Source organism: Silurus aristotelis, assembly GCF_946808225.1.
Source record: "Silurus aristotelis genome assembly, chromosome: 4".
Lineage (NCBI taxonomy): Eukaryota > Metazoa > Chordata > Actinopteri > Siluriformes > Siluridae > Silurus > Silurus aristotelis.
The window spans coordinates 16,677,311-16,821,489 of NC_139577.1; the positions used below are offsets into that span (position 1 = coordinate 16,677,311).

The following is a 144,179-nucleotide window of genomic DNA, read 5'->3' on the forward strand; positions in this document are numbered from 1 at the left end:
ATGGCCTAGCATCCATAAACTGCCCTGTACAGGAATTGATCCTCAGCCAATAGCATGCTCTCTTTAAATTTTGTGATGGTAAGTGTAGTAACAATTATGAGTGTATCTTTCACAGTTTTGTTTTAGTAAGATGCTTTTTTTTTATTCTCAGTGAATAGAATAATAAAATTGTTCAAATGAATACAGTGTGTGTGTGTGTGTGTGTGTGTGTGTGTGTGTGTGTGTGTGTGTGTGTGTGTGTGTGTGTGTGTGTGTGTGCGCTCATCTTTTGCAGTCCCACCCCCCCTTAAGAACAAAGGCTTAAAATTAGTCAGGATCCAGGAACAAATGTCCCTTTGGTTTCTACTGCTACAAAAGGAAGGTGAAAGTGCCAATGACAGTTGTTTATTTTCACAGCACTATAAAACCCCTCTTTTTTTCCCCTCACACTTAAGCAAAGCTCCTCTCTGCTCATTGAGAGATCAGACAGGTAAGCCTATTTTTTTTCACTGTGCAATGAATAAAATCTGCAGAATGAAATTCACACATGGATCCTTAATACAGGTGCTTTTTCAACCTGAAAGTTTGACAGTGATTGAGTTTAAAAATACTATTTTACAATACCATTATGTGCAATTTACCAATTGAGAGACCTCTCTGATATATATATATATATTTTTTTTACAAACACAGCGAAGCTTGTTTTTTTTTTGTTTTTTTAAATCAAATCAAATCAAATCAAATTTTATTCATCACATACACATACATACAGGGTACGACATGTAGTGAAATGTTTTGTACGATGATCCGGCATGAGGGAATAGGATGGGGGAAAGAAAAGGAGGCAGATAAATAACTATAAGGTATAAGAAAAAACTATTAAAATAAAATAAAATAAATAAATAAAATAAAGTAAAATAATATAAGGTATAAAGATATATAGATATATAGATATATAAAAGGATAATGTGTGAGCAAATATACATATAAACAGTAAACAATGTGTAGTGAAAAATGTAAACAAAATAAAAATATAAACAATATGTAAACAATAGGCAGTTTGTGGTGGGTTGTCCATAAAGTGTCCGTGTGCGGTATGGTGTGGTGTAAAGGTCCGTAAAGTGCCCATGTGCAATATGGTGCAATATGGTCCATGTGGTATGAATAAAATAAAAAGCGCACTGTGCTGTGCAAGTCCAAAGTTTAAAGTGTCGTGGTGCGAACAGTGAGATATGTTTAAAGTGACGTGGTGCGAAGGTGAATATATGTACAGAGAAGTGTGATGATGATGGTGGAGAGAGTGGGCCAGTTTTAGATCCTGGGTGTTTCCTGGTTTAAACACCGGATGGCCTGCGGGAAGAAGTTCCTCCTCATTCTCTCTGTGTTCGCTTTCAGGGAGCGGAAGCCTTTTCCTGAACGCAACAGAGAAAAGAGTCCATTGTTGGGATGGCTGAGGTCCTTCATAATCTTCCTGGCTCTGGTCCTGCACCGCGTGCTATAGATGTCCTGCAGGTTAGGGAGCTCCGTGTGGATGGTACGTTCAGCTGAACGCACCACCCTCTGGAGGGCTCGTCTGTCCTGCATGGTGCTGTTCACGAACCAGGAAGTGATGCTGCCCGTCAGGACGCTCTCAATGGTGCAAGTGTAGAAAGTCTTAAGCACCTGAGAGGGTAGTTTAAAGTCCCTTAAGCGTCTCAGATGGTACAGACGCTGCCGGGCCTTCTTCACCAGGGTGTTGGTGTGACAGGACCAAGACAGATCCTGTGTGATGTTAACACCAAGGTACCGGAAACTGTCCACTCTCTCCACTGGGGTCCCGCTGATGTTTATAGGTTGGTATGCCCGCTCCCGCTTTGTGCTGAAGTCCACGATCAACTCCTTAGTCTTGCTGACGTTCAGGAGAAGGTTGTTCTCCTGGCACCATCTCTCCAGGTTTTTAACCTCCTGTAGGTAGGCCGTCTCGTCGTTGTTGGAGATCAGACCCACCACAACAGTGTCGTCAGCAAACTTGATGATGGTGGTGGAGTTGGATGTGGCCACACAGTCATGTGTGTACATTGAGTAAAGCAGGGGGCTCAGAACACAACCCTGGGGGGCGCCAGTGCTGAGGGTGAGGGTGGATGAGGTGTGTTTTCCCACCCGTACAGCTTGTGGTCTGTCCGTCAGGAAGTTAGAGATCCATTGACACAGCGGCTGGCTGAGTCCCAGGACCTCCAACTTAGAGGTGAGTGTGGAGGGAATTATGGTGTTAAACGCTGAACTGTAGTCCACGAACAACATCTTTGCATAATTCCCATTTCTTTGGTCCAGGTGGCTCATCGTGGTGTGGAGAAGATGAGCAATGGCGTCCTCAGTAGAGCGGTTCTGACGGTACGCAAACTGTAGTGGGTCCAGTGTGTCTGGTAGTGATGCAGTGATGAAGTCTCTGACAGTCTCTCGAAGCACTTCATCACTACTGAGGTCAAGGCTACAGGGCGGTAGTCGTTGGGACTGGGCAGCTGCTGAAGCACTTCATTGTAAATATAAAATGTATTCATTCATCCATTCATTTTCTCCCGCTTATCCGTAATTCGGGTCGCGGGGGCAGCAGTCTAAGCAGGCCCCTGCCTTCGACTGCTGCCCAATCCTCACAGCACCGTCCCTTAAGGTCCCTCCTGCAGGTGGTGAGCCCACGGGAAATAAAATGTATTATAAATTATATTTATATTGTAAATATAAAAAACATCATGTATAAAGTGTTAATTATAAAAAATGTAATCATAAACACCCAAATTTCCCAGATAAGTCTGTTTATGTGTAATGAGATCCAGTTCTAAAAATAAATTTCTTGGATAAATCTTATTCAGACTTTGACATTTCTTACTGATCTGGTACTAGGTATTGAATCAATGTTGCTAATTTTATTTACAATGCATTTGTAGAAAATTTTAAACTTAATAATGATTTTATAATACTATTTATAACTCTTTAAGGGGGTAATTTAAACAAATCTTTCAAATTCAATTGAACACAGAAGTAAAAGACATTTATAGTGATTAAATTGCAGTTTTAACATGTACTTTTTCAGCCCTCACTAAGAATAAAATTAATTACATGTGGGTAAAATCATCAGAACTCTTAATGGGAAATCTTGAGTAATGCAGGTAAGACCTTTCCTATTGCTTCTATGCTTTGTATTTTTTGTCATTTGAAGATTTACTCTTTCTGGTGTTTTATTCCTGCCAGTGGGCAACAATCTAATTCACAAAATATAATTTACACTTAAGGACACAAAATCATTCAAACCAGCTTAGCATAAAAAAGGATATCTAATATATCAGGCCAATGTAACACTATGCTGGTCTACAGGCAGACTGAGAAGTCTGAGACCTGAGTATAGTGTACAGAGGTAGTGCAGGAATGAGGAATGAGAGATAGAGAGAAAGCAGATCTGTGTCATGAATGATGGACTTCAATGTCTGAGGTGCCGGAAACATCCAATTCTCTGTTCACCCCCTCTGAGAGAGAGAGAGAGAGAGAGAGAGAGAGAGATAGAGAGAGAGAGATGCATATGTAGACCAGTGGACTCCAGGATAGTTTTCATTCCTGTGAAATTATTATTATCCAATTAACAGACAAAAAGTTGTGGCATGTTTTTTTTTTTTATATATATAACGGAAAACTATATATTCATAGAACTTGTTTTGTGTCCAGGTGGCACTGTTATGCTGGAACAGCTTTGGGTCTCTTAGTTCAAATAGCATGAAAATGTATTGCTACTCCAAATACATCATAAAAAGTGTGTACCTTCAACTTTGTAGTGAGAGTTTGGAGAAGACTCACATATGGGTGGAAAAGTCAGGTTTTCAGTATGTTTGTCCATATAGTCTTAATTGGGAAACTTTAGATTGAGAAATCTGTATAAACCATAAAATTCGCATTTAGTCTGTTGCACAGCAAGTGTTTAACTTATGTAACACACGTGCAAGTTAGGAAAAAAATGTGAAGCAAAACCAAAGCTTCAGAGGAGTACATGCACATCCAGCTTAAAAGCATGACTAAACAGCAAGCAGTTTAAACTGGGCCAGGACGATGACCAAAAGCCTATGCTGAGGCAGCTAATTTTACTCAACCAGGCCACTGAAAACAAACCTCGCCCAATGACCTCACCCACCATCAGCCCAATGTAATTAAACTCTGTGGTGTGGTAATAGAAAAGCACCAACTTTTAATTTTGAAAGTCCAGAAATATCACCAATGTTCCTAATAATGCTCTGTGGTAATGATATATGATAAGTAAGTGGTTATGTTTTCACCTCATCTATGAAGTCTTATTACCAGTGTTGATTAGTACAGATGGTAGATTAGAAAACGGTCAGCCAGAAGAATGGTTTAATTTAGACTTTTAAAAAGGGTTTAAATGAATCACAGCATTAAGTGTAGCCTCTATATTTGCTTTCATTTAAAAACTGACATGCCCGCACTGTGGGTTCATTATTTACTTTAGATTTTATACAGCAAAATCCAACATCAAGGCTGCTTTCATGAGCAAAAACACACAAAAATAAACTCTTTCGGTATATAATAAACACTGCACATTTTACTTATTTCTTGATTTCTCATTCTTTATTCCATATTTTAAAATAAAAATACAATAAATAGTATTTACAACTGTGAACTGGGTAAGTTGACATAAATTAACCAGTACTAGTGGATGAGATCTTTAGAATAGTATTAAGTGAGACACTTAAAAAAAACATATAATACTGTATATCAGAGTTACTACACCAGTAAACACAGTTGTAATGGACACATTTTGACACAGAAGATCCATACAGTATGTTATTTAAACAGCTTTTCACTATGCTGAGTGATTGTTTTTCTGCATTGCAGGCTTTTCATCTGTTCCCCCCGGGATACCTGTTTCCAATTTGTCCTCACTAACACTTTATTAAAGACAACAAGACCTCTAACAGACTGAGCAATGGAGTAATGAGTATTTTTTAAACGTGTTGCTTTGTGAAGCATCACACAGTAAAAGCAGTTATGAGAGAGACATCCAGATGTTTACCAACTGGATTACAATGCATGAACAAATTGGTCTGGTGAAATGTAATGCAACAAGTGATCTTGGTCTTGATATATTAATGTCAATTTGTGTATTACTTCTAGTATCCTCATAAAATGTTAATATGTTTGCTTATTATAATTAACTGAACTACCCAAAATGTACTAGATATGAATGATTTGATTGTAAATAAGTGTGTGCCCTGTGGTATACTTGGCTCCAGATCCACTGCAGCAAAGTCAAGGATCGAGTCTTTAAGGAATTTAACACTTAAAGGTTTTGTACAGTATACTGTAGCTTGCACATTTAAGGCCATCCATGTTCTTAGTCATCTTTTGCTCAATCTCCTTTGATGTATATCTTACAATATTGAGTAAAACCCAATGTTGGGTAAAACTTAAATAATAAGTTAAAATACAGGACATTGAGTGTATATAAAATGTAAATAAATAAATAAATAAATATATATATATATATATATATATATATATATATATATATATATATATATATATATATATATATATATATATATATTTATATATATATATATATATATATATATATAGGTCTTGAGAATTTGTATGAGATTATATTTATGTATCATGCAAATGATTAATTAATGATAATGTTCACAGCTAACATCAAAATGAAGAAGAAAATGTAATAACTGTGACCATAGTTAATGCTACATTGGCTGATTTTTTCTGAAGTTTTTCAGAATATGGTAATTGTCTGGAATTTTCACACAATTTTACAGTTTGAACAGCCAAACCAATAATCCCAAACCAGAACAAATGGATATATTAAGAAGGTTTAACTTCAGGGAGAATTTTAACTTCTGCAGTTTGGTACAGAGTGTGAATTACATTTTTGATGAAAGAGTTCAGCCTGGTTTAGCTTAAAGGAAGTTTTTTGTAACTCAAATAATCACTTTATAATCGATGAAAAAAAAAAAGGAATGTTAGAAAACAGGCTAAAAACAGGATTCTGTGCAATCATGGAAATCATGCTGCACAGAATGTTACCCAATGTGGTCTCCTGCTATTTTGACCAATACAGCTAAATATGGTTTTCAATTTTTTTGTGCTTGCTGAGATTCTCTCATAAATAAAACGTTTTCACTCTTGAGCTGCTGCCACGTGATTGGCATGATACAGAAAACTGGAGAGTAAGAACTAACATGAGCACTGGAATGTAAGATTATAAGTAATGTCCTTTCTACTCTCTTTTACAGTCATTTGTGATTATGGAACCAGGAGCTACTGAGCAACTCATAAAACAACTCAACATTTAAGATCATCACAGATCCAACACCAGCTTCTCCATGCCAGAGCCTTTAAACACTCAAAGAGGTCCAGTGTCCAAACTCCACATGAAGTGGGATCCAAATGGCATGTGTTATGTGTAAACTTGTGTAAAGAAAATACGTCTTTAATCTGCGCTTAACCTGATACAGTGTGTCTGAGCTCCAAACACTGTCAGTTATAAAGCTGACAGTTATAAAGCTGACTGATTGTAAACATTCAAAATGCATCTTCTATATGAAAAATGAAGATATGTACTCGAAAATGCGCTCCCCATTTTATTTTATTAATTCATAATGCTAGCTCACTGTTGTCATTGTCTATTTTAAATAGATACATGCATTCTACAGTCTTAGTGCACAAGTAAATCCACAGCAATAGCAAAAGAATCCGCTTCGTCATTTAAAGGAAGGGAACATGTTTCAAATAATAGATGCTGGTTTTAAAATAATAATAATAATCGAAAAACCACAATAAATTGCAAAATTGCTGAGTACATGGGAAAGGCTGCTTGAATTCTTTTTCACAATAATAAAGGAAAATTAAGATTTGTTTTTAACACAGTTGAGGTTCTGTGTTTAAAAAAAAGCACATTGTTAGTCAAAGACAACCATAACACTCTTTCACTCTCTCTCAAATAAATGTCAGTTCCCATATTATTTATCATTATGCACTTTACTATGACCTTGACTGGGCATTGAGGTCTGACTTAAAGAGTTTAAAAGATGGAAAACAACCACAGGAAGCTGTCATGTTCTTGATTTCTCAGTGACTGGGAGACACATTGAGTCTTCTTGGCAGACAGGAATTGGTTTAGCAGACAATCTGCTTATGCAGACATGAATAAGCTTTCAAACACCAAGCATTCACAAACCAGTCCAGAGAATGAAGAATGAAGAAATATTCCTCTACTTCTTTCAATGTTCTGGAAATGTAATGCAGTAACAAACAACCAAAAACAGAAAAACTGTCTGGGGAGTATCTAGGAAATGCATGTTTCACTTCTATTTCCATTCCTATGAGTTCTACTGTCTCTACAGCACCATGCAGGTTTTTTTTTTTAATACAGAGATTAAAGATTAGTTTATGTTGAATAAAGGTAGTCTCTTCTTCATTTCCAGTGCTAATTTAGTCTCATAGAATTTTAAAGATGACACCTTGTAATTTTGGGCTGGAATTTGGTGAAGGACAGTCTCAGATTATGCATGATTAATGGTCCTGAGAAGCTGTTGAGTTTATTGTTTGATTACTGAGTAGCTGCCAGAAGATTGTCATGTTCAGATCATGTCCAGATGTCCCACTGTTATAATTCTGTTACATATTGAAAAACATAGCATAATGTTGCATTTATTCATGTGGTGTACACTTTTATGCAGACATAAGTGAACAGAAGATAAAGGCTTCTAAGCACAAATAACTAACACACTAACACTAACATTAAAAAAAATTGAGTGCTTTTACAAAGATCCTTTGGAAAGAGCCCTTTCCATTACTAGAAAAGGTTAATTATGGCAGTAGTTATTTTAAGAACCATTTACTGAAAATCTTTTGGGGATACCTAAATTAAAAAAAAAAAACCTAGATTAAAAGGTATTGTATTGAATGGTATATGTTAAGGCATTTGCATGATTTCAGTCTTGAAAACACCCATTTTGGCACTTGTGAAATTTCCCACACTGCTTCAAAATGCATGTCTTTGACTCATTTTCAGGTCACAGCCATATGGCAACTCAAATTCCCAGCAAACCTCTTAGCCTTCAAACATGGCCTCCTACATGCTCTTCAGCGCTCTTAATCACCAAGTTACAAACTGAGCACACCTGTGCTCAATCACACACACACACACACACACACACACACACACACACACACACACACACACACACACACACACACACACACACAACTCTATAAAGAGACTTTTCTCAGTTCTTTTTATATACCTGACATTGCCAGGCCGTATAAGTGCCATACTGCCATGTTGTAACAAACTATTCTGTTTTACAATCCATGCCAAGTTGATTGTTGTTTGTTTGTTGATTTGTGACATCGAGTTTTGCTTTACAATTTGGATCATTCTGCCTTGCTCTTAAAAACAAGTCTATCTCCATCTTCTGTTAATTATGTTTTGATTTTTGTTTTAAATCATTAAAAAAAATTTTGTCTGTTTGTTTTGCACAGTTATAATTGTTGTAAATAGCTACATGCACATACAGTAGTAATTATGTTTTAACTGGAATACTACTCACTTTACATTATGTACACTGTGTCAAACCGTAATCTACACTTCAATTTGTTTTACTAAAAAGCACATTTTCTTTCCATTATTTTTGTTTAAAAAAAAAAAAACATTTAAAGTCATGGCATATTCATTAACAGTCTCACTGACTTCGCTTCTGAAGCAGCTGATTACAGTGCATCCAGAAAGTATTCACAGTGCTCCACTTTTTTCACATTTGGTTGTGTTACAGACTTACTTCAAAATGGATTAAATTAATTATTTTCCTCAAAATTCTACAAACAATAACCCTATAATGACAACGGGAGAGTTTGTTTAAAAATTTTGCAAAGGTATTAAAAATGAAACGCAAAATAAAAATCACATGTACATACTATAAGTATTCACAGCCTTTGAGTGACACTCAAAAAGAAGCTCAGGTGTATCCTGTTTTCGCTGATTATCCTTGAGATGTTTCTACAATTTGTTTGGAATCCACCTGTGGTAAATTCAGTTGATTGGACATTGGACACCAAGCCATGAAGTCAGAGACAGGATTGTATTGAAGTCCAGATCTGTGGAAGGTACAGAAAATTATCTGCAGCATTGAACTTCCCAAAGTTCCAATGTTACAAAAGTATTCACAGACTTTTTCACAGCCTGATTGGTGGGTTGCTGCAGAGATGGTTTTTCTTCTGGAAGGTTCTCCAGAGAAATGCTGGAGCTCTTTTACTTTTTTCACAGCCTGATTGGTGGGTTGCTGCAGAGATGGTTTGCTGTGAAAGTCTGTGAATACTTATGTACATGTGATTTTTACAATACATTTACAAAAATTCCAAACAAACTTCTTTCACATTGTCATTTATGGGGTACTGTTTGTAGAATTGTAAGGAAAATAATGAATTTAATCCATTTTGGAGTAAGGCTGTAACATACCAAATGTGGAAAAAGTGAAGCGCTGTGAATGCGTTCCGGATGCACTGAATGTTATAATTACAGAATTACAGTATTCAACATTTGGTTCATTAAATGCATTAGAGAGTGCCTGACCCACATGAAAAAATCTATCAGATGTTTTAGAAGTGGCTGAATGAAGAGGGAACATCTCTTTTCTTTTGAATACATCACAGCTGGAGACCCAAGTCAGGAAATTCACTGTTAACTTTTTAAACCTTTTCTGGAACGTATGGTCCAATCCGCCTGTGTGGTTTTTTGGGCAGCTACTTTTTAAGATTGCCATCTTGGTTATGGTGAGTCAGTGCTTATCTGCTTGATTATGGTAGCCTCAGTTTCTACAGTAAAAAAACAGTAACCAGGTTATTTTTATTACTCCTGACATGACCTTTAATCAAAGGATTAATGGAAGCCGGACAAAACAGGAACTGTAAAAGTAAGGAAAGTGTAATTGAAAGTGTATCTCCACAGAATAAACAAACCATTGACAGGTTATTTCAGCATTGGCAGAAGATTCTAAAGGTTTATTTGTACATGGGAAATATCATAATTAGGTTACAATAATACTACAGTGATTCTAAGAACTGATTATGGATGATCACTTATGGCCAGCTGGTCTTATTTGGTTCTTAAAAAGACATTGTTGTTAATTCATATGAGGTCAGTCCTGGCCACCCTCATTTCTTTAATAAACAATTAATAACTTTTGCTTCATACTACATTTAATATTTATTGTATAAGGTCATTTTTATTCTTCAAAAAATGATGTTGAAAACATTAGGTAGGAAATGATCAAGGTGCCCCAAAAGTCTCTAGACACAGAGGGAATTGACAACATTGACAACACAGGGAGAATGACAGCATTCTCATGGAGGGATCAGCAAGTTGGCACCATGTTGTAATGGATTAGAACAGGAAACACGGCGAGCACATCACACACGGCACTGTTGCTAAACTGGGAGCCAAACTTGGCAAAGATGACTATGTGTGTTACATTAGTAACATTTGTATATCTCATTTAAAATTGTTTATACCAGGATTGTATTTCATATTGTACATTTTTATGTGGTACAGTATGCTACAGGACAAATTCTGGAAAATCATTGATGTTTCTGAAAGACCCTGAGAGCTGTCGGCTATTGGTTTGGCAACACATACAGATACATACATCTTATTTTTGGGGGCAGAAATAAACTATTTGGTCAGCTTACTTTGCAAGTGAGAATGATGAGTTATGAGAATAACTGAGAGTTCACATGGATTGTAGAATAATACATTGGTCAATTCAGACAATGAAACTACTGGGGGAAAAAAGGACATTCACTTAATAATTTAACTACTTATATAAATTTTTTGAACTGCCTGACTACTACTATTAATAAGAATAATATTTGTTCAGTAAATTATCAGAAATTAAACAAATAAATCCAAATTAAATCCTAAATCCTCTGGTGCCCTGCTTACATGTACTGAAATGTTTGAAGCATTTTACAAAAAACTCAACTGTTTGAATCCAGCAACACTGAATGGAACAACATGTGAGGTGGTAGCTCAGTGGTTAAGGCGTTGGGCTTTGGATCGGAAAGTCACAGGTTCCAATCCCACCACCACTGAGTTGCCACTGCTGGGCCCCTAAGCAAGAACCCTTAACCCTCCCCTGCTTAGTTGTAAGTCACTGTGGATAAGGGCGTCTGCCAAATGCCGTAAATGTAACACTGAGTCTTCTTTTTGAAATGTTTGCTCACAATTTTTTTTTATTTTTTGCATGTTCATTTTCTGACAAATGATTTGCAATTAAGAATCAAAATCTTAATTTTGGGGTATTTTGGGACTTGGCAAAACAAAGGCTCTTTCTTTCTTTCTTTCTTTCTTTCTTTCTTTCTTTCTTTCTTTCTTTCTTTCTTTCTTTCTTTCTTCGCTAATTTTGAAGTGTCATCATCATCATCATCATCATCATAATCATCATCATCATCATCATCATCATCCTCTTCTTCTTCTTCTTCCTCTTCTTCTTCTTCTTCTTCTTCTTCTTCTTCTTATTATTATTATTATTATTATTATTATTGATACAGAACATTTACGCCGCACAGATCAAAGGGTCATTTTATACACGTGGGCTCTTGGCACCTAAATATATCTTGTCGGCGAGGTTGCGGGGAAGCGCGCGGCTCCACTAAAGCTTTAGTTGCGCCCAGAGCAGATGAGCAGCGATCACTTAACACGCACGCACGCACGCACACACACACACGCACGCACGCGGGGAGGAGCTTCGCACACAGGAGAGGCGCAGGGCGCCCGAGAGCGCAGTTGATCGGAGGAGAGCGCAGTGAGGAGGCGCACTTACTGTGGAGTGTGGAGTGAATGGACTGCAGCTAAAGCGGATTGCAGGGACGAGGCTCAAGTTTCACATCACAGATCACTCCAGCACTGAGACACCGGAGCTCAGACGGACACACTCAGATGGCACGACTCATTCACATGGCGCAACGCTAGAGCCTTTCCATTCACCTGTATACATCACCAGGAGCCATGCTTTTATCTCCATTATAACTCTTTTCCCAGTTCATTTAACGCGACCCTGATTCAGCCTGCTCTCTAAGGAAGTCCTGGACTAAACTTTTAGTTGGGTTTGTTTTCAAACTTCGCCCTGTTTGCCAGTTGATGTCCCCCCTGATGAGTAGATTATACGTTTGGTGAAGAAAGTCGGAAAAAGCCAAGTTATACACCTCAGACTGAAATGGAACAGGACACCAAAGTTTGTCGAGATTCTCCTACAGAAAGGACTTGCGCTGAGCATCCGTGTAAAAGGCGGATGGAGGTGTGTGGTGCGGTGGCGGTGTGTGTCGCGCTCTGTGTCCTCTCTCTCGGGGTGTGTGTACTGGTGTATTTGCGCACCTCGGAGCTACAGGCCAGAGTTAACAGCCTGGAGAAGCACAGAGAACCTCAGCATTCAGAATGGTTGTTTCTCGAGCAGGTGGAACCAGTGCTCCTAAAGCGCCTGGATCAGATGCTGGAGGAGGTGAGTGTTTTTCTGAGGGTGCTGAAATCAGCACATGAATCAGAGAACTTTTAATGCATGAGAAATGATTAGGTCGTTGAAAATATGACTTGTGATTTTTGGTTCTAGATCAAGTTTTTAGGCTTTTAATTAAGCTTGAGTGAAGCTTCTGTACTCTGGATTAAAGATTTTTCACCAGGAGGTCAACTTTATTTCATTAAAATATAGGCATTTTTAGATCACAGAAACCACTTTTTTTAGTCTTTAAAAACAAACAATCTAAAAAACAGTAAAACTGTTAACAAGGCTCCTGAGACACCTGAGGGTCTCTAGGGCTCCACTAATCAGCTCTTCTCTCTGTCCAGATGTCCTTTCTCTTTGTTATTTTACTTTTGTTTATGCACCATTCACTTTCAATGAGCACCTGGTCTAGAGTATCCACAGTCATCCTGGTCATTGCAAAGCCAATAGTCCCTTATGTAGGGGGTCATAATTAATGGTCATTCTAAGTAATCTCTCATTTTCTTTGGATGTTTTAAATAAATACATTACGAAATAAAAATATTTTGTAATGTGCACTTTCTTTCTATTTTGAACTTATCGGTTTATAATTATTCCTTTAATTACAGTTGTGTAAGCTACCTTCTTTATTTGTATTTTACCACATACCAAGTTTAGTGCTGATGCAATTCTAATTATTTAACCACTTGCAAGTGTTTTAGCTGTTTTACAAAATAACAAAAATTACTTTTTTTTCTTTACTCAGTCACAAAAAGTCTTTGTCTTACAGGCCACTGGATAAACATTAAGCATCCCATTTCACAGTTTTAATAAATCTCTAACTGCTTTCATCACTAGTCTGACACACAAAATGTTGTGCAGTTATGAGTCAGAAACAGTGAGGTGTAGAAAAGTGAGATATACAGTCTCTCACAGCTATGCTTTCCTCACACAAGCCTCTAATGGTCACTCACCCAGCAGTGTGTAAACTATGTGCTGTGCCGTTGTGTTTTGGGAAGATAGAATCTCGGCCCATAGTTAATAAAGCTGTCAGGACTGCAGAGGACAGTCAGGGCCTTAATGAAGCAAAACAGACTGCAAGAGAGGCAGCCGGGACATCTCAGCACTAAAGTAAAGTGAGATGGGACTTATTCCAGGTTTGGGTTAAAGCAAAATACATCTTGGTCATTTACAGTGGCTTGGAGAAGTTTATTGATTTGGCTCTGTGTTTGAACTTATAATGTTTATCTGATATGGTCAGTTTAACGTCACCATGAAACGATAAAATCTTTGCCACTTATGTTTAATACCTGCATTTCAGTTTTCCTAACTCAATCGTTAACTTAAATCATCTTTAGACTCCAAACAAGCAAAATAAGAACACTATTAATCATTTATTTTGTGCTGAAACACAACAGATAGAGATGTTTTTCTTAGCTACAAAGTTTGGGGGTCAGTGATTGAGGTAATCACATGCTGGAATTAAAAAAGTTACGTTTATAGCGTCTGCTAAAGCACACTGATAGCAGCTGCCTCGTTATTATGATTACCTAATGCCATTATTCACACCACAACAGACACCAGGTATCATGGAGGCATCATAAAATAAACTGACTGTGAATAATTTAAATAAACCAATAATAATAAATTGTCCTTTGTCTGGTCAAAGTGAAAATGTCTTGAATTACCGTGGGTGCTCCAGGTTTTCGCTCTGTAAAAACAAATGGTCTCAGCAAAGTCTGTGACACTGGAAAAATGGGAATTTGTTCCATATTTATAAGGATTAAAGCTTTTAGAAAAATCACTGCACAGTGATTTTCGCATTAGATATTTTACAAATCTCAATTGTACATTCTCAACAACAGACTCTTGCATTACGGTTTACTGGCATGACATTGTTTCTCATTTTGCTCATCTTTTTATTAATCATCATTAGCTCTAGTTTTGTTTTACAAGACACTCAACTGTACTTCAGTCAGTGTCAGTGCTGCAAGAGAAAATAAAACCTTACTTGTAGTGCCTGAGCCTGGTCTGTGTAAAGACTTTTGCAGCTGGGAAGAGAGTGTGCCAGTATCAACCAAATAAACCCCTGGAATGAATTGTGGTTAGCGTAAACTGGGACCATAGAAATATGTTGGATACTGCTATAAGAAGAACATAACACAAGAATTTGAATTTACATTATGAGACATGATGTACTGTTTTTTTAACTGTAGTCATAGTAACTGAACTTATTTACAAACTTATTTACAAGGATCATTTACAATGATCACCTGTAGGCAGGTAGTAAGTTGCCATATCTCCCTCATCTAGCAAAAATACTGATCTTAGTAAACTTATTAGAAAAGTGTTTTTAGGGAATTTCTAATATTTAATCTCACATCAGTGGTAACTTACAAATGTTAGCTTTAGTTTACACGCTTGTGGTTTCATTGTGGTAAATGCAATGTGCCTTGAAGATGGCATAAAAGTCTTTCGTAGTAAGTAAGGTCATTCCCCATAACTTCTTTCTTCTTTGTACTTTTGTAGAAGTTAGCGTCTCGTCTGCCGAAGACCAGAGAGACTCGGGATGTCTCCCACGCCTGTCTGTGTCCACCAGGTAGGTCGAACCATTTGCTTCTGAACCCAGCCATACTGACTATAACACACCTGGCTTTTGAAGAAAGCTGTGGTTAGCACAGTTTACATTTGCTTTGTTGTTAAGTCTTTCACTGAGGCTTTTTGAGACTTCCATTCACAAAATCCCACTCCTATTCTGGTCCTGTAGGTATATATGAATGCAGCTATTCTTAGGCATGGCTGTGGGATGAAAACATATCTGGTGTCAATTAAATTCCATTTCCCTTGTGTAATGAGAAAGATGTTAAAAAAAAAAAGTGTGTGTAGAAAAAGTCCTTTCTTGTTTATCCAAAACTAAACGGAGAGTGCACTTGTGCCTCTGATCTGGCACCTCTATAGTGACAGGTGCTGTCATATTTCGGGCTCTGTTGGCAGTCATTGACTTTCACTTGTGTCATGCTGGGTTATGATGCAAAACAGAGTGACAGGATGGCATCATCTCAGAATTCCATTGTGAAGCAAACCATCAAAGTCCATTGCTGATGGCTAATAAGTCACACTGGCTCAGCGAGGTTTATGTCTCCTAGGATATAACCTGAGCAATGCAAGCACGAGAACACAATGTGGTCTAGCAATATGACAGTAACCACGACGTTAAAGGAGTGAATCTTAGCATAAAAATAAGTATTCTTTGGCTGTTGTTTAGTTGCTGATGGTTAATTTTAGATTTGTATTTCTTGAACTTTCTCTGGAAAATCGAAATCTCAATACATTTCTAGAGGTTCCGTCATGCAGATATTTGTTTTCTTACTCCAGACTCCAGGTGTAAGCCATTAACTTGTGTGTGTGAGAAAGAAAAAGAGAAAGAGGTGAGACAGCACACACGTGAGTGTTAATTTGCCCATCAGCAGTAGTCATCAGTGTGTTAACTGTGTGGATGGCCCAGATGGTGTCTGCGTTTGAACATGTTTGTAGTTTATGACTTGACTGTGAGAAACTTTCTGGTCTCATGATGAACACACATTCGTGGCTTTGCGATATTTTGATTCTGAGTTAGTCAAGGCTTTAATATTAAAGTGATGTGTGTACATAATTAATTAGCATTGCATAATGCAGGCATAGTTCAGATAGGATTGTGGTACTATTTATGTTGCGTGTATGTTTACTGTATGTGTTCGATTGCAATATGAATATGCATATATGTGCAGTGCTCTTCTTCCGCCAGCTGCTGTCTGTCAATCATTCCCCCAGGCCGTGCTCGGGTTGCTTTCATTCCTTTGTTTATTTTCAGTGCTAAGGGACACAAACTAGTAGTGGCCCCATCCGTGGCCCTCAGACACCTTTTTCCTAAAATGCACACATGCTTAAGAACAAAACAGACAGACTTTTGCTTGGTAGACTGCATTCCTAAGGGTTATTATCTATTATTACAAAACCCCAAAGCATAGAAAAATGTTGATTTATTTACATAAAATAAGTTTTCTACAACATATTTCCATTAGATAAATACAAATATTTCAGTACATTTACATTTAATTTCATATTTATCCAGATTAATGCTTCCTGGCAGTTGTTCCGTTGCAATGAACTGTTCATTCAGTGCACTTTTGTAGTCAGAACAGAAATCATAGTTTATTCAGGCAAGCCTCTTTTGACTTGTACATGCCTATCTAGATAGCACATTTTTATTTTAAATTTACATTCAAATGAATTATATCAAATTCATTCTTTTCAAAATTCACATACTCTTTGAATTTTATTAATAATAAATAAAAAAAAGGTTTAAAGGGAGCACTTTGTTTACTTCGTTCACCACTACTTTGTCCTCAGGGTTGAGTGTCCTTAACATCTATTCAAAATGTTTTAACATTGTGTTACTGCCTGTATAATATTAGCTGTCTTTGTTTTGACAAATGCATGAATACATTTTCTAAATACCACTTTACTTGCAAAACTGGCACCATAAGAATGTGACCAAGTGAAGTCCACTTGACATGAAAGCTTGCATTGTGTGTCAGTGGTCCCTAAGGTCTGTGCCATGATGAGTCTAGTTAGAAGTGTGTGCATTCATGACAAACTTTAACAACTCACAACAGCTGATCTCTAGCCAACTTAAAAACCCCACGTGTCCATAAAATTGGTAACGGTTCACTACCTTAACCTTTTGCCATTAAAGAGCAGACTAAGTAATATTTATCCAAAGGGGCTTATGAAAACTGCCCCAAGAATGAATGTTTAATATTTCATGCAATGACTGATTATGACAGTGTGGCATTTAGAGGTGTGGAGACAGTGGACACTTTCTTCTTTTCCTTTTCCTTAGGAAATAGCCAAATAAATGACACTTAGATCTTAATTTTACTGGGCTCTATTCCAGGTAGAGAGCCCACTTTACTTCAGTGTTTTTAACCCTTTAAATGGATCATTAGTTCTTCTGTAGAAGATGTTCAATTAATTTGCAATAGTTTCTTTATTAAAGGTACTGCATACTGATACATAATTACATAAATACACACTTGATTATATTTTGCACACAAGGACATTGAATCGATCCTGAATCTGTGTTATCCATTTAACTTGAATGGGGAAAAAAATGATTTTCATGAATGCTGATGTATGCAATTATTCAAATCCTGCTTTCTAAAAAGGCCCCTGTAAAAATGTACTGTGACCTCAGCGAAGCAGATGTTTATGTGTAAACATTGTTAATCAGCAAATGGCTTCAGTGATTGTTACTTAGATAGTGTTGGTAAGAGTGTCATGGTGACACAGATTGTGATTGAATTACTGTTGCATGAGCAATTTGCGAAAGCAAATATACATGTTTGCTATAGATAAACACAATGATTTATTGGTGTGGAGAATGATGTGTGGCAAGGTGTGTTTTTTCCCCCATAATTTAGTATTTGTGTTTCTAATGTCAGTAATGTGTTTGGATATATGGATTAGCCATATGGATTGAAGCCAGGATTGATAACCAAGTTGAGAACAAATATCATAGGTGATAAAACAGTACTGCATATTGTTTGGTTGGCAAAAGATTTCCTTATGGGACATAACAGCCATGTCAGAAAGCAGGAAAACTTTCATGACTGTTAGATTGAGTCCAGGTCTCAGCCCCAGGAGTTTTCTTGAATCCACATATTGTTTGCTAAAGAGCTAATTGGCACTTTCTTGGACATTGCTTCAGGAAAAGGAAAAGAAAGAGGCCACTGAACTGTCACTTTCATACACCACGCACCCCTATAACTTTCATTTCCTCTTCATCGAAGAGCATCCCAAAGTACTTAGCTGCCTTGTGAATTTACTGGACTAACGCCAGGCAGTGGTTTAAAAAGTATAGCTGAAAATATGCATAGCATACTCACTAATTTGACTGTTCTGGAGATTCAGTGGATTGTTTGTTTTGATTCATGGAATAAATTGGGCAGAGACTCATGTCTGTAGAGGTCATCTGCTGTGGATTAAAAAGTGAGCGAGTAAGCATGGCAGGAAAGGCCGGTGGATAAAGGCCTCTAAAGCCACACCCCTCCAGCTGCCGGAAGTGAGCTTTGATGGTTTATGCGGCCAGGGTCCGAGGGGAGGCCATGTCTAGTGTGCATGAAACCAGAGCTGGACTGCAGGGTCTCTAAGGATGGCATATTTGCCATAGCATCTTCTAAACACCAGCAATAGCAACAGTAAAGTGCACAACACTTTATTAGTACTAAATGGGACAGACAGAGGAGACTCCCAAAAACATTGTTTTCTACACACTTGCACAAACAATTCTTGTAAAACTACCATTAAAGATAAAGGGACCTTTTATTAGTCACAGTGCAAATGTTTTACCATTACACTACCTAAAAAAAAAAACCAGAACAAATTTCTTGAATTGTTTACTGGTTAGTGTAGTGATTTATTTCTTGAGAACTGCACAGTAATATCTAGTCTGTTATTCAGTTGCTCATGTAAATGTAAATCTTCAGATCACATAAATATATAATTTTATGTGCACTATAAATAAGTAGGTCTGAATATTTTACATATAAAAAATACCATTCTTTAATACACATTTCTGTGACTGCAACTAAACCAATACTTACTACTGTACCTACTTATATCTGTCTGATTATACTTTAGTGTGTCTAAAAATCTTCTGCTAGTCTAGTAACTAGTCAAGTTACTAGTTACTAGACATACTCAGCTTAGGTTCTAGCTGGGTAATTCTAGCTAGCAAGCGTTTACCTGAATGTTAAATGTAAATCTTAAACTTATGCTAAATAACCTGTAGCAATACAGCTAGCGTTACATGCCTAGCAAATTCAAATCCAAACTACCAAATTAATCTGGTGTGGGAAATTCTTACTTAGATCAACCAACACAGTGTTCTTTGCATTTGCGACTATTCTAGCTAATCTGCTTTTCAGAAAGATTTACATATATATATATAACTCTTTTCTTCTCCAGGGTGAATATTAAGGAAGAGGATATTCAAAGTTTATTAATATACCATACAAGAAATTAGGATTGCATTGACGACTAGTCATTTATGAATGTTGAGCAACGTTATATGAAGACAGTTAGACTGTTTGGTTGCAGAAATCCCACACTGTCTCATTAGAGTGCCCTCTTGTGTCAAGACTTTCACTGGTCAATGGTGGACGTCAAGCACCTGGCATGTAGGGCACTCAGGGAACGTCCAGTGCTGCCTGATGACAGACCAATGTAGACTGTACTGGATCAAAGAATGACTGTGTGTGTGAGCAAGTTGGAGAGATAGACATGCAGAAAAGAGAAAGAGAGGGTGGGAAAGTATGAGAGAGCACCTGCGAGAGCACATGGGACACATATCCAAATTAAGCCAGTCCAGTAAAGTACATTTAATCCAAATGTAAAAATACCCCTCAGATACCCTGAAGAGGCAAGGCCGCTGAGGTCAGGCATAGAGGTCAGTGGCTCTAGCCATTTAAGCGCCCCCAAGTTCAACTTGTCATGTCTTCTGACAGGAAAAGGCAGTGGTAGATCTCCTTTCCTGGCGTGTGATTAGCTTACAGCTCAGCTGCTAGAAAACGCTTTTACTGGGAGGAGAGGTGTTGTCTGCTAACTTTGCCCAGCAGACACACAGTCTCACATGAGGGCCAGAGAATGTTTGAGGAAAGAGTGTAGTCACAGGAAAGTCTGTAGTAGACAAAAAAATAAAAGTCGGGTGGCTAGAGAGCACTGACAATGCGAGAGGAAGAGAAAGACAGACAGGGAAAGAGCGCGTGATTTGGAAATGAAGGAGAACACTATGTGGTTAGCCATCTGCTTTTTACATTGAACCTCGTATTGACTGAGAATCTGCTTCTGAAATCTTTTTTTTTTTGCCCATGCTCCTAAAAAACAATGACATCTTTTACTTTTTATTTTATTACATTTGACAGCCACCTCTTAATGCTCATTTCATAACAACCATTTTGGCAGGATTTACCATTCATTTATATACACAATGTATTCCATATGAGACTAAGGAGGATAGCACTTTAGTATAAAAGATATTTACTTGATTAAATGCATATTTATTTTGTGCAGTTTAAAAGGGTCTACACAGCATATCAGCACCTCCATTCAAATTTTGTGCTTTTGAAAGGCTTTCTGTTCATTCTGCCCAGAATCTAAATCATGTCATCCCATGCATGAGGTCTTGAAAATCTGGATCTGGTTTCATCTTATTTCATTCTAGTCATGTTTCTTGAATAATAATGAGAGAGAATGCGTGGACAGTCCGCTGTGTGTGGCCAAATGTGTGACTACTTGTGCTTTTACAAATAAATGCATGATTGTGAATGTGTGGATGTGAAGTGGGGTAATTAGCCCAGCGCCACTGAGCCTGCATTGAAAATTACTCTTGGACAGCTTTTAGCAGAAGAAAAATAGCAAGCACACATGTCTGGAACAGTACAAGTAAATTTTTGGATAAACAAACAGTGGCGTGCTAAATGCTAGAAAATTATTTCCATGATTTTGGTTGATAGATTTGCAGGTTAATTCATGGCAAAGTGTGCAGTGTTTTGGAATAGCATGCCATGGTTAGATGATAAATTAGTGTGCAAATACTGTGTTGTTTCTTATTTGTAAACCTTACATTTTTTCGAAACAAACAAAAAAAAAGTAAAATGTGCTTTTTTAAATATATTGTAAATGTTTATAAGGACAGATATAAAGAAAACATTTTAAGATACATTAAATGGCAAAAACCTCATTGATGCCTAACCATCACATCCATATAAACGTTTTCCAGTCTTTCCCACAAAGTCAGAAGTACAGAGTTAAACTGTATCCATTCACTGGAACTAATAGACCCAAACACGTTCCAGCATCAAAATGCCCCTGTGCAACCTCCATGAAGAAATGGTTTGCTGAGGTTGTAGTGGAAGAAATTAAGCGACCCGAGTCTTGACCTCAACCCAACTGGTCACCTTTTGGGATGAACTGGAACATAGACTGTACTCCAGGCCTCCTTACTTGAAATGTGTGCTTTTGAAATGCCCGAATTAACTGAAGTGCTTGTGTCTGAATGAGCAAATCATTATTGCTACTAGGGCTGCAGCTATCAATTATTTTAGTAATCGAGTTTTCTACCAATTATTTCATTGATTAATCCAGTAATCAAATAAGAAGTACTTTTTCTTTATTAAAGAGAAATACTGAATATACAAGAAAAAAAAGAAAATAGGACAGGTCTCTTAAAATAAACATGTAATTTGTTTCCTTTTTAGAAAAATTTTTATTGCTGAAATTGCGATCTGTGAAATTTTAATGGCATATTACATACACTATATGTATATATATTTACGTTTTAGTTTGAAATGATCCCAAAATGTAAATCCATATGTTGTTATCTCTGCTGTTTTCTCCACGTTCTTCTATTTTTCATTCTGCAGCATTTTTTGTGTTTAGCTGTCCTGAGCGCTCCAGAGTTTACCGGGTGGTGCGTTAGCAACAATGGTCCGTGGGGAAACACAATACTCCTTGTGTAAAGTGGACTAAATGAAGCATAGTAATTTGCCTTCATCTTCCCGTGGGCTCACCACCTGCAGGAGGGACCGTAAGGGACGGTGCTGTGAGGATTGGGCAGCAGTCGAAGGTGGGGGCCTGCTTAGACTGCTGCCCCCGCCACCCGAATTACGGATAAGCGGGAGAAAATGAATAAATGAATGAATGAATGAATTTGCCTTCATGCTATTTTGTATTAGAATTACTCAAGTTATTCGAGGAATCGTTTCAATTGCTACACACCAGAATATAATTGAAAACCTTTCCAGAAGATTGGAGCTTATTGTTACAACAAAAGTGCGAATAAATCAAAGATGGGCTGTTCATAAAGCACGTATGAGTGTTTTTGTAAATGAAATGGCAATAGAAGACATATGGTCATACTTACTAGAGTAAATGATGCATTAAATGGTTTTAAATGGTTTTCTTAAATACAGTGTGGACAGTGCAACCCAGGCAAGTCTTTTTCACATTATGCCTATTGCTGACATGTAGTTAAATGTGTAACAGACATTTAGAAACAACTGTTAACACAAGTTGTAGACTGTCCCATTAGTTTACATGTTGCCAATCGCCTGAAACTTACTGGCCAACCAATCTGAAGCAAAATAACTAATTAATAATAATTTCTAAACTCATAGCTATGTAATTCCATGCTTCTGAAATCAAGTAAAACTAAAAGACTTGAAAATTAAAAGATCAAAAATTTGCAATTGGCCACCACAGCAAACTGTCTTAAAACAGAATCAGGCAAAGATCTAGGTTTTTATCTATAATTACATCTTTATAGCAATGCCATCTTACTGATATTGTGTGTAGATCTTGGTTTCAGCTTCCAGGCAAAGCAGTGTGTGTTGGCATGCTCTGAACAGGCCCCTTGCTTGCAGCAGACTTCCTGTGGGCATCAGAGCACATGCTGCTGTCCACTACACTGAGCAAGCTAGTTCTTATGTTAACAGCTTAGGGCTGCCTGCCAAAAACAACACTTTTTATTGAATCTGAAAGTCCAAAAAAAAAAAAATCTTTCTCTGGAGTATTTTTGTCACTGGGCAAAGCAGCCCCAGTAGTTGGAATTGTAGTAGCTCATTTTAAAAGGTCATGTATCACCTTATGGAGTCCAAGCCTAATTATGGGCTAAAAAGTTTTGATGGTAAAGGATATTGCAGATCCCTGAAAAAGAAACAGGTCTCCCTCCATAGGTAAACCACAACCTTTAAAGTATTGCTAAATTACCCTGACATTTCCAGGGGCTCTTTTTTGCACTGCAAAGAAGGTCTGTTAAAGTCTGTATGTTATTAAGCACCATTAGAGGCACGAATTTGTACGTCTGTCTGTGGAACTGTGCTGGAACAGAAGCCCATCTGCTTTGCATCAGCTACTAATTTCTGGTAAACCAACAGCCTCAGATGAAATTTTATATTGGAAGGAAGTGATAGAATCTTTCCAACCATACAGTCATTACAAAAAAAACATGAATTTCACCACCGTGACCATCACTGTGGCCACATCATAAACTGTCATTTTTGGATAAAATGATTGCTGTGAGCCTAGGCAGATTTTTCAATCACTGTGAAACATCAGCAATAAATGCTGTTAAATTTTAAGATAATTATTCTTGAGGGTCTTGATTTTTTCAATAGCTCACAGGTGATTCCAGACCTTGCAACCTACATGGACATGGCAAAAAATACATGGTAAACATCATCATATGAAATGAAAATGTCTCTGCTTGAAATAGAAAGACTTGAAGGTTAGGGCAAAGTAATGAAGGAATCAGATTCCTGGCTAAATCTTGCCATCAATGCTATCCTTATGTGAATGAAGACTATACCAGATGTCTGTTCAGGAGAATGGCCTTACCTAGATGACTTACCTTCATCTTTTATGTCCACATCAGGCTTTGATTTTGTGAATTGGCTTTTGCTATTTCCTCTTTGGTTTAATTTCCTTTTCCTATGAAACTCAAATGCTTGGGAAGTGATGTTGTGCTCATGCCATTAATGACCCATGAAAAGACTGAGTTACCTGAGGGGAAAGTCAAAAGCCACTTGATTGTTTTCAACAATTAAAACTTTCTTTTGGCTTCTCCCAATTGTTTTTCCTAAATCAAGACTCATTAATAAATCAAGACTTAATAATGCATATTAACACGCAACATGAAAGTAAAATACATTTGCAGTAAAGGTCAGGGACCCTTGCATGACTTACAGTACAATGTAAAGGTCTTTAACAACCTAATTTGTTTAATTTTATTAATTATTTTTTTTAACAAGGAAATATTATATAAAATGGATATTTCTGTGAATGTTGCATATTTTAATAGACAAAGAAATGAACAAGTGGTAACAATCATCAAAGTCTATTTTTGCTGAGGTCACTGAGTTAGTGATGAGGTGGGGTGTTATATTACAGCCTAAAGAAGATCTTCAGTGTATGCTGTTTCTTAACCTTGCAGCCTTCATCTCTAGAATTACATACAATCACGTAGTGAGGATGAAGCAGGCATCCATCAGAGGACTGTTTGTTCTATAAAGGTCAGCTCATAGGTAAAACTAACAATTTTCAAGTTTTCACAATTTACACTAATCTGATGGTTTGCTGGTGTGTCAACACAACAGTTAGCCCCTGCTCCCGCCCCCACAAAAAAAAAAAATGCCCTGGAAAAACATTTTGAAGATGTAAAACTTTTCCTCTCATTTCCCTTGTGTTTCAGACCTGTCACTTTCATTAGCATAAACTTAAGTGTCCCCAGATTCACATTTCTTGTTGCTGTTTGAATGTTTTCTCTCATCATCCCCTTCTTTCTCTACTTTCTGTAATGTTTCTTTACTTTGTTATGGAGACTGTTTTTTGAAGCAATACCTTTTCCCTTAAGCTATAATAAGGGGGATATGGATAAATAAAGGTCAACAAGACTTCAGTTTATTACACAAAGCCAGTGTTTTACTAGAGGGCTTTCATGTTTTTATCAGCATGCCTTATGGGCATAACTGATTTATAGGGAACAGTAGGCAATAAAACTGACCACGTTTCTATTTTGAGGTCTGTAACATGACCAGTTTGTGATAACATACAAAATGTTTCTCAGTACATTTAAGAAATTTTACAGGCTTTTATAAAATATTTTTAAACATACACTTAAACCATGTAGTCTTTGGGAACAAAGATAAAATGCAGAACTATTAAAAGATTTTGGTTTGTGCTTTTTGGGGGTATCTTTAAAGGTTCTATGTTTTTTTTTTCCCTGTTCGAGAGGTTCCAACTACAAACCTTATGAAATTTACTCTTTAAAGAACTGTACATAAATATTTATAAATATTTATTAATATGCATCAAATGTGATTGCAAATATTGTTTTGTGACAAAACAATTGTGTATTTATTAGATTAAATTGTTAGATCCTTAGAGTTGTCCTAGACCTCATAAATCAATAAGACTTGAATTCTGTAGAGTTTGAGTCCTGTCTTTCAGGGATTTCAGTATTTTCAGTAAATAAAATGGTTGTAATTGTAACCCTTGATTGATACAGCTTATGTTCAGTAAATCACAATGTTAGAACTGAGAGCATGAGGAAGTAAATCAATGATTATCTGAAAATAATTTATTCACATCTGTTATGCAAAGTGCTGCATTGTTAGAAACCTGGTGGGTTTTATTTCAGATTTGCTGTGAATCTAATTTTTGCTGAGATTAACTAGTCAGGAATTGTTGATAACCAAACCATTAGCATTTGTTGAACTTGTTAGGAGTTCTGCTTATTTATTTTAGATTAGCAACTGAGCTGTAGCGCCAATAGCACTGCTATTTACTTTTCTGATCTAAAAACCTGTGCTCTTCTTATATTTTTCATTCTTTTTATGTGATTTTCCTTTTTTTTTAGGAACCGTTGAATCACTTATTATCACTCCAAGCATCGCTGTCATTTTTTTACTTTTGCATTCTAAAGCACTTAACATTTTTTATTCAGCGAAGAATGCAAAAACTCCCACATAGAATCTTTGCTTTTCTACCTTGCAAAGGTTTTGAGAGGGAAGTTACAGAGGCAAGATTCTGTATGCTTTTACCAGAGACCCTGGAGCCAGACCTAGCTTCCATTTTTACTGACGCCAAGAAACTGTGGACCTCAGGTTGACTTCCTGATGAAAGAAAGGGAGAAATCGTGGAAGAAACACCATGTAGATAAACGATTAGGGATGGAGTCACGTTTACTTTAGTAGGGTTTTTTTTTATACTCGTTCATTTGACATAAGAAAGAATTAGATAATAGGTAAACCAGAACTCATTTACCTGAAAGTTTCATTACATCATCAAAAGATGACATTACTTAAGACAAGCTGACCATTTTAAGAGAGATCTACCTAAAAAAGAGGAATTTATTGTTTAGCAATAGACTTGTGTAAAGGAAAGGTAAATTTTGCTTTTAAATTTTAATTTCCAAGTTAAAATTTTTTGTTACATTTTTTCCATTTTTTGCAATAAATTATTAGTCATATTAGGTCGTAATATTTGCTCAATTAAATAACTCAATGTTATATACTGTGTTGAATAGCAAAGAGCTAAATGGCTAACTGTCACTTCAACAATATTAGAATCCAGACAGACAAGGTGCACAGGGCAGTACTGCAGACTTGGCTGCTGTCCACACCGTATCCTGTCCAAAACAACTCACCTTCAAGGCACCAAATAATCCTTTTATGCCATCTAAGCTAAATAGAAATTTATACACCAGATACAGAACAGGTAAAAAAAACTAAAGAAACTTGTTATATATAAAATCACTTGAATTCTTTGAATTTGTGTAGAAGGTTGTGCCTGGTTGTGGTTTTCAGGTAGAGGTTGAATGCAAATAATAATTAGAATCTTAGAATGTAGAAATCTGTCAGACTTCGACTATTGTCGGAAATTATTAGGTGTGCTCATACCTTATTTCAAATGTCAGAACACTGAAAACTTTGGCTTTTTGTGTTGAGAACAAATTTTTTCATCTGATGGTACAGCAGTGGATGCTGATTATGACTAAACCCTAACATAGATTCCACCATTTTAATTCAATACAATTATAAGTACTTGTCGATTTATGTAAATGTGGTTTGTGACCCTGTCCATTGTTAAAAGTGCAATATAAATGTAATTACATTGAAAGAAATTAATGTATATGCATATCCTCTAAATGAGATCAGAGGCCAACTACAGTTCTGTATCACCTTGTGGAACATTTTCATGATGCATGCTCTGGGAAATTTTTTTTGCATCTGTGTATAGAGCATGTGATTGTGTATTTGTGAACATTGCTGGAGAAAGAGGTGACAGGAATGACCAAACAGAGAAAAGCAATTGGGCCTGGAGATGTAAACATGGCCAGCTTCCCTTCGCTCCTCATCATTAACCCAGCCCCAATTGGTTTGCTCATCTCACCACAAAGCATTCGTTTGATGTCCTCTAGATAAACAAGGTTATTTACAGTGCTGAGGGGATACTTTGCCCCTCACTGAGAGGCCCTCCTCTGGGAGGACCGGGTGAGGTATGTTCACAGTGTGTGTCAACGAGTATGCTTACAAGCGTGGGACTTCGTCCGAGCCTTGTTCTCGAATGCAGCACAAAACATTTATTGGACAAATTAAACATGCATTGCCCACCATGGTGATAGGGATGTCCTAATTGGGACCGTATGTCTCTAAAATACTTTGTTAACCAGATGATTGCACTTCTCTCCTCCAGTGGGGTGAATAAAAAAACAACTAAGGAATGTGATCCTTTGAGTTTAATATAAAGGACATAAAAAAAAAACCTCAGATACACTCTTCTTTTCCATGAACTGACTATGCAAATCTGTGCATGCTTGCTTATGATCTGTGTTTGGAATTGCTGATGGCTGCAGTTTTATGCTTGCCCAGTCCAAGCTCTTCTGTTAGACAAAGAGGGGCCTTTTTATATTATTATTATTTTAACTTTCAGATAAAGGCAGACTGGCGGGCAACTACTCAATCTGACATCATATGTGACTATAGCTTCAGAGCAGCATTTGAGCTTATCCATCAAGCATGCAACACTTGAAGGGAACTAGAAGTAGAGGAAGAGGTTTACTATTAGCTTATCAATGGCCACTATGATAACGCAGCACAGGCAGTGTGTGTGTGTTTGTACACGTGTGTGTGTGTGTGTGTGTGTGTGTGTGTGTGTGTGTGTGTGTGTGTGAGCTTCTTGAGAAATCTGCAACAATAATATATATATTGTTTTTATTAATTTTTCGAACTTGGAAATATTTATGCTGAATTGTTTTGAAGAATAAGTACCGGTAAATAAGTAATTTCAGAGAACATAAGCATATAATTGACGGATGGAATCTTGTAGTTCATATACTTTATGTATGCAGAACTAAAAAGAAAAGACTCAAGTGACATGAAATACACATACCCACTTTCGTATTTCCCTTAGAAAGCCTTGCAGAAATGACTCATACAAAATCACTCATGTCCTGCAAACTCACACAGACAGAAACAGGTTCATTCAGACAGTAGGGTCAACAATAGTGGTCGGATTTGTTGCTCACTGAATACATCACCTCATATTGTTGGACTCATTCACATTGAATATTTGAGAATGAAGCATGGCATCACATCTGGGCAAGCCACCTATATGACCTTCTTGTCCGGTAGCCTAAACATTGCTTTCTTTGTTTGACTCTGGTTATTTGCTTTTACGGTTCATGCCTAATCTTCAGCCTGTTTTTTTGTGATTAGTGACGTGTGTTCAGAGGGATTTCCTGACACATGAGGCCAGAAGGATGGATTGGGAAGGACACCACAGAGTGATGCTAGAGGGCTGCATGCATGATTAGATCATGATGGTGTCTTAGATTTTAAATGTATTGTGTGTGTGTGTGTGTGTGTGTGTGTGTGTGTGTGTGTGTGTGTGTGTGTGTGTGTGTGTGTGTGTGTGTGTGTGTGTGTGTTAGACACTGCAGGATAGCCAGTCAGCAGTGCTGGTATTTGGTTCAAAGTTCTGCTTGGCTGATCAGAGAGTCAAAGCTGTAGAACTGAGGATGACTTTTGCAGTAGCTCACATTGTTGTGAACACAACAGTCGAGAAGCAGAAGGTTGCTGAGGGAAAAATATTTGGACGCAAACGGAAAAAATTGCAATTTGGAAGAGTTTATAGAGCTATCTTCATGTATATTTTAGTTCCATTATATGGATTATTTATATGATGTTTATTGACACTATAGATTTTGTTTTATCATTTTCAAGGAAAGAAGCAGTAAAGCCAAGCTTCATGAAAGCACATTCTTCCATTCGAAATCTTGATTCTTAAGCACTATTCAATTACACATAACTTTTCCATTGCAGTAATACAGATTTACATTTAGCAAGGGTAATTGGGGTTGTGATTCCGGAGGCCTGATGTCTGCTGCTCAGGGTTGGAGAGCCTCAAGGACATAAACTCTTGGGTGAGTGACAGTGCAGGTCATTTCATTTCCACAGCGAGTGACTTCCTTCGATGTTGAAATGCCTTAGGGGCCAGCATTTAGTTCTTCTGCACAACATTCCAGGATTCTGCTGCTGGATGAGAGAAAGGCCATATGCTCTGGTCAAAACCAAGCAAGCCAAAACAAAGTTCTGGTATATGTTTGTTTTTTCTCACTGAAAACTTTATTAGGAACACCTGTACCACTAGGAATCAGCTAATCATGTGGCGGCAGAAAATCATGCTAGAAACTTCGGGTAATTTTCACATCAGGACGTTGGAATCAATTCGATTTTGTGCATGGCATGATTGTTGGTGCCAGACAGACTGTGTTAAATATTTCTTGAACTGCTGATCTTCAGGAATTTTTGCCCACAACAGTCTCTAGAGTTTATTTAAAATAGTGCAGTGAAGAAAAAACATCCAGTATGTGGTTGTTCTGCAAATGGAAAAACTACAGTAACTCAGATTGCTACAAATGTTATGAGCAGAAAAGTAAAATGGAATGCACAACACATTAAAATTGTGATGCAGATGGCAGCAGAAGATCATGCCATGTTCCACAACTGAAATCCAAGAATACTTTAGCTGCAGACTCACCAATACTAGAAAGATGAAGGCTGAAAAAACAGGCTGTTATGATGCATCTTTATTTGGTGAATCACATGGATGGTAGGTCAAAATCTGACCAACAACATAAATCTATGGACTTAACATGCCTTGTGCCAACAGTCCAGGCTGGTGATGTAATAGGCTGGGGAATGTTTTTTCAATGTTTTTTTAGCAATCACTTGAATGACAGATTATTTGAGCATGTTTCTAACCTTGCACATTCTTTTAATTTCCCAATTTGTCTCTCTTTTAACATGCAGCATAATGATAATGTCACAAAGCAAAAGTCACAAATTGCAAACTAATTACATGAACACTTTGTGCAATAACTAAGATTTGAGTCCAGACCCCCCTGTGGGCTTACTGAAGTAAGGAGGCTAAAGTGGCTCTTCACAGTCCAGTGTAGTTTATGCTTTAGGGGAGATAGAGTGTTTGGATTCCAGGACCTAGCCTGGCATGCTGTGGTGTAGGGTGATGAGGAAAAGTTGGACTCTCATTAAAGAACACAGGCCTACTTCTCATCCCACTTCACTCAGAGTAATAGCGGAAGCAAGAGACAAATTACACAGAAGTGAAATGTCAGGAGCGGAGGATTTAGGTTTGTTTGTGATCTGGGATTTTTTTAAGTTGTTGTGATCACTATTGAATCTTCCTGAACCCAGGAAATCAACAGACTTATCCAAAACACATTTCTTAAATGCTCCTTCTATATGACATATTTTTCATGTACTGAAAACGGCTAATTTTCACACTTTCTGTGTAACACGAGCACAGTGTGGTACTCCAGGTCTAGGACGCTTGTGTTTGTGTCGCTAGCGATTATTTTGAGCTGTAATTGAGAAGAGTGTTGAAAATGTTCTTGGTATACCACAGCAACAGTCTTAGACTAAGCTATACTGGGTCACTGGACATAGCGGCAACAATTTTTGAGTTTGATTATTTTTGTTGTAGCTTGAGTTTTCTCAGACAGAAGAACACTCGATGGCTTTGTGTTTGGGAAATAAAGGAATGTGCATGCGTCCTTCATACCTTAACGTTTCTGGATGGAACTCAGTTTTCAAGGTCAAGTCTGTTTCCCTCATCTTGAGGAAACGTGATACTTTCATGTAATTTTCTCTTTTTAGTTCTATTTGTCTTCTGTGTGGATGTGTCATCCTTCAACAGGTCTGGGTTTATTTTGTTACCTTTTTGAGGGACTTGAAGTAACTGATTGAGAGCAGATCACCTCACTTTTTTTGTAATGGGTGACTAAGCACTGGTCCAATACCTCAAACAGAAGAATTGAATGCATTATTAACTGTTTCAGATCTCTTAAGTAAAAAAATCCTTTTTGATATGTCACTACATTATAGGCAAAATAATTGACTAAGCAGAAATTCAGCTAGAACCCTTGTTTTGTATTATATTAAAGGAAAACACTTTTTATTCTGTAGTTTACTGCTCATTGATACGGATATCGACATTGTAGCTTAATTTGAAACAATCAGTAAAGTAGTGCAGTGCAGGAAAGACTGCTGCATCATAGAAAGAGAAGATTGGCAGAGTGACTTGCATTATTTTAACACCCTACTGACACCTGAATGTAACGGAATTTCAACTGTCAATAGAAGCACCATTTGAGATTCATGTAGATGCCGGCTCATCTTTCTCTTCTCAGAGCTAATGGAACACCTTCAAGCTCTGATCCAAGTGTCACATCCCATAACATGGAGTGTGCTTCCCTCAAAGGAGTGGAGCTTAGATAGCTAAAAAAAAACAGTTGCAGGAAATTGAAAGCCACACTCATTGTAAATATATGTACTGTACTGGCGTTATGTTACTTGACTAAGCAGTGTTTTTGCTCATTATGGAAATACTTGCAATCTTAAATACGTGGGTCTTTCTGCCCAGTAACTCTCTATTTGACTGCCCTCCTGCTCCCTAGCAGGTCTGAGACTGTCCAGCTCTTTTAACACTTTAGTGCCTGTGTAATGATTATTCCAACAGCTCTGGTTTTGCAATCAGCCAGCAGGCAGCACTCAATTGATAGGCACTTTTAACACCAGAAATAATGTGTAGAGTGCTCTTGGCCATATGCCTGCTCTGGAACACACATGGTAAAAGCATCAAGGTGCTCAACATTTATTTCAGCAATGCCACTGAAGTCTGCTCATCAAGCTTCTGTTTTAATAACTCTTGTCATGGCAGTGTGCCACCCTTTTTCTCGAAGTAACCTAATAGTAGCAGAGATATGCTCCCTAAGCACTATATCACTTATTTTATTTTCTGGGCTACAGAATTTGAATGCAAATTATAGGTGGCTAAGCCCTCAGCATAGTGGTCCTCTGAGAACTCCCTACAACTGTAGTCGTTCATTTAACTGATCCGGCAAAATTCAGTATGATATTTGTCTCACTTGATCCTGCTTTTTGGTGGGAAAATGCACTTGATACCTACCATGTATGAATTTTGTCATGAGTGCATTTAGGCTAGAACAAGGCTGAATTATATGGAGGACAAATTGGTGTTTCAGGAACATATTCTAATTGTAGATTACAACAATTGTCAGCAGTCACTTATAACGTGAGTGCTTTTTTTTCTCCTTTGCTGATGGACTGTATTGTGTGCTTTCTTTACTTTTAAGGGGTGCTGCTTCCCCCCTGGAGTACAAAGTGAAATCTTTTTTTCAAAACTAGAGCACTAATCTTGACTTTTGGCACCCTCCCTACACAAATAAAGGTTCCCAAAGGTTAAAGATAGCCTTACAAATATGACCATGTCAATTAGGATTTCTGTAGCAGAACCATTAAATACCACAGATCTCATTTGTAAGTGTAAAACTTTTCCGTCCTGCTGTAGTTTAGATGTTGTTTTAGCCTTATCTAGGTAGCCATTTGTCTTCCTAAAGCAGTGGGTTATTCAAGAAATGTTTTTTGTGTGTGTGTTTGTTGTCTGTTGTAACTATTCTCAGCTAGGGGATAATGTCATATTTGTTCCAACACTATGATAGCATTAACCTAAGGGCTGGCATAATACTTCATTAAAAACCAAAGGTGGGAAGTTACGAAGTACAAATACTTTGTTACTGTACTTATGTAGATTTTTCTGGTATCAGTATTTTACTTCCCTATTTTTTTTCTGACAACTTTTTACTTTCACCCATTAATTTTACACAAATATCTGTACTTTCTACTTCTTACATTTTCAGAACAGGCTCGTTACTTTGGTTTTAATCCTTTTTTTTTTAATGTCAATATATTTCCTTCTCACTGCGCCATTTTAAGCCCATCAACCGATTTCCTGTCATTACACGGCTTTTTCAATTTACCGGTGTGTTTTTTCCTGGCTCTTACGCGCCACAGACGTAAACTACGTTTCAAAGCTAACCACAAGCGGAGGCAGAAGACAACAAGAAGTATGGGGTTAACATGGATGAGACAGAGGGAGTTAATGATGTAAACATGACAAAACAGAGACATTTCTGATCAAATGATCATCATCTTTTCTCTGCTTGTGTTCTATGTGTTGGATGTTCAGCCTGTATACATTTATCAAGTAACAAAATGTTTTAATTCGTTGTGTATTAATATATTAATTAAGGCTGTCAAAATGCAACTTCGTTTTAACGGCACCGGTTTTATTAACGCGCGATTAATGCAGCGCACATTTCTGCTTGATCATTTTTGTTAAAAATATAAATAAATAAATTATAACTTCAATAACTCTGTCTTTTTTGATTGTACAGATAAGAGCAATATGTATCTGTAAAGGGTCTAATTTTTTTTATAAATTCATGTCGAATACAAATATTCTCTTATTATGTAATCCGTATGAAATTTATAAGAGGTACAGATTCTCCGGTATCACCTCATTGACCGTCTGTGTGGAAACATAGCATGACATTAAAACAGGTCATTGTAATTGTTACTTTGTACTTAAGTACATGTCAAAGCACAAACTTTGTTACTTTAACTTGAGTAAAAAAATATAGTCAGTACTTCAACTTTTACCACAGTATTTAAAAAAATGGGTATCTGTACTTCTATTTAAGTGAAGGATGTGTATACTTTTGCCACTTCTGTCACAAACTATATTGCCCGTACCCTTTCAATCTACCGTTTTATTTATTTCTGACAGCTTTTAGTCATTCAGGGTCTTAGACTGAGATCCAAGTTAACACTGGATAGTTTTACAGCATAAATGTAGCTTGAAGCTATCTCGGTTACATCAGGTATTTGTAGCTATGCAAATACCAGTGTGATACCACATAAAGTTCCTCAGGCTAGATTGGTAAAGAAGGTTTTGACTTTCACTCGGCTGTATTCTATCTATATCAATGTACATGTTTCTTATTTTCTGTATTTTCCTGCAGCCTTTTCTCTTCTAGCCCCCGGCAGAGTAGCTGCTAAAGTATAATGTCTTACACATGTGTAGGATCTGGTAGGTGTTAACGCAACCCTGCTCTTTCAAATCTGCATTTTATTTGTGATAGATAAGCTGAGCTCAGGGCCTGTAACTAAGGATTTTCCTGTTGTGCATGGATAAAAAGTGGGATGGTATTTCTCCCTGCGGCCCTGTTGATACTCCTGTCACTTCAAAGCACTCTAGTTTTGATAACAAAGTCAAATTCTCTACTCACATCCTGGCTATTTCTTTTGTGTAGCTGATTCAATAAGCAGGATCCAATTAAAGTGGAGAGCAAGCAAGAGGTTTGCTTTGTCAACCAGAGTGAATTGCCACATTTTAGGTCGGTGTAAGGAATTGAAGTCCAAACAAAGTCTTTATTAAACCCTATGCAGCATGGTAAAGTCTACCCACACGTTTATAGTACATTATAACTCATCAAGTCTTGTAAAAAAAGCTGGACTTTCAAGCAGTACAAATCCTTCCATTCTATGAACCTCTGGAACATCTATTCACCATCTATTTATGTGGACTGTTTGATGTGGTGGTAACTCTGTGCTACAGAGTTATACTAGGTGTTCCTGTGAAAGCTACATTGCTGGATTCTGCAATTATGCATACATTTCTTCTTTGGGGAAAACAAAAGTTGTGTGTTCTTCCAGCTCATGAATCATATCAATAAATAGAAGTAGGGAGGTTTTTTGCTGGCCAGACTGGAAATGGTTTTCAGATTTTTAATGTATACTTTTCCCTCTGAGAGCATTTTAGGAGAATGATGGTAAAGTCAGGTTAATAATGCTTTTTGTCTGGCACAACCACAATAAGGTCTTTTGTGGCGATCGTTACAAGGCTTGCTGTAATTACTTAATCTCAGGTTTAGTAGCTCAGTTTTTTATCTCTAAGGACTGTTTGGGAAAATATTTCAGCTTCTATCTTGCCACAAATGAGCCTGAAAGATTGCAATAAGTGCATGTACACTAGCGTCAAGCTTTTGGAATTTTGAGAAATGCTGCAAATGATGCAAGGTAAAAAAAATTGCAATGAAATATAGTTTTACCAATATCCCTGAGAAACAAATGGAATTATCATCAGAAGTGTATATCCAAATAGAATAATATTTTGGATTAAAGAAGTATTTTTATAGAATTGCTGCCATATGTGGTTCCCTGTTTGCACATTTTAAGTTTAAGATGCCAGCAGATAGGAGACATAAGAGTAAGTGAAAATGACTTTTGTGGTATGATTCACCTAAGTCGACCAGTGCGGAGTGTGGATGATCGACTGTTGGCGTTTTTCTACTACAGTATTTATGAAAATATCTGAACCTGATATGGCTTATGTTCACAGTTTATTAGTTCCATGAGGATAAAAAAGGATGCATAAAGAGCAGAACCCGTTTCCAACAAGACATTGCCTCAGCTTTCTAGGCAGGTCTCATAAAAGCATTTTTATTTGGAAATTTATATCTAACAAGGTTGCATAAAAAAGATGTGAAATGCCATGAATGTTTTTTTTTCTTTTAACCATGTTACAGTAAATACACCCCCAATAAGGGTTCAGATATATTTGGCTAGAAGAAGGATCATTATATGAGCTAAAACTATATAGATAATGTTAATGACCTTAACAGTAAAAGAGGTAATATAAGGTTAGACTGGCCTTAGCATAGCTATTCTGGGAATGCTACAGCTTTAACAACACTCTTTGGAAACTTAACCTGCAGTTAAAGTTTAAAACAAATATAGAGTATAATATACTGCATATATTATCTTATATTTATGTCATATATTTATATGGCTGAAAGTATGTGGACACCTGATTATCACACCCATTTGTGTCTGTTTTAAAACAATAGGTATTAACATAGAGTCAGTCCCTCTATTGTTGTTATAAAAGTCTGCACTCTTCTGGGAAGAGTGTTAGTAAGGTCAAGCACTAATGTCAAGGCTTTTTAAACAGTCAGCATTTCAATTCATCCAAAAGGTGCTTGGTGGGGTTGAGGTCAGGACTCTGGCCACTTGAGTTCTTATGTATCAGCCTTTGCAAACCATATGTTAATGCACATCACTTTGTGCACCCATTGTGGTGAGGAAACAGTTTTGGGCCTTTTGGTGTGAGAAAAGAAATAGATCTTAATGATACATCATATTTAGACATTCTGGGTATTATAGCCAGGTGTTCACATATTTTTGCCTTTATAAATATATAGGATTTGGATAAAGCAAATACAAGCATAATCACCTTATAACTAGACTTTGATTTTTATTTCATAATTGAGCTTGTTCTTAAGGGCAGTTTTTGCTTATTTCTAGATATTTGTCAAGACCATTTTAAGCTGAAAAATTTGAAAAGTTTTCAGAAATTAAAGTAATAACTAGTTAAGCAGAATAATCTTTGTTTTTAATATATTTGTTAGTATAATCTCACAATCAGAAATATTACTGAATTTCAAGAACATGTAACTTGCCCAAAAAATAAATTCTCTACAGAGTTTGGTTTTTCTGAATCTATAACCTGAGGATTGAGAAACAAACTTTCTCCGTGCTTTCTAAATGCCAACAGAACCCCATCCCAAGGGTTTTATTAAGCTTCCTATCTTCCCCATTGCTGTGACATTCTTGTACTATGCTTACAATGCAGAAGGCGGAAAGATGACACATGTGTTCTTGGCTGGTGCGGTGTCTTTACAGGGGCTTTTTAGAGGAGAGTGGAATCCGAGAGACTGGCCCAGGATAAGAGGAGTAGTGGTGGGAAGCAGGGCTTGGGTATTTTGGGGTGAAGAATTCCACGATTTCTGGAATGAGACTTAGACACTCTCAAGATGGTGTCCTATTTGGTCTGGGTCGCCTAGTGTGTGATACAATAATGAAGGTAAATGGGCAATCCTTATGTTGAGCAAAAGTTTTGGATTTAATTCTTCTTGTTTATCAGTATGGGCAGAGTCAAGGCAGAAGGATTTTGGATTTGTTTATACCAATTTCTGATAGTCTCTAGATGACTTTGCATTAGAAGACAATTAGGTAACAAGTGGTTTCAAAGAACTACTAATACTGCAGGCAGAGAGCGGATTTTCTGATTTCTACTTCGTTTAACATTGCACGTTTAATATCGGTTTGTAGGAACATATAAAACAAACTTCATGTTTATACAGTTCATTCACAATAGTCAGAGAAACACTTTTGAACAGGATTCCTCTAGGCACCATCATTGGCAGTATATTTAAAGCCAGTGCTTGATGTGCCTTTTGACGAAGGTTGTCTATAGATGTCCCAGAGCCATCCAGCAGAACAGGAAGTGGTAGCAAGCCCAGAATGTGTCAGGAATCTGAGTATACACTTCCACATGCTTGTATATAGGGTTTCACCTTTCACAGCCACCACTCCTCTGACCTCAGTGGCCTGACTCTAAACCAAAATGGCTACTCATGCCAGCACTTTTTTGGTACCACTGCCAATTATTTATATATGCTTCTCTGCTTTTTGCTTTCTGTTCATCATGTGTCTTAGGTGATTTTTTTTAGTATGTTTTTTTTCTGCGGACAATTTGACAAACATTTTTATTGCTCATTCCACACTGTGCTGTGGCTCTCGCTAAGTGCAAAGATATCGCTTTAGTCAGGGAGTTAATAATTCTGATGCCTGATCTGATTAAATACATCCCCGGCATGGCTTAAAGGGGCAAGAAAAGGCTATTTAGGAAGTCCATGTGGGCTTTAAGTCTGTTCCAGAACATTTCTAATCTGTAAATTACACTGAACAAGTTGAACTGGTCATGTTTATTTATGAAAGGAGTTGTAAGGCATAATCTCCAAAATTAGAAGGCCCTAATTTAATGCAATCTTAAATATAGAAAGCTAATATGCATGTCAGACAACTTTAACTGCATTTCATACCAAAAAGGGGAAAAACCTTTTATATATTTTAAGATAGCAAGGAAACATTTTGGTGACATAATTGTGGAAACAGGATTATGCAAATTTCATAACTTCTCTTCGGTCATATAAATTTTGTAATTTTTTCCAAGATTCCATGTTTTCACACATGCCAACCTCTACCACATCAGGTTCAATAAGCTATTCTTTGTAAAGTGTACGATTTTATAGAGCTCCTTTTATGATGTACATAATTTATTGCTTTTGAGTGGTAAATTAATAGTGTGGCAATATGGGCCTGTTTCTTATCCTTTCTATTAACTCAATTCTGATTGTCCTTAATACACTACCTATTCTTATATGACCACAATTTTCTTGTGTGTGCCAAAAAAAATAAACCTTGCCACTTCGGCAACAGTTTGATAAATATCTCTACTAATTACTAGAAAAACACAAGGCTTTCAAAACAGGAAAAGACAGGAAAGAATAATTCAAACACTCATAGGAAAGGTTTGTCAGTCTTGCATCCAGGGCATTACTTATGCTCACCTAAATTACAGGAAGGACTGGTCAGAAATTTTCGTCTTTTTCTGTAGAGTACATAATACTTGATTGAGATGTTTCTCTACGTACTAGACCTAGAAGACATACATCTTAGTCTTTTAGGTCAATTGACTTTAAGTTACAGGTAATTTCTTTACATTTCTTATTTCATTTATCTCCATTATGAATTGTTAGGCATAGGGTTCATGTCCATGTCTGTGTCCTTTTTTTTTTCCTCGGGCCATTTAAAAGCAAAGCTGTCATACGCCAAATACCATTTTCATGCTATTTTAAACCTAAACAGCCTGGAAAGCAATCTATTATTCTGTCCTTATGCATTCAGCTTAAAGGAAAACAGCTTTGTATAATCATTTACTTTCAGAAAAAAATATCTGCCTGTCACAAATTGTTTGATGGATTAGTTTGTGCATGTTCAGCTTTCTAGCCTGATGGCTGAATGAGTTCTTGTAGAGATAATCTAAATAATTATATTTGACATGAGGTATTTATTTGTCATAAGTGATTTTCACGTTTGTCTTCGACTAGATTTGAAATATACCAGTGCTTTATGAGTAATTGCGAAAATTATTTCCATAAGAGGACATTTTATTAAGATGTTTCCAAAGCACTGCCACTGATATTGACTAGACTGCCTTTTGAAGGATGCAGCAAATACAATTTGTGTATAACCTTAAAACTAGATCAAACTGCTATGCAATTTGTGGTTAGTAACACTCTTTTATGTGCTATATCACCATAATCTACAATTCCATGGTGTTCTTTTTTTTTTTGCAATAACACAGTAAAATGAAAAGATGTAAAATTGTAAAATTTGTAAAATTAGAGATGATGAACCAAGCGACTTTAATTATAAATTAGTTAAAGTTTTTACTTTGTGTGTTGTGTGTAATAACTATATCCTTGTAGTCTGCTGTGGCACATGAACCTCTGCCTCCCCCTTGGCTGTCAGAAATGTTTAAGACTTACAAATACACTGCCAGAAAAACCAGCTGGATCGCTTGACGGGCACTGACATTAGGCCTGTGATCTACTACTTTATAAACACAACTCTGAATTTAAACTGCTTTATTTATGCACAAAGCTGACAGTGTGACTCAGTGCAGAAGATTTTTGCCTTCCCTATAGCTTTCTTCTGAGTGTATTAGACTGGAAGGGATAAAAAGAATCATCAGGGATGCACTAATTGCACCTGCACTGACAGAGAGCACAGCCAAGGCATGCTGTGTAGATATTCAGGCATTATAATATTAGCTTGTAGAGGGCAAATGTAGTAACAACAGACAATGGCAAGTAGAGGGCCTACAGTTGTTTAACTCATTGGTTGTAAAATAAAATATTATATATTATTGAATATTTATATTCAAAGCACATCAGCAGCAAAGTTAAGAATCACCCAGCAGTGTTAGGTTGACAGGACTGAGCAGAACTTGTCAATTAGCATTCTAAATAAAAATAGCCACTGAACCACCATCAATCTGATCAATTTTATTTTCCAGATTTTTTATATTATTGCCTATGACTAACTCGAGTCTCTCTTTTTTTTCTCTTTTGCAGGACCTCCTGTAAGTACAATTGACCTGTGGTCTTTGTTGCCTGGATTGCGGTAAAGTTACCCAAATTTTGTGTCTTGTCTTTTTGTGTGTGGTGTGCTGTGATTTGCTGTGTGTGTGTGTGTGTGTGTGTGTGTGTGTGTGTGTGTGTGTGTGTGTGTGTGTGTGTGTGTGTGTGTGTGTGTGTGAGCTAGCATGTTGTATATCACAAGACACATTGTCACATTTGCATACATTCGGATCCAAAAAGCAAATATAGATTCATATGTTTATTCATGATTGGAAGTTGTTCTGATAAGAAAAGACTGATGTAGGGTTCTACATCAAGCAAGTAAAGTTTCCTACAAAGGAAGAACCATAGAAACCTTAAAGTGTAGGTCTTCCTGCTGCAAAATAAATCTCAGAAATATGAGGCAATAAATGGGCAAGCAGATGAAAAGAGAGAAAGCGTGAAGATTTTATATCTGTGATAAAACAACAGGACACATTGAGACATTTGAAACACCATTACCAATCCACAGTTCTCTTCTACTTCTTCTTTGACTCAGGCCAGAGATGAATGGTGCATTTACACTGAAGCTGCATATTATTTTACAGAGAGTAACTGTCACTTGTATGTTACACTGTGTGAGCATAGTATTTTGGCCCTGCTTAGGTCCACTTTTATATTTATCTTTATTGTTTATGAAAGTCAGGAAACACAGCTAAGAATGTAACACACAAATTAAATATATTTAAAGTATGCTATGTTTCAAAAAATAATAGTCATTTTTTAAATTTTGATTCTGGTGAGCATTGTTATGAGTGTCTGGAATACCTTGATGAGAAGATGAGAGGAGAAGAGAGAAGAAGCGAGGAGAGGCAATATCAAGAGGACTAAAATTAGATGTGGTTAGGGACAGCTGCGTCCATGCTTTTTGAGCTTGAAGGTTGAGCTCCTCCTCTAAGCCATGACAGTGATTAATGATATAACATTGACCACAGACATAATAAAAGGGCTGCCTTAGAACATGGAAAGAAGTCAAACACATATGCATACATGTAAACTTTGAAAGTATTAAGTAAAACTACCCAAAAATAACCACTCAAGACACATTATGAATTAGCATTGTGACCAGTCTGCTTTCTTATACACTTTTTTGTTCATTTTTCATTTTTCTGAATTCTTGAAATTTAAGAATTCAACAACAGAAAAGTATAACAGAAAAGTGTATAAGAAAGCAGACTGGTTACTATATTTTGTAATCGCTCCAGCAAGTTATATGTTTAAAATGAAAAGCAGCCATGAGTTCTTTCAGTGTCAGAAGTGATTAACTGCCAATCAGTTGCAATGTGACAAGTGCAGTGTTTGTTTTTAAACGTGGTTGGAAACAATCAAACACTCCTCTCTAGTGATGGATGGTTTAGACTCTTTGTTTGTCCGCTTCCTGCTGATCCACTCGTATGCTGCGCGAGTGATAATACTGAGCAGCGAGGTGAGGTTCTAGACCAACATTTACACAAGTACGTTAACATAACATACATACTGCTGTACAAAGTCTAGAAACAGACCGTTTCCTGTTGAAAGCAAACACTGATGAGTTAAATGTATAATTGTTTCTCATTCTTTACAGGTCAGCTACATGGGCATGGCCTTTAGCTGTGTGTGAGGCAGGACTAGTTCAATAGAACTTTAAAGCGTCACCAGCTCACAACCATTAAAGTCTGCACATGTCTTGCTCGAAGCAGACGTGAGCGGAAATTTATGCACATCATTACTAAACTGCCGTATATACTTAGACCCAAAATGCCAATCTTTGTTCAAAAACAAACATCAAAACATGTTGTCATGTAGCTTTTTTTTGTAAATAAGATGTTTTATAGGACCAAGAAAATCTTTTCATAAGAAAAATCATAGTTGAGCAGTTACAGTGCGGGTTTGCGTGGTATAAATATATTGCAAAATAATTTATCCCAACATTCCGTGCTCAAAAAAATAGGTGGATTTGTTTCAATCTGAAATATTTCACTAGAGGTGAATGTGTGAGTTTTAAGGATCTCACTGTTACCACTGAGTGTGGTGGTACTGTAACCCCTCTGCCCCTGTGGGGAACCTAATTATTCTCCCAGAAGCACTGTAGCTGTAATGAGTGCCACATGTGTGCTGCTACCGTGTAGCACAAATGAGGGGTTCTTTTCCGGTAGCTGACCTTTGACTTTGCCAGTCACATCTCTTGGCCAGTCTGAGACATACCCAGAAGCCATTGGTGGCCTTTTACCACCTGCATCTGGTTCTAAGCCTCAAAGCAAGCTGTATACACACTTATACACTAAAACAAATGCTTCATCCTAAACACACATACATACTCACACATTTTCCCACTTGTTCGCATCTCCCTCTTTTACTGTTTGAGCCAAAGCACACTGCTTTCCAGGACACACACAGCTATTTGCATATCATTATACCTGGATTAAATACTTTTCTAAAACATTTTGCTTTCCAACTTGCACTACTGTTTTCTCTCACAGACTTTTTTTTTCAGTACTTGTACTGAAAACACTCATCTCAATACTATAAATAAGAGACAACTCTGCAATAGAAGAACCTTGAAGCAAAATCCTGTAGGCTGAATTGAGATGTTTTACTAGATTTACATATTAGAGTCATTATTTTTATAATCATGGAAGAGAAATCTTTAACCAGTTGTTAATGAAAGTGTATCATTTTACAGAAAAAAAAATACTAATTAGATATTTTAATATTTGGAGAAATATAAGAAATACAGAAAATAATATATTATTCTCATAGTTAAGGGTTCTTAGCATTTACTTAGAACCCTTTCTGGTAGGGGGAACTCATTGTAGATTTTACAGTCTCCTGAATTTATCCAAATAGACAGAGTTATTGTGATCTGTTCTGATATTGCATTTGTTCTCAGTGGTTTTAGCATAATTTTAGACTAAACTCAGTTTAAAACTAGGGATTTTGAAAGCCATCGTTGGAGTTCTGAGTGCAAAAGATCAAAATATGCCTTCACCCATCCAAATCAACATGATGCTCTCTTAGACAAACAATGTGATAAAACTTCTCTGCATTATATAAATACTCTGTTAATGGCTTATAGCTTCTTCAAGTTATAAAATGCATGTTTAATGTGAGTCAGTGTGAGTCACACCTGTTACTTCTGAATGGATTATGGGGAGATCAAAGAGCCAAACCAAAAGACAGTAGAAGGGATGTTTTTGTCTCCCTAACAGTTTCTTTTTTGGCTGAGTCTTGATAAATGACTTCCCTTTCTTAACAGCAGGCCAAGAATAAGACACAAACAAGCTCACAGGGTAGAATGATCTACGACCGCCACTTCCCATGACGGCCTTCAATCATGAAAAGAATATTTCCATTTGAGTAATAAAGCAGCTATCAGGTTTTGGCTGTAATGAGGTATAATCTCATAAGCCCACATTTTAGTAACAGAATAATTGTGGTAGTTTGGATTTCTTTCTTTTTTCCCCAGATGGAATAACTTTGGTTAATTAGGTTTCTGGCAGGACAGGAATTTATATAAAATTCAGGGTAATAAAAAAACCTCTGCCTGCATGACCACACAATCTGTGATATGCTTTTTGCATGTGTGTGCATCTGAAATCTATTCAGACTTTCATACTTTCGTGTTGATATAAAAACCAACAGTAAAATCAAAGCGTCTATGATTTGGTTTCCAGTTTTATTCATAGTGGTGGAAATGGTGCATATCAACTTAAAGCAGTGTGTTATAAAAAAGGTTTTAGATGCCAATTTTACAGCGTTGGAGTGTATGCATGTTTTTTACTGTTTGTGGAGTGTTCTTGCATTGCATTAGCACAATCAGACAATTTACAGACAAAACAAAATTTCAAGACTCTTTTCTATTTTCATATCTCCTTTAATATTAATGTTCTAATGAATTTTAAATTGTATTAATGGTTTGGCCAGGTGTTGGGATGATTGATTAATGACAGGTTCTTTCTTTATTATTGTACCCATTTCTCTCACCCTTTTTCAGGGTCCTCCTGGACGAGCTGGCTTTCCGGTAATTGTCACAGAACTGTCCTGTTGTGTGTCTTTCTTTGTTCTTGACTTTTCCCCAGTCTCTAGTCTATTTTATTGAGAAGCTGATCAATATAGGATAAATTATGAGTCTTGTATTCAAAAGTATATAAACATATTAACTCAAAGTTCAGCTTTTCCAATAAGATACACAGTGAGATCTAAGGTTTTGAAAAACAGGGTTTGAAAGTAACATTAGTTAACCAAAAATCAACGATGGCTGGTAACACTGTCAAATCACTAGCCAGTCTGGCAAGTTACTTTTGTTTCATAAACTATGTTCACCTGCTTTGCAGGGATTTTGCACAAATACTCAATCTTCGCACTGGTTTATTTGCAATGAAGCAATAGAGAGGGCTTAAATAACAATAATGTGGATATACTTGCCTGGGGTGACTAAAAAAACCCCAAAAAAACAAATTATAGTCCCTCAAAGCAACAAAAAAGCACAAAAAAAATGTTTTAATGTCAAGTGTCAAGCTGGTCATAAGTGGCTCGTCTATGACTCCATAAAATAATGTCAAGCGATTTTAAGATTCCAGGACATACACTTTGGGGGGGAGCTAATAGAAGCCAAAGTGGCTGCTAATTAAAAAAAGTTAATTTCAGACCCTTATTGTAAAATCAATTAAGGGAATATACCCTTGCTGTTCTTGGGATGAGGTATTTTAATGTATTTTATTTCAGTAAAGTAATGTACTGTATTTAGCATATGTAAAGTCAGTAAACCAGCCAGTCCAGCATTATCATTAGTAAACTTTGTTTTGCATGTTTGCATTTTCACAGCATCTCTGATTTCTGCCTTGGCATTCTTTTTAGAGTTTCTGTTGAAATGCTAGTATTACTAACAGAAACCTAAAACACACCTGGTCCTCATTAAAAGCATGTTTTAAGAAGACTACCTAAAGTTCTCAGCTGTCTATTATAACAAGACCACTCTTACTCGATTTACCCCAGTGTATGAAACCCAATCATAAGGATCTCCCTAAAAGTGGGTGAAATGGAGGAAACATAAAGTTCATTCACATATTTGAAAATTTGACTCATGCAGATATTTTAGTTAGACTGCACTGTCTCTAAAAATGTTTGAATAGAATATTTGGGCACATGCATGCAAAAATACCTTCAAATTAATTCAGAGTGATGAAGGCTTTTACCTGATTCTTATTTAAATTTTAAGTTGTTTCAATCAAAATTGCTGTTAGTTTTATAATAGTTTTATTTCTATATTTCTATATCTATATTTCTATATCTATATTTCTAAGTTTACTGTTTCATATCTACTCCATCCTGCTAAATATTATATGCATGACTAAATAGCTGAAAGATTTTAATTGGCAGTAGCAGGTTGAAGAATCACTTTATTCTTTGTCAAGTTATTAAATAAATGTGTCCTTTGCAAGGTTCTGTGAAGTTCCTTATGAGCTGTAGTAAAGACATTATTCCCTTTGGTGTTTATTGCCATATGCAATTACAGTATTGTTGTAGAACAGTATAATCAGTTTTTATGATGTATCTATTAAATTGCAATTATAGTCTTTATAATGTATTGCATGTTGTTTGTCAGCATCACTAAAACAGTGGATAATTCATGAACCTAATGGTGTAATAGGCGGAATACTGATGGCATTCAGTTATTACAGTTACATGATATGAATTTAACTTGAATAAACTGGGTACTTGGAACAGCTTTTCTTGGAATCAGCACCCTGGACAGATCCGTCTGGTTTGAACAGCTCCTCTAAGGACTTTTGCTAATTCTCAAGATTACATTAGGAGATAAAATTAGATATTTATATAAATTTTGCCATTCACGTGTATCTTTTTTTTTTTTGAGATATTTTAAGAAATAACTCCCAATATGAAAGCATTATGTCAGATCAAACAGAATACCCCTTGTAACAAAACCTATATTTAAAGCCAACATATTTGAATCACTTGATGTTAAATGTATCAATTTTAAACACAATATTTCACATTTTTAGAATATTTATGAAATTGAATATTTTTTTCTAATACATCAAACAGGCATGCATTGCCATAATCACATTAACTTCAACTAAGCATATTTAGATTCAACTATAAAATAGCTGTAATATGGTCTATTCTCTATAATGAATGCAACACAGGTGTCTCAATTGTGTTAACCTAATTAAACTTCTCTTCATATTTAAATAATCACTGATGAAATTGGCTTTCTAATCTGGCTGTTGGCCTTTATGGATATTTTGTGGCATGTTTGCATCAACAATATTTAACCAACACCTAAGATAATGGTTGAGAATTTAGAGGAATGCAATAATGTAATACTGGCCAGCTTGACAGAATTACTGTTTCTTACTTTACTCTTGACTTTGCATTGATCATTAGGGAGACAAAGGATCAATGGGCATTCCTGGAAGAATGGTGAGTGATATAAAATATGCATTAAGCCCAGCTAGTTAGTTTGCATAAGCAAGCTATGGCCTTTTTAATAATTAGTTACCAATGCTCAGTGGCATGCTTATAGAAGCTCTAAAATGAGCATATTCATGTCAAGTCATGTTATGTATGTACCTTTTTGGGCCATATGTCACAATTTGCATGTCATAAGAAGCTATATATTGTTTATTCATAATGATATATCAACATCTTTTTGTAAATCAGTTTATAAAAAAAAAAAAAAGACCTGTGTGCTTTATCCTTTGGAAGATCTTTTTATGGGAAAATCAAGAAATATGCCTCTGTGTGTAAATATACAACTGATATCTGCATTTACTTAATTCATTGCATTTAAAAACGGGCATAAAATAGGCCTCTGTTTTATTAATGGAAACGTACGCAGTATCCATCCTGAGGGGATATTTAAGACGGATTATACATACAATCATGCGGGAAAGAAAGTACACTGTATTTTACATATCAGAAAACTAAAAATTATTTGGCCCTTAGCAGGTAATAGAGGTAAATACATCCTCAGATGAACAATGGCACATGACATATTAAAAGATTTAAGCCAAAATGGAGAATCCATGTGTGAAAAAACTACATACACCTTATGATTCAGTCACTTGTAGAAGCACCTTTAGCAGCAAAAACCTAAAGTTCGCATTTTCTTTAAGACCTTATCGGTCTCTGAAGTTGTTGTGATAAAATTTTAGGTAACTCTTTTTTACAATGTTGCTTCAGTTCATTTAGGCTTTAAATACTTGGAATTGGACTTATAACTTTTTCCAGGTTGATTGGCAGCAACAATTGCTTCTCTGAGATCATTGCTGATGTCTTTCCTGATGTTTCTCCCCAGGACACGGCTTAACGTATCACAGTTTGTTGTTCATCTGAGCTTGTATTTACCTAATGTGTCGTGTAAAAACACAGAATTGTGTACTTTCTTACATTAATACATAATAATACAATTTGTGTGTTATAAATTTGGACATTTTTCATCCCAACAGAGTATATTATTTGTAAAAGACATCATGAACACCTGACGTGCCATAAACACTAATATTTAAATCATCAATCAAAACCATCTGTATAGCCTAGTCTCTGTTTATATTACCTCCATAGTAAATAGTTGACATTCGTGGGAACATGTAAGGTATAATTACCTAATAAGAATAATAAAGCTACAGTGGCAGCCTCTAGACAGTCTGGTTTATAATTGACTTCTTGCGCTCCTTTGAGATATAAAAAAAATTTGGACCATTTATGTAAACAAATTTTCTTTAATAGCAGGTTTATGGAAAAGCTAAACTATGCACATAATTTTTCACTGAAGTTTTAAGCTCCTATATAGTTTTGCTGATTTTGAAAAGGAAATAATATTTTTATTTGCCAAAAATCTGTTAAAAAAGTTAGCTTATATCTACTTTTCATTACTATTCGTTATATAGCAGTGTGTACAGCAACACCCTGCTCCAGTGCTTCCATTCCCACATGCCTCAACCACATTAAATATTCCCATACCCAGTATCCTTTCTCCATGACCCCACGTTTTCCCATTTCTCAACCCTCTAGTTCCCCCACTCAGGCTGCTGCATGTCCATGTCCTTTCCATGCCTCTCTAACCCTGATTCCTCTCTCTGTCTTTCTCCTTCACACTGTGCATGTGACTGTGTCTGCTGTGACTGACCAGGGCTTAAAGGGAAACACAGGGGACAAGGTAAGTGCAGGACGGCAGCCCGCCTGTGCACAACTGAAAATTCTTTCACTGTGGGTGGTTTGAGGGCTTAGTCCAAAATACAGTGTGTGCAGGCATCATGATTTATATCAGAGAGACTTTGGGCTCTATCTTGAATAGGCCTGGGGGGCTCCAGTTCTGAAGAGATTTCCCACAACCGTTGGATTACCTGCATTTATTCACTCTCTGTAGCAGCTCTCCAAAACTTGAAGTTTCAGACACCCAAGACTCTCTCTTGTAAATAGTTTGGAATGAAAGTGGTTTAGAAAGACTGACTGCTCAAAATGTCATAATCCCAGTTGGTAAAATAGAGCTGTGCTTTTGCTATACTCTAATATTTTATATCAATTTTGCCAATTGAAATGATTATTTCTGGCAGTGCATAGTGGATTTATGAATACATTTGTTTTTTAGTCCAAGTTATTTGACTTTACAACAGTTTCCATTGGTGTTAGACATTTACACACCTGTAGCTAAACTAGTCCTTTGTGCCAGTTCAGACAGACTATGGTTTATCATTCTTCTGGAATAGTCTGTGAGGTCAGATTTTTTTTTAAATGTCACAAAGAAGCATTGTATATTCTAATTCATGCACAGTTTTTATAATGCAATCCTCACTGGACCACACAATGGTCTACATTTTTGTTCAATTCCAGTTCCCAAAAACCCTCAAACAATTAATCAAGAACAAAGAATAACTGCTGGTGCAGGTGTATTAGGAGCTGGAAGGGGACAGATTTTTAAGAGCTTCGGTTTTGGAAACAATTCAGGATGTAGTAGAATTATGGCGAAAATCAATGTGGATTTGTTCTACATGTGTGGATTTGGGAGGTTTTTTTGCACAACAGAAAAAACTATTTGTGCAATTTTCTTGCTTTTTTTTCTGTGCAAACTTTTTCAAGTTCATTTTTACAACTATGGCATGAATAGTTTATATGCTATGGCTTTCTTCTGCAAAATGTTTGTTTGAGCAGCAGATCATGGCTGATATATAGCGACATAAAATTTCAACATCTGTCTTTTTTTTTCCTGTGGTTAATATATTTCTTGGCTGTTTCAAGATTCTACGTCAGTTTGTTTTTTCTTGAAATGGCTATCTTGATGGAATTTAAATTATGTTTATTTTGATCATTGCTGTTGTTGATTTGAAAACTGCAACATCATTTATTTGCCAATTTATCGTTAAGATCCCTCATGCTTTAACTGATTTGGTATGGACTTAGGGTTGAGTTATTTGGCCATTCCTAGCTACTAACAACTTTTCAAGCTCTACTAGACAGATCTCTGTAAGATTCACTTGGAGCACAACCTGCTTGGGAATTTTTTTTCTTTTTCTCTGGCCTGAACTGGCCACTGCTACCCTGCATTTTCCTTAGTAGCAACCAGCAAGGCTTGTATGTAAAAAAAAAAAAACAAGTTTAAAAGTCCCACCTGGTAAAAACAGGATTTGAATCAGAAGGATTAAAAATACTAGTACTAATTATGGGATGTGCTAGAAACATGATAACATTCCCATCTGGCCACAGACTTTTTGTGGAATTGTGCTGGGAAGCTGGCTACACCATTAAGGAACTGGCTGACACTGTGCAAATTCCTTTAGTTGTGCCAGTGCATCAATCCATGTTTTTATGCTGGGCAGTCTAACCTTCCCAACTAAAAGTTGAGCATATTTTTAGACAAAAGCTAATGCAGACCACACAGACACATACATGTTTCCTTGAGATGGCTGTTTTAAGACTGTGTACAGGATAGAGGCAGGGAAAAATGTCAGAGTGTTTGAAAAGCTGCTTTTAGTATAGTGCTTTTGGCATTTTATGCAGAATGTAGATTAGGCATAGCACCATTCTCCTTCTTTCCCCTATTACTTCTTCTGATTATCTCTATCTTTCTGTCTGTTCTTAGGGAGCTCCAGGGGAGCCTGGTCTATCTATCATTGGCCCACGAGGACCTCCTGTAAGTGTCATCACTGGCACCAATAAAGCCCTGCATTACTTTTAGTTGAGGGTTAAGTTTGTTTAAAGCAATGCTATTGCTTTTTTGGACTATATATATCTTTTTTTTACATTTAAAGTGTTTAAATTGACATTTAAAAACTCCCTTTCCTGTGCCATGCACCACTAGTTGGATTAGTGTGGATAAATGAAAACCTCTGTGACATATTTGAACAGTATTGTAGGAAGGAATTGGAAAGATCTTCATTCTTCTTCCCTCATGTTCCTCAAATACTCATTTCGCTTGTGTAGGGTAGCTCCTTTAATGAAGATAAATTAAGCAGAATCCGCATAGAAGATTGCATGGAAATACTTAAGCTTCATTTAAACATTGAATGGCTTTGAGTTGCCTATAATGATGGTCATTTGGAACACCATCTTCATTAGGGAGAGAAACGAAAACATCCTAATTTACAAGATAATGATCCAGACACAAAACCCAAAGATTGCATACTTTTGTACTGTGCCTACAAACGAGTATTTGGGGCTCCAGATGAAATGGGGCTTGTCCCAAACCCAGCACCCACACCCTATCTTCTATCCACATTCCAAGCAGAAGACAAAGGGGTAATGTTTCCCGCTCAGTAGTGCAATTTCCTTTCTGATTATCCCATGAAACGCTCTAGCCATTCTTCGTCCTGCGGTTCCAATCCATCCCCCAGCACTTCTGGTTGACAGACTCAAGATACCTTATGGCAGAGCCAGCAGACTGCTCAGGCAGGACCAGACATCTGGTTTTGAGTTTGCTGATTGCATGCCTCTCTGTACCCAAGTTCTTTCACTAGTCATAAGGCACTGGTAGGAGACAGCACACTGTTAGAGACAGGGTCATGGCAAAGAGAAATGTCAGAGTAGGATTGCCATTGGAGGGGACCATTCCCAGCAGGTGAGCAGAGAGTGTGGGTTTTGTGCTGAGTGGGTCACAGGGGTTGATTTGAAAGAGAGGTGTGGAGAGGCCAACGGAAATGATAAATCAGCCAGGTGGACTTAACTGAGTGTACTGCTACAATGGCTTTCTCACACATAAATGAAGAGATTAGAGAGGAGATTGAGCCTTCTTTGGGGCCCACACAGACAAGGTCTTATATTGTCCTTATGTTTCTACTATTGCTTTATAGTAGTAAAACAAATGGTACTTTTTTGTAATTATATATTTGTGGTGTATTTTACAAGAACATTTCAACAGAAATTCAAAACTGTACATTGTGTGCAGCAGGCTTGCAGCACAAAAAAGCATATGGGCCTAAATACTGTGTTTTTTTTTTTTTTACTCTGACATTTATTCCCATATTCTGACTGTATACTTGGTTACTGCTGGGAGAGAGACCCAGCTATGTTCCCAGTAACTACCTGGGAGCAAGACATATAATCTCTTTCATTACTTTCACTCACCTCTTCCATTTTCTTTTCTTTTCTTAGTTTTTGTTCATTATTATTTGGTTTCTAAAGATATTTAATGACTTCCTAAGGGCAATAAACGAGTTTTTGTCCAGCAAAGCAACTTTTCTATTGTGTCCAGGGCGATGTAGCACTAATGATAATTGACATACATTTATTCAATTTGGTGATTTCCATGTTGGTTTGGTTTTCACTTCGAATTTGCCTTTGTTTTGTTTGCTCTAATGCAGGATTTCACAGCATACTCTAGTTTGCTTTTTGTTTCCACATCCCACACAAAAAGCTTTCAGTAGGCAACAAAAAGGGTTTTTTTAACACTGACCTCATCCTACTGAGTTCATTGCACTTATTATTGTGTGTGTGTGTGTGTGTGTGTGTGTGTGTGTGTGTGTGTGTGTGTGTGTGTGTGTGTGTATGTGTCCGACCATGTGTGTGTTTGTGTGTATGTAATTCTCAATAAAGGAAGTAGGGTTTATTTTTTTTCAATGTGCTTTTGTTTGCCTGTACATTGTGGAAATGTTGTATATGTGTAATTATTCAGCTGTTACTTTTTTTTTTTTTTTTAATGTGTGTCTCCATTCAGGGTCAACCAGGCACTAGAGGATTTCCTGGCTTTCCGGTATGTCACTATGACTTTAACAGTGATGGCCGAAACTGTGTAGATATTATATTCATAATAAGAAAGAAGAAACTGGCCTTTTTTTTTTTAATAAATCAGTATTGTGCTGCTAGAAAATATAATTTTAAAGTAATATAAAATGCACTCCTGTCCAGTGACAATAGGTGTTTGTATGCATTTGTTTTTTTCTTATAATAAGATATTTAGCTTGTTTTAACCGTTTATTATTAGAACAAGGCACAATTATCTGTCAATGGAATAAGAATGTTTAATGCTTGATCTGAGTAAATATGACAACAAATCGGTTTAATGATATTATATTTGGATTATTGTAATCATAGAATTGCAAATACTAGATAAATGTGACTATTCAATATATAACCCTTCTGAATAAATACCTTTTTTTCTGTCATAAACATCATCATATCAAAATAGTAGACAGCTATGTTGCAAAAGTGTTGCTCCCTCTTGGTCTTACCATTAAATTCTTCCCCTTTTCTGTTTTTTTTAGGGTCCCATTGGCTTGGACGGCAAGCCTGTAAGTCTGTAAATGTGTGATTCGTTAATGCCTTTAAGGGTTAATTATTTCTTCAGATTTTTTCAATCTAATTAATCGTGATCAATTGAATGATTGTTATAAGTTAACTCGTCATTAATCGCAACTTATTCACCCACTAAATGTACCTTAAATTAATTAGTTTCAAGTTTTTAATACTTTAATCAACATGAGCATGGACAAATATGGATGATTTATGTAAATGTATGTAAATTATTAGTGAAACCAGACTTAGCATAGAGCATGAAGACAAAATATTATTGTACATTTTTCAAAGTAAATATTGTGTTTTAAATTATATAAATCAAACTCAACTTTTGCTATGCTTTCACAAGGACGACTTTATTTGCATCTTTGCGCTTCTTGGTGCTTGATATGAGACTTTTCGCGTCAGTAAAAAAAATTTCGGTGGAGTTAATTATTTTTTTTATATCTAAGTAAAGAAAGGAGGCCATGAATATGTGTTGCGTTGAAGGTTTATTTATATATTTTTATATATTATCTCTTTTATATTTATTTATTTATATTTGTATCAACAATGGTCAAACAGAAATGCGTGCTGCATTAATCGCGAGATAATAAAATTAGTGCTGTTAAAATGAATTGTTAACGTGTTACATTTGACAGCCTACTCATTACAAACACTAGTTACAGCCATGATTATATTCAATGTGCTAACAGTGTTTTTTGTTTTTTTTTTATAAATTAGCTATCATTGTGCCTACAGAATAACATAAAAAAGTATTATTTTTTACAGGGGCAAAATGGTCAGAAAGGGGACATGGTAAGCATCTTTTTTCTGCTTTATTGCAAGTGCTCCTACAGCCATGTATTATAAACTCCAACCATTAAATTACACAGAAAAGTAATTATTATAAGAGAAATGTGTCAGATTTGATCAAATTCAGCCATTTGTTTAAAGACTGTTTGTAAAACTGATATTTATTTATCTTGCTGAGTTGATCACATGATACCTCCAGAATACCAGGGTCACTCACAGGTTTTGCAGAGCCTGCAGTGCAGAGATTGGTGTTTTCTCTCTTTTGGCACACCATTTCATTAAGGCCTGGGTAATTAGCTGTTGAGTTGAATCAGTTGTGTTTAATGAGGCAGAATGGTAAACTCTGCAGTGGCCTTTCAGAATTGCAGACTAACACTCCTTTACTGAGAAAACAGTTTAGTTTGATTTATTGGCCGTGCAACTTGATCAATTCAGGACGCTCTCGTTTCTGACAAAAGGAAACATTACCCATCATTAAGTGAGCCATACACTGCAGTCTAGTTAATTTCAGCTAAATTTATTGGTGACAGATATACACACATTTTTTTGAAGACTATTTAAGTAAAGGAAATCGTGAACTACTGCAAAAGCTGGGTATTCCTACAAGGTAATGAATAAAGGTTAGTCTTCCTGTAACAGGGTGACACCTTTATAGGGTCGGCTTCATGCTGTACGATCCACACAGGGCTTATGACTAAATCACAATAGCTCTTTAAAAATACATGCAACCTTCTGAGTCTAAAAACCCACCTTCATATGGGATTTAGATTCTTTCTCTCTTTTTTTATTGATAAGTTCGCTCTCAGTTTCAACATCCTGCTGATTTCTTGTTTTGCCAGGTTGCAATAAAAAAGCAGATGAACCAATGTTTTCGGATAAAAGTCATAGCACGTTAGAAGCTTTAAGCTGTTGCATTCTTTGGATGTCATTGTGTTTTTTAGATTTTTGTTTCACCTGCAGCATTTAATGCCCTTTGTTTTATAAGTACTATATATGTTTTACTAATGTCAGATTTGTTCGTTTTGAAGCCATTGGCACCAGTGTAGTTTTTCCTTCATGAGAGCATGCATCACCTATCTTTGGCTCTGGGGTGCTGATGACCTACAGAAGCTCGTGCCCACTAGCCAAACAAATTACACGGCTGTCCACTCTAGACAATAAAAAAATTATTCATGTTTTCATGAATGCATGAGCTCATTTCCTCTTTTCCTTTTTTTTTTAAACTTTCTTTTAATTATGCTTAGGCTATGCATAGGAAACACATATGCAATTGGGTGAGAATTAACATTGTAGTTCATGCTGGAAAGAACATTGTGTTTAGGTTATGTGTATAGTTGCAATTACTGTATGTAATGTATTCATGTATGACAATTAATTAATTAATAAATGATTCATTTTTAATGTTACCAGGGCCCACCCGGTCCCAGAGGAATTCCTGTGAGTATTTTATAAACTGTTTTATAAAAGTTATATACTATTTTACTAAAGTATAATTCTCTGCACTATGTTATACAACATAAAAATATTACACTTTTTGTACATTTTCTACACTACATTTTAATACAGTTATAATTTTTTTTAATTAGGGTGAACCTGGTCTAAAGGGTGAAAAGGTACAGCAAATTTATTGATTACATACTTTACTTACTACAGATTACTACAGGTTTAAGATTCTTACAGGCCCTGTTTTGCATATATTTTTCAGGGTGTGTGTGGTGATTATACACATCGGGTAAGTGAAAGCACGTCTAACTTTTAAGAATCTGAAAAAAATTCTAGTATGTATTTTTTGCTTTGTTTCAGTGATTTGTTTTTTTTTTTAATGCAAAGAAGATATGAACAGAGGGCCGTAATTACCAGCCTGCAAAATCAAATGAAAAGAGGGCAATGAACAATGGATTGACCAAGTTGAAGTATTCATGATGGATAGCACATGTGTAGCATGTGAAGTTGAAGACTCTTAGTGCTTTCTTTATGGTACAAATGTTCTACTAAATACAAGACAATTATACAAGCGGCTTAGAGAAAAAGATCTGATAAGGCTTTCGGATAATAAATGCCAAGAAAAAGACTTTGTATCCTGGGATTAACCAGCTTGTTTTTCAGTCATTTTCTAGCTAATTATGATATCCAATGTATTATGAAAGTGGATTATGATATATTAAGTAGTAAGCTCTATAGAGTTATACAAAGTTACTTAGGCTCAGCAAAATTAGCATTAGACATTTAAATAAAAAATGAAAACAGATATGAAATGAAAGGACCAAATTGTTTGACTCTCAGTTAAAGTTTAAGGTCATAGTGAAATGGCTTTTGTCAAGCAGGTTGCTGAGAAAGCAGATTGTCTTAAGACTCTTGTTAAGTATATTAAAAACAAGCCTCTAAGTGGGAGGTCTGTGTTAGTGGTTGGTTACAGTTATGTTGAATGGTCTCTAGGTCAAGACTGGAAGGACTACTTCACAGAAATGGGAATAAATGCTTGTGTGTCCGTGTTTTGATATGTGCATTCATATGCGCATATGTTTTGTGTGTGTGTGTGTATATGTATGTTTATGTCTGTGTGTGTGGTGGGCCACTTTAAGCAGGGAGTTCCATTGAAAACTCTGGCAGCATTACGCTCCAGTCAGGCTCTGATGTTAAAGGTTTGTGGGGTCATCCCTCATCCCCAGATGCGCGTGTGTGTGTGTGCTTCAGCCATGCTGCAAAGAGAGACCAGATAAGGCCTGTCCTCTGACTTAAGCTATTAAGGAGGATAGACATAAGAGCCTGCCACCAAATTATATTCTATAGTGAATATGTTCTTTATGCACAGTGTTTTCTTTGTGTTTTTTTTTACTGTTTGAATAGAACTTTAATTTTTTTTTAGCTCAAAGTGTAATTTTTGGTTTGGCCTAGACGCATTGCAAACCAAGTCAGGTTTCAGGCTTCGGTGCTTTAAATACCAGCTTATATATTTTGTTAAAATGGGTATGTTACAAGAGTGAATAAAATTCCTATAATGCTGAAAGGTCCTGGAAATTTAAGCGGGTTTAAGAACACTATTGTAGATTAGTGGGCATTTGGTCAATGACATTTTAATCTGTACTTTATAATGCTGGTGATCTCAACAGAAACGACGTATTGTCCACACATGTGCTGGAGGACAGGCCACAGTAAGTCTGTTGCTAAACTCTCTTTGTGGCAAGACTGAAGTCTACACTGCACTGATGCAGGACACAGGAACCAAATCACAGTGGACTGAGATATCTAAATCCAATTAAAATAAAATATTTTCTGATTAACCTTATTCAATTATCCACCCTTTGGGCTTGGATGCTACATATGATTTGACTTTTATTTTAGAATATTTATCTCACCACTGTAACTTAGACTGCTGGGTCCTGTTTGTCAGTTCTCATGCCTTTTTTTTCACACATTTTCTCCCTTCCACCTTGATCTCTCTTGTTTATCTCGCCCTGCCTTGCTGTTTCCCTGTTATAGACTCTTTTGCATTTATTTCTCTGTTTCTTTTCCTTTTTCCCCTCTGCATCTCGTTGACTCCGTTTCCTTCCTTTGGCCTGCTGGTCAACATGTTGCCCTCGTGACTTTTTGCACTGCGGCCCACCTGTGCTTTGTGACCTGAGCAGATGTTGCCCATCACCGTGCGCAACATGCCCTCAATAAGCCCTCTAATTCTAAAGCGCCTCAAGGTACATCTCTCTATGCCACCCTTCTTACCACTGCCAAAGGATGCCAGCCACTGTCGACCAATTGCCAGACAAAAAAACATCCCCAATCACATTAGTAACCCTCCAAGGAACCACTGTGTTTGTTAGAAGTGTGAGAACAGCAACAAAAAATGTTCCAGACCTTTATTGAGCTATTTCAATTGCAATCTTTTTATTTGAGATTTTACAATGGTTTCTCAGTTTGACATTTGTAGTCATGATTTAGTGTTTATGGGCATAATGAACCACCGGCATGCCAATTCCCAAAGCTATGCACATTTATATTTGTTCATTAAATGTTTAACCCAATGCCAAAGCAAGCTTTCCAAGTAATAAGAAATTGTCTGTCCTCACCCAGATCTCCATGGTTATTTTATACAAGGAAATAGGTCATTATTGGGACACTGACAGGAGGTCTGCAAAAATGCAAAAATAAAAGAAAGTTTTTTTCCTTGATGAGAAGTCTAAAAACCACAGTGGTCAAGAGGGTTAAAGCTACTGATTGAGACAAATTATGTTATCTCAAGATTTGTTTCCATCTCATTCTCTAAAGAAGGGATTGTTACAGTTTACATTTATATAAACCTGTAAAGAACAGAAAACGACATTTGAAAGAGGACATCCCATTCTGCAATTTTTATAATGTCAGCCTAAAAGTAATAATGAAATGGGATAGAAAGCTTATTTGCCAGGAAAGTGGGGGCTGTCCGAAAGTGCTTCCTGCTCTTAAAGTACATTTACACTGTAATGGCTTACTTGTACACAGTGCCCTGGCATAGACTGACTTCGGCTGGCATCCATCCACTGTATTGTTCCTTCAGGTAAATGTGTGTGATTGTGCCAGAATAGTGCACCATGTTTGGATACAGCATTCCCCACTGTTAAGGGCCACCGACTAAAGAAAAAAATTGAAAAAGGCTTTACGTGAGAACATTCTCTACTGATGCTTGCCTGGTCTGAATAAGCATAGTGGAATAAAATAATTTAGTAAACTTGCTTATGGGATAATAAATCATGTCTACTTGAGTCCTGTCTAAGAATTAACGAAGAAAAGATTGCTTCTAAATTTAAGGATGTGTTTTATATATATATATATATATATATATATATATATATATATATATATATATATATATATATATATATATATATATATATATAAAACACATCCTTAAATTTAGAAGCAATCTTCTAAAGTAAAAGATTGTAGCACAAACAAATTGGTGCTACTTCTTTTTTATATACCCCCCATGTAATTTGGCTACGATTTTTTTTTTTTGCTACTTCTGTATTTTTTTTTACACAATTTTTTTTAAGAACATGCCTTCCAGGTTCTTATGTTGACAGGGTCTTGAGAAAACAGTATGAGTGAGAGGTTTCCTGGTCAGTGGTCAGACTCTGAAGCTTTTTAAGTGAACCTAAACCACATTGGCACAGTTATAACACATATATACCGCCAAAACTCAATGGCAGCGATTGTTTTCCAAACATGGCTCTCTCTCAGCAAAGTATAATAACCACCGGTAGAATAACCACTTAAATTACCCCATTCCATTTGTTGAAAGCCACAACATGCTTTAACTTCTTTTTCAACTCAGCTGTAGGGGTTTGTTTCCTTTCCATTTCAGTCTCTGTAATTCATCAGGTAAATTCAGCTTCCACTTTAAATTCCTATCATATAGACTGGAATTGAAACAGATGAAATCCTAATGCTGATGTTTAATGTGTTTTTTGAATTTTTTTTTTCATAAAAAATAATATATTGGCATCTCTGTCTAATATTGTAATGTGCTGTCTCTCAGCAGGGTGAGCCTGGAGCACTTGGACCACCAGGCCCTCCTGGCCCCCCAGGGCCTCCAGGTATCCCAGGATTGATTGGTGCTAATGGGCCACCGGTAAAAGTCACTTATGTTTTTTTCTAGGACTCTAGGACTAATCTTGTATTTTTTTTCTGTATGTTATATATAAATCTAGGGTAGATGCATGTTACCTTTTTTAAATTATCTCACTATAGAGAACTAATATATACTATAATTATATACAAAAATTTTATTGTATTATTAATACATGGAAATATATTTTATGATAAAGGGAAAACCTGGAGAACCTGGAAAACCGGGAAAAGATCTTAGGGTGCGTAAAAGCATAACTAACACTTGTGTCTTATAGACAGCAGCTTTTATAGCATAAATATTTTAAGATTATTATCAATTTATTTTGTGTTTTACTAATAAGTATTGCTTTTCTTTTTTTAATTTGCAGATGTTGACAGGAATGAAGGTAAGCTTGTGTACAATGTAAAGGAAATAAATTGGTTGATGTTGAAACATTATTGCGATAGAACAAAACACTGTGGTGAACTATCAAAAGTGCCAGAGATACTGGTTTAATGGCTTCTTGCATTTTTTCTAAATGTCAATATTTTGATTTTGTCAGACCTCACACAGTAAAGTACACTGCTATGGAAAGGTCAAGTTGATTAATAATTACTTTACAAACCTAGCAATTAATTACATCTGGCAAGTTGTCCAGTATTCTGGCAAAGATTTCTAGCTTTAAACTTTTTGAGTTTTAATGCAGCTGTGTCAACAGCATTTCTTTAGGTGTTATAAACAGGCCTAGGTTCAGACAAGGTTCAGTCATTTACAGGGAGAGTGCAGGCTTGTGCTACCAGTACAACAGTAATACGCTGCATTTCACTGCTCTGTGTTGCTGTTGGATAATTCTCCATTTCCCCCAATGCATTAATTGCTATGGATTGTTTAGATTGGAGAATGTGAACAGTTGTAAGTTGGAACATATCGGACTCATAAAGTAGCACAATGAAGCTCTTTAAAACAGCCACATAACGGTGTATCACAGCAGGAACCACACAAGTCTTTTGTGGAAAGCCAATATAAAATAATAACTCCCTGCAAATTGGCCAAATCAAATAAAAATTGGTATGACTTGATATCATTTGAATATCAAGCAAAACTCCATTTATTAAGGCAAATAATTTTTCTGACAGATCATTGATTATATACTTCAGTGCAATTTTGTATTCCATCTGGGAAGTAGATGGATGGAATTGGATTGTAATGGCTAACCTGAATACTCTCACTTTTTTTCAACTTTAGGGAGAACCAGGTATACAAGGCGTACCAGGACAGAAGGTAGGATTTTCAAGTCAATGGAAATCAATTGTATATTTAAATTGTTGACACTTTTACAATAAAGAAACATGCAGTGTTTAGAATCTTCAATGCTGTAAAGCAGAAAATAGAATTGTCCAGTATCATTGTCCAAATCATGTGTTATACAATTCATGAATGTGCATAATTAAAGCTATTAAAATGGACTAAACCAGCAGTAGAGTATAAGTAAGCATGTTCTACGACTAAAACTGCTGTGTTTTCTATCCAGGGTGAACGTGGTGAGACAGGATTCTCTGGTTCTGAAGGCCCCAGGGTAAGCTTTGCTAATCTTTGATCATTATAATTATCTTACAGAACAGCTCATTCCACTCACATGTTCCATAACATCTTTACAACAAATTCTGTGTGCCACAGTTAGTTATGAAAGTTGCCTAGGTGTCTTTCCACATGTGCAATGTTCAGTCCATATGACTGGAAAACTGGTGCATTTTTTAGTGTGGTTTGTTTGAGCAATCACACTTCAGAATTGGCTAAAACCACTTGTTTCAGTATGGGTCCAAGTGAAACCTAGCACAGTTTGATTATATGGAGAAAGTGATTTGACACTGAGGAGATCAAAATTGTAGAAATTAAACAAAACCTGAACATTATTAATGGATTATGTGGAGTTTTCTTTTTTCTTTTTTGTAAATGTGAACTGCTGAGAGCCGTAAAATGCAAACTGAGCCAAAGGAAAGAACTGAAGCACGGATGAAATGCCATGTGTTCTGGATGTCTGGAATGCTAAAACAAAAAAGAAAATTCTAAATAAAACAACAACAAAAAAAATTGGATACAAGTCAATACATTTGAAACAAGTTTATAGATTTACCAAATCATTTATGTAGTGCCAGCTCTGTGTTCTCCATGGCTGGGTGAGTTTTCTAATTAGTACACACACTTGGAAGAATGTTTACTTTGTTTCATTGGAAGCATGTGATGAGTACATTTTCAGCACAACATTCACTTTAGCCAATGTTTTCTTTTGCTTTGTGGTTTATTTTTTGTCATATGCAGTGTAAAACCAAACCAGATAGCAAACAATCCACAAGTATGAATTTCATTCTGACTGGGACCGCATTAATGGACTAACGTGTAAAAGTACCTTAAGAAAACACGTTCACAAATATACACACAGACAAAGAGAGAGAGAGAGAGAGAGAGAGAGAGAGAGAGAGAGAGAGAGAGAGAGATAGATTCATATTGAGCCTAGTCTCTATCTTCCTACATCATATTGATTTCACTCTATTTCCTAACCTAAAAGCCTAAAAGACTTTCCCACACTTCAAAATGTCTAGTTTCTTTGTTTTAAATCTCTTTAACGTATTCATAACAAAACTGTTCACATTTCCTTTCCTTTTCTTTCCATATGTTTTTCTGTACTTCATTTGCCTTTCTCATACACATACTCAGCACTTTCCTGTCAGTCCTGTCCGGAATATGACTGACACTTTTGTGAGGATTTCTGAGCCAAGTTCAAAATGCCAATAGTTTTATTATTTCAATAGAAATGAACTTTACCATTGAATAGCCCATATGTTTCCTACTGTGTAACCTCTATTTTAAACTCTGTAACAACCTGCTACTCCATTTGTTTAATATTGGGCCTTGTAAACTTTAGATTTCTTTCACAGACATAGATATTTTCCCATGCGGCCATCCAAAAAAAGATCTTGAGCCAGGTTATGAGTAATCATGTCATATGGGGCACAGCAGATTTTGGGAAAAACACATTGTTAAGAAATGTTTTTCAACCCAGCTTGAAACGTAACCACTTTTCAGAGAGTACGCCACAAGTTTGAACATAAAACAATCTCTCAGGATTATAACCGTAGCTCTTAGCTGCTAGTTTGGTCTTTTTCTTAGCTGACATGCACTTGTAGAGATGCAATAATATGAATGTAAAGTAAGTGTAGTGCCTCCTACCTGCACAAATTGCCTCAGTCAAATTGGTTTTGACAAGCGAGTAACTCAGGTCAATTCCATTACCATACTGCAGTTTGTGTCATGATGCATGTATAATGTATTTTTGCTATTTATTTTTATTATTTTTTTTTACACCTTAGGGATCCAAAGGGGATTTAGGTCAGAAGGTAAGACAACTTTTTTTTTCTAAATTTGGTAGATTTTGGGATGGTTGCACAGAAATTTAGCCTTGTAATGCAACAGCACCCTCTGTATCTATATCTGATTATTGCTCCAGATATCCATAGCTGCATTTCTGTTTTCACTATTAAATTCGGTCTAATTGCGAATTCTTAATTGTGAACAGTTATTCAGTCCTAGTCTAATCACTTCAGTTCTGCATTTGGAATACCATTCACACAGCTGGTGTTTGGGCTTCCACCTGTCCAATATAAAAAATATAGACATTCAGTTGCTATTTTTTTTTTTGATAATCAAAATAATCACCTAATTTAAATCACAGTGGTTCTGGCCAGGTAGTTACAAAGTACAATTTAAATGCTCAATGTTAATGAATGGTATCTTTGTTTATCTTGCAAATGTTACATCTGACCATTCGCTTGCACCCACAAGAAAATAAAATACTTCCCACACGTGTGACATTTGTTGCATTCTGTTGGATCACAGTCCCAGTGTGCACATTTATTCTTAACCAGATGTCCTGTGAACTTTTCTGGCAAGCCTTCTGACAAACGCATAGTGCGCCTCCTATTGGCATCTGTATTTGTGTTTATTTGGAAACCATTATCTGTTCATTTTGATTATTGTATTTGTATTCTGTTTCTGGAGATTTGGGAAAATCACTTCACTGCATAAAAAAGTTATAACAATATACAGTGAAGATAAATAAGCAATGATAGAGTATGTTTTGACTATTAGTCAGGTTTCTTTTATTAGTGACATTGTAGGTTGGTTAATGCATTTGCAGTTGGGATTACACCATGCCATTTGGCACTTTCTCAAGGGAAGTATTTTCAGTCTGTTTACACCTGCTGATGTACAAATAGCCAGTAAAGGCCAGAGAGTATCGTATCTGTCTAACTAGCTGTGCTGAGTATTGTTTTCTGGAGCCAACAGTGCTACAGGCCCTACAGTAGAATGTAGCAGTGTGGCCTGCCAGCAGCAAAGTCAGAGGCAGGGTGTGATATCTTAAAAAAACCTCTAGGCTCTCATCAGCATGTGAGGGACAGTCTGAAACCAAATGACAAATGCTAGTGCCACAATTCAGTGAAGTACATAGACCTTCTACCCAGTTCATTGCGTGTGATGGAATTTTCATTTCCCTTTAGGTCCTTTTAGACTCACATACATGCCCACATACACAATGCTTTCATTTCTCAGGCTTACTGGACCACCCATTGGGGTTCTGATAGTCTGATTTAAAACTGGACTTGTTTCTGATTTACAGCACATGATTTTCTCTCTAGTATTTGCCATGAGGCAATAAGATAAAAAATCTTGATTGGTCCTACACTAGTCTATTTGTTTGTGTTTGCATGTCTGTGTGTGTGTGTGTGTGTGTGTGTGTGTGTGTGTGTGTGTGTGTGTGTGTGTGTGTGTGTGTGTGTGTGTGTGTAAGACCATATGCATGTGTCCACTATTCCTTTAAAGATGTTTCCATCTGCATGATGTGTAGGGAGAGGAGGGGAAGATGGGTCTTGCAGGAGAAAAAGGAGAGAAGGTATCCTCTGAATGAATTCACATTTGTGTGAATCTCATCAATGCATGGTTTAAACCATGATTCTAATAGCATGAATATCTATAAAGTGGAGATCGTTATTTAATTTTTATTATAAATCCAAATTTGAACCATAATCACTGGTCTTAAAATGATAAATGTCAAAATAGTATCAGAATGGCACATGCTGCTGCACAGATCTTGACCCACTGCATCAATAAATGATGAACTTTACATGTTTCTTGCTAGAGGCCACCACATCTACTCCATCATGTCACAGGAAAGCATTGCAAAAATGATCAGAACAAAAGCTTTTTCACAGAAAAGGAGCTCCTGAAGACGTATCAGATACCCAAGGCTCTGATTTTGTAGTCCACAGAGTCCCATCTGTCTTCACTCAAATTCTCACCACAAACATTCACTGTCCCACTTTAGCCTGCTAGACATGTTGCCATGACTGTAACGTGCACTGCTTACTGTCATGTGTCAGACTCTTGTGAAGGTAATACAATCCAGTAACTACATCATAAATTACACAATGTCACCACTCCAGTTGTTCTGTAGGCTAGACTATCTGCAGAAGATAGTGAGGTGATAAACACAACCTCTCAATTACAGTCATCCACCTCAACAGCTGAGAGCAGGACAGTCTGAACTCTTTTTGATCTCTATTTAATGAGATGAAACAGAGCAGACCCTTTTTCACCATACACTCCTCCACAGATGCAGTGATATCACACAGTGAAATCACTCAAAAAAAAGGAAAGAATCACAAGATTGCCATTACTAATTGCCATGAGTAGCAACTGAAAGAGAAAACGTGTTCCTTTCCCCGTGTTGACCCTTCGGTTCTATAAAGGACCCTTAAGGGATTCTTCAGAGACAAACCAAAGAATAATTTAATGTGATTTATAAATTGCAGTCAATTTTGACATGTAGCCTGTGTATTGAATGTGGAGAGCAGCTTTTTTTCTCTAAGAGTAGGGAATTTATTTTCCCACAATTGCACTGTATTCCAAAGACCTCGCCTACAACACTTCACTGCAGAAGAGGAGAGTGTTATAAATCATCTATGGATGGCTTCTGTCCACACGCTTCATACTGAACTGATCCACCATCCAAATTAGCACACCAGGGATGGAAAAGTAATGATAAGGATAGACAAGATGTCAATAATGATGTTGAGTTAAGCATTAAAAGAGATAATCATATCAACAAAATATACGAAGTATAAATTTTCAAAACACATTGTCTGTAAAGTATATTTTCTCTAGCACTTCACTGTGGCTGGTTTAGGACTGGTCAGTGGTCGTGACAAGCAGCTGAGCATGTTGCACTCATGTCTCCAGTCCAAAGCCGCTCTTGAGTTCCTGGGATAATTAGCGCACTTTCAAACCACATATCGCTTGACAATGCGCACCCCTTTCAAGATTCTGACCGCTGCACCTGTTAGGTCTCATGTGTGTGTGTGTGTGTGTGTGTGTGCTCAAAGAGGGGATGATTTTACCATCCACTCAGTCCCACTGTCCTCTTAACTCTGCACATGCTGCATGGCGTCTGCCTTTCTGCACTTGACACATATGCTTTCTGTGGAAGCTTTTGAATTCCTAGAACCTTTTATTGGAGATGCTCAAGCCATTAACAGAACTGGCATTTTGGTTGCACAAAATGTGCTTAGCATGGCATCTGAAGATCTCTTTTAGTCGAACGGTATTTTAGATGTGTTATGAGTCTTTTAAAAGATAGAAAACTGATGCCCCTTTGACAGGGTGAGCGAGGGATGCCTGGAATACCTGGAAAACAAGGAGTGAAGGTAGTGTGCATTGAATGTGCTTTTAGTCATACACTATAATCTGTAGTTCTGCTTTTACTCACTTGCCATGGGTATTCATACATAAAAGCTTGAAATTTGTATAAACTCAAGTTCTAACCTAGCATGCTGTCTGAAGGAGATTTTTATAGCAAAATGTTCAACAGGATTCAACATTGATCAAATAATTTGAATAATTTAGCAATAACACAAATATAGTGCACAGTAGCTTTAAGACAAGAGACTCTACTCATGAATGTGTTGTGCGTACAATCCCCTTGGAAAGTATTGGAACAACAAGACCAATTTCTTTTTCTTTGTTAAGCTTTTTAAAGAGCGAAAGACCCATTGCATAAGCACTGAGCACAGCCCAAAGGAATGTCCTGTAGAAAAAACATAACCACTGTTTTACTAATACCCAGATACGAAACGCTGACCGCTGATACGCTGACCGATTAATAACCACGTCATCTGATGACATAAACTTTTTAAGAGAGGTAAATAAAAAAACCCTCAAAACAACACTTTATGACATCAGTAACAACATTTAGGGGGTAAAGGTATCACAGTTCACCATTTGCCTTAGAGCGCAGCTACCTGTATATATAGGCGAGATCGGCAGATGCAAACTTCTCATTAGCTATTAAACTTAGACGATCAGACTGGAATTCACATTTTAATACATGGAAAAGCCACAAAAGTTCTGGACACTAAATTAGCCTTCACCAATGCGTAGACAAAAAATATCCAAAACATACTACAGATTAAGCATGGTGGGGGCAGTTTCATGGCTTCTATGGCTTCCTGCCTCTCTAATCTTCATTGATGATGTTACTCATGATGTCATCAACATTTGGTCCAAAATTTTCTCATCTAAAACTGCCATGTTTTAGTTCACATCTTTTTATGAATCAGGAAATAAATGTTTATATTCTGGTCTATTGTCTCATATCCATCTTTTGATCTCAACCCCAAATGTCTGCAAAAGCTGTAGAATTGGCCTTGTCATTCCAGTACTGGCAGAGGGGACTGTAAACTTTTTTTCTGTTTGTGGCTTGGAGGTTTTAAGGAATGAGAGAGAATAGGGAACTGTGACTAACTTCTGGTCCTCGTGTACAGTCTCAGCTTTGTGTGTTCATTATCAGACATGAAATAAATACCTATCATTATCTTTACTGTGAATAACAAAGCATTGTACGGCAGCTCGTTGTGCCCCTGCCAGTGATCAGCCTTGGATGCCTTGAACACTCAAAGCCTGACCAGATTTTGTAAATATTGGCAATCGAGCATGTTGTCCAGTAATTGTTATAAGACTAATGGCATCTAAGTTACAGCAATAGTTTACAGTTGATGTATTGTTTGATTTGGTTTATTCTGATTTGTGTTGATACTAATGAAGGCTTTTAATAATATCCATAAATGTAGATAATGTTTGTTTATAGCATTTAATTTGCTGGATTTTAGATGATAGGGTCTTTTTCTTTTTCCTTACTATTACTGTCTCTATTTTTTCTATATTTGGCTGTGCTTGCCTTTTATTCAGGGAGAACTTGGTTTTCCAGGGACTCCTGGTTTAAAGGTAAAGGTCTGAGAAATATAGTGACATATATCTTAATGTCCTAGCAATATTCAAACAAATCGTGTGTTTTCACTGTATTAAGGGTCAGGCAGGTATTCCCGGTATTCCTGGGAAGCGGGGCTATAAGGTAAGCCTGTAATGGGCATGAAAAAGCATGAGGTCCATTCACAATAATTGTCATGCTTTGTGCACCCCATGCTACTTTGGGTCTTTGTTACATCGCTTGAAAAAGTCATTCCACATCGCATTCATTACTGTTCTGAATTTATGTCATTTGTATATGTCCAGGCATGAAAACATGCGTTTGAAACACTGACTGACTTTGCACTGTGAATTCATTAGGATTTTAGTTGAGTTCTGTTATTTAATCTGAGTTTTGTTTTATTTAGTTTTTTTGTTATTATTTTTTATCTAACTCATTTTTTTTAAGTGTTTACTGCAATTAATTGAGATCTTATCAAGAGAGTCTCCTTGCTCCCAAGTTTCTGGAAAATGCACTTGATTCGATATGAAGACCTTCATAAAACTTGCTCAAAAAGAATTGATGAACAAGTGAATAAAAGTGTTGATTAGTGCACATGCTTGACCCTTGTGTTCTCTTACTAAATGTATAGTGTTACAATTTGCTGTGTATTTGCAAATGATTGAATCCAAGTGAATGTAATTGAGTAATTGTTATGGAATTGTGTTATGCTATCTCATGTATTTGGTGTCAGTGACTACATTTTGCTAATTAATATTGTTAATCAGTATGAATACAGGTAAAAACTGGCTAATGAGCTTTTGTGTTTGTATCACTTGGCAGGGTGAAAAGGGGGAGCCGAGTTCTTCAGGAGTTGGCATTAAAGGAGAACCAGGAGTGCCAGGACTGCCTGGTTCCAAGGTACTGCATTTTAAGGATTGTTATTTAACTTGTCAGCACCTAATCATCAATTTCATCTGTTAACCATTTGTTATGTATTACATTTCAGGGTCAAAAAGGTGATCAAGGCATTAAGGTTAGTAATGTTTCCATTAGTAATAAAAAGCACTATATTGTTTCACTGATGTTTTATAGTAACTGTTTTGTCTGTCTGTAGGGTGATACCGGCTCTGTGGGTCAACCTGGACCGAGAGTAAGATAAAATTCAAACAATATTTTTACGTTTAAAGCCAATTAATTTTGTAAATGCAATTTTCTGTAAATGTGTTCCTTTGTGCATATCAGGGTCCTCCAGGTGCAACAGGAGAACCAGGAAAAATGTTAATCAACAACAATGAGAATGTATGTTATCCATGTAATCATATGAAAATTATTCATCTGCTAAAGTGCAATTTTAGACATGCAGTATGATTAAATAAAATGTGTTTTTCTTTCAGGATATTCGCAATGTACAACTAATGGTGAGTGTTCACTGTATAAAAGAGAATATCTACAGTTATATAATAGTGTGTAAGCTAATCAAACTAAATTATGTTTATTTAAATAACTATTTATATGTAACTACAGGGCCCACCTGGTCTACCTGGGCCTCCTGGATTACCTGGTTCGAAGGTAGTGAATCTTTCATATTTTACAATTATATCATTAGTATACCAACTGGCATGCATTTTACCAGTAACTATAGACTTTTTGTCTTATTAACATTCTATTAACATTTCTACCCTCTACTGTAATAAGGGTGACGTTGGACTACCTGGGCCTCCTGGCCTTGATGGAGAAAAGGTAAAACATGTTCCACTCTTTTTGTGATTAAATATTAAAAATTGGATTCCACTGTTGTTGGTCAAGGTAGATGGATGAAACTGAACAATTACACATCTCAGGGTCCTCGGGGAAAAGTGGGAGAGCCTGGATCTATTGGCCCACCTGGACCTGAAGGGCCACGAGGAGAGGGAGGAATTATTGGCTTACCTGGACCTAAAGGGGATAAAGGTGACCTGGGTCCCTCTGGTTCACCTGTGAGTATTTAATTAACCTGACTTACAAAATTTTTACTTCTAAGCTGTCACTATCAGAAATCCATTTTTATGTATGTTCTTTAAGATGTTCTTAGATCTGTAACATGTTGAATCCTTGTGTGTTGTCACTGTAATAAATGTTTTTATGTGGGAAGCATTGTGTTCTTAATTTATTACTCATAGATCAAGTTCAAGTTGTGTTTTATTTGAGGTGTCAATTGATTAAATCTAAAATTTCCATCCTGGCAGTACTTCTTTTTAATTTCCTAATTTCTTTCCATTCTGTAGGGTTTAGATGGCCCTACTGGTGAAAAAGGGTCTGCAGGGCCTCCTGGGCCCATTGGATTACCTGGCTCAATGGTACACAATCGTTCCCCCATTGGTTTTATCTTACTGATGCATAGGCATTAGATATCATCAAAAAACAATGTTTCTGATGCTATTTCTTTATGTAATGAAAATATGAATAATATAGATAAAATGTGCTTAACATGTTTTTCAGGGTCAGAAAGGTGAAAGTGGAGAGAGGGGGAAAAATGGAGACCAGGTAAATGTTCCTGTTTGTTTTGAAAAATACTTATATTGTCCACTCTCTCCAGTTGTATCAGCCACATTGATGCTTAAGCAAGCTACACACACATGCAAAAGAATTGTGTTTACCAATTCACATGCTATTAGAGCTCCCTTTCTCGTTTGAATATCAAAATTGATGGGTATATGTTCTCTATTTTTCTTAGATGTATGGCCCACCAGGCCCTCCGGGACCTGCAGGGCCAGTGGGGCCAATGGTGAGGATAATGCATCTCTCTGACAGTTGCTTCACAAGATTTTGATGAAGAATTGAATTATTACCCTGGCATGTTAGAAAACACATTTCTGTACTCAATACAAGTCAGTATTAAACATTTTACACACATCAGGATGAAGTTGTAGAAATAACAAATGTTGGTAAAAATCGCACTGTAGATAATTTCGTTTTAATACACATTTCAAACATTCATTGTTTTATTTTTTAGGGACCTCCAGGACTGTCAGGGCCAAAGGTGAGGATGATACTATACTGCAGTATCCACATTGTCACATCTCAGCATTTTGTTATATTTTTAAATATATAATACAACTCAGGGAATGTTTATTTTGTGTGTTTCTTCTGCTAGGGGGAGCCAGGTCTGGGTGTAAGAGGAGAGAAAGGATCACTCGGACAAAAAGGAGATAAAGGAGACAGGGGTCATCTTGGACTACCGGTATGCACATTTCTGTATTGTTCTTGTATGTCAAGTGTTTATTTAGCACTCAGGCTAAATGTCTTAAAAAGCAAGTAGTTATATTCAAGTATCCAAATAAGAAAATTTTTTTTCAGCTTATGCTATAAGGAGCAAGGGACATCCTGTATGTTAAAGTTCTGTATAAAAATACAATATGACTAATATGCTGCTGCTTTCTGTGGCATTAAAACTGGGCTTCACTGGCTGATGGCTTATTGAGTGCAATGGTGTTAGGTTGCATGAAGCAGTGAATGTCCTTGTGTGCAGAAAGTGCATGGAACAGACAGACAGACAGACAGACAGACAGACAGACAGACAGACAGACAGACAGACAGACAGACAGACAGACAGATAGATAGATAGATAGATAGATAGATAGATAGATAGATAGATAGATAGATAGATAGATGACAGACCAAACTGTCAATGATAATTGCTTTAAAATATATGACAGACCAAGCTTAGTACCAATGTCTCTAGTAGTATCATTTTTTTTATTTTTTATTAAATGTATTGTTTGGTAAGCAAAATAAAGTTATTTAATAGAAACCTTACTTAACATCACAATCCTCTATATAGTGTTTTTGATGAAATATCTACAGCAAAAACGATCAGGGAAAGATGCCTAATATTAATTGCATGCAAAAGTGTGAGTGAAAAAAGCCTCCACAATAATGAGTTGTGTAATAATGACTGTTTATTTATAAAATTATTATTTCTTACATAATTAATGATGTTTTTTGATGTTAAAAGGCATGCAATCAATGTTGTCCATTTTGAATATCAGGGGAACTTTTTCTAACTTTTGGTGTCTTGTAATGGTGTTAGTCATTCAGAACCCTGTTCTTGTCACTCAGTCAGTAGCACAATAACTCCTTTTGCACTTAACCAAAGTCCATGTAAGAAAAACTGCTGAAAAATTAAAGAAACATTTAAAAGAAATGCAAATGTAAATGCAAACTAGTTCAAGTATAGTTCAAGTCTAGTTCATGTATTAACTGGGTAATTTGCCATGATCTTGTTTGAAAACCTTGTCCATTAAAATATAAAAAATAGTTTAACTTTAGTATAGTTTTTTTTTGGAAAGCAGACATTTTACATTACACAATTTACATTAGCACAGATGGAGTTTTTCTGTTCTTATAAAGTAAGGTTTTCTTATGACAGGGACAATGCATAGGTCGGGATATAACTGTATAGTAATTTTTACCACCAGCCTCAGGAATGAAATAGATTACATACCCCACTCTTCTTGTAATCATTGAACCATGTTCTCAAATAATGCATCAAAGCACTTGGTCAGGTTACAGCTACTCAGAGAAAGTGACTTACATGGATGTGGAAAGTTAAAAGGAGTTACTGTCTACTTCTCACATCATCAGCCACACTGTCACTCCTCCATCAAAGCTATTTTTATGCTACACAAATCACTGCTTTACTCACCCCACACTCCCCTCCACACCCCACCCCACCATCTCTATCTCTCCCCTCCACTCTCTAACTGTTTACACACTGTCCAGGGGGCTCATGGTTTAGACGGCAAGCCTGGTCCAGTGGTGAGTGGCACAAGACCCGTTCCCCTCACCTCATCTCTTCTCATCTCCCTTCTTCTCCCTTTGTCTTTCTGCTTTTACAGTCTGCCTGCAACTGCCTGTGTCTCTAAATACATATGTGATTGTGCTTGACTCTTTTTCTGCTTGTTTTGCCTTTTATATTTTCCATATTGCCCGTTGGTTAAGGTCTTTGTTCAGACACTTGGTGAGGCTGGATTGGCATGGGGATGGCTTTTGAGATTACATTGTTTAGAAGCCTGTTTGCCTGTAACCTCTTGCTTCTTCCAAAACACAGAATAAGCCACACAGTTTCTTACTTGTCAGCATTGAGCTGATTGATTGGATGAATGAGTAGAAAACGGACAGCTTTAACCTAAGATCAGTAATCTCTTGCCTTTCCAGCCTGCCATTTTCAGTATGTAAGATGGTCAGCCTATGATCATACAAATCAAGTCTTTATTCTTTAAAACAAATGTAACTTTGACCTTGAGATACACCAGGAAAGCATGCTTGGATGCAGTTGCATGTTGTTTGATTACGGTCCTGCACATGGCTGAGCATACTGCAGGAAAGCAAACGATCCTTTCTGTTAAATTCTGTCCCAAGTCAAGAAATCAGAGTTGAAGATGGATTTTTAAAATAATTTTCCAGATCAATAACATTTTGAATATTCAGTCTTATAGTACTCCAATGGACAGTGCAGTTCAACAAATTATCTATAGTCTTATGTTGATTTTACCATAAGGTACAGATATCCATGCTGTGTGAGCTATCCTGTTTAGTGGATATGTTTTATTAGGATTAGAATTGCTGTGCCCTCACGCTGGGGTTACAAAAATTATAAAATGATGGTTCGGTGATTCTATTCTAAGCTGGTTATCTCATTGGACTTGGAAAAGAGTTGTTTTGGTGAAAACATATAAAACAACCGCTTTCTTACATAAACATTTTATTTACTATGTGGTCACTAGCAGAAAATTTCCAAGCTGGTTTCCAGCTAGTTATTACAAATTTAACAATGACTTGAATGCTTTTAAAGTAAGTATGGAATTACAGTAAGAATCTATGTGAAAGCTGAATTAATAAAGTTCCTTTGCTTAGACCATAGATATAGACAGCACTGAGAAGATAAAAAAAAAAAAAGGAGCAGAAAAAAGCACATAGTCAACTCTGAAATGCTTGTTGATCTACTTGTACTTTCTCTTCCTTCATGACTGTGGCACCTAGAACCCTGAGATCTGCTAACGGCTGAGTCATGTAAGCGTTTGACTTTTTTTTCTTTCAAAGGGCCTTATAGGACCGCCTGGTATATCTGGACCAGCAGGACCAAAAGGAGAGAGGGTGAGATACATTTATATATTTTTTTAATGATGAAAATTTGATAGAAATCATAATATCATTTACAATAAAATTCTGTCGATTTGTTGACTTGTTATGTATCCCATATTACTTGAACAGGGTGAAAAAGGAGAAATGGGAGTAGCAGGACCAACAGGGCCTCAAGGCATCCCTGTAAGTATACAGTATCCAAACTCTTTTTTACAGATCATGCCAATATAATAGCAAGATAAAATTAATAGGCTAGTTTCAATAATGTAAAAAAAAATGGTCTGCTGTTTTCGTGTGAAATAGATTGTAGACATAAAAATATGTGCACAACTTTCTAAATTCATTCATATCTTTTCCCTTACATTATTAGGGCTTAGTAGGACCACCAGGAATAAAAGGAAACCGGGTAAGTAATGATGCTTTTGCATCTGAATCAGATATTGATTTAAAGACACAGTCTCTTAATAGGGATGTTTTGCTTGAAGCACAAAATCCAGACTGCTATTATTTTTTAGATCTGTTAAATCCAGTGTAGGAAGTACTGAGAGAACAGTTTGTTTATACTGGGATTAATATTTGCATATATACATTTATTCATAGTATAACAGCTGCTGTTAAAATGAACAGAACAATGCTGGATTTAAAAACATTTAATATGTGTTTGTGATAGTAATGTTTATGCATGTATTTTTGTTATTAAAATAGGCTTTATTTTACTAGTTATGTTATTTTGCATTATTTTGCAGGGTATTTTTTACATGTTCAGTAATATTATGTTGATTATTGTTATACATTTTAACACTATAAATGTTGATTATGTAAATGTATTAATTAATAGAAAAGATTTAAAACATTTACATGGGAAACTGACAAAGACATTCAATTGCTTTCCAAAGCATAAACCATCAGTCCACAATTGATGGGGTTTAATTTGTAGTTGTAAACAGATGGCTTTGTGAATAAGGAACACATTATTGACTAGAGACATCAACAGTTAGTGACCATCAGTGGGTAGCACTCTCTCTTTTTTTAAATGAGGCCTAACACTTTTCTATCTAATTTCTCAATATTGCAGATTATAACTTGATGAATAGCACAGTTGCTAGATTAAAATAAATACATGATCAAATATATCGTCTTTATATAATGTCTTCTTGGGAAAAACATTGGAACTTGAAAATTGAAATGTTATATAGTGCATATATCTATAGAAAAAAATAATAATTGAAAATTACGAATAAAAACATTTTCTAGTAACAGGTGATAAGTACTGAATTATCATTAGCCAGAAATATTTTCACCTTGTCATTAGAAGCAAAGTTATTATGCATAACATAATACAGTTTATATGTAAAAAAGTTCCTGCAAAATCAAATATATAATTATCCTATGGTCAAAAGAGTATGTTTCTTTTTACCTCATACACATTTCCATCCCTCATTCTTGCCACGATATTTGTGCTTCTCCTTCCTATTAACACTAATTTGCCATTGTCTAAAAACCTCCTACTTTAAAAGAATGTCAGTGTTCCTCCCAGCATCTCTTCTAGACATGTTTAGAAATAGATGTAGATAGATTTTAGAGTTGAGATTAGGGTTGGTGACAACAACCTAGCTAAATTCACCCAAACTTGTTCTTAAAGTTATATTAGTGGTCAGTTCGGCTGAAGGTGCTGAAAAGGGCCTATAGGACTCAGTACTGTTTTACTGTTTTCCTCCTTTGTCTTCCTTTCTTTTTCCGCAGGTCTTCCTCTCCTCTTTACCTCCCCTGCACCTTGGCCTGTGAGCCGTGGCTTTTTTTGCCGTCCTCTCTGTCCCTCTCTCCCTCCCTGGCCTCCTACTGCTCCTCTAATGTTCTAGTCTGGGTTACTACTCTTCCTTCCTCCTCCTGCCTTCCTCCACTTACCTCCCTGCCAGCTAGCCTTTAATGTCTTCTGCCTCAGATAGTGTGCACAGTTCTCAAAAAAAATTCATCCTTCATCTTACTCAGGCCTACAGCCAGGTAAAGGCTTTGATTTGAGAATCATCAAAAGGCCTTTGTGCTACAAATGAAAAAAGTTTTCTAAAATAGTGAAAGGCTACACTTTTTAATGGAAAACTGCACAGCAAACAAAAGATCTAAATACTGCATGCATACAAGCAATGTTTTGACCCCTAATGAATTACTATGTGTATCTGAAAATTTTGATAATGGACATAATCTGTAAAAATAAAAATAAAAATGGAAAATAATTGTGAAAATCAGATTGATTGACCTAATAGCAAACAGTATTCATTTTCAACTTATAATTTTATGCTAAAGTGTTTAGGCTAATATACAGGGGTCTGAAACATGTAGCACTAATGGACATATGTTTATATGCATTTATCTTTTCAGCATTTATGTTGATGTTGAGTAATATGCAAAAACATAATACTGCAGCTGAGAAAGTACTTAAGAGTGTTAGAGTGACAATGTAAAGCATATGTAAACAATGAATAAAAAATATCGAAGGAAATTTAATTTTACACTTACTGGTTCCTAAATTTTCAGACACCCTGTAGTTATCTTTAAGAGGTTTACTAGAAATAACATGCTTTTTGATTCGGATTTTTACCTACTATCATTGTTTAGAAAGGTATAGCTGTTTTCAGAATGAGAACTGTGCACTCTGGTCAGATGCAGTTTCTACATCATGGAATAAAACATTTCTAGAATCTCTAAAAGAGCCTTAGACTTTGGTGTGCAAACCTAAAGTTTAAAAATGACTATTTATTTATTGTTTCACAGGAATAAACTGAATGGACTCGCTGGGTTTTTACTTATATCATTTAATTGATTTTGATTATAATAATCATGTTATGGTGATAAATACAAATAAAAAAGAATGCCGCCAACGTCAATAGCGGCACTATTTTTTTATTTGAATTTATCACCATAACATGATTAATGTTAACATGAGAAATGTAAGGATAGACCGGTCTGAATACAAAGTGATTCAGACCGGTCTATCCTTACATTTCTATCCTGGTGCATGCCTTCCAGGATGACAATGTCTCCCTCTATGACAATAAAAATTATGTAAATCATATGTTTTGGCCTTCACAGTCATTGTACCGCAATCCATTTAAAAACATATGAGTGATTTGTTAGACAAAGCTCTTTACCACTACCAACAAAACACAGAGGAAATAGGTCTTACAAGAATGTTTTTATCCTTCCAGTGCAGTTCTACATTATGAAATGCAAAATCCAAGGCACACTGAATTGTTCTTGTGATAGCACAACACCAGAGATCTATGATTTTTATTTTATTTTTCACTTACCGTTTAATTTTTAGAATAGGCTAAATTAGGTCTAGATAATAAGGCTAAATTTGTTCTAGATGATGTTCTAGATTTCTTTATTTCTAAAAATGACTTTTAGTGTAGATGAGGAAGTCATTTTCACAAATTGCTGTATATTTTGAGTCTTCACATTACATCACTGTGCAATATATTATTATATTACACTGCTAAATGCAAATGTAAATGTAATTTAACTACTGAGATTATGAAATTCCATCTGAAAATAATTGCCATGCCAAATAATATAAATTACATACATACATACATACATACATACATACATACATACATACATACATACATATTACAGTTGGTTAAATAATGTAAAACCTTGCTCCAATTATGAACCCATAAAAAAAAAGTTGTTAGAAATATTTTTTGCTTAGTAGTGTTGCTCTCCATCTAGTGGACAAACCTGTTCATTGTGTAGTGCATGAGTTGATGGACATTGGTGTAGTGTTGGGACTAATTTGTTTTACTTACGAATTACATGGTCACGGGTTTATTTTCTGAGGCAGAAATGTATGACATTTTGATTAGTCAATTTAAAACATAGAAAAGTCTTCCTCAAGGCACTATATACTAGTCAATTCTGTGTTTACTGGTGGTTAAGTGTATTATTAGGCTACAAAAAGAAGGTTTGCACACCAATAGCTTTGGCTGACATCCCTTGTCTCTAACACCTCCACTCACACCTTATTCCCTTTCTTATTTTGTTTTATCTAAATTCAGTACAGAAACACATCCATTCTATATTCTTAAAACATATAAACATGTTTGAAATTATTCATAGTGATGGTGAATTTTTATATATATATATATATATAATTATTTCTTCAGTTCAAAGGGAGGACTAAAATTTGTCTTTTTAAATGCACTGTTGTTTGCAGGGGGAAAGGGGCAAGAGAGGCAACAGGGGGGCCAAAGGGGATAAGGGAGACCAAGGAGCCCCAGGATTAGATGCCCCTTGTCCTTTGGTATGTCCTTTGTTCAATGTGCCACATCAAGACTAAAGGTGCCAATGGCAGTTTGGCTAAACAGAGTCCCAAAAGCCATAGACGTCACTGTATGTCTTGATGTGATATTAACTTATAACTAAATACCCAAAGTGGTTCTGGTCCAAATCTGGGATTTCAGTATTAAAAAATCATATTTTATTATGGAAAGGTTTAGATTATAGATTTATAGATTTATTTGCACCAGTGTCATATACCCAATGGGAATGTAGGTTCAGTGTAGTTCTTCAGCAGGGACCAGAACCACCTTTGGGCTTTTTTCATTTACAGAATTGACAGGATGGGAGGTGCTGATGAGTGGAAATCACTGAGTTGAAATCATTAGCTCAGAGTTCTCTGGGGCCTTATCCTGAGGCTATCAGGACCAGTTTGCATGCTTCAGACTGGCCTGACCTAGAGGCTACTCAGTTGCCTGTATGGCTACTGTGGTATACCAGGTTGTTGATGTGGTTAATTTCATAAACAGGGTTTCCGTGGCTTTAAAGGGGAGAAAGGTGAACCAGGCTTGCCAGGCCTGGATGGGTTGGATGCACCTTGCCCTGTGGTATGGTTTTCTCCCTCTCTCCTCATTCTCATTATCTCTCTGTCCACATATCTGTTCTTTTTTTGCTCTCGCATGTTTATTTGTTTGCCAACCCCCTAAAAAACTACATTGTATGTGTTACCTGATATTTACCTTGAAGAGCATAAAAGCACAGTTAAAAAACAGTAAATGCGAAGAGATTTTCAATTCCACTGCTGGGGACCCACTGTTTTGAACAGTATACATGTGTATGAGGTGGTATCAAATATTTTCGAGACTTGCATGCTGCAAATCCGGTTGCTTTTGCTGAATGTCCTTCCTCAGATGCCTTAAAACCTGGCAGTAGAACTCACTATTGAAGGTACGGCCCCTGGGGAAGAATTCTTAATGAACAATGCCACAAATGTCGTAAAGACGATAAGCATGCACGATAAGCTGCAAACCTGCATCGCCTTTTTCAGTGTTGGAAGTGATGGGTTCTTCCACTGTGAAGACTGTTACTTTGTCTCAGGGTCTGACCTGTACACCCCAGTTTCGTCACCGGTAATGATTCTCGACAAGAAGGACGGGTCATCCACGACATGCTGACACAGTTCTTGCAGACTTCTTTGCTGTGTTCCTTCTGCTCCTGGGTCAGCAGCCTGGAGACGAACTTGGCAGCTACACGGCCCATGTTCAAATGACACGAGGATTACCTGGACTGTTCCGTATGACACACATCATGAACAAATTTCCGAATGGTGAAAGGGGGTTGAGCTTGTCGAAGGTCCTTCTGATCTCTAATCATTTTCCAGTAAAGTTCTTTCGCTCTTGAAATGCATGTGCCACTCAGAACAACTCATTGCAGAATGACTGTAAAATTGCTCAATACTGTCAAAAGTTTCTGTGGCAGACTTCGCCAGTTCCTGCAGAATTTTACGTTGGATCTTTGTTCTAACTTGTTGTTGAAGATGAAATAGCAGACGTGGTAATGCACGTGGTCAGAATAGCACCGGTTGCACATCTCCCGATGTACAAAGGATGTAGGTTTTTTTTGCACACTGACTTATTAAGGTCAATGCTCCCTGTGACTGTGCATGTAGCCTTGTGCTGCCTTCTGTTGGTGTGTTATAAAAACTAGTCTCAAAACCTTTTGATACCATGTCTTGATAAAACGACTTGATAAAATTTATCAGCAGGTTGCTAATTACTTGATCAGCTTGACTGAGAGTGTCAGCAGTTAGTAATGTTTCGTATGATGAAGGGCAGTGAGTCCCCATGTCAGGAATCAGAAACATTTGTTCCAGTGGATTTCACTGATAGGAAATCAGAAAAATGCATTTTGCATGTCTAAAGATTCTTTGAAGATAATGTTTGAAAGCTAACAAGCATGGATTTTGTAAAATCCCTCCCAGTGTACTGGATGTGTATATCCAGTTCTTATAAGTCCTAAATATAATACATATGTAAAAGGTGTTAGAAAATTAAGTCCTAAGTGTTAATTGACTCTAGTTTCCAAGATACAGCTTAAGGTCAAAATTGCATCAAAATAATTAAAAATTAGAAGGGGGGGGGTTAAGGGGGTATGCATCATTCATTTTCTGCAAAGTGTAATATAACAATGTGAATGATTCCACACCAATTATTAAAAATGTATCTTTTTATTGATACCAGTCACATAACTATTCATTTATTTTTTTTATTATAATTTTTTTTTCATGTAAGGTTTTCATGCTTTTTTCATGAAAAACTGACCGATTTGTGGGTGGGTTGGTCCCATTACTGTGGTAGCTTCCTATACTACCATCAAAATTGTAAAAAAAAAAATTTACCTAGAAAATATAATGTAAATATCAGATAATTACAGAGTAAAAGCTCTAACATCAGATAAAGGCAAGGTTCCATCTTTATTCGCTATTTAAACGGCACATTTTTGCTCGTTTTTTTTTTTTTGTGAACCGCAGTAGGATCATCCCTGGAGAGATTCCAGCAGTAATTGGCAAACATGGACAGCCTCCATTTCCCTTGGTATCTTTTCTCCATGCCAGCGGTGTCCTAGTGGAATCTCTCCCCATGCTTCACTGCCCCACAGTTCAAATAGAAATATTCTAAATGCGAGTGTAAGAAGTTGACGCAGATAAGTTGCACATGTAGTGCAACAATAATGGGGATTCCCAACTCTTGTCCTGATCCCTATTTTGCATCCAAAATATAGGTGGTATGCCTTTTTTACCACTGCCATTATACTGCACCTGCACAAATGTAGTAGAAGTTATCTGTGTTGTTTACACAGTTTCAAAGCATCTTGGCTTCTGAGGGAAAATATCATGTGAAAGGTCCTTGAAAATGTTAGGCAATGACACAAGCTACCAAATGTAACTGAATGATATGTAGATCTTTATTAAAGTAAAGTGAAGATACATTTATAAAATGTTTTTAATCTGGCACATCTAAGACAATATCTTCTAAAATATTCAGCAGGGAAATGGGCTTAACTGGGGATATAAAAGCCTTGATGATGAGCCTATGATTCTGAATATTGTAATATTCACTCACTGAACACTTAATTACGAACACAGACCTAGCGCAATGCTAGTACTGGGTGGCATTGCTGTCAAAACAGTTTAAATTATACGTCATTTCAAAAGATGGAAACATTCCTTTGAGGTTCTGCTTCATGCTGACATGAGTGACATCTTGCAGAGGTGCACTTTCATGCTGTGATTCTCTTGTTCTACCACGTTGATTCAGGTCTGGTAACTGGATAGGCCACTTTAGTCACCAAACACATGCTCATAAAATCAGCATGTGATTTTGTGAAAGTCTATTTTCATGCTAGAAAAAGCATGAGAGAGAAGTGGCATTAGAATATAGTAAATTGTTGCCATGAAGAGATACAAATGGTCAGCAACAATACTTAGCTACAGTAGACATTCAAGTGATGATTGATTGATGGGTCCAAAGTACCAGGAAAACCTTCTCCATACCATTAAACCACCTCTACCAGCCTGTACTATTGATACAAGGCAGGTTGGGTATCTGGATTCATTCTGTTGCCAAAACCTGACTTGAATATGTGTTCCTCAGCAGAAATTATTCATTAGACCTTCTTTTGGCTGACAAAAGTGTAATCCTCTGCAGTTGTAGCTCCTCCAAATTACCCCATCCTTAGACTCCAAAAATCAAAATCATTGAGCTAAAATTTTTCCCTGATTGTGATGTGTGATGGAAACATTATCTGAAGCTACTAGCCTAATTCTGCATGGTTTTATGCATTGCATCGATGACATGAATAACAATGAGTAATTGTGCAGATGTACTAATAAGGTGTTTAAGTGTATGTTTACTGTTAAGTAACAAGATTTTGTAAAAATCTTGTTTATTTGCATTATGGTGAAAAAAACTGTTTATTATGAGTCCATGCTGTTATAGAAAATGAATGAATCAACACCAGGGCTGAGAATTTTCAGTGCTGTGGGATGAATGACTGTAAATGAGAAGATTGTTACATGAATATCCTGCAAAATGCTAGTGCCATAGCAAATGGTTGTGTACTGTTTGCATGTGCACTCTATAGGTACAACCACCTTGTAAATGCTCTCATTGTCCTAAATTTATCAGATTAATTCACCATGTAAGTGCATTTTAGGTGCACAATTACTTACTAACTATAGCCCATTTTAACCTTTGCTATACCCCTCCTTTTTGGTAGCTGTCAGGTCATAGAGGGGACTTAGCAGAGATAATGTAGTATGGAGTGTCCTATGTGAAAAATGAAGCTGATAATTTAGCAAAAGTATGTGGCAAATTGACAGAATGGTGGTTTGGGAGATTTTATTTATTTATTTGTCTTTGGTTTTTGTTTCTTAGGGTGATGATGGTCTCCCAGTACCAGGATGTTGGAATAAAGTAAGTTTTTTTTTTTTTATCTCTTCTTATGCATTTTGATTTGTCATGATGTGGCAATAAGACTTTTTTTTACTTCCCTACTAATACAACTCGTGTAATGCAACCATTCTGAAAGTGTAGTCCTAGTCCTTGTGAGGCAAATCTATGGGGACTTGTTATTGTTCATTTAGTTTTAGAGGTGAAAATCACAATGCACCTCCTGTATACTTATACATTTTGTTTATTATTATTCTGTTCATTCTGAAAAGATTTACAGAGTAGATTTCATTTAAACATCAGTAATAATAATAAAAAGGCATCTGTTGAATAAATAGGTCCCTGGCTGTAAAATAATAATAATAATAATAAAAAATTTCAAGTATATTTTTAAAATTGAGGCATACTATTATCATTTTTGTTTTTTGGTAACCTAATTATTGTAACCTGATTGAAAATCCGTATATAACTTTGTATTTGTTTTAATATGAATGTACAGTACAGTACTACACTAATAATATTGTTGAAATAATACCTGTTTGCTCCATGCATGAAATAACAGATGCTTTTGATGTTTCTTGTTTTGCAGTGACATTAATTCCAGATTGTTTTGTTTGATTGTAAATATAATATTTATTTTTGTACTATTTGCTTTGTTATATTTTGGAAAATATAGAAAATCCTAAAAAATACTGGCAGGACTTTTGTACAGATGTATTTTTGTTATCATTTATTTTTTATTACTGGCAATAATTCTTTTATGTAATGGATTTAATACTGTGCCTAGGCATTATGCAAAATGTTTTGATTAAGGAGGAAATATACCAAGGCAGCATATGCATGATATTTGTGCATTATGTTAACTGATATGTGCCTATTAACTTATTGTATAATGTTTTTTTGATGAGCTGAAACAGACCATGCTGCACTAATTAGTGGAGCTGTATTTTTGAAGTGGCCTTTTTTGAGGAAACCCCTCATTTCTGAGATTAAAGTAGACACCAAAAGTTGTGTAGCACTGACCACCACTGTAATCTGTAAAGTACACTATATTGCCAAAAGTATTCACTCATCCATCCAAATCATTGAATTCAGGTGTTCCAATCACTTCAATGGCAACAGGTGTATAAAATCAAGCACCTGCGCATGTAAACTGCTTCTACAAACATTTGTGAAAGAATGTGTTCTCAGGAGCTCGAGTGAATTCCAGCATGGTACAGTGATGGGATGCCATCTGTGCTATAAGTCCAGTTGTGAAATCTTCTCGCTATTAAATATTCCACAGTCAACTGTTAGTGGTATAATAACAAAGTGTAAGCGATTTGGAACAACAGCAACTCGGCCACGAAGTGTTAGAGCACATAAAATGCTTCATGCTCGAGCAGCTGCATCCCAGCCTTACATCACCAAGTGCAAGGCAAAGCATCGGGTGCAGAGGTGTAAAGCATGCAGCCACTGGACTCTAGGGCAGTGAAGACGTGTTCTCTGGAGTGACGAATCACGCTTCACTGTCTGTCAATCCGATGTCTGGGTTTGGCGGTTACCATGAGAACAGTACTTCTCTGACTGCATTGTGTCAAGTGTAACGTTTGGTGGAGGAGGGGATTATGATGTGGGGTTGTTTTTCAGGAGTTGGGCTCGGTCCTTTTAGTTCCAGTGAAAGAAACTGTTAATGCTTCAGCTTACCAAGACATTTTGGACTTGTACCTGTTCCAACATGACTGTGCACCAGTGCACAAAGCAAGGTCCATAAAGACATGAATAAGTTAGTTTGGTGTGGAAGAACTTGACTGGCCTGCACAGAGTCCTGACCTCAAACCCGATAAAACACCTTTGGGATGAATTAGAGCAGAGACTGCGATCCAGGCCTTCTCGTCCAACATCAGTGTCTGAACTCACAAATGTGCTTCTGGAAGAATGGTCAGAAATTCCCATTAATACACTCCTAAACCTTTTGGAAACTTTAGTCCCAGACAGTTGAAGCTGTTAAGTTAATTTGCATTTGGAAAAAGACGAGTGAATATAGTGGCAATGTAGTGTATGCTAAAAAAAAAAAAATATTTAACTAAACTTTCATGTGGCACTGAGATTTTTTAAGCAAGTCAATTAGTTTTTTTTAATGCATAAAATATTAGCATATATAGTCAGTAAATGTTTTTGATAAACAGTAAATAAGGAGGTCTTCTGAAAAAAGAAAAAGTTCAAAGTTGACCGATGAACAGAGCAATTCTTGGGCAGCTTTATGAGATTTTCTCTCACTATGTAATAATTTTTTCTATACAGGCCATGCATAGCAGTTACGGTTTAGATTATTTTAAGCAACTACAATTTTTTGTAAGCCCATGCCATATGTTAGAGTAGTGCCTTGTTATTCACCTCACTAATACCATTGAAGACATTTTTGTAATAATGTTATACCATATGTACATTGCTGCTCATTGACAAGCAAGCTGCTGCATTTGTTATTATGCTTTTATACCTTATTGTACCTCATGTGACAAGCTGCAATCAGGATGAAGGCAAAACCAAGACAACTCACAACCATTACACTTTAAACAGCAACCAGTCATATGAGGAGAGACCCAAGCTAATGTTTGTTAATCTGTATTGTTTTGTTGTCATGTGTGTATTGAAGGAGTGGTTATTTTGATTATTGTATTTAATTGTTTGCTGCTTATCAGGAGAAGCATGTTCTTTTTAAGATTCACTAAAGCTTTAACAACTGTCAGCTCTGTAAACCAGTCACCAGGCTGAAATACCTCGGATTTTGCTGCCATACCCCTACAAACAGGAGTGAGAAAGCTACCAAGGATAATGTCAGAAACTCTTTTTCAACAAACGTCAAATGCAAATAAACCATAGTTAAACCCTTATCACTTTAAACCAGTCTTATTTTCTAAAAACAAAAGTCTTGCTCAGAGATTTTCTGTATTTTTTATGTGCATGTTGGTTCCTTGTGTCTTTAACTTGTAATTGAGTTGTGCTGACTTGCACCCACTGAGTGAAAAGTGTGATTCTTACTTTTTATAGCACTTAGACAAGAATAATATCTGCAAACAGCTTTGTATTTGACATGTTTTTGTTTTATTGAAAGGGTCAAAATCCTTTCCAGCTGGCTAAGAAGTAATATCAAATTGAGACCCACCTCTTCCTGGTGAGGTTTTATTCTAAACTATACAAAGAAACTTAAAGAGGAGACCTTTGAGTTCTGACCTGCCATAGCTGTTTCAAGGACTGTCATGAGAGTTCAAGCACACGTTATGTTCCTGGGAGGCTCCACAGGGTGGCGTAGGTGAACGCCCTTCTCTTTGGTAGGACTGCGTGAGCAATTTTCATCTTGACATTTTTCTGCTGAGGGTTCTGACTGGAGAAACTGCCTCAACAAAAACAGTGTATCATTGCTCCAGATTTTATACACATTTATTATCATGTTCACTATGTGAAAAATGAGCATTTTTGTTTTTGTTTCTCTTTATTATTATTTAACACCAGTAATTGTGATTTGAGAATTAAGCGCAGCTCAGTGAACATGTCATCTCGGTGGTCATGTGTTTCCAGACTAACAAGCCAAAAAAAAAAAAAAAAAAAATCCTTTAATGATTCCTGATTTTCTTCTTTCACTGCCTTTTGTCAGCTTGAGAGTGACAGGAAACATACAGAACCATGCTGTACTGTATGTGCCTTTGCTCAAAGAGCGACAACTCAATTCATATCACATGTTTAAAAATGTATTTATATTTACAAATAGCTTCATAGTAAAATAGCCAGATATCCAGATATCACAACATGGCAAAAAAAAATTTGCAGCTGTTTGATACAATATATTTCTAAATGGCTAATGACATTTACAGAAAATGTTTTCATGTAATTGTAATTATCGTGCTATTTGGAGATCGATGTTGCGACAGCGAAGCTTTTTGAACAAACACTGAAACACAGTTGCGTGAGCTTTTCTAAACGCGCTTGTATGCTAGGCAGCTAAACTTTATTGATTGCTTATTGAATAATATCTGACCTGACTATGAAACATTTTTATTTTTTCATTTAAGAAACTGCTCTTTTATCAAAATGGTCACATAAAGTTGGTCACTTTTCCTATTGAGTGCTTATTCACTGGTGTCATATAGCTTTTTAAAATGAACTTTGTGTAGGCCAGAGTTCTATTTAGAGACTCCTGTTTGTCTGGTATGAATGTTATTCAACCGAAAGGCATGTGTAAGCCATACATACGATTACTGTATGGCTTAGTCAATGATATCACACAAAAGCGTTACCAAAATGCCTTATCTCTCACAAGCAACGTGCTTTTATGTGTAGAAGTTTGGAGTTGATGAGGTGTTTTATTAACACATCTGTTTATGTGGGTAGCCTAATGCACAGAAGCATTCCTGATGTTATACTGTATTGAACACTGTTGTTAGACTTCATCCACATTAAGTGCTTGTTATCAACTATATTTATATATACTGATATCTTTCTACATTTTTCTTCTGCTAAACGAAAAATAATCCTGATTTGTCCCAACTTTTTGAATTAAATTTGTGACCTGTTATTTCAGAATAATTGGATTCAAAATTTGCTTAAAGATAAAATACATCGACAAATCAATTACAATCACAGAATTTTTATGGCTGATTACGTTGTAAATGTCCTAAAGCTGTGCGGCATAATGATTATCTTTGGCAAATAAAGCATGTAAATAGAAGTATAACTTTATAATACTATTAAATACTCAAACAGCATTCATTTTGCAAATACCTACTTGTGACCTAACTTGCTTCAGACGAATTCCTATCAATTCACTTTTTATTATCATTTTCAAAACATTTAGTTTAAACAAAATGAAATAATAAACTGCTTTACATTTACTAATTTACAAACCTACAGTTGAAAGCATATTATCAGCTCCACTGAGGCATTTGTTGTAAGGTGTGTTCATTTTATCATACTTGGGTCATACTTTTTTTTTTTTTCGATTGTTGATTTTGCACATTGAAAGCAGTGTGTTATAATTTATTTGTCACACATGCCATTTGCAATGTTATATACTGTCATTTATCTTTTAAACAGAACATTTCCCTAATGATATGACCTGTACAGTATCTTGATTTTAGACTGTGCTTTGTACAGCATACTCACTATAATATGTACAATAGATTACTCATTGGTATAGTTCTAAATAGTTTTAAATCTGGGATTGTCTTTTTTTGTAAGTAGGCTTTGTAAGTAAAAAAAAAAGTAATTGCCATGTTGATCTAAAAATGCAGTAAAATAGAATCTGGTTGTTGTTTCAATTAGTTCTAGCTGTACTTCAAACCTTTTAATTGACCTTGATTTTACCTAAGCTATAAATAACTGTTAAAGCAATAACATTTACAAAATCATATTTAAAGTGCCAGTTATATTCTTTATATGATGTCTAATTATATGTACGAAAGAGTGTGTAAGGTCGCATAGTGTTTTAAGTGGCCATTTCATTCTGTTTTTCTTTATTTGTATATAATATGAAGTGTTGCATTTGTATAAATCTGATTTCCTAGCTGATTGCTGCCTGTATAGCAGTAACTGTACAAGGAGTACAGTAATGATTTTTCTGTTACAACAGCTCTCAAGCTGCAGACTTGGATGCCAGTTTATGCTCAGTTCATTCTGATTTCTGAACTATAGATCTTAGCTTTAGCTTGGCTGTGTTGATACAGTGGACTTCTGTGTCTGGTTTTGTTCAATACTCAATATATGACACTACAGATTCATTAGTTTGGTTGAATTTTATAATGCATGCAGCCTGCACACCAGGAGGCAGTTTACTGACGTTCTCATTTTCTTTCTTAGTTAGCACAGTCAAACAACCCAAATAAATGGATACAAGGGCATTTCTACAAAATAATGCAATTTTATGGTTAAACATTAACAAGAACATTCACTTGCATGTTTAATATTGTTTTATGCATTACATTGTATTCAACTACAATCTCAGTCATCTAGCAAATATAAGCAATGTTTGCTTTTTGGTTTTTTCGTTCTTTCTTTTTTCTTTTTAAACACTGAGATGTAATGATGTATTCATGTTATTAAAATGATCCATTGTATGCAATTCTTAACATTTAAGACCTAATTATTTATTTATATGATTTTTTTTAGCTAAACTGTTCTTCAAAACAATCATTTACCATTTGTAGAACAATAATACAATATCACTCAATAAACTGTTGAGGAAATATTTGTGCTTGATGTTGACTATTACTTTGCTACAGTTTTACAGCTTCAGTTTTTATCAGATGATATCTGATATCTTCTATATATAGAAGAATATATATATATTCTTTTTTTTTTTTTTTTACAACAGACCCTCAGTTTATTAGGTTTGGTTAAACCTTATTGGTTGGCTTCTCATTGTATTTAATATAAGCAATATAAACTATTGGTTAAATAGTTGCAATTTTGGTTCACCATGGCACCTGCATCAAAGTAGCTGTAGTTGTCTTGAAAAAAGCAGATACTTCAGGAACACAGAAAGAACCTCAGCGCCATCTTAGCTAGGATGGAAAATGTCCATTAAGTACCACCTGCTCCTTTAGCTACTACAATCACTACTAAAAGATCCACAGCTATTTGATTGTAAACATTAAACACAAAATCATTATTCGTCAAAAGCCCATTGATGTTGAATAGAAATAGTCTTCTTCCTCATGCTAATTCAGATCAACGGTGACCCTGACCAGGATGAAACAATTGAGGAAGAAGAATGGACAGTCCTTTTCCTACACTGGCATACATCTAAACGCAAAGATTTTATATAAAAGACTACTATTATCAAAGTCCCTATCGGTGGTACCAGTCAAAGAAACATCCATTTGAATGACAGGACCTAGGGTTTTCCAGCATGACATTATCTAGAGCATCACACTACCACTTTGCCTTCTTCCCATAGTGCATTTTGTTGTCATTCTTTCCCCAGGTAAGTGAGGCATTTGACCCAGCTGTCCAAACAATGCAAAATAAAATCTTATTCATTGGACAAGGCCACCATCTTCCATTGCTCCATAGTCTGATGCTCACATGCCCATTGCAGGTACAGGGATCCAAATACTGCACACAACAAGCTGCAATCCACTTTATGTTCTGACACTCTTTGATTATGGTTAGCATTAACTTTTTCAACAATTTGCATTACATTAGCTTTTCTGTGAAATCAGATCAGACAATTGAGTTGAAGTTTGGGTGGTTCCATAAAATTCCGGAGTAAGAATGGGAGCTTTGAGGATGGATTGGACTGTAGTTGATGTCAACAGTCTCCTACACTGACTCAGGAATACAGTTCGCTTTTGATTATCATCACTGTACCCCGCAACATTGTATACCTGCCACAAATGGACATTCGGTGTAACCCAGATGAGGATGGGTTCCCTCTTGAGTCTGGTTCCTCTCAAGGTTTCTTCCTTATGCCATCTCGGGGAGTTTTTCCTTGCCACAGTCGCCACCGGCTTGCTCATCAGGGACAAACTTACTCATAAAGAGCATATTAATTTTTAATCACCGCATTATCTGTGTAATGCTGCTTTGAGACAATGTTCATTGTTAAAAGCGCTATACAAATAAAAATGAATTGAATGAATTGAATTGAATTGAATTGAAGTTTGAGCACCCATGACCCTGTCACTGGTTCACGGTTTTTCCTCATTGGACCAATTTTGGCATGTACTAACCACTCCATACTGAGAATATTCCACAAGACCTGCTTTTTTGAAGATGCTCTGAGCCGGTCATCTAACCATCGCAATTTAGTTGTGATCATAGTCGCTCAGCTCTTTACACTTGTTTCTAACAAACTTCCCCTTGTTTCTAATTGCTGCCTACTATATTCCACAACTTGACAGGTGCCACAGTACTGAGATAACCAGCTGTTCACTTCACCAGTCAGTGTCTAAAAAACACTAATCAATCAAAAGTATAGCTCATCTTTGGAGAGGAAGTCACAATATATATTATATCAAGAAGTCACCTGAGATTAGAAAGTAGATGACTGTCCGACTTCCCCCACTTTTTTCCTGGCCACTTGTGGTTGCAAATGGAACAGCAGCAGCAATAATATTGCGCATGACGTGTTCTGGCCTCTAGATGTCGCCCTGCAGCGCAGCTCTATAAGGCTAAAGAGTTTCCGTCCGGTTGCCAGGCGCTCAGAGAGCAGAAACAGCACAGCGCCGTCCATCTCCAGCTTCATGCCACAATGACACACAAACCGCGAATATTTCAACAGAAAAGGAATCAGGACAAACGCATAAGGTAAGAACACATATTTCTAAAATGCGTACCATTTTTTTCCCTGTGAAATCATTTAAACCTGTTAGAGGTTGAGCTTATAAATGAACAAATAGCGTCTAGATTTCTTAAAAGCACTCTTAAATTGGGTTTCTTTGACAGCAAAATGTGCAAAATATTTATTTCGTTTCAGTGTTAAATGTTTATTGTGTATAAGAAATTTAAACACACAGTATTTTAACCATTATAGTTTGGTCATGTTACAATAAAGAGCTGCATTGCACTATTAACAGTTCATCCAGTATTTCTCGTCAATGATGAGTTTTGCTATAAAAATTACATTGCAATGCACTTATTTGCCATATATTGCAAAAGTATCCATGAATAATGATTCTTCTTAGATGCATTAGAATTTTGTCGTCATACAACATACTATCTATAGTATGCAGAAATACAGCATCAGCAATAAACCATGTTGACACACTGTAGTATAGTATAATGTCCATGAACGCTGTTATATTGAAAGAGAATGCATCTCTCTGGCTGGACAGAGGTTTCTAGCCAGAAGCCCTCTCTATGGTGCGAAGTGACTCTGTGGCCATGGGGAATGGTTCAATCAAAGCCCCTCGGCTGGAAGAGACTTGCTTGGCTTCAGGTATTAAAGAGTCACCAGTGTGGGAGTCATCGGAGCAGCTGAGGCTGAGGATAGCCTGGCTCGAGCAGGAACTTTCCCACCGAGACCATGAGCTAAGAGCCCAGGAGCTTCGGCTGCAGACTCTACAGAGGGAGCTTGAGGCCAAAGTCTCTCAGATTGACAAGCTTCAGGATGCCATCGGCTACAACAACCTGGGACGCTCTCCGCCAGCCAGGCACAGTCACAGGCTGCTCAGCGTTATTAATCAGGGCTCAACACGATTCCATAGGGTGGCTGTAGAGGTTCACCGCCGACTCAAGGCCAAGGAAGGGGTTTCTGCTGAGCCTACATCTGGAAAATTCTACAGTGGTCACAAGGCCCATCATGGTTCTACCGAGAGAACACGCATCCGCAAAGACTCAGGGTGAGTTTGTTTTAAAGTACTGTGTAACCACACATGAGATAAATTTCATACATTCTTAATCAAGTCAACTGGACAAGATGGTGACTTGCTTAAAGGGGGAAACAGCAGAAAGCTTTGTAGTGTCTTGCTCTCAGATTACGCACAAAAGCGTGGATTTCCATAACACACTATAAGGGGGATGGAGAGGCTGAAGAACACAATGGGCGGGCCATCTGTATGCAATGGGCAGGATCATTACTGTTTTCATTAAGCAGGCAGTACAAATCTCGCTTTTAATTCATTCAGAAGTTCCATTTTAGGCTAATAGAGAGACCTTGTTCTTTCAGATGTGGTAATGAGAGAAGCCCCGATGAAGAAAGACAAAAAAAAAAAAATCAATTTATGATGCTGCAAAGTTTAACTATAGAGTGGAACATTACTTGAAGCATGCATTCTTTTGTTTTGACATTCTTTTTTTAGGCAATTTATAAAAGAGTAAATAGCCAAGAAAAATATGCTGTATGTTTTACCAATACAAGTGGAAGTGTGGAGCACAGTGTCTTTGGGTTGGGTATTAATCAATCCATTAATAAACAATAACAACTCCATACATCGCTCAGTTACCCTAAATTACACAACACAGCAAGTTGTGGTCTGTTATTATCACAATTTAGAAACCTGTGCATGATTTTGGATGTCTCTCAATCTTAACATTTAGTCTACTTTACATGTTCTCTTTTCTGCAGCACAAAGAGACTGATCAATGAGGCCATCATGAACAATGATTTTCTGAAGAAGTTAGAGCCTCAACACACACGAGAGATGGTGGACTGCATGTATGAGAAAACCTTTACTGCCAATGAGCTGGTGATCCAAGAAGGGGAGCCTGGGAACTACCTCTATGTGCTTGCAGGTCAGCTTTAGCCTTTTTTTCCTATCTAATTTTTTATTTGTTTATTGTAAGTGATTTTAGAAAAGAGGTTTTAACAGATTATAATATTAATTCTTTATTACTTGGTTTTGGTTGAATACACAGAGGGCTTTTTGGAGGTGATGCAAAACGGGAAGCTCCTGGGGCAAATGCGGCCTGGAACCGCTTTTGGAGAGTTGGCCATTCTCTACAACTGCAAGAGGACTGCCACTGTTAGAGGTAAATGTGTGGTTCAGGTAGTTATAGCTTGCCATGATATTACATAAGAGGCTAAAATAAATTAGATGGCTGAAGCATCTATCATTACGACTCTTGCAACTATCAAGGTTAAGCAATTCATATTATGAACAATGACTATGCAAACTTTGATCATTTCATTCATTCAAACAAACAAACAAACAAACAAACAAAAGACATACAGATAAACCATTAAAACCTACGCTTCTGTTATTTGACCTTGTTTAAAACCTGTATTTTATTAAACTATGTGTGTTTAGTCTATGTCCAAGTCTTTATTCATTACACCAGCAGTATTTAATATGAACCTTCTCACTGCATATGATGTGTTAAATATAAGTCTTCAAATATTTAACTGTATATAATCACCTGATATGCAAAGAAGCCTAGAAAGAAATCAGCCCCATATTTACTTCACTAAATGTCTTTTTTGTTTATTACTATTTTCTGTTCTTTATAGTATTTTTAATAGTTTAATAATCAATTATTAGTACAATTAGTACACTTATCTTTGTAACTAGATTCTTGCTTTTCTTTACTAAATTTGTACTTTTTGCCATGAATAAAGGACCTTAGAAAAGTGGCTGGAAATTAATACTTATTCTTATATTGCCAGAGGATCATATCAAGATCCATATTTACTAAGATAAAAGTTGAGCAAATGTGAACATAAAAACTAATTAAAATAAGATGATCGTACATTTTCATAAAAAAACATTGAAGTAAATGATTACATCTTTAATATAGTTCAAGAATATAGTTCATAAAAAAGCTAAAAATGTATGTTTTGTATCAGCAACAACTGCCAATAGAACAAGAAAGTCCAAAGTTTGGGTATAAATTTCTAAAAAGTAAGTAATAATCTAATTTTAGGTTAATTTAAATTTTTGATAGGATAGCATAGATATTTTGAGCATTTTTTTTATATAAAAAAAAAGAAATAAAAATTTGCATTTGTATGTCATTGTATGAGTGTAGTTGTACTATACCTATACCTGATATTTATATACATATGGTTAAAGTGTGTGTGTTCAATTGCTCTCAGCTGTCTAATGAGCAGGTTTCAAATATGCCTACTTACAAGCAAGGCTGTTTGCTGTGAAATGTTTTGTTTGACTGTTGGAATCAATGGATTATAACCAAGTGTTGAGTGAAGTCTAGTACAGTAATCCCCCATTTATTGTGGTGTTACGTTCCAAAACCGCTTGCATTAAACGAAAAACTGGAATAAACTGACACTTTTTTTTATTGTTTAAGCCGTAAATCATATACATGTGATACAGTGTACTGTATTTCTAAGAATTTACACAAAATTCATCATCTATATTGAGTCCTATGATGTCAAAAAGTCAAGTCAAGTCAAGTTTATTTCTATAGCGCTTTTCACAACAGACATTGTCTCAAAAAAAAGAGGCAGAGTTAAAGATACACGTCTTTCCATTCTGTACTGTACTGTATTAACATTTTACTTCATTTTATAATGAATCATTATGTTTTTATTAATAAATTTCATCATTTTAACATAAAACTCCATAAACCTCCCTATACGTTTTTTTTTTTGGTCTATGGTGCTATCAGCGAGAGACCGTGAAACTCATTGAAACTAATTAAACCGGGGGCACGAGATTCAAACCGTAGTAAAGCAGGGGATTAATGTAGTTTAAACTAAGAGAGTGTTCATCATTTTGTGTTATTTTTCACAAATTAAAACAAGTGTCAACAAGGGTCATATTCCAAGGGAACAATGTTGGAATAGAAAGATTAAGCATAATGTAGTGTGTGTTTAAGCTAATACTTGTTGGCCACTGCACATAGGTATATTATTTGTGTAATTTTTCTAAATGCAAATATTTGCTGTTTATTTTTCTTTTTATATGTATATTATTAGCTATGACACAGTCTCACATCTGGGCTCTCGACCGGCAGATGTTTCAGAGTATCATGATGAGATCCACTCAGGCCAGACATGCAGAGTACTTCAGCTTCCTGCGCAGGTGCAGTTGCATGACACAAATACATACTGCCCTGTGCATGTTGTTCTCTGTGTAAATGTCGTACTTATATATGTATATATATATATATATATATATATATATATATATATATATATATATATATATATATATATATGCACACAGCTAACAAGAATCATTCCTACTCAAAGAAATTATAGCATTTCCACATTTTGTTATTTGTTTAAAAATTTTTTTTTTTTTTCAGTGTGTCTTTATTAAAGGACTTGCCAGAGGAGAAACTTGCCAAAATTGTTGACTGCTTAGAAATTGTAAGTGTTTAAGTCTATTTTTTGTCTTTTTGTGTTTTACATCTGGTTCAAGTATTCAGATTGGGATGTTCAGTTTGATTGATCTTAATTTTAGGATTATTTTGACAAAGGAGAGTACATTATTCGTGAGGGAGAGGAGGGGAACACTTTCTTCATTATAGCTAAAGGAGAGGTAAGGTTCTAGAATTTACTGCTGTAAAAAATGTGCATATATTTATCTGCATGTTTAATTCATATGCATATGTAACATATTGTGGTATATTTTTAATACAGGTGTCAGTAACACAGAGCACTGAGGGATTTCCTGAACCTCAGGAGATTAAGACCCTGGGCATAGGAGATTACTTTGGAGAAAAAGCACTTATAAGGTTTGGCTGTTTCCTTATTCCTTTATTTATTATTTAAAGTAGTACGGAAAGACTTTGCTTATCAATAGAGCTTCATGCTCTGAGAGTAATTTAATTACCATGACTGGGTTAGATGTTATTTTGTTTCCTGTGTTCCTTGGTTGAGTGTTTTATGCTGAGTGGGTTATCTGAGTGTTGATCTATGAGAGGATGTGGGTGGCAGAATGCTAGTCATCTGAGAAATCGTTTTTCTCACACTGTCCCATTGTCTAAGAGCAAAGTCTCATCACCTCATATGGCAACTCAAAAAGCTCCAAAATGCATTATTGCAAACATAAATTTTTCTTTATGTTTTTATCATTCAGTGAAGATGTTCGTTCAGCTAACATCATTGCAAAGGAGAATGACACGCAGTGTTTGGTGGTGGATAGAGAGTAAGTGACTTTGTTACTACACAGGCACACACTTCAAACGACATAAATATCGGATTGGATTCAGTTTTATATTATTTTTCAATGTCTTTTTACAGTAACTTTAATCAGATGGTGGGCACTTATGAGGAGCTGCAGGCATATCTGCGGGAGTATGTGGAGCAGCTGTCTATAAGTGATGAGAGGAGAAATGCCGTGTAAGCAGTATATGTACATCCAATTGTATGGTCAGACTGTCAGATGAATAATGTATTCATAATTTTAACATGTTTTTCATGATGATTTGCTAGGCTGCTGCAAATGGGAAAACATATTGCTAGCATTTTATTGGATGGGATTTGAATGTCAGTAACACACAATCGCTTGAAAAGACTATCAGATGTCAAATTGTTCCTATCAACTTCATTTTTTTGTTATATGTCATGTGTGTGTGTGTGTGTGTGTGTGTGTGTGTGTGTGTGTGTGTGTGTGTGTGTGTGTGTGTGTGTGTGTTGTGGCACTGCAGAAGTCCTCTGCGTGAGCGAGGCACAGAGGCAGCTGAGCTGCGCAATCTGCGTGAGAAAGCCCATCGACTGTCCAGTACATCTTTCTTATATGACCTGCAAATTGTGGCCACTCTAGGCATGGGAGGCTTTGGCAGAGTAGAGCTGGTGAGAGCACAGCTACCACTTTACACCAAAGAGAAAAACCCAGACTTGATTATGTCCCTAAACAGCACTTGTGTATGTTTGGATTGCGCTGTGTGTCACAGGTGAAGCTCAAAGATGAAGACGCTGCTTTTGCGTTGAAGTGCATTAAGAAGAAGCACATTGTCGACACTAAGCAGCAGGACCACATCTACTCTGAGAAGAACATTTTACAAATGACTAAGTGCAACTTTATAGTCAGGTCAGATTGATTAGATATGCAGGAGTAAAGCTCAAAAAAGATTTACATCAGTAATATATATAATATTGTGTTAATTTAATTGCTTTAATTAAAAAGAACACAATTGGCTCTCATATATTAAGAAATGATAATAGACACTATTTTGTCTGTGTCTTGAATTATTGTCAGGACTGGATTAATTAAGTCAATATTGGTGTAAATAACAGATAAAATATTCTGTATATTAAGTCCTGACAGTTGGCCGATGAGTTGCACTTAATTTGCAAATAAAACACCTCTAGAAAGTTACAAAATATCACTGGCCTCATACAACACACTAAGTTTTGTTATTCCAGAATAAAGTAGCCCCTAGTGTACATTCAAGTGTTAGGGAGGCAAATATGGGTGGCAGAGGCTTTGGGAAGTTACTAAGAAACAACTTGAAGAATGTCATTTACTCTTGTAAAAGAGTGTGCTCTAGCTTGATATTTGCGTCCATCGTTCTGGCCTTTCTAGACAAAAGTGTTCAGTTTACTGCATGCAACAACATCAAATGATACTAGGTGTTTATATCCTTTCTACCCTTGAATGTTAATGATACAAATCTATCTATTGATCTATTGACTATCTATTCTCTTTGTTCTTTTTCAGATTGTTTCGGACATTTCGGGATACTAAATATGTGTACATGCTGCTCGAGGTCTGTCTTGGTGGAGAGTTATGGAGCATTCTAAGGGACATGTGAGTGTAGGTTATTTTTACACTGCACTAAACTCATTGTGGCTAATAATCTTTATCAGAAATATGGTAACTTGATTACTGACAGTAGTGATTCAGATGAACATTAGTTTGCTGAAACCGTAATGAAATTTCAGTTAATTCATTAGGATTTTCCATCTTTAATGTGATTTAGGGGCTTCTTTGAGGAAGCAACTGCACGATTCTGCATTGGTTGTGTTCTGGAGGCCTTTGATTACCTGCATGGAATTGGTGTTGTTTACCGAGACCTCAAACCTGAGAATCTACTTCTAGATACAGAGGGATACATCAAAATGGTAGGTTTATTATGCATCCTCAATTGTTTCTAGAATATTTATTGTGTAAAAGTTTTGCTTCAAGATGCACTGCAAAATTAGAATCTTATGAAAAGTGTAGTCATGTAATATGTTCAGTTTTTGTTTTTGTTTGCTTTGCCAGACTGATTTTGGCTTTGCTAAGAGAATTGGTTTGGGAAAGAAAACCTGGACATTCTGTGGCACACCAGAGTATGTGGCCCCTGAGGTCATTATGAATAAAGGCCATGACTTTGGAGCCGACTGCTGGTCTTTAGGGATCCTCATTTTTGAGCTCCTCACTGGCAGGTACACTGTCATAGCACAGTAATTTCATTTTCTTGCTTATTTATATTCTCACGTTCATATTCTGTATTTTCATTCATGCACTGTAGCATCATCATTTTACAACCCCAATTCCATAAAATGTGGGATGCTGTATTACATGTAAATAAACACAGAATGCAATGATTTGCAAATCCTATAAACCTTTTTTTCATAGTAGAACACAGAAAACATCAAATGTTTAATCCCAGAGAATGAACTATTTTTAAAGAGAAATAATGCAATTTTGAATTTGATGGCTGCAACTTGTCTCAAATATTTTGGCACAGGACCATGTGTACCACTGTGTAGCATTCCCTCTTCTTTTAACAACTGTCTGTATATGTTTGGTAAGACGAGTTTTGGGAGAGCAATGTTGTCCCATTACCTGATACAGGATTTTACCTGCTCAACAGTCCTGGGTCCTCTTTGTTGTATTTTTTATTTCATGCACCAAATGTTTTCATATGTTTAAAGTTCAGCAACCTGACTCTTTTACTACCAAACCATGCTGTTTTAATAGATGTAGTATGCAGTTTAGCATTGTCTTTCTAAAATAGAAAGAATCACCTCGCTTGCAACATAGTGATGATTCAATTAAAACGGTTACAATCAAACACAAACTCTAAACCCAGTAAACAGCAACAGCAGTAAACAATTACATTTTCAGTCACTGTTGTGATTTTCCGCAAATGCTTTTGCATTTGTACACCAATGCATATTCTTTCCTTTTTTTTTTTTTAAATCAATCTGTTAACTGTTAACTGCGTTTCTTCCTTCCATTCTATATTATTGCATTTGTCTGCTACAACAGTAACTTATCTGTTTTGAAACGTTATTTTCTGTGGCTCTACTATACGTTCAAATGCTTATTTTCAGTGTTTGTATATTTCATTTATGCATATATCATTTAATTATTATACAAAATTAAATTCATTATATAATCTAGATGTTTATAGCTTCACAACTAAACAAAATGTCTGTGTATAGTTTTTAAACAAAAATTGTAAAAACAATTTTGTATCATATTTTATATTGATTTTTTTAAGCATGGTTGTCAACTTGACACCTGCAATTATCATTAAAAACAATACAAATATTAATGTACACAAATTGTTTTACCTTGTATACTCAAATGCACTTTTGGGGTTTTTTTACAGAAAAAAAAAAACAACCCAGCATGAGTGAATTTGCTCAAGGAGAAATCCCCCATGCACTCCTCAACAAACAGCTACTATAAGTTTTATTACATGTCAAAATTAAAGCTAGTTAAACTCAATATGTGGCTTTTGCATTTTTTATGTACACTTTTATACATAAACACCCTGAATTAGGGGAGAAGAAGAAGAAGAAGAAGAAAATCCTCTGATTAATCGATTAGTTTAATAGTTGCAACCCTAATTAATGAGCAGACGAATGTTTTCTGGTCATACAGTGTATTTCAAAACATACTTCACAGCTGTGATGCCTAAAAGAGATTTACCAATAACATAGGCTAATAGGATTGCATAATTGCTGTAACAGTGTAGATGACTATCAAAGCTTGGTGTGACAATGCCTTATTATGCCTGTATGAAAAATGAACACTGTGTAGTGAGAAGGTGAAATGTAGCAATACTGCATAACACTTACTGGTATTTGCTTGTTGCTGTTTGTAGTATTTTATCTCTATTGTTTAATGCACAGAATATATCAATTATTATTTAATTTAATTTAATTATAGTTAATAATGACAATTATAAGCAGAATGACAGAGTTTCCGTATGTGTACAAAATGTTAGTGGCTAACGTATTTTCCTGACGTACTTTTCTGATTTTTATGTGTTTATTTTATTAATTTCTTATTTTCAGGATGCCAATTAATTGTGAGTCTGGTAATCAGTTTGGTTTTTATCCACTTTATTGATGTTGATAATTCTAGAATGTTAATGAAACTGATTAATTGACATTTATAGCCACCAGTGAGGTTTTGGCTCATGTTTACAAACAATTTATCTTAGTTAAAGTAAAATAAAAATCAGTCAGTAGTATTTATTTATTTAAAATTAGCCAGTTTATGCTGACATGGCTTCTACATTAGTTTGAAGTCAGGCAAATGCCATTTCAAAATAACATGGAATTTTTGTCGACAATCAGAAAACAATGATGATAGATTGCAAATGTCACACCTCCTATTGTGCCATTTCACGCAAATTAGCCCAAATGCCTCAAGACAAAGGTTGAATATCAGATAAACAAATTCTCACACCTATGCCAGCAAATTATCCTTAAGTCTGCAGAAGTCTACACGACATAATCACATGTGACTTCTCCACCTGTTCCTCCAGCCCTCCTTTCGTAGGATCTGATCCTATCAAGATCTACACAATGGTGCTGCATGGCATAGAGAAGGTGGACTTTCCCAAGAGGATCAGCAAACGCCCAGAGGACTTGATCAGGAGGCTCTGCAGGTAAGTCTTTATATATTTACCTGTCATATGTCATTACTGCTAGTTGATATAGGTTTAAATCACATGAAATTCCAGTCAGACGAGATTGAATATATTGGCTTTACAGAGGTTTAAATTATCATCTGTTCAGTTTAGGAAGATTATAGAATATGAGCTGAAATCCAAACAATTGCCACAGTCACACATGGCCAGGCATTCAAGAGAAAATAATTGGCCCTGTTCCCTGAGTGAGAAGGATGTGCCATTTTTTGCTGTCTGTTGATTAGTGCATCACTAGCCAATCAGTGCAGTTAGTAAAGGTGGAAAAAAGAATAAATTGTGTCTGTAATCTATAATAATGGATGATTGACAAAAACATCAGCTTGGATGTAATCACACAGAGCAACAGATGCATTAAAATAAATGTGATTTGTTAGATAAATGTGGATTGATTTTTTTTTTTTTTTAGAACAGAAAACATCAGCTGTTTTTGAGATTGTGTTGAAAATGGTATCTCACCCTGAAAGTACAAGCTTTTGTTTTTTTTTTTACAAGCTGACAAAAATATCTAATAATTTCATTAGAGCTAAACCCACATACGGTATATTAGGTACTGATGCGTTTTCTCTGTCCCACTGCAGTCCGCCTTTCTTTCTCCATTGTATTTAGGCTCAATCCTGCAGAACGACTTGGCAATAAGAAAAGTGGCATTATTGACATCAAGAAACACAAGTAGGTTGTGATTTATCTTAATAAAATATACCTTGAGATCATAACAGTCTTTGATGACGTTCACCTTCTGCTGCAAAACCTAACAAAATTTATGCCGTAGTTTATTTATGTTCTCACCTCAATCTGGCCAACAAAGTATAAAACATGCTAATATCTCTCTGAATTCCTTGGTAGGCTTATTATCAATATATTTAAAATTGGCTTCAGGATTGTTTGTCCTAGCACAATAAATAGCAGATGGAGCCTTTTCTGAACCCTTTTTAGGGGCTAACCCTTTTTGGCAGAATTGTCAAAAGCAGACCAAAAGCACATTCACAGAGGAAACAATTAGAGGCCAGAATAAGACACACACACACACACACACACACACACACACACACACACACACACACACACACACACATGCACAGCTGTTGCCATCTTCAGCAGAATGCTGGAGCTACAGAGAGATGGGTGATGCTGACGTACTCAGTTGATGTGTTAGCAACCATGGGAAGTGTTAGTGCCTGAAATACAGGTGCTCTGCTCAAGGCCTAGGTGCAAATCACAGGTGGCCATTGGTTAGTGTGTACAGGCCGAGGCAACTGGGTCTTAACATTTCTTGTAGCATATTTTAAATACAGAAGTAAGAAAATATAAGAAGTAACAAAATTAAGTATGGTGATGTTAAGTAAAATGATACAACTGTTTAATAGATAAAATACAGACTTTTATGTATTAATAAACATGGTTTAAAATTCATTGATACACACATATCCAATAGGGAATGTAGACGTATATATGTAAAATTTTTTATTTGATATGTAAATCTATTATGTTTGTTGTCTAGCCTCTTTTTTACCTTTTTCACCTTATTGTGCTTTTACTACAAATTACAAATCACTTGCTAGTATTAACTGTGTGATGTAATCACTACAACTGAAATAGAGTGCATTTCATGGCTTGTTGTTTCTCAGGTGGTTTCAGGGATTTAACTGGGAGGGACTACGACGACGGAAGCTCACATCTCCACTAAAGAGAGAGGTGAAGCATACTCACGCTCTTTAAAGCTTTAATCTGGTTTGTTTGACATGTATTTTTTTTTTTTAAAGATGTACATGTTTATGATGTTTATTATTGTTTATGATAAGTCTGCTGTTGTACTGACTTCAGCTAAACGGACCTCTGGATCACAGTTATTTTGACATGTTTCCCCCCGAGCTGGAGGAACCTCCTGATGAGCTTTCTGGATGGGATAAGGACTTCTGAAAGTCAGCAGTTTTATTTTTAACATGACTAAGCCTGCCTCAGTGAAACCACACAAGAGAAGCCACACAGAATAGCTGAAAGAATATTCTGTATGAATATAACCAAAACACAAAATTAACAAAATGTGTGTATTAGTACACATTTTAACAACACTGTTAATTTTGTCCCTGAATCGACTCTAAAACACTAAACAAACTGATAAAACCTGAAAGATGAACAGGAACTTCTCCTGCTTTGGAATACAAGCGGGTATAATTCGAGAAAGTATCAACAAGAAGTTCTACAGTGGACACATGATGACTACTAACAAACATCACACAAAATGTAGAACCAAATCACTGCTTTAAAGGCGAAGAAAGTAAAAAAATATTGTAATCTAATTACTTTAATCAGTAACACAAACTCTAGTGCCAACTAAGGTTTTCTGATTATTTAAATACTAACTAGTGTGTCTGTCTTTCTTTTTTCATTAATATTATAATCATTTCCTTTTTATTTACTTGGAAACCAGATCTTCCTGAGATGTGCCTATCAGTGAGTGGCAGTGTTTTATTCATAACTGTATTATCTGCCATTCATTAATCCTCATATCAGTGTCTCTTGTTAGTCTTGGATTTATGGTATTGTATCTACTGTAAAATCAGCTTTATTTAATCTCTTTCCTGTAATTGATTTTATAATACAGTATGTTATTACTAGAGAAGTGAATATATGTAAATTGGGGTTTATACAAGTCTAAAGAAAGGGCAGCAATTAAAAGTTCGAAAAGGACAATATAATGTTCAGAAGAAAATAAAAATGTAATAATAATAATAATAATAATAATAATAATAATAATTCCTATATTATTATTCTTTGTGAATATAATGTTGTTTCTTGTACGATGTACCTATATATGCACAGCCATGTCACATTTATTATTTTTAAAAGGACAATAAATATTATACTGCTTCCTTTTTACGCTAATTAATAGTTGTACGGTATTTTTATTCTTATTCTTAACAGTGTGTACAAAATATTCTTTATTAAGATACAATAACTTGAAAGATCTTTTCCACAGCGTGAAGTATGTGCCTTTGCAAAAACATATTCTTTATTTACCAGAGACATCATTATTGTTTTACTGGCCTTTTTCTGTCACATGTTTTTGTCACAACCATTAATTGAAATTTGTGTTATGCAGCAATGATGCCCCCTGTTGATAAAATAACAGCAAAGAGCTTAAAATCAAGAACCTTCAGTAATCTTAAAAGGTATTTTACGTGTCTTCTGGCACGTTGCTATTTTACTTTCTCTCTCTCTCTCTCTCTCTCTCTCTCTCTCTCTCTCTCTCTCTCTCTCTCTCTCTCTCTGTGTGTGTGTGTGTGTGTGTGTGTGTGTGTGTGTGTGTGTGTGTGTGTGTGTGTGTGTGTGTGTGTGTGTGTGTGAAATCTGACTTTTAGACTGTGTTGGACCTATAAACATACCTATAAACAAAAAGCAAATCATTGTTATAGCATAGCTGTTTTATTTATTTATTTATGTATTTGTTTATTTGTAATCTTATAGTTGTAGAGCATTATGCATTGCATTTTTTTAATTTTATAATAAATTTTTTTTATTTACATTTACATCATTTGACCGATTCCCTTATCCAGAACAACTTAGAATTTTCCTATTTATATACTTTGCAGTTGATGGTTAAATGCCGCCTTCTAGGATTCAACTGGGATTTACTGATTTACTGTTTCCCACTTCCCTACTACTCCTTAAACTGGTGGAAAATCAGCAAGTACCTCTTCTTTGGCCAAATCTCTATCCGTTTATTATGTATAAAATTATTCCCAATAGTCTATTCTCTTCATTTTATAGCGCTTCTCTCGGATGCGCTGTTACAAGTGTCTGTTTACACTGGGATTTCTATCCAAACATCTTTCAACCATCACATGATGTGTTGCCAGGATCAATTAACACTGTGGGTGCTTGCAGAGTACAGTTTGTGCTGCTTAAAGCTGTTGCTTTAACCAATTAAATTTCGACTTGGCCACTCTGAGGCCATCTAGCAGGCAGACAATAACTTCAACATTTTTAGGTCTTTTGATTGGATGGTAAGAGAGCACATTTTTTCGTTGGCCACATAGAGTAGGTAGTGGAGCATGTTTTTTAAGCTGACAATAAATACACAGGTTTAGTTTGTTGCTTTTCCAGAGACAAGAATACCACGTTGCGATACTGTGCGAGATTTAATAAAGAAATACATGAGTGAGAATAATAATGAGTATCATTAATCTAATATCCTCACTGTATGTGAGTCTGTGATGCAGAGCTCTGTTATACTGTGTCTTTGTATAATATTGATGGTTTCTATAGCCATGGTGTCATAATGACAGTCCTAAGAGACGGATTGATTCCGGTAGGACACCACTAAAGGCCTAAGTGTTAACTGCACAGCCTGATCCTGACTCCTTATAACCATACCATACTCTAATTCACTACATGTAGACACGTTAGAAATCTGGAGGACGTTGTCATACATTGTCAATACATTGTCATTTGTGATTTTTTTTTTTTTTTAAGATTCCTAATTGTTTCTCTTCTTAATATTTTGATAAATATTTTGGGAAATGAGTGACCCAACTGAGAAAATGTTGCCCTGCTAGCAAGAGATTGCTCTCAGTATAGGAGATATGGCTTAGTGAGCTGTTCACATGTACTGTATGTAAAAGAAGGTAGATGCCACTTTCCTCTATGTGCCATCTGATGCTGCACTGGCTGCTTGAAAAGATGTGGTTGGCTGACTTTGCATGTTTTAGAGGGAAAAGGTGTTAATATTTCTCCAACTTAGTTAGTATCTATTATGTGATGAGGGAAAATTGCATAATATGTGTGGGAAAATACAAAATTGTCTGCAGAAGTCGGTGGAATTGAATTTAATAAACATTTTTATGCTCTAGCTTGTATGACTAATTTTGTCCAAGGTCAAAAAATGCAAGGATGTACTTTACGAGGGGATGGGAAAACAGATGTGTACCATGTGGACAAGTATTTAAAATGAATACCGTGTGTTTCAGACGTTAGAAGACCATGTCTTGAAAATGCCGCCACTAGAGGGAGACACAGAACTATGAGCGCTTACGGGTTTTTTTTTTCCCCCCAAGCCTTCACACCATCTTATTTTCAGCAGTATGCTAGTTTGTTAATTACTGATTACTGAACTTTATTTGTCACTTTAAAAGTATAACTTTTTGTTGTTGCTTTTAAGCAGAATACTCTTCTTTCTTAGACCAAAGTTTGCTAATCTAGTCCAAAAAGTAATCTAAATTTTTGTTTGATTACAGCTAACACAACATATTTAAGGGCTTTCTAAGCTAATTATCTGAGTTGAGTTGAAATACTACTACAAAAGATCAGTCTAAGGCCCTGGAAGAGAATCTAGCTGGATCCTTGTGATTGAACTTATTTTGCTTAAGTATTAAATGTATTGCAAGTGATCAGTTTTGCTGATTTTTCTCAAATCAGAGGCTCTGTGAATGAAAACACTGAGCATCAAACCCGTACGGTAAACAAATATATTTATTTTGGCCAAAATACATTTTATATATGTTAAATATATTTTGTATGCTGTGATGCTCAATAAAATATATTTTTGAAATTGAAAATATATTTAATTTAAACCAAAATATATTTTAAAGTATATTTTAGGGTCAAGAAAATACATTTCCAACCTTACAGTAGAACAAGGATGGAGATCAAAGTATTCACTATTTAAAACGTATTTAACATAATAAATAATAATAAAAAACAATAAAAGTAAAAAAGGCAAACTGCACTGTAAATTCGTTAACACAATACAGTAACAGATATGCATCTTATGTACATTATAAAAATAGATGGCTACAAATAATACAGCCAGTTGTATAAATACAACATTTATTAAATGTATTTGACTTTTTGCCATTAAATATTAAATTAAGTGTTTTATTCTTAAATGATAAAAAACAGAATTAATATTGTTATATACATAAATTAATTTGAAATCACTTTGAAAAAATACACCACATTGCAAGAACTTCAGAAATGAAACTAAAGAAAGTTAAAGAGCAGCTACCCAAGCCAGAGATTCATAAAAGAAAAGGTCATCTTTCTATTAAACTTCTCATGGTGAGAGAAGAACCAGCAGCTAAAGAGAAGGTGAGTGTGTATGTGTGTGTGTGTGTGTGTGTGTGTGTGTGTGTGTGTGTGTGTGTGTGTATATATATTTCTTTATATATATATATATATAATACATACATACACAAAATGAAAATACACGAAAAGCCACAGTTACATCTTGATATCATTAGATAAACTCATTTTGTTACAACAATTGTGCTGTACTATTACTAACATATACCCATTTGCTGTATTAATTTTAGCCTGTGGAATCAAATACAGGTAGTCATCGACTTACGACCACGATTGGGACCGACAGACCGGTCGTAGCCGCGGCGTACGACAGTCGTAAAACGATTTGGTCTTAAGTAGAGTAGGCTATATGTACAGTACTGGGAAATTATGCCGGAAGCTGGTACGCACTGTCGCACGCCGCGGCTAGCGATTGTGGTCGTAAGGTCGTAAATGGTCGTAAGCTGCATAGGTCGTAAGTCGACGACTAACTGTACACATGTCCTTATTGTAAGTTATGCATTTTTAACTATTGTTTTTATTTTTTTATTTTTTTATTTTTTATTTTTATTTTATTTTTTTATAAATTCAAATATTTGTACACACCAGGATTTAAGAGCATTTCTAGCTTACTAGTGATTTGAACATGACTGTTGGTAGATAAGGAATTGTTCACCTATAATTGATATTTCAATTATTTCACCTTTTTTAATCAAGTTTGTAGGATTTTTTTACTATATGCATATAGATAATACAGTCCTAGTGCTTGACAAATGCAGTTAATAAATCATGAACATAACGTTAGTAGAGGTATATTTTGGAGGAATGTTTCTGTTCTCACCCAAAATCAACTAGATTGCTTCAGAAGACATTTATTAAACTACCAGTCTTATAGCTTACAATTGAGCTTGTTTTTTGGGGTTAATTATTTTTTTTTTTAAACATGAAAACTGTACCTTTTCACTTGCATTGTATGTGTATATTCAAATCATACCTCCATTAAAATATGGGTCACATGCTTTACACACAGTTATGTTTAGATTTTTGTGCAACACTATGCAGGAGCTGTAGCAAAGTACGCTGAGTGGAATACATTCTAACTGGTATAATTAATTGTAGAAATAACTGAAGGAAATATCTGTTTGCTTAATGAAGTTAGCCAACATAATTCATGGTATTATTTGTTTTTTGTTTCCAGTATTTTTTTTTTTATAACAAATGAAAATACAGGTATCGGTATTGGGCAAGTACAAAAAAAAAGTATTGGATTTGTTCTGGAAAAAAAGTGGTATCTGTGCATCCATACATATGATAAGTATTTATTTTTTAAATAAAAATTTGCTGCAAAAAATTCAGTTAAGAGCATAGTTCCCTTTAATTCAGAAACACAAATTAAGTGATTTCTGTCCCTCAATTGACAGTCTACACAGCTATCACATTGATGCTTCAAAAAGTTCATAAAAAGATCATAAAACTAATTCATATTCATCAAGCAGTTTAGTCCCAATTTTCGGGAGAGACTCAATCTCTTTATATGACAAACAGATTTAATGTAGGCTTTTATTTTTTACTTTAACCCAATACTCATCCTCATACTTCAAACAAGCATGCTTGAGCTTCTTTTTGCCAATACTGATGTGTGCATTGATTAATGTTTATATGGTGGTATGTGGTGAACCACCCCTTTAAAATACAGCTGTGGTTTTTGTCTATTACAGTGGCAGTGAAGCGGTTTCCCAGTGTGTCCAGAGGAGCTTTGAGGATTGCAGTGAATTTTCATATATAATTAACTTTTTTATATAATTTACTAGATACATAGATATATAGATATGTTCCTTGCTTGATTTGTGAAGTGTTGTATGTACATATTTTAAACATAAAATAAAGATTTTTTTAATGTTTCATGTGAATGTATTTTCTTGGATTAAAATATGTGGAGGACAAAATAAATTAAATTATTTTAAAATACATTTTTTTAAATATATATTTTTTAAATATACAAAATATATATTTATGTAGATTTTAGCAAATATATTTTTTTGTATATTTTTAAATAAATTTAAAAATATATTTTTTATCATATGGGAACTCAATGCTGTGCATCAGACTTTCTTCAAAACATAATTTGTCAAGGAAGCTTATCATTTCATAAAACATATCCTTTATGAGATTTCAAATTCTATGTGAATTCTTTTCACACAGATTATAAGTGGAGCGCTAGAATCCAAACAAATACTGGGTTGTCTCTGTTTTCTTTTCAGGTTTTAAACAGTAAGGTGACAACAGTGCATTACCTCATTAAACACCCATACTGCTGTTATCAGGAGGAATTGTTCACATTTCTGGGGTTTCTTTGTTGACATGAGTTCTGTTCATTACCCTGAAGTCTTCAGTAAACAGAATGAATGTGGCATTTAGAGATATGTGCTTATGCTTAGCTATCAGTCAGCAGGCATAGTTTTCCTTTGAATTCTTGTGCAGGAGGAGAGAAGGCCTTGTGTTCTCCCTCTTTGAAATACCAAAGCAGTCTGTAACTGGAGCATTGCCAGGGTCTACATTTGTGTGTGTGCATCTGTGTTTGTAGCTTTTAGAGAAGTGTGGGCTTCAGTCTGATGTGGGAGCAGCTTATGACATTTCTGGAAAACCCATCCAACTGGCTAGCTATTTGTAAGGAGTGCCATGAGGCTGGGGTAAGAGGCAGGGGTAGGCCCCTGCATATCACTAAAGTATTATTCAAATCATGGTCTATTTCTGTTTAGTGATCATAACATGACAGTAAAACTGTTTTATGCACAGAAACACAGTTTTACGTTTTTTTATTTATAACTTAGACATTATCTACTGGTGTTATTCAAGCAACAGATTTAATTTAGTTATAACAACATGTAATTTGTTGGATTCTAGGTTTCTTAATCTGTTTTAAAGGGTTAATATATATGCTAAAAGCATAAGTAACCCTTGGTGTAAATCATCAATCTTGTAAAACAATTGCACCAAGCTGTTTCTTCTGTGCATGTGGTATCTCTAGATACAGAAGCATGCTTTTATGACATATTTTATGAGTCCATTGTGTTGGTGGAATGTGGAAAGCAACCTCCATCCAACCTGAGACTAACTTTGGCCACTCCCTGCATTTCACTAGGCATAGAAAAAGTGAGATTATTCGTCTATGTTCGATTAGCCTCTCTTTGATTGTATGGAGGAAATAGATATTTACCTATGGCACTGATACCAAGATTATGGTAGTTATGGATTGTTCTCTTAAAGTGAAAAAATATCATATTATTATTGAGACAGCATTCATTCAGTTAAAACTTTAGACAGTAATGTTGTTTTTTCATTTTCAGATAGTAATGTTCTAGCTTGGACACAATTTAAAACAAAAAATATATATTTTTAGCAATTAGTATTGCTTTATTATTTGTCTTTAAGTAAAAAAAAAATCATACTTATTACCAGTCCTCACCAAGTGATGGCAGTGATGTCAAGGGGTGTCTTTGCATTCTAAGCAAAAGTAACAAGGGCATTGAGTTTCTGTATGATGTCATCTTGGGTTAGATATCTATGAAAGTTTAAAACTTTTACTCTCAGACAACATGTGAAAATGAAGTAGCATTCTGATACAAAATAAGTGTGTTTATCAAGGGTGTGATGTTTGTGAATTTTGTGTATCAAACAATGCTTCCCAGACAAGGCCTTCTGCATATGTTGTTGATGCTTGTCAGGCTGGAAAATTTTTACAAAATCATTCAGACAGATTGTGTACAAATAAAGGAACCCTCCCCAGGAGTGATTGAGCAACAAAGATCACTCTAAGAGCAAGACTAATGCAAGAGCATGTATTAGTCTGCAAGGTCACAAAAGAACCAACGGTAACTTCTAAACAATCTAAAAGCATCTCCCACACTGGCTAATTTGAATGTTCATGAGGCCATGATCCTGACCTTAATCCAATAGAAATGTTACAGAAGGACCTGAAACAAGTAGTTTATTTGAGAAAATTCACCAACATACTAGAGTTGTAGCTTCTATGCTTAGAAATCCAAAATCCAATTTAAAAAATCTAATTCATACAAACCAATGGTATTGGTATTTTTTTGGTACATTTGCACTCAAAAAAATTTAATGTTGTATCATTTTCTTCAGTAGAAAAGTACAAATATAATAAGAAGGTTCTCCTCTTAAAGAAAATCTGATTATGCTAATGCAGAAACTTCGTGCACTCAAACATCACTGTAGCTGTAATCATTAATATACCATTGTTTTATTGCTGAAACACAATCTCACATTGAGACAAATGATTTAACAAAAGTGGATGACAGCTAAAATTTTCATTGGTTCTCTAATGTAGACAGATTTTTTTTGCGTCTCAAAGTTGTGCAGACCCAAAACCATTTCCTCTCTTTGTTGTTTTCCAACAAGATATTCATCACTCTGGCATGCCTAATAGGCTTTTTTCACTTAGAGGATGTCGCAAGCTTTGCTTCTAAATACTTTCGTGCATTCAATTAGGTCATTTCCATATCACATAATATATTTAACGGGTGACATATCAAGCCTAATTTATTCCCATTCATTTCAGCTAAATAACAATATTAACATATGAGCTTGGTACTTAACCACAGCCAAAAGAGAAAGAATCTTGAGATGAAGTTTCACAATGTAGATTTTCATTTCAGTCAAATATGACTTTATTACATCTTATTTATTCATTCATTCATTCATTCATTCATTCATTTTCTCCCGCTTATCCGTAATTCGGGTCACGGGGGCAGCAGTCTAAGCAGGCCCCCGCCTTCGACTGCTGCCCAATCCTCACAGCACCTTTCCTTACGGTCCCTCCTGCAGTTGGTGAGCCCACGGGAAACATCTTATTTATTTGAAACTCAATCTTTACAACAACAATCAAAGAAAACTGTATGTTAAGATCATTTTAAATGAAAGAATTAATGCTGGTTAGCCAGTGCGGTGTAATCAAGTACTAGGTTTACTAGGTTTGTTGCTCCACCAGCCACCCAGCTTTTGAAAGCTAATATTGCCCTTTGTTATCAGAGTCAGATATTTATTAGACTTATCTTTGTTCTGCAAAAAATGCTATTATGATTCTTTTGCTAAGTTACTCTGTCTGGTGTGGCATTTACAGTGCTACTTTGAGGAAGACATCAATCAAAAAGAATTCAAATCTGTTTCTGTTTGCTCAGGTTGTGCACATGTAAATGCATGTAAGCGATGAAATATTAGGGACTTTAGTCTGTCTAGTTAATTTAATTTATTTTTTGGGGGAGAAATGAGCTCAGGTTACTGTCTGTGTGGAGAAAGTTTTTTTCTCACCTCCCAAAAATATGCTGATGTGTTAACAGAATTCGTTCCAGATCTACCACAACCCTGAGCACTTGTTCAAGTTTTATTTATGTTTGAGTTTCAATTAATTAAAATGTAATTGCATGAATGACAAGTGTATACATTTAAAGGATTTGAGCTTTTTTTTAATCTAAACTAATAAATATGCAATTACATAAATATCATACAATAAGTCAAGCAGGCTTAAATATCACTTTATTATATAAACAAATATCAGTAATTTCATTTATATAATTTAAAAGCCTTTGACAAAAAGAACAGCTGATGTATTTTTAAATATCTCAATAGTTGTATAAACCTCCTGTTCTATAACCATTGGATTATTCAGGAGGTAGCAATACATGAAAGGATGACTTGTGTCCTGCAGAATCCAACTGAACCACTTGATTCAATCCAGTCGAACGTAATCTTTGATAAAGGAATGAATAATATTTGTGAAACATAAATAGGACTATTGCTTGTTTAGAAATATCACAATTTTATTTATTAAAATAAAAAAATTGGAATAGGAATGCAATATGCATACTGAAATATTCCATTCATTTTGATATAGAACAATACACAGTATAAGAAAATTATTTTCAATACATCAACAGTCATACATCTCTTTTTTTTTTCTCTGAAGAAGAAATCTGACAAATTCAGTATGTAAACTTGTAAATACAACATTGCAAGTATACAATATATAGTTAACCAACTAGTGTTTAATGCTCTCACCAAAACCAAAATACACAATGTAAAACATGCACAAATAATGATTCTTCCTTTGTTAACTATGTTTCACAGAGTAGGTTACAGTGCTACAGTTGTGTACTAACTTGGCTTTGCACTGGGCATAGAAGTCAGCTTGTCTTGCTTAAATCACTGTATGCTGTCCTGTATATGTTATATATTTACCTTACACAGCATTTACACTCTTGGTCACATTCCAAGCAAACTGGTTATGATGTAATTTTTATGTAGATTTTATATCTCACAAAAGTGGGTACACCCCTTAATTTTCAGCAACCATTTTAGTATATCTTCTCAAGGGACAATACTACAGAAAAGATACTTGAATATATTTTAGTGTAGTCAATGTGCAGCTTGTATAGCAGTGCAGATTTACTGTCCTCTAAAAATAACTATTATTGTCAAAATAAATGGCAACAAATGTGAGTTCACCCTGTGATAACAGCTGTATGTCGTGTAACCATGCAAAGTTCATGTCCTATTCATCATGTTCATGTTTTTGGCTGCTTTAAAGAAACATACAAATATGTGTATCTTGTATTAGAGCTGTGTGAATTTGGTGCTTTAAGTACAATTCTCTTATACTGACCACTGCATGTTCATTATGACACCTCATGTCAAAGCACTAACCACAAAGTTGGCCACAAAATTGTTGCACTCCTCAAAGATTGCTAGGCTATAAGAAGACAAAACACCCTAAAACTGAGTTACAGTGCAGTGGCCCTTCAGTGCAGTGGATTTTCAAGATGGTTTCCACTCGGAACAGGCCTCACAAGGGTTGATCAAAAAAGTTGAGTCCTCAGATGCAGAAGCTGCCTTCAAAAAACAGACACATGAGTGCTGCCAGCATTGCTTTAGAGGCAACTTGTCAGTGCTCAGACCATACTACGCACGCTGCAACAAGTCGGTTTGCATGGCCGTCATCCCAGAAGGAAGCCCGCAAGCAGTTTGCTGAAGATGAACTGTCCAAGAGCATGAATTACTGGAACAATATCCTGTGGTCTAGAACAAGATAAACTTGTTTGGCTCAGATGGCGTCCAGCATGTGTGGTGGAGCCCTGGTGACGAGTACCAAGAAAATTGTGTCTTGCCTAAAGTCAAGCATGGTGGTGGTAGCATCATGGCCTGGGGCTGCATGAGTGCTGCTGGTACTGGAGAGCTGCAGTTCGTTGAAGGAGACAGATGCCACCAAGATGACAACTGTCTTGCTGAAGGTGATGGTAATATAGTGGCCAAGTATGTTTTCAGACCTGAACCCTATTGAGCACCTGTGGTGCATCCTCAAGCGGAAGGTGGAGAAGCACGATGTGTCTAACATACAGCAGCTCTGTGATGTCATTATGGAGGAGTGAAAGAGGATTACAGCAACAACCTGTGCAGTTCTGGGGAATTCCATGCCCAGGATGATTAAGGCAGTGCTACATAACACAGGTGCTCACAAAAAGATATTGACACTTTGGACACAGTTTTGACATTAGGGTGTACTCACTTTTGTTGCCAGTTATTTAGACAACAATGGCTGTTTGTTTTAGAACAATACATTTGTACTGCTATACATTGACTATTCTAAAAAAATATATTTAATTGCCATTTCTATAGTATTGCCCCTTGATCACATATAATAAAATGGTTTCTGAAATGTGAGGGGTGTACTTACTTTTGTGACATACTGTATATGATCATGAGCAGTGTGTAACACCTGACAGTCAAATGGACTACAGGGCTATCAGCTGCAGTGAAAGCTTACAGGCTCTATATTTTTCAACACTACTTGACAGTATCCTGCATGTTTCAAAACTTGAGAATGAGCAAAAGCAGCTCATAGTACAGAATTTATATAAATATTTTTTTGCATAGTTTATTGTTGAATTTAATAATATCCCTGTTAGTTTTTTTTTTTTTCATCCAAATATATTGAAATGTATACTGCTCTGAGAAAAAAATCGCTCTGGTAACATATCTTGTGCAATGCACTGCATATACTAATGGACAAAACTTTTATGACATTCAATTATAGTATCTAACATACAAAGTGACATGGAACTAGTCATATTTTTAGGTCCATTGTACACTCATAAAACCATACAGAGATTCCTTTTAAACATTGTGGGTGTGAGCTTTTTTGTGTGTGTGAAAGTTTTTATATGTACCCTTCTCTCACCAATCACAGATCACTTTCTCATCAACCTCATCTTGTCCTCCCTTTTCTCAATCTTCTTTTGCCCATGTTCTGTACAACTTCACCATGTCCTCCTCTTCAGGGAAATGTTTTCTCATTATACTGCATCTGTTCAGTGTCCAGCTGTAAAACAGTAAAAGAGGGTAAATCTGTGAACAAATGAATATCTGCTCTAGTTAAGCAATATTCATAAAAGATAGCACTGCAATGCGGAACTGCTTATGCCCATTGCTTGCACTACAGTTAACTGAACCTTTATGTGTAAAAACTTAAAATGGTAAAGCAGATTAGAAACCAATATTTAGTATCATTGCAAGATTGTTTGACTGACCAGATCAGTGCTAATGAGGCCAATGATAATCAAATTTCTGATGCCCAAGGACAATCATAGAGTTCCTGTCTCTTCCCGAGAGTTCCATTTGTCCCACTTCAGGCCTGTAGATGAAACAGATAAACAATATTAAGTTTCAATAATTTATGCACATGAATTCTAACTAGACATTTGTAAATTCTACATATTTTCAAACTTGCTGAATCACATGGGTTTAGTATCTTTAATACTACATTTCTCATCTGTGTATTTTATGAGTAAACACATGTAAAAGGTTAAGCTGTCCCCTTAACAGTTTTCCACAGGAAATTAAAACTCTTGCTTGGGATGAATGTGCAACTGGCATATCCATATCTCATATAATGAGTGCAATGCTCCTACTCCTCCAAGCATACCTTGAACCTGACACTGCAGCCCCAAACTATTCATCTAAGCCCATGCCAAAGCACATGTGAGGAGGACTACAGCTCACTTGAGCATGACGTCGAAGGGGGCAGAGAAAGAGTTGTTCTTTTAACAAGCTGTGTGACTCCTACCAGATTCCTCTTGCTAACAAACTCTTAAACAAAGCTAGGCCACTGTTCCAATATATGGCCTAACACCTAGAAAATTCACTTAAAACTCTTGAAGCATAACCTTATACCGAAGTAGAAAACTTTGAAAAGAATCTGCTGCGCAAGAATGCATCGCTATGTATAATTAGCACCCGAAATACAAAATGATTGTGCATGACATCACATAACCTGATAAATAACTCCCTTTACAGTTACAGAAGCCAGTACTAGTCACCAATTACCACATGAGAACAGGACTAAAGTATGCTAAGGAATTAGAGGAGATGCACAGGAGGTTTGCTGAGATACATTGTTATCATACTAGGTGCTCAAAACTGTTGTTTTTCATGTCTTAATTGACATATCACTTTTCATTTGTTTGTGGAAATCAGTATAATTTGCCATTAAGGATTCAAATAAATAGTAGGCTTTCAACACTTAAGAAACCAGACTTGTATTCTGTGTTATACACACATGGAGGACATATATGCCAGTTGACTATAAAAGGTATAAACTTCCTTTGTTGTTTAATGTACTAATTCGTTTAGGTGTAATGACACTGTTATATTTAGGTGAACAAATTGTCAGGGAATTAACACTGTAAGGCTATTAAATTTTTTGTTGTTGTTAAAATAACCATGGACCTCATAGTATTGAAGGTTAGACTATGACAAAGGATGGTTGGGTGATGGTCATATTGTACATAATAATAAAGGTGTAGTGTAAAGCTGTTTGATGACTTTCACAAAATATACATTCTAACTTTCTTTCAAAGATGTACATTTATAATATCATCTTTGTGCCTACTAGCTATTGAACCTCACTTTGTCTTGTTAGATTGTACTATATTTTTCTGGGTTTCTAGGGACAAATGTAATCTAGATTAAATTGATAAGATACAATAATCATAATCAAAATCATAATCAAAATGGGCATCACATACCGGTATAGCTGTGGACATGATCTCTTAAAGGAGCTGGAGGACAGACCAAGTCTACTTTGGTTTCTCAGCTTGCTCTTCTTCACCAACTCCTTCACCCTGCCCCATGCATAGTTCTCCGACTACACATACACACAGCAAATAAAGAAATATTTGTATTTATTTTTTTTATTTTATTTTATTTAACAAGTGTTAATATTGTATACAATTGTTTGAGTAGAATATGTAAATGACTGCAAACATTATACATTATATTTCATAAAACCATGTCTGTCCATTCTGTATGGTTACAATTTTTGAAGTTGTGTTTATGTCTGTCTTTGTGTGTGTGTGTGTGTGTGTGTGTGTGTGTGTGTGTGTGTGTGTGTGTGTGTGTGTGTGTGTGTGTGTGTGTGAGAAAGAGAGAGAGAGAGAGAGAGAGAGAGAGAGAGAGAGAGAGAGAGAGAGAGAGAGAGAGAGAGAGAGAGAGAGAGAGAGAGAACTTTAAACTGAGGCACTTTACCTCTCTCTCTTTCACGGATCATATTATAGTGTTATGTACTGCTAAAAAGTTTTTCATCTTTATGTATATCAGTCATATATCTACATGTATATCAGTCATATGTGCTTCTGCTATGTTTTAGTTAAAAGTATAATATGACAGCATGAGCCTCACTGGTGTAGCCTCCCTTATAGTCCTATGTGTAGTATGCATGACTGCACATGATGACAAATCATTAGTGTGAGTCAGAGAAGAGTTTACTAAAGTTTATCAGCACACATGACTCACTCGTCTATGGGGAGCAAAGAGAACCTCTGAGCTGTCATTCAGGTATCTGGCCTCCCCCTCTGTATAACTTCTCCTGGTAAAGCCTTTTCTCCACACAGGCGCGATCTGCTGGCGGCCTCCTTCACAATCTGTCCAAAAATCAAACCAGACAAAGATCATTATTACATGATACAGTTACACTGTCAGAAACAGTTATCATAAAGAGGAAGGAATTGTTATGACAGATGGTCAAGTGAATCAGTGATCCTCTGGGATTTCTGGATTTAGTTTGGCACATGCACACAGCCATACATGCACACACTAGTTTTCTACTCAGGAATGGAGCATAGAATTCTAAAATCCTTGTTGATTTTAAACAATTTGAGAGATTCTGTCTTTATAACCCAAATGCCAGGAATTACCCTTTCAATCCAACATTCCCCCGAACTGCTACCCCCACACATAAGGGAATGTCTGATGCTTAGAGAATAAGACAGAAAAACATTTGGAAATGACTCTAGTGTTGTTTTGGGCAGTGTTACTTATTTGAGACACACCCAAGGTGAACCTGAGGGGAATATGCACCTGAAGTCCCCTGTGGTTTGTGTAAAGCAAGACAAATTTTCCCCAGTCATCACATTACAGTCATACGTAAACATTTATTATGTAGTAAGTAATAATTCACACATTTTTCACAAGTACTAATTCATTTGGTTCAAGGAGATTTTGAACAAATTTTGATGCTTTTGAGATGAAAAAAAAAAAACACCAAACAATCCTGGCATTTTCGCAATTGCTGGTGCAGATGCAGAAGATGCGGTAGTATCCTAATGTACCTTTTGTTAACAACCAAACTATCTCACATTTGTGCTGTACTGACCGCTGAAGGCTGGCCTGAGGGGGATATGTGTGCCCTCTGGAATGGTGGATAGGTCAGACAATGTGCCGCTAGATGCTGTTAGGCTGGTGTAGTCACTGCGTGAATGTCTCTTTGACTCTTGAAAAGCCAAGCTGCCTGCTCCACAGTGACAATGCTGTAGGAAGAAATCCTGAAACAAACAGGAATCAGGTGCTGTTGATTATCTGTTTTAGCAGATTTAAATTCAATTCAGTAATAATAATGATAAGTTACTGAACCACAGGGGTCAGAGTACACATAAGGATAATTCAGCTTGTTATTGTTCACACCCATGGGTCAAGAAAAGTCCTTCAGCATAACATACTTGGCTGCTGAGCCAAAGTATGCTCAACATCTGTTTCATATTTATGTAAGTGCAAAATTATGCTAGCCATCACAAAATTTTGTTGTCTGCTGTAATGTGCAGTATCAAAGTAGGAATACTTTAAAAGTGTACATAAGTATAATTTGGTAATATTTCTACTTTAGGTAGGCTTACATATTTGTGTGAATTTAATTTTTCTAAACAAAATTGCTATTTCGCTAACAGAAAAATGCGAACATGACATGCTTCTATGTAAAATGTGCACTGTTGGTTGGATTTAAACCAGCAACAAATTCATCCCATTCTCAGGGAAACTTGGCCAATAAGTCTCATTCTAAATCTTATATTAGACTGAAATGTAATATGTATCAGTAGCATAAAGGCTGTTTATGTGATTGTGCATATGACAAGGTCTCATCAACTGTGTAATAAAGAGGCAAATAAGTAAGCAAATTTTATACACACACACACACACACACACACACACACACACACACACACACACACACACACACACACACACAGGACCAGACAGTTACATTAATGATTTGTAATTTATTAAGTATTTGAAGTCTATAAAACCCATGCTATGTTTATTCTATGTTTTGATTAGACTATATGTGCCTACAGTTTTCACACTTTTAGAGATTTGTCCAAGGCGAGTAATTAACCTTGTTCCGTTTCTGATGATGTGTAACAGATATTTTAGCAGCACAAGCTGAATAATACTCAACTTAAATCCAATGAGCATTTCATTATGTATAATCAGCTGGCGTCACTGTCATTGCACATACAGTAAATATACTATGAGCTGAAACTAATTCAGTTTCAGCACTGCTAATTTCTCCCAGCCTGTGGATTTTTCTTAAGATCATTGCACATGGTAGAAGATACCAAATAATTAAGATATGATGTAACTTAAGACTTATTTATTATTATCTTTAAAACAACCTTCTAGGACCGCCCTAGCTATTTTAACTTCAACAAAACAGCAGCTGTGTGAGCAACCATAGCTTTTTCCTGTTATTGTCCTCATGCTGTAATGCTGTGGTGTAAATCACATACATATACCACATTTAGAGAGACAACATTAATCATAAACATTAGCATGATGTACAGAAAAAAGGCCATGACCTTCTTATTTAAAGAATTTGAGCAATTATGTGTACTTGTATTATTGAAAATTTCATGTCTGATTTATTAAAATAAAAAAAAAATATTTTCCTGCATTTTTATGAAATGCACATCAGTAACGTGATACCTCTACTATCGGCATACAGTATATGTAAAATCAGTGCCATTTCTCCTTTCACAATTTCTCTCCACTGTCAAGATTGGTCATACACTACACTGATAATATGTAGTGGAGCAGTAAGAGAAATGAGACCATGTAGGTGGTAACTGCTTATTGTCTGGGTTGTGAAGGATTATAATGACTACAAATGAAAGGCTGTCTTGAGTGTGCAGAGGAGGGTGGCTAGAAGCAGCAGGGAGGAGACTGGCATGTCAACTGGGCCCATTATTACAGAGACTGGGGCACGTTTCAGCAGAGTTCCCCTGTCTTTTGATGTGTGCGATGGCGTGTTGTGGCCCCTTTGCCTTTCAATCCATCATGCACACATAACAGAGAGAATGAACAAGCAGTGTGGTCCACAACTTTTGCCCACCATTGAAAGCATTGTTTTGTTTAAGAATATAATACCACTGGTGATTACCTTCTACCCATGTTTGCTAAAGCTTCATACAACTGTCACCAAAAGGGGCAAAAATGGAGCATTCATTTAGGTTACAGAACATGTACAAGATATCAAGTTGCTATGAAAACACACCACTGTTGCAACATAGCTTTCCAGAATGGGATAAAATGTACACAGGAAGGGAGAAAAAGATTTATAAATATTTAGAGTATTTTACCAGAATGTGCTAATGAAACTCTAACTCTTAAAAATAAGAGGATTCTTAGTCTTAATTCAGAATGGCTGCCTATGCCAATCCCTCACTTTCGCCTCTCTTTCTTTGATTACTTTGAAGTGCGACTCCCTGCTGGGCTCACATACTGTGTCGCAAAAAGCTTTTCCGGACCCAGCGCCCAACCTGACATTGCCAGTTTGGAACAGACTTTCTAGAAAAACCATGAACAAAACAGCTCTCACAGTGGCCAAAGTCTTTAAAAGGCAGACAGACATCCACACAATGTGCTGGCATGGGTTTTTAGTCATAGGGTAGATGTCTATAGTGGGACAAAGGTGGGTAAAGGATGATCAAGGAAGTATAATACATTCCATAGATGAACTTCTACTAAAGAAATAGTGACCAATGTAGTTTGTAACACTGGTGAATCACACCAGTGTTGAATTTTACATTCTCACTCACTTATCATGTAGTAGACTATAATACAGCATGGTCTTTATTCTTTTCACAGCAACTTGTAATTAAAAATTAAAAAATGTGACCCATTGGACTATAGGATGATATTATTTCCACTGTCCCTTGCAGGAAGTGCATTAAGTGCATTAGCATCAACATGAGACAATACAAAAAAAAACCTAAGCTGCGTAGAGTACAAGCCATGGGGATGTCCTAAAATATGTGGACCATTTGTGTATTAGGCCTAAACCCAAATGTTCTTTTTATTAAATGTACTCTAATCTGACAAACAAACCATCTGGATGTACACGGAGGCTACACGATTACTTTAATAACCCTAAAGCAACATGCTAAAAAAAAATATTTTGTTGAGCATAGACAGAACATAGTTTGGGTTTACTATTTAATTCATTTTCTAGTTTTAATAAAACTAAACCTAATGTGTCTTAGCTATTGTAAATGCAGTGATTATTGCTTAGGATGTGTCTGTTTCTGTAATTTTTTTATTATTTTTTTAAAGAAAAAAGGACCTACCTCTTTAGTTTTTTTCATCGTGCTGTCCTTCTGCAAGACACATATCTGTTTCTGCAGTTTCAGGTTGTGCTCCTGAAGCTGCCCGATTTTCTCAATGAGCTGGCAGATGTGTTCTAAATAGCCCAATCCTGAGCCCAATGGGTTGGCCTGAGCCTGATTTACCTGACATACAGAATGGAAACAAAAATTACATTTAGAATTAAGAACTGATGAGAACAGATCTGCAACATAATATGTAGAAAGTCAAAGTGTATTGACTTAATGCCATAGGAAATTTGTACCTTAAAAAACACGTAGTGGCATGTTAGTGAGTGTGTAAATGCCAAAGCATGAGATTATTCCCACCAAACATTTTAAAAAGCATTTTTATATTTACAATGAAATTTTATTTGGACTTTTTAATAGTTGTAGAAGCACATTTGAAACACGTGTTTAGAATAAGCTCTAATGCTAGTAAAATCATTAAAGAAACATGTGCATGTTTACTTCTTCACACTATTGCTCTTTTAAAAACATTGATGATAGCCAGCAGTCCATTCATATAAAGAGCCACACTGTTTATTTCTCCCAAAGTGTAAAGAATATATATATATATATATATATATATATATATATATATATATATATATATATAATTTTTCTTTTTTTTTTTTTTTTTATTATATTTTATTGTTTTATATAGTATTATATATATTGACAGGATATTGCAATCCATTTGTATGGACATCCTAGCATGCATTTAAAACAGGTTTGTGCAACACTGTTCATGGTGCTATTTTAGTTGAAATTTAATTGAAAATCATCTAAAGTATCTTTAAATATCCTTGATGCAAATCACTTTTTCATCAGCATCAGTAACTACTTCAGGACTATGGACTTAAGGTTCGAATTGTATACACAAGGTTTGTGCCACCACTGTGGAGTGATCAACCACAATATTTAAGACAATGTCATGATTCTACAAATATTATGCTTCTCATTTCTTAAGCCTTAGTCACTGCATTCATTGTGAGCAAGAAGCCCACTGAAGCCAAATCTGTTGATTTGTAATTTGCATAAACTCCAAATGCCCATGTTTTACAAAATATAAAAAGGAAATTTTGAATAAATATTTATACAATTATCCACATTCCAAAAAGCACCCCAACAAAAGCAGGATATGATCTCAGGTCCAGGGTTTTTTTTCCTCCAGAAAGCTTTTCCGTGCCACTTACATCCCCAAGCCCACCATCAGTGGAAACACAAAGGCTAAACAATAGAAGACGAAATCATAACAGGGAGCAAAAACTCTGGGACCTGACATCAGTCATTTCCTTTGACGGAGTGTGCGATTCTTAAAAGGTCATGGTTACACACTTATGACCATGAGCTACAGTCATATATGAGTATTGCCATTATATATCACATTAAAATACAGTATGCCAAAATTTTTGTTAAGAAACCATAACTATATTTTGCCATTTAATATTCACTGGCACAATGTCCTCCCCATGTCTGTATGGGTAGATATAAATAAAATATTACCAGCAAAGTGAAATTTCCCCTAGGTGTGAATGAGTGTAAAAATGTGTGTGCTTGGTGCCCTATGACAGACTGATTCCCAGTGTTCCCAGAACTCAAATCTACCGCAACACTGTCCAGGGTAAAGCAGTCGCTAAAAGTGAGTGAGTGTTGAATCTCAAATTAAGTATCTATACTAGCAAAAAAGTGTGACTATGAAATTACTTTATTTATTATATGACTGATTAATTCATTTGTTGTTTTTTGGTTAATTCACTTCTCTGTGTCAGACTGCAGGTGAGAGATTACCAAGTGCTTCAGGTTTTTAAGGTTATTAAATCCAAAAATCCTACAGGATGATGTAAACATTCTCACATGCTGTGTAATAAGAACAAGGGAAAGCCAGTCATTAGTTTTTTACTATTAGTCTCTGAGTCTTAAGGATGAGGTTCAGCAGATCTTATCCTTCTCAGGATCCCTAGTGTCCTGAGTAAGGGGAAAAGGGAAGTGCTCGGGAAAGCCCCACACCCTTCACTTCCTCCCCCTTCAAATAAGACGGCCACATTATTCCACAAACTGACACTAATAAAAGCTCAATGGTTTTGTTATTATATTGTGCATAAGGGTCATAACTTCTCAAAGTCAGGAGGTTGTCATGACTCATTGTCAGTCCAAGTAAAAACAGCTTTGTTATAGTGTTTGGGTGGTATTCGAGCAACATATATATTTCTTTAGAGTTAGAGTTTGTAAGTATAGATCAAATTGATGATCTATCGAAGAACCCTGGTAGGAAAAAAAACATATTTTCCTTAAAAAGATTACAGCACCCCGCTCATGCGCAAATACGTTCCTAATCATGACTCCATCCGAGTGGAATGACCAGCCAGATGTGGGGTGGGGTGAGAGATATGGGAAAAGGTGTGTTTTTTGTAGTAACCAGAGCAAACTAAGTGAAAACAACTGTCAAATATGTGAATACATGTTTTCCAAGTTGTGTACTGAGGTAAACAAGTCAAGTTGTTTTCTCATGTAAACTGTGCATACTGACTAGTTTTTACAGATTATGTAATTGTGTTCAAATATTTATGATGTGAGACAAACATTTAGACTGATTTGAAGAGCCACACAAGCAGCACAATGTCTATCATTCAGCATATGTACACATCGGCATAAAGCTTTCCCAAAGCAGCTCCTTAAGATTAAACAAAAAAAAAATCATGCCAATACAATCAAACTTTGTCGAAAAGCTACAATTGTGCTACAGTATTTCTCTCTAAAACAAATATTAAGCATGACAATTAACAGTTGACTCGAATTACATTTATTTTTTACAGAAAAATCACAAGATGTGCTGGATTTTAGCCTTTCAGTATTGGAACTGATAACCCCCACTAAGAGAATACTTTTTCATCTGGATAAAAATAAATGACTGAGGGAGGATCCGCAAAACCTGGGGTGATACTGAAGTATTCTTAAAATCGTAACCTAAAAATAACCTTTGTTTCAGCTCAAAACATAGTAGGTTTCAAAATGCAAATGTTGTCATGATAATCGGAGTTGGAAAAGAAATAGAATATATAAAAGAAATGAATTAACATTAGTTAATGGGGCTGTGAAATTTTACAGTGTACCGTTATGGGGGCTAATAGATGTCTACTGGTTCAGAAATCTCCCCCTTGCTTACTCTATGAACATATTAAACTAATGAATGTTTTGTGGTTTTAACTACCTCAGTGGGCTAGTATACTCCTTGATTTATAAAAAAAAATAAAAAAATAAATAAAAATACATTTGGAATAAAATCCATTAAATTTCCATAATAGGCAAATGATTAGTGTGTCTATTATGAACAAAGCAGTATTTTTATTTTTTTTTATCCATGAGATGTCATTAAGGTAAAAATGTTGCCGAATCTCAATTTAATAAACCAATGTATGACTAAAACCACGACAATGAACTGCAAGTGTGTATGCTGGATATGTTGTAAATGCTGCATATGTTGTGCCTATTACAGTGTTATTCTAAAGTCTCGCTAGATTAGTCTATAGCATGAATCAAGTGTGATTGTTGCTCTTTGTAATGTTGTTTGAATCTTTGTCGTTATTAATGTTGTCCTGCCAACAAAGTCTATGGACGCAAACCACTGCTAATGACACCCAACAGTAACAGGCTGTGTTTATACATTTATAGATGCAAGCATGGAAATAACCCTATCTATTTTGCCTTCTTACACAATGTATATAAATTTTTTGCGTAATTACACGACATGTTTTGAATGTCACATGAAGCCTCACCTAGACAGAGCCACAGTCATAAGGTTGGATTGGAAATCAAATCCTTTTTATGAGTTCTGTTGCCATAAAAGTCTTAGTTTTTTGTATAGACATCTCTACAGCATAGCCCCCTTTCCCTTTCCTTAAAAGCAGCACTGCAGCTATGTTATACTTTCATAAGGAGGAAACAAATCAGATTAGCAGAAAAGTAGCGGGGAACCCTTTGAAGTTGCTGTGTTTGAAGCGGATGGGAAAAATATCTTAAATCCCCGTTCCAATATCCCTTTCCTCAGTCCAAGAGCTCAGTTTAGTGGGCAGAGGAATTAGTTTATTAGGTGTGCTGACAGGTAATGATGAAGCTAGAGCTGACTGCCCAGTCTGCCTGTCGTCACTGTGGCTCTAAACTCCAGAAACACTGTTTAAAAACACAATTTAAAAGCCTTTAAAACATAAAGAAACTACAGAAAAAGCGTTTTAACTGTGTACATATAACTGAGTAATATGAGCTTGACACCTGCTTGACGCATCCAGGTAGGCAAAGGAATGATAGATTTTAGACATTTGGCTATGCTGGTTTCATTCATTTCGGACATCTGCACAGTCACTCAGCACAGATGAAAAGGTGCTGGGTGATGTGCGGCTCCATAAAAAGAACAGAAAACTACACCACACACACTGTCCATGACAGCAGTACTGTACTGTACAGAAGCAGAACATAACACACTCCATGTCATGGCCATGGTAGAGAACACTATGCCCTTAGATTCCCATGGTCTACTCTAAAGAATCAACTGCACTGAAACCCATTATATATATATATATATATATATATATATATATATATATATATATAAAGGGTGCAGTGGTAAACAAAATTCACAGTTCAGAACGTATCTCAGTTTTTAAGTCACGGTTTGGTTCAATTTCAATACGGTTAGGGGAGGAAATGCAAAACATAAAATTGCTTGTCATTAATTATTAACGTGGTTTATTATTATTACTATTTGTGATAATCAACATTTGAACTATTAAAAATTGTAAAACCTTTTTTATTAAATGCCTGCTTGGTTAAATCATATAATATTTTATAAAAAATATAATACATCTAATTAAGTATTCAATTAAATTGGCACAAAATAAATAATAAATAATAATAAATTGAAAAGAAAAATAATAATTTGTTAGACCCGATTTGGTTAATACTGATGTGTATGTGTGTGTGTTTTACATTTAATATTTAATTTTCTAAAGACGTGAGCTTCTTAACTGTTCTACTCATTTCAGCATACTTTTAACAAACGTCTCCATTCCTTTCATCCTTTATTTATTCACTCCCTTGATATGCAGAATTGTCAGGTTTTTTCCTTTCAAGAGAAATTTTTGAAACTACACAGAAAATGCTAAAGAATCAATAGCGCTAATGTTAGCTGCTAACCAGCAAGTGACTATCGGCTAACGCTAGCGTTATGGATTCAAGATTTTTTTTTTTTACCATTTCATTTCACTGCAAATTGTATCCTCTATATAACCATGTTTGTGAAAAATCGTTAATCTTGAATTAAACACTTCCTTGTTAGTGGCTAATGCTAGCGCTATTGATTCGTAAGCGTTTTCATGAATGCGCAAAACAAATCTTTTAATTTTACGCCCCTGGCAATGCATGTTTTCAAGTTTAAAAATACAAAAAAATGCGCTCAAAGTGAGAAGTGGAAACTAAAAAACTTACGGCCGGTCACTTTATACGTTCCTGTGGCAACTCAGATTTTAACTATGTTCTGTACGTAAAAAGAATTGTATTCGGTACACATGTATTGAACCGAAAGCCCTGTACTGACAAATTTTAGTCTTGGTTCCAAAAAATTTAAATGAGATTTTATTGGAAACCATATTTATTTGCCAGATGTGTTATCAAGTCAACCCGTCAGACTTTTTATTGGAAGATGTAGAGTGGCTTCTAAACAAAAATGCTATTTGAAAATTAGATGAGTTTTGTTTAGTTTTTATTATATTCACTGTTTAAAACTGACTTAAAACTGCCACACTGTATACCTTGTGATATTAATACATACAGTAGATCTGATACTGCTCTCATTGGTTTTACAGAAAGCTGAATGATCTTTACTTATGCTAAATAAAGACTATTCTTTATTATGTAACCTTTCAGTCATTGTGTCTATGCTGACATTAAAAGGACGTGTAGATTTCAGTCAAATGGAAATTGCTCCAACATTTTAAATGTGAGCCAAAAAATGTAAATATGACAGCCTACTCAGTTTGTAGCAGCTTGTCCTGCTCATTCAAACTGAAGTGCTATTACTGCGTATGTCACTGAGTTGTTTGGATCAGCAGACGCTGGGGAGAAAACAACCAAACATTCTGTTCATTGGTAAGGAGTGGCAGACATTTAATGTTTATTTGTTCTGGCTTCTCTGAGGAATTCAGTCTAACGGTTGGAGTAGTACATTTCAACCTCAAGGCAACCATACAATGCAGGCTTTGCCAGAGTTATTGTTGAATTTTGTTTAAGTTTGACAAATTTTACAAATACTTCTTCAATCAAATGTTGTATGTATTAACAAAGAAACACTGGTTAAAAATCCTGCCTAACCAGCTACCAGCTGCTTAAAGATATTCATTACTGCCCAAGCTGGTGGTTCACTTTAGTAAGTTATTTTGTATTGTTCTTATTAGTTGACCAAAATGATCAAGGCATATCTATGATTTTATTGTTGCTTTAAGGTTGTGTTATTGTCTTAATTGTCTTATTTATTATAATAGCATTTTACTGTTAATAAAGAGTGTAAATTAAGGGAATTCTAAAGCTGGCAAAGATTTACCAGCAGACATTTTTATATATGCTGCTGATGAATTGTTGACTACACTTCCCAGCATCCATGAAATTGGTCACTTTTGCAGTCACTGGCATTCTAATGAAACCCAAACACCAATCACTACTTTATATTAAAAATGTCTATATTTCCACATATATCATCTTTGCACACTCATTACTTAACCTTCCAAGCATTTAATATTGTGATTTGCTATTCTAGTTTTGTGATTTAACAATTTGCACTGTTTAATGTTTATCGGTTGCCTTACCCCTTGCTGGTTTCTTGAAAAAAATTAAATCTTTAGGATTTGTTATCCAGCATCATTAACAAAACTTAAAACTGCATTTGCATCTGCCTTTACCTCTACTTTATGGCTGTAATGTTATTGTTAGCTAGTCAATATTTTGCTTATGTATTTGATAATTATGTCATTCCATTAACATAATGTCAGTAATATCGTTTACTTATTCACTTCTAAATTTTTGCGGGTCACTGGTGGTCTAGTGGTTAGGATGCGGCGCTTTCACTGCTGCGGGCCGGGGGTTGATCCCCTGTCAGGGAACCAACCCCAGCCACTCTTAGTGCCGGTCCCAAGCCCGGATAAATGGGGAGGTTGCGTTAGGAAGGGCATCCAGAGTAAAAACATGTGCCAAATCGAACATGCGGATGATCCGCTGTGGCGACCCCTGATGGGAGAAGCCGAAAGAAAGTCAAACAACCAGAGCAAAAAATGTTTGCAGCTTAAAGAAAGAGCAATCTACATAACGACTAGTGAAATCCATTGGTTAAACCTCTTTTGTCTGGGGCATTGGCTACTTGGAAATGGTTTACTTAAACATGAAAGGAAGACATGTTCAACAAATCAGACAGGTTGTAGCCCAGCTGCCAGGTGCAGAATACGTGGAGTTTATTGCCCAGCATCTACATGAATGAGAACACTGTTCATATTGAACGAGTATTGCTTCTGTTGCTTTTGTAAATGTTTTATCGAAATCAAGCATTATATATAGTGATACCAAAATACCTGAATATTAAACTAATGTGTGTTCTTCAAGTTTATACATTATTACATAAGCCAGGTATGAATTTCCTATTTGAGTGTTTAAGATTTCATCTCTCAAAGCCCAGACCAACTCTTAAATCAACAAAAGAAAATACTGACCATAACACAAAAAGTATAATAACCCATTTATCAGTAGCACATTGCGAGAATAAAGATGTGGTGCTTGCCAAAATAATTACTTTTAATGCCTAAATGTTAAATTTTGCTTGTAAAATATTGTTCCTCTTAACGTCTTATTACTGTGAAGCTGCATAGACAGTGGTGATCTGTTTATATAAATCCGGAACAATCTTAAGTCTTTGAGTAAATACCGTCCAAATTTGGTAAACTGTTATAGTTACCTCACTAAGCCTGCAGCACTCGTCCATGTATTCATCCAGACTGTCACTCGTTGTACTTTTCCTTAATGGCCGCTGTGGCAGATCCATGTTCTTATCATATGTGTCAATGGCATGGATAATTGAGTCTGTGTTCTCAGTAGCATCACTCTTTATTATCGTATCTTCTGTCTCTGTACATACTGAGCCGTCCTCACAGCTTTCTGTGGCTTCCACTACAGTTCTGTTCTCTAACCTTTCTGAATCTCTTACAACCTCCAGCAAAACATTATCCATCTCATCCTCTGGTCTGTCTTGTAATACTGTCAGATTGGTTTCTTGGACACATATACATGATGCTGGTTCAGTCTCTAAAGAGTCTGCACTCTTTTCCAGTGAGAGGAGACGACTGCTGGCTTGGATGTGAGGGTTTGGATTTCCAGAGTCACATGAAGACTCTCTACTGTGAACAACAAAGCTCTGCTCTGAACCTGTTGGAGTAGACGGTGAGTTCGCTCCACTAGGCATCTCTACCCCAGAGTCCTCTGATTCAAATTTGTACAAACCTGGCAACTGGGAACTAGAAAAAATTGCATTCAAATAGTCTTTTTTTGACTCCACCAGTTTTGGTTCAGGTGCCACACTGTTGACAGATATTGTTTCTTCGACTTGAAGTGGTAAAGAGATATCCTGTTCAGACATGGATATGTTTGATACAGAGTCCTCCGTATTTAGAAGTTTCTCATGGATGTTTTTGAGGAGCTTCATCTTTGTCAGTACAACCTCACTTTCTAACACCACATCCCCTTTGCCTGCAAAAAGAACAACAAAATGTGTTTTTAATCACTTCGCTCAATATATCATGGTATGTACTAATACAACAAAAACAGAGAGCCATTATCCCGTTTTCCGTGTTTGAGGAAGGAAGGAAAAAGAGGAATTTGTTACCGCCCAGTGTTTGAGTAAATTATTAAATAAATGAGAAAATAGTCTAAATCACATGTATAGCAATGTATAAAAAAAAAATAGTTTATATGAACACAAATAGGTTTGTTTTTTCAAGATAAGTAGGTACTCAGTGACAGAATAGGTGCATGTATATGGAAAATGCTCTTTTCTCCTTTTGGAAAACCTCTGAACTTCTGATTTTGACCACAGTGCAGACAAAAACTGTATATGAGGGCCTGTGTGAAAAAGAAATTCCCAGTGATGAGAGCTTATCTTTTACACTATAAAGCATTCTTTAACATCAGAAATCCACACAAGGCCCAGGATGCAGTGAGCCCATAGTTATGTCTGTCTCCTGCACTGAACTGTCCAGCTTTGATCTTGTGGCTTGCTTAATGACATTACAGGGCTCAGTCATATGTGACTTCTCCTATTTCTAACCTTCAGCAATCTGATACTTTTCAGGTGTCTGACAAGAATTTATTTTTTGTCCGAATTTTAAAGACCTGTTACCTGGTCTGCTAAATAATAAGCTCCCTTCCCAAACAGCTAAGTGTTTTAACAGCAGACTCAGAAATTATCTATCTGGAAACTGTAATTAGACTGTTGTCTCTGATCCCTTAAGCAATGGCTATAGGTTCGACCTTTTAAAAAACATGTTTTCAGATTTTTCTGTTTGTTCTTACATTCATATTTATTTATGAACACTTGATTTAAAGTATTTAGAGTCATATAAACTATATTCAGTACATCAGTACATTGCCAGGATCACAAACAATGTTTTTCATTTAAAAATAGTCAGTCAGTTAACATGCCTGAGAAAAGAATGTGTTATTTTCATTCAAATGGGTAGTTGTTTTTAGATTTTAGTGGCACTGCACAAACACTGATACCATTTCAATTATTCGAGGCCATAAAAGCTCCTGGTCTAGGTTTTTTCCACAGTTCAAAACAATGGCTGTGTTTTGCCAGCTTTTTCTCATGAACTCCCATTGGGATATCAACACAAGCATAACATAGACCTGGACGATATATGCTCTTGACAGCCAGTCTACCAGACTACCTCTGTCTCTCATGACTCTGTCTCTCATCATATTTTTCTAGCATAGTTGGTTTAGGTACTATATGTATACACAAGGGCACATTGAAAAACACTACATGTAGCGGTTAATGTATTACATATTACTAGCTTTGAATATGTGCAGGTTGTTCTTTCCCAGTGCAAGATGTGAGGTTAATTTAACTAAACAAGCACAACAAATAAACAAACAGGCAATTATTGGATTTTTGTTGTCAAAAGCCCAGAACAAATTGAGCAAATATAATTTAAATACGGTTGCCATACACTGGTTCCTCATAAGCAGTGTATGCCAGCAAGGAATACAGAACTGCTGATGGTGGAGCATTTTTGGCCACTCTGTAGGAGAAAGCAATCTGCATCTCAATCCCCCTTGGTTTTCAATTAACATCCCCAAGACCTGGCTGCTGGTATAGAGAGATCAAACAGGCCCTCATCCAGACCCTGGCAGGCAGGAATGTGACTAATGCTGAGGTCGTACGTGCACCAGAGTATGAATGCAGTAAAAATACAAACAAGCAGAAAAAGCAGGTTAATACCATTGTTGGAAAAGAACACACCCACATTCTCTGGTCTCTTATCGCCAGGAGGTTTTATGCGAGTAAATTATTTTAAAAGCACCTGAACCCATAAAATCCATGGAAACTGGGCTTCAAACCTCTACAAACCAAAACATTAGGCTTTTGACATACCGCTTTAATCTTGTTTTCTTGCCCAGTTCTTTCCCATTGGAAAGCAAGTATTTTTTGTCATGTCCCACCTGGAGCTGTTGTTTGGCTTTAGGGGACATGATTTTTCCCCCTCTGTACTAGTGGAAAATCCCTCACATGTTATGCTGATATAAAAAGTCAGTGCTCAATCAAGAGTTATGGAGTTATGAAGCTTTTTCCTTTGATTTTTCAACTTCAGTAATGATTAGGAATGTGGGACTGCTGATATGAAACAGAAAGACAGTAGATATCTGTAAGCAATGTGGACATTTTGTGAGGTTTCACAATTCAAAACACATGTTAGATCAAGAATCAAGAATAATTGATTAGCCATTTGAGAACTGGATTAATTCTTTTGTTGATGTGATATTATGGACATGAGTTTCCACAATTCAAGAATTTACCATCATATGTACGTACTCTGTGAAACCTCTAAGCGGCCTATGAAATTAATTATGGGCTTCAGGAAAACAAAAAAGTTGTGAGTACTAAATACAAATGTACGTTTTGATGTAAATGCAAGAAACAGAAGTAGTTGCATGTAGAAGGTTTGTAACATTGTAAAAAGTTATGTACAGTTATGTGTTGTTTTTTTTACAGTCCTCTCATTACAGCTTCTTAATTATAGTCATACTATTAAAGAGTGGTGAACAGTACATGAAGAGTCTTGCACTCTGATAAACCTTCCTGCAACAATGTCCAAAACTTTCTGTCAGACTAAACAGCAATACCTTCTGTTTGCTTGCTGCATTGAAACAGGTGTTACATTCAGAACCAACAATTTAAAGCTCTTTATTACCAAGTTACAACCCCAACAATGTATTTCATCACAGATTATTTTTGCAAAGTCTCTAATTTGTTTTAATGATGTCATTGTCAGAGTCTGACTCAGTGCCTTGGACTGTTTAATGTCAGGTGTTGCTCTCAGAACAAAAGCAGTTGGAAAGAGTTAGTTTTTTTTTAACAAGAAAAAAAACTCCTATGGTCTGCTGACTAAGAACACTTACGCGATGAGTGCCCCAGTGATAAAAGCATAGATATGTAGTCTTAAGTAAAAGACTGTAGCCTAGTCAGATTTAACCTAGTCTGTATCTGAAGTGACTACTGACAAGAGACAGCTCTGAACAGAGAACCATCATACTTAGTGTCTTTTGTATATATTTTTTTTGTATAAGAAAAAATATCATGTGCTTGGTTAAAATCCAAACCAAATCAATTTAGACCTGCACCAACTGAAATTATACATTACCTCTTGAAAATATCTTAGTGTGTTATACTAGGCATATTGGCCAACCCTGAGGTTTTCACATAAGATTTCTCTAAGCCCTGGACTAGGCTGTCCCATGGCTCAGACGCTGAGCTCCTGGGTGGAGAGGTCAGAGGCAGGCCAAGACAGGTCTGCTTTTTCATGGTTAAAACGGTTCAAGAGAATGTCAGAGACTGACTAGCACCATGGGTGGTCAGACTCAGTGACCACAAGGTGCAATTTCTGTAACTCAACGTGTCCAATCTTGCACATCAACAAAGTATTAAAGTTTTTAATTTTATATTCAATTTAAATATTACATTTTGTTTAATACTGATTATGGGTATGGCTGAGCTATTGATCAATAATATATTTTCACTAAAGTTGTGAAAGTGACAAATTCATATTTAGAACTACTACTATCACTCCTCCTTAAAGTGTTTCTTATTCAGTCACCGGCTGACAGGATCTGAATTCATTTTTTAAGATGACTGCATTCTTCAGCCAATTTGAGTGAAACTTCAGACCAAAAGTCATTCTCAGCTCAGACTTTCTAAGCAGTTGATAAACGGTTTTAACGAAATTGCTGCTTTTCCTTGGTCATGTGTAACTTCACATTAGATGACAAAGACCAGATGTCACGTTTCATGAGGTGCGAAATGCAGCTGCACACCTTCCCACCTCCCCCACCCTCTTTCTTTAAGCTCAGCACTTCTCGCCTGTCTGTCTCTCAGAGTGATAATGGAGTATTTCCCCTACATTCCCTGGCTGGGATGGGAATCCTGAGAAGCCCTTCCAGGCACATTATCAATGTGAGCTGGAAAGGTCCAGTCTTTCATTATCTGACATTGTTAGGATAAGAAAAGAATGTGCAGGAGCAGTAACTCCAGTAGAGATTTCCTCAGATGTATATATACTTACAAGCCCTAGAGGTACTCATAAGCATTATAAACCTTCTATGATTTACAGTCAAACAGATTGGCAAATAATACAAAATGTCTTAAAATTGAGGACAGTAATTTAGTCTGCTGTCAACACCTGGATTAGTGAGTCACTTCCACCAATAACCCTGGTTTGATATAAGTCAAATATTTACTGAAACAAAACAAAAAGGTTTGTGGCAGTGTCTGCCTTTTTACAAACATTCCCATGCGATGTCACTTTTGTAATTATGGTTTACCTATACATAAATCTTTAACGCAAAATATTTATTTCACATAAAACTCTTTTAGAACCTCAGCAATATTCTTCATCCATTCAAACCTAATTAACAGTGTGCATCAAATAATAATAGTAGTAAATGGAGAATTTATAATGGAAAATACAGTCATTTATTTAAATAATTTCGTGTTTCAAAGTTTCTTTTAAAGTTTCCATCGATCTCACCCAAGAAACCCCTTATTTGTTGTGTTCAAAATACAGAAATGATTTATTTTCATGAGGAGAAATATGCACAAATCTTAGAATACAGAATATATTTTGCTTTCAGCTTAACATTTGTTGTATATCTTTGGAATATAAATTTTAATTAAAATTGCATCCAGCTTTTCAGCATTTTCCAATTCTGAGGAAACCTCCAAGCACTTCATGAACTCTTAATTAACCCACAAGAATTCAACATTTATTGTTCTTTCACAAATTATAGTGGAAGAGCACTCCATTTTATATTACACATAAATGTTCATTTGATTCCCATTTGTAACAGATGGGGAAAAATAGAAATCTTGGTCAATTAAATCTTGCTAATTAAAGTCAACTGATTACTTCAAGTAAATTATCACATTCTAGAATGCCATGCTTTATTGGTTATAACAAAGCCACAACAAAACAGACTGTAAGGAATTAGGGTAGAATGTAAGTTTAAAATCCTGTTGTGCAGACAAAAAATGTGAATACATAATATTTCTTGAATGCCTAAAGCATTTTTTGAAATGCTTAATATAGTAATAAGTAATTATATTAACATGTTAGATATATTATATCTATTAAATATAAGTTCCCAAACTTAAATACTCATTAGCTAAATATAATTAAAGTTGTAAATGTATGGCAAATAGAGGTGTGAAACACAGTTTGCTTGCAATAAATAGATAAATTAACAAATAAATTAATAAACTGACACCTCAGTCATAAAAATAACTCTGCAGCCACTAACCCATCTGTTTTTTTCTGCCAATTAGAGGTAGCATGATCTCACATAATAGGGTGCCAAAGCAGGTAGTCAGTCTTACCTTTTCTCCAAGGTGTAAGGATGGTGAATGATTTATGCCAGCTGAAAGCAATGCTCGATTTTCTTCGTATTGTGCTCATTGTGAAAGTCCAATACAGCTGTTACAGCAGTCTTCAGTAATGTGAAAAAATGAAAACCTCCTTTCTGAAGTATTTAGATGCCTTTCATATTTTGAATATGCCAACTGGATAGTCCATTCCTTCTGGTTTAAATGTTTAGAAAAAGAAGGGTTAAATAGCCCACCTAGATCCAATGAAGCGTCAAAGTCTTTTTTTTGGACATGTTGCCAAAATACCTATCTGGATGTGAGTGTGTAAAAGCTTCTGTGCCTTTATGAGATTGTGTGATATTGTAAAAAGAGTCTCTTCTGCACTCAGTGAGGAGAATGTGAACGCCGGCCTCCAGCAGGACGACCACTCAGCAGCTGGGAGGAGGGGTGCCTGAGCACTGAGGGGAGGGAAAAATAACATGTAGGAGAATCCAGAAAGGAGGTTGGGAGGGGGACTTTGAAATTTACCAGTGGAACATCAATAGTTTCTTTTCAGTAAAAATGAGAAAAGAAAGTATATTTTACCAGTCCAATGTCTGATATGTTCACTAGGACACAGAAAGTAAGTAGAAGTAAGAGCAACATCTTTCTGTTACTTTAGTGTGCTTTATATTTTATATTGGACTGGATTCCCTCCCTGATCTATTAGACTGGCAATCATTAGGCAAGCCTATTCTTGTCCACTCCTGACACCATAAAGTCTTTGATTATGCTTTTTAAAATGCAAGCTTTCTTTTAATGTTATATATTTAATTTATTTATCTATTTAATGTTATATAGAGTTAAATTATTTTTCTTAAGTTATTCTTAGTGACATGTACTTTTATTTGGTCATGCAACCTTATGAGGAACATTTACAGGTCTTTGTTTTGTCAAACAGCCAAAACGCTTAACTGACACAACTTCAGTCCCTATAATAGTTTCTTTGTAAAATGTAAAAAAAAAAAAAAAAAAAAAAGAAAAAGAAAAAAAAACTTAAAAGATTTGGAATTCATCCACACCTACAAGGGTCAACTGAGCTGTAATGCCATACTTTCCAAATCTCCCCCTCACTTATAAGTGGGAGGAATAGTTATCTGTTGGGACATTCTTTCAGTTTTCAGTGAGGCACTGTTCTACAGGAAATACATGTGGCTAGTAGTTTGAAATTCTTGAAAAAATTATTTGTATAAATACGTTAGTCTAATTTCTGTAAAGGCAGATGAGTTTTTTGTTTATTTTGTCAGTGATATGGACATCTGAAGCCTTGTTGGCACTCACTGCTGTTTTGGTGAGGCAACAGGTGAGGACATCAGTGGGGTCAGAATGCAGAAAGAAGTAGCTCTACCCCAAGGCAGCACTGCTAATCATAAAACAGATCTTCTAACCATTATGGAACAAACACATCCATGTAACTTGATACTATTAATTCCCATAACACAGGTATCATCATTCTGCAAATATGTTATCAATTGTTTAAAAAACACACCTGCTCTAGATTTACATGTACATTAACAGTCATGTGAAAAAAAAAGTATGGTAGTATCTATTGTTTAATGTATCAGGGCATAATAAATAGCCATCTGGTCATTATCAAGAATTAATTAAATACAATCTGATATGAACAACAACATATAACATATATAACAACATATAACAACATATAACACATATAACAACATATAGCATATTACATGTCATTGTTTATTTTACAAAAAAATAAGCTGAATTGGAGAAACCATGTGTGAAAAATGTACTGCTAGATCTAAGAGGCTAGGTAGCAGCCAGTTGCATCTTATATGATACATTCCTCCCCACTGTACTGATCACTAAGCTCAGTGACCTGGGTATCTGAACCTCCATTTGCAGATGGATTCTGGATTTTCTTACCAACAGACCTCAATCTTATAGGTTGGGCAACCAGGTATCCTCAACCCTCATTTTGAACACTGGCATCCCACAGGGCTGTGTTCTGAGCCCACTACTTTACTCCCTGTTCACCCATCCGACCAACTCCATCACTGTATGGTACGGAGGCTCCACTGTGTGTGAACGCAAAGCCCTGCAAAGGGTGGTCAACTACCTGCCAACTTCTTCTTCTTCTTTCGGCTGCTCCCATTAGGGGTCGCCACAGCGGATCATCCGTCTCCATACCACCCTGTCCTCTATATCTGCCTCTTTTACACCAACTACCTGCATGTCTTCCCTCACCACATCCATGAACCTCCTCCGTGGCCTTCCTCTTTTCCTCCTACCTGGTGGCTCCATCTTCAGCATTTTTCTACCAATATAATTCATGTCCCTTCTCTGCACATGTCCAAACCATCTCAATCTCGCCTCCCTCACCTTGTCACCAAAACATCCTACATGTGCTGTCCCTCTAATAAACTCATTTCTAATCTTGTCCATCCTCGTCACTCCCAACGAAAACCTCAACATCTTCAGCTCTGCTACCTCCAGCTCCACCTCCTGTCTTTTACTCAATGCCACTGTCTCTAATCCATACAACATCGCAGGTCTCACCACAGTCCTATAAACTTTCCCTTTCATTCTTGCAGATACTCTTCTATCACAAATCACTCCTGTCACTCTTCTCCACCCACTCCACCCTGCCTGCACTCTTTTCTTTACTTCCCTAACACACTCTCCATTACTTTGCACTGTTGACCCCAGGTACCTGAACTCCTCCACCTTCTCCACCTCTTCTCCCTCCAACCGCATCACTCCACTGCCCTCCGTCTCATTCACACACATGTACTCTGTCTTACTCCTACTGACTTTCATTCCCCTTCTCTCCAGCGCATATCTCCACCTCTCCAGGCTCTTCTCAACCTGCTCTTTACTCTCACCACAAATCACAATATCATCTGCAAACATCATAGTCCAGGGAGACTCCTGTCTGACCTCGTCCGTCAACCTGTCCATCACCACTGCAAACAGGAAAGGGCTCAGGGCTGATCCTTGATGCAGTCCAACCTTCACCCTGAACCAGTCTGTCGTACCTACTGCACACTTTACTGCCGTCACACTGTCCTCATACATGTCCTGCACCACCCTCACATACTTCTCTGACACACCTGACTTCCTCATACAATACCACAACTCCTCTCTCGGCACCCTGTCGTACGCTTTCTCTAAATCCACAAATACACAATGCAGCTCCTTCTGTCCTTCTCTATACTTCTCCATCAACATCCTTAAAGCAAATAAGGCATCTGTGGTGCTCTGCCTCGGCATGAAACCATACTGTTGCTCACAGATGGTCACCTCTTCTCTCAACCTGGCTTCCACTACTCTTTCCCATAACTTCATGGTGTGACTGATCAACTTAATTCCCCTGTAGTTACTGCAGGTCTGCACATCTCCCTTATGCTTAAAGATCGGTACCAGCACACTCCTTCTCCATTCCTCAGGCATCCTCTCCCCTTCCAGAATCCTGTTAAACAATCTGGTTAAAAACTCCACTGCCATCTCTCCTAAACATCTCCACGCTTCTACCGGTATGTCATCTGGTCCAACCGACTTTCCATTCTTCATCCTCTTAATCGCTGCTCTCACTTCCTCCTTACTAATCCTATCTACATCCTGCTTCACCAACTCCACATCCTCCAACCTTCTCTCTCTCTGATTTTCCTCATTCATCAGCTGCTCAAAATACTCCCTCCATCTTATCAACACACTCTCCTCACTAGTCAACACATTTCCCTCTCCATCCTTTATTGCTCTAACTTGCAGTACATCCTTCCCAGCTCGGTCCCTCTGCTTGGCCAATCGGTATAAATCCTTTTCTCCTTCCTTAGTGTCCAACCTCTCATACAGCTCCTCATATGCCTTTTCCTTGGCTTTCGCCACATCCCTTTTAACCTGCTGCCGCATCTCCTTGTACTCCTGCCTACTTTTCTCATCACTCTGTCGATCCCACTTCTGTTTTGCCAACCTCTTTCCCCTAATGCTCTCCTGCACTTCCTCATTCCACCACCACGTCTCCTTGTCTTGCTTTCTATTTCCAGATGTCACACCAAGTACTTTTCTAGCTGCCTCCCTCATCACTCCTGCAGTAGTTGCCCAATCATCCGGCACCTCTTCACCACCACCGAGCCCCTGTCTGACCTCTTCCCTGAACCTCACACTACACTCTTCCTCCTTCAGTTTCCACCATCTTATTCTTCTTTCAAACCTTACTTTCCTCCTCTTCTTCTTCGCCTCCAAAACCACCCTACAGACCACCATCCGATGCTGTCTAGCTACACTGTCCCCCGCCAACACCTTACAGTCTCCAATCTCCTTCAGGTTGCATCTCCTACACAGAAGATAATCCACCTGTGTGCACCTTCCTCCACTCTTATACGTCACCCTATGATCCTCCTTCTTCTTAAAATACGTGTTCACCACTGCCATTTCCATCCTTTTAGCAAAATCTACCACCATCTGCCCTTCCACATTCCTCTCCTTAAAACCATACCTACCCATCACCTCCTCATCACCTCTGTTCCCTTCACCTACATGCCCATTAAAGTCTGCCCCAATCACCAATCGTTCTTTCCTAGGTACACCATCTACCACTTCATCTAATTCACTCCAGAATCTTTCTTTCTCCTCCATCTCACAGCCAACTTGTGGAGCATAGGCACTGATGACATTTATCATCATCCCTTCAACTTCCACCTTCACGATCATCACCCTATCAGAAACTCTCTTCACCTCCACTACACTCTTACTGTACGCTTCCTTCAGAATCACCCCTACACCATTTCTCTTCCCATCCACACCATGATAAAACAGTTTAAACCCACCTCCAATGTTCCTGGCCTTACTCCCTTTCCACTTGGTCTCCTGAACACACAACACATCTACCTTTCTCCTCTCCATCATATCAGCTATCTCTCTCCCTTTACCCGTCATAGTACCAACATTTAAAGTACCAACCCGAACCTCTACTCTCCTACACTGCTCCTTTTCCTGCCGTCTCTGTAGACGCCTTCCTCCTCTCCTTCTCCTCCTTCGGCCAACAGTAGCCCAATTTCCACCGGTACCCTGTCGGCTAACGATACCTGTGGCGGTCGTTGTTAACCCGGGCCTCGACCGATCCGGTATGAAATTCTCATTTGTGATCCGCATATTTGATTTGGCACATGTTTTACGCTGGATGCCCTTCCTAACGCAACCCTCCCCATTTACCCGGGCTTGGGACCGGCACTAAGAGTACACTGGCTTGTGCCCCCCTAATGGCTGGGTTGGTCAACTACCTGCCAACTACCTGCCATTAAACACCTTTACCACAGCAGATGTCTGCGCAGAGCTCACAACATTGTTTAACCTCCTTCCATCAAGAAGGAGATACAGGAACATATGCACCAGAACCAGCAGGTTCAGGGAGAGCTTTTTTATATCCACCATCACACTACTAAACTCTACACTACACAGTTAGATCACTGTATAGACACTGTATATATCTTCTGTACAATTATACATACAATGTACTTATTACATAGTATATCTTTTATACTTCTCATTCTCCACACATATTGTGCTTTACGTACAACATCTGCACTATTTTATTCATGTGTATCTTTATACACCTTACTGTACATTGTGCCCAACATTTCGCATTCATGTATATACTGTATGTGTATATAATATGTGCGTGTGTATATATATATATAATAAACATGTCTAATATATATATATATATATATATATATATATATATATATATATATATATTAGACATGTTTATTCAGCTTGCACATTTCTTAAATGCCATAATCTTATAACCTCCTACTTCTGTACATTTCTTTTTCAATGCCATAGCCTAACCATTTACCTGTACTTCTCAATAATGTCCACACATATCTGCACTCCTATAGCCTTTATATTTATTCACTGTACATATGCTTACATATATATATATATATATATATATATATATATATATATATATATATATATATATATATATATATATATATATATAAAACATGCTGTAAATATGCTACTTTTTCTGCACTATTTGTGCGATTGCTACTTTTTGCACTTCTGGTAGATGGCAAACTGTTTTTTGTTGCTGTGTACCTGTACTATGCAATGACAATAAAGTTCTATCTATCTATCTATCTATCTATCTATCTATCTATCTATCTATCTATCTATCTATCTATCTATCTATCTATCTATCTATCTATCTATCTATCTATCTATCTATCTATCTAATTAAATGGCCTTAATTAACTGATCGTTAGCAAGTGTGACCACCTCTATAAAATCCAACGTTTTAGTTGATTATTTGTAAAGAGCATTTAGTTGTGTGGCAATGCAATGCCAAGAAGAAAAGACATCAGCAAAGATCGAAGAAGAAAATGGCTATAAATTACATCTCAAACTCTACAGGACTCAGATAAATGTTAAATGTAAAAGTCCAAGTGCAATTAAAAAATACTAATCAAGTACAGTTTGTTTAGAAGAGTTGCCAGGAGAAAACCTCTCTCTAAGAAGAGCATGGCAGCGCATCGTTTTTTTTTCAAATTTTCTCCTGAACAAACCACAAGTCTTCTGGATCATTGTCCTTTGTACAGACAAGACCAAAATGGAGATGTTTGGCCAAAGTGCACAGTGCCACTTTTGGCAAAAGCACAGAATTTCAGTACAAACACCTCATACCAACTGTTGAACAGAACATTCTTGGGGAGGTGATGATTTGGTCTTTTTTTGCAGCCACAGGACTAGTAATAGCTAATAGTGACAAACAGTGCCAATCTTGCAGCTCCTGCTCTGCTTGGAAAATATATTTTATTTTTGGTGATTATCTATCTAGTGAGAAAAAGACTCAAATCTGACTCCTTCAACTTAAAACAGCAGCATTGCCAAAGGGCTAATGACTGACCTCTGTCTGCTGAAGCAAGGACACCTTTCAATCTGTAGTGTTTGGGGTTCAATTGCAGGCTGACGACCCATCTCTGGAATGACTGCAGCTCAAGCAAGCCTAAGGCAATGTGACTGCTGTCATCAGTCTAATCATTCTTAACAGAAGCTGAAACTATAGACAGCCTTACTGGCAAGCATGATTATATGTGCCACATGCTAGTGCAACTTGCAGTCTTAGTAGGTCCTGGTCCATGCCAGTAAATTGTGTTCCTTGCTTTGGTATTTTGATGTTTACCATGAGTTAGTGTGCCACAGTGTGAGAAAGAAAGATAAAGTAGGTGAGTTTGGGATGATTTGCTTTTTAGTGAGAGTCCACAGCAGGAAGTGGTCCAAATATGACAATGTTCTGGTAATAAAAACAGATTACACGAGAACCTTTTAAAAGATAAAGTAAGCAGTGCATCTCCCACTCATAATGTGTGAAATGTGAGTATTCAGGGGCAGGTTCATGCTGACTGAAATTAAAAAGTGGACAGAAAACCTTTATCTTTGGAACAAGAAAATAAAAATTAATACAAACTGATTTTGAGCTGTTGGGCCCAATATTTTATAGCACTTCTATACCACTGACAGGCCAACCCATGAACCTCTGGTATGAGATTGGGGACACTTACTAAGACTCTTCCTTTTAGGTATATATTGTATTAAAAGCCTACCAGATACATGAGGATATGCCCCTTCCCTACTTCCTCCCCTATGAGGGCAGGGTGAGGCAGACAGGAATACAGGACCATGATGTTGTGTTTTAAAGACACCATGTAGATGGTCTGTTTGACCACACAGGGTTATGATAAAAGCATTCAACTTCCTGAAGAACACTAGAGGTGAATGTCTGAAATACAAACAGCAACAAAGAATGGATATGCAGTATGTGGGGGATATCCACAGGACACCTGTAGCTCCAACAACAGTCACA

The 144,179-nt window shown here is 36.2% G+C and overlaps 4 protein-coding genes across 18 annotated transcripts; 3 read left to right on the forward strand and 1 right to left on the reverse strand.

Annotated features, from left to right (window-relative positions):
- The first annotated feature begins 11,768 nt into the window (after nucleotides 1-11,768).
- LOC310724911 (collagen alpha-1(XIII) chain-like) lies at nucleotides 11,769-37,254 on the forward strand. The gene is made up of 3 exons (XM_083539352.1): nucleotides 11,769-12,524; nucleotides 15,033-15,102; nucleotides 37,229-37,254. Exons 1-3 carry the CDS (start codon nucleotides 12,243-12,245, stop codon nucleotides 37,237-37,239), a joined length of 363 nt encoding a protein of 120 aa, XP_083395478.1. The 5' UTR covers nucleotides 11,769-12,242; the 3' UTR covers nucleotides 37,240-37,254.
- A 3,276-nt stretch (nucleotides 37,255-40,530) lies between these two features.
- col13a1 (collagen, type XIII, alpha 1) lies at nucleotides 40,531-88,046 on the forward strand. 15 transcript variants are annotated; one of them, XR_014533201.1, is made up of 42 exons: nucleotides 44,480-44,572; nucleotides 46,960-46,995; nucleotides 48,707-48,733; nucleotides 50,654-50,704; nucleotides 52,724-52,759; nucleotides 53,271-53,297; nucleotides 54,073-54,099; nucleotides 55,507-55,533; nucleotides 55,683-55,709; nucleotides 55,802-55,828; nucleotides 57,723-57,785; nucleotides 59,606-59,698; nucleotides 59,895-59,936; nucleotides 60,066-60,083; nucleotides 60,923-60,958; nucleotides 61,209-61,253; nucleotides 63,046-63,072; nucleotides 64,581-64,625; nucleotides 66,391-66,435; nucleotides 67,976-68,011; nucleotides 68,094-68,138; nucleotides 68,817-68,894; nucleotides 68,983-69,009; nucleotides 69,091-69,126; nucleotides 69,219-69,275; nucleotides 69,371-69,394; nucleotides 69,501-69,545; nucleotides 69,672-69,716; nucleotides 69,818-69,952; nucleotides 70,241-70,312; nucleotides 70,455-70,499; nucleotides 70,690-70,740; nucleotides 70,969-70,995; nucleotides 71,110-71,196; nucleotides 72,738-72,773; nucleotides 74,058-74,111; nucleotides 74,229-74,282; nucleotides 74,470-74,505; nucleotides 78,316-78,402; nucleotides 82,814-82,852; nucleotides 83,418-84,420; nucleotides 84,461-85,701. XR_014533201.1 is itself a non-coding variant. In XM_083539340.1 (41 exons), the coding sequence occupies exons 3-41, from the start codon at nucleotides 46,975-46,977 to the stop codon at nucleotides 85,953-85,955; spliced, it is 1,806 nt and encodes a 601-aa protein (XP_083395466.1). In that variant the 5' UTR covers nucleotides 40,531-40,535; nucleotides 44,546-44,572; nucleotides 46,960-46,974; the 3' UTR covers nucleotides 85,956-88,046. The 15 variants fall into 15 exon arrangements, 14 of the variants coding, with proteins under 14 accessions (XP_083395466.1, XP_083395472.1, XP_083395470.1 ...); XM_083539340.1 differs by lacking the exons at nucleotides 48,707-48,733; nucleotides 83,418-84,420; nucleotides 84,461-85,701 and adding exons at nucleotides 40,531-40,535; nucleotides 85,923-88,046 and having other exon boundaries at nucleotides 44,546-44,572; XM_083539344.1 differs by lacking the exons at nucleotides 78,316-78,402; nucleotides 83,418-84,420; nucleotides 84,461-85,701 and adding exons at nucleotides 78,908-78,985; nucleotides 85,923-88,046 and having other exon boundaries at nucleotides 44,475-44,572.
- A 2,929-nt stretch (nucleotides 88,047-90,975) lies between these two features.
- prkg2l (protein kinase cGMP-dependent 2, like) lies at nucleotides 90,976-103,972 on the forward strand. The gene is made up of 20 exons (XM_083539656.1): nucleotides 90,976-91,111; nucleotides 91,639-92,145; nucleotides 92,871-93,037; nucleotides 93,161-93,274; nucleotides 95,181-95,286; nucleotides 95,513-95,576; nucleotides 95,671-95,748; nucleotides 95,850-95,944; nucleotides 96,289-96,357; nucleotides 96,453-96,551; nucleotides 96,860-97,004; nucleotides 97,106-97,242; nucleotides 97,873-97,962; nucleotides 98,135-98,276; nucleotides 98,419-98,582; nucleotides 100,925-101,047; nucleotides 101,696-101,758; nucleotides 102,715-102,781; nucleotides 102,911-103,169; nucleotides 103,227-103,972. Exons 2-19 carry the CDS (start codon nucleotides 91,664-91,666, stop codon nucleotides 103,004-103,006), a joined length of 2,301 nt encoding a protein of 766 aa, XP_083395782.1. The 5' UTR covers nucleotides 90,976-91,111; nucleotides 91,639-91,663; the 3' UTR covers nucleotides 103,007-103,169; nucleotides 103,227-103,972.
- Nucleotides 103,973-112,968: 8,996 nt separating this feature from the next.
- On the reverse strand, nucleotides 112,969-136,756 carry LOC310724727 (uncharacterized protein). Its single transcript, XM_083539007.1, has 8 exons — nucleotides 136,316-136,756; nucleotides 130,127-130,914; nucleotides 122,119-122,280; nucleotides 118,875-119,043; nucleotides 118,016-118,143; nucleotides 117,250-117,368; nucleotides 115,753-115,856; nucleotides 112,969-115,544 (listed from the first exon to the last, which is right to left on the reverse strand). Exons 1-7 carry the CDS (start codon nucleotides 136,392-136,394, stop codon nucleotides 115,763-115,765), a joined length of 1,539 nt encoding a protein of 512 aa, XP_083395133.1. The 5' UTR covers nucleotides 136,395-136,756; the 3' UTR covers nucleotides 112,969-115,544; nucleotides 115,753-115,762.
- Between the last annotated feature and the right edge of the window lie 7,423 nt (nucleotides 136,757-144,179).

Excerpts from the sequence above, each read along its gene's own strand:
- LOC310724911 (XM_083539352.1), top strand. The coding sequence starts at position 12,243 with ATGGAACAGGACACCAAAGTTTGTCGAGATTCTCCTACAGAAAGGACT. Across the intron at positions 12,525-15,032 it reads TGGATCAGATGCTGGAGGAG|AAGTTAGCGTCTCGTCTGCC; the intron begins GTGAGTGTTTTT and ends GTACTTTTGTAG.
- col13a1 (XM_083539336.1), top strand. The coding sequence starts at position 44,495 with ATGACAGGTTCTTTCTTTATTATTGTACCCATTTCTCTCACCCTTTTT. Across the intron at positions 69,127-69,218 it reads TGGGTCAACCTGGACCGAGA|GGTCCTCCAGGTGCAACAGG; the intron begins GTAAGATAAAAT and ends TGTGCATATCAG. Across the intron at positions 70,500-70,689 it reads GGGGGAAAAATGGAGACCAG|ATGTATGGCCCACCAGGCCC; the intron begins GTAAATGTTCCT and ends TATTTTTCTTAG.
- prkg2l (XM_083539656.1), top strand. The coding sequence starts at position 91,664 with ATGGTGCGAAGTGACTCTGTGGCCATGGGGAATGGTTCAATCAAAGCC. Across the intron at positions 93,275-95,180 it reads GAGGACTGCCACTGTTAGAG|CTATGACACAGTCTCACATC; the intron begins GTAAATGTGTGG and ends GTATATTATTAG. Across the intron at positions 95,577-95,670 it reads TTGTTGACTGCTTAGAAATT|GATTATTTTGACAAAGGAGA; the intron begins GTAAGTGTTTAA and ends TCTTAATTTTAG.
- LOC310724727 (XM_083539007.1), bottom strand. The coding sequence starts at position 136,394 with ATGAGCACAATACGAAGAAAATCGAGCATTGCTTTCAGCTGGCATAAA. Across the intron at positions 119,044-122,118 it reads CGATGAAAAAAACTAAAGAG|GATTTCTTCCTACAGCATTG; the intron begins GTAGGTCCTTTT and ends TGTTTGTTTCAG. Across the intron at positions 115,857-117,249 it reads TCATGTCCACAGCTATACCG|GCCTGAAGTGGGACAAATGG; the intron begins GTATGTGATGCC and ends TTTCATCTACAG.